Here is a 144179-nt window from a genome sequence, read left to right on the forward strand (position 1 = left end):
GGAGTCGACCTGCTGCTGCGGGTGTTGCGGCCTCAGGAGTCATGCTAAAGACCCACCTCATGATGTCTTGCTCCTCGCCAAGTAGCAGTGACGGTGACCTTTCCCTGCCCTTCCTCGAGCCCCTGGAGCAGAAAGTGAAGGCACCGCTGCTTCATTACTGGCTTAGCGTGTATTCTTTGTCCCCAAGTGATATTTCTTTTCCACGGCTGCTGGTTTATCTGAGATTTATCATGGGGACGTGATATCCCAGCAAGTGTGAAGATTCTTAGCGGGAAAAACGGCTGGAAGCACCTGCGGCTTGACCATACCTCGGGCGACGCGGCAACAAATGGTGGCAGCGAACGGATCGATTCTCACTGCACTTAAGAATAGTGAGGCAAGAATGTACAGGCTGTAAATAAAATGAAAGAGACAACGGAAGAGAAAAGTCGCAGTAAAGAAGAAAAAATGGCTAGAAAAATGTATTGGAAAGAAACAAGAAGCGTAAAAATCAATAGAGCATGAAAAAGAAAAAAAGATAAACACATGAATTATACCAAAGAAAGTGAAAAAAGGACAAGTAGTCAGGTTAAAGATGAAAACAAAGTGAATTGTGAGTGAAAATAAGGTGAAAAAGTCAAGCTGAGAAAAGTTGAAGAAAACAGACAAATTTAGCCCTGAAAGATTATACGTAAAGTTACAAAATAAAAGAAAAAAGCGTATGAAAACAAATGATCATATCTTAGACAAATGATATGAAAAAAAAAATATAAAGGAAAATAAATTATCGTATCTTAGACAAACGATATGAAAAATTATAAAGAAAAGAAATACTACAACCAAAAGACAAAACACAGATATTAGAAGGCGCTGAGAGGTAGAGAGGGAGAAGAAAAGCAAGTAGCAATAGAACAGAGTAGGACCCAGGGGTTCGAGATGGCCCAGCGCGACGCCATCACATTAATGGGCCATCTTACCCTCCCAATATTTATCAAGTGTCTGGCCTCGCGGTGACCGGCAGCCAAACCATCGCCGCCAAGACAGCAATATTAATTACCTCACATAATAATTACAGCCATAATGACCTCGCCTTTCCCCGCCACCTTCACAACACCCCCTCACTACCCCCCATCCTCCTTCTACTACCAGTAAAATAAGCTTCACACAATACCATTCAATTTGCTTCTCCTCCTCCTCCTCCTCTTCCTCCTCCTCTTGCATTAGACCAATAACAAAGAGAATGTTTTTTGTGACTCATTTTTTTGCGAACATTCTCTTATATTTTCGATTGATAATAACGACGAGAGTAGAAAGGAAGGTTCAAGGGACGGCGTGGCTTCCCGTCTTCCCTGCGTCAGTGCGGGAGAAATATGGTGATAGGAAAGGAGATAAGGACTCTCTGTTCCTGCTGCTGCTGCGTGTGTTGTCTTGTGAGTGCTTGTGGTTGAAGGTATAAAGAGTTAATTAAGAACAGGTAAGAAGGAATGATTTATAGACAGGTGTGTGTAGGAAACGTATGCTTTTGTTTGGTCTATTTTGCATTGAAGTGTTTCTCTCTCTTTCTCTCATGTTGTGGTGAAGGAGGAGTGAGAGAAAATGGAAAGACAATGGAGGGAAGGAGGAAGAGGTGAAGGGGTGGACTGTGGAGGAGAGGAAGCAAAGGAAGGATGACTATGAAAGTGGAGCAATTTCTCTCCGTCATGAAATATTTGGTGTGGACTGAGAATGTGAGTCAGCAGAACGTCATGGGAGCTGGTATTGTTATTATTATTATTATTATTATTATTATTATTATTATTATTATTATTATTATTAGTTGTAGTATTAGTATTAGTAGTATTAATAACGAGAGTTGAAGTAAAATGAAAAATGCAGTAGTAGTAGAAATATTAGGTGGATGAGTAAGAGGAGGAGGAGGAGGAGGAGGAGGAGGAGGAGGAGGAGGAGGAGGAGGAGGAGGAGGAGGAGGAGGAGAAGTCACTGATCATGTTTGCAGGGGAGAAAAACCAGGCTAGTGTGCTGAGGTGTGTGACTGCTGCCCTCACCTTTCACCACCACCACCACCACCACCACCACCTTTTTCTCCCCGAAGTTGTCCCGTGAGAAAGGAAGAATCTCCCTCCTGCTCAGTCCTTACTTTGTCTCTGTCTTTGTCAACTTCCCTCTGTTAGTTGACTCAATTTCCACGTGGTTTTTAATATTTGTCTGTTTTAGTGAAATTCTTCTTCATTTTAGTTACTGATGTCTCTTATATTTTTGTATTTCGTGTATGTTCCTTTTATTTATTGATTCTGTGTGTATTTTAGTTCGTATTTTGATGTATCGCTCATTATTACATCCATTATCCTTAATCTTAGTTATCCATATGTTAAATTTGCAACAGAAAATGATGAAAAATATGGAAGATTATACTGATTATGATCACATCTATTTTTCCCCACAAGACTTACCTGAAACTCACCTGGCACGAATTTCACCTGTTTTTTTTTTTTACATTCACATCCTGTCTTTTTACTCGTGGCGATGCTGCTCCCCTGCCCTCCTCTGTCCTCCCCTGTCCTCCCCTGCCCATCCCCCGTCCTCTCCCTTCCCGAATCCTCAACATCCTCCAAATATCACACAATTCTTACCTCTCGCTATGCTATCCTGCATCCTCATCCAAGTGTCCTAAATCGTTTTCTTCTTTCAATTCCTTCTCCTTCTCTTAATTCTTTTTCCTTTCCTGGACTTTTTACTTTCTTTCCTCTGATCGTTTTATATTCCTTTCCTATTTCTATCGTCTATTTTCTTGTCATTATTTCTTCTATTTCTTTACCTGTTTTTTTTTTCCTTTTATCTTTATGTTCAGTCTTTTCTTTCTTCATTCTCTCTTCTTCTTCTTCTTCTTCTTCTTCTTTCTTCTTCTGTCTTTTTTCTTCTTCTTCTTCTTCTTCTTCTTCTTCTTCTTCTTCTTCCTTTCTTTTTTATATTTATCTTCATTTTCTTCTTTGCTCCTTATCTTCCATCATTCTCCATCTTCTCTTCTTTTTATCTCTCAATATTATTATCTTATTTCTTAACATGTTTCCCTTTTACTCCATTATTTTCTCTCTTTTCAGTGATCCTTTACTTCCTCTCCCATCCTCCCCTCTTATCACCTCCATTTCCTTCTCTCTTCTTTCTCCTCAAATATCCTTCCATTACTTCAAAACCCGTTTCTCTCACCTCTCTTCTTAACCATTTCTCTCCACCTCCTTCTCTCCTTGTCCGTCACTAACCCATGTCCCTTCACCCTTCACCCTTCCTCTCCCCTGGGCTGGAGTGAGAGGTCAGAGCAGGGTCAAGAGAGAAGGGAAGCAGGGTGAGGTGAGGTGAGGTAGGGTGAGGCAAGGAGGAGCGGGCGCAGCGGACCGTGGAGGGTTGTGGGTCTTCGTCACGCCTCCTACGTGATAAAGACGCCAGCCTGAGGGCGCCGCGAGGAGCTACTGAAGGGATGGCAGATGGGGAAGTGAAGGAAAGAAGCGTACGAGAAGGAAAAAAAAAGGCGGGAAAAAAATTATGAGCGTATTTCGAGTATTGGTGGAAATGTGGTAAAAAAGTTGATCAGTTTTGTGTTCAATTGTCAAGTTAGGATAGAGAGACAGTTGGTTAGTGAGGAAGTGAAGGATAACGAGTCACTTTCTTATTAGTATCAGTCTTGTGTCTCCTCTTTCTCTTCTCTCTTCTCCGTCTCTCTTTTATAATCACTTTCATCTTTCTCACTGTTTCGTTCTTACTTAGTGAAGGAAGTGAAGGATAACGCATCACTGTCTTATTACTGTCAGTCTTGTTTCTCCTCTTTCTCTTCTCTTTTCTCTCTCTCTCTCTCTCTCTCTCTCTCTCTCTCTCTCTCTCTCTCTCTCTCTCTTCTGTAATTACTCTCGTCTTTCTCACTGTTTCTTTTACTGCTCTTCCTTCTTTTATTTTCTATTTCCTCTCTTTGACTCCTCCTCCTCCTCCTCCTCCTCCTCCTCCTCCTCCTCCTCCTCCTCCTCCTCCTCCTCCTCCTCCTCCTCCTCTTCCTCCTCCTCCTCCTCCTCCTCCTCCTCCTCCTCCTCCTCCTCCTCCTCCTCCTCCTCCTCCTCCTCCTCACTATTCGTTATCTTTACAACCACGGCATCGATTTCATTGTCTCGATTAGTCTCCTTTTTGGTTAAGTATTTGTATTTGATGTTTCTCGTGTCTTCTTTGTTCTCTTCTGTTTCCTTTTCCTCTTCTCTTTCCTTCTCCTCCTCCTCCTCCTCCTCCTCCTCCTCCTCCTCCTCCTCCTCCTCCTCCTCCTCCTCCTCCTCCTCCTCCTCCTCCTCCTCCTCCTCCTCCCCACAAGAAAAGATGTTAAATGTGAGAAGTTATCAATTTTTTTCTCTTATTTCTTCTATTTTTTCTTATTTTTCATCGATTCGCCTCTTATGTGTAAAAGGAAAAGAAAAGGAAAAGGAAAAGAAAAGGAAAAAGAAAAAAGGAAAGTCGTGTGGGAAAGATACTGGTCTCTCTCTCTCTCTCTCTCTCTCTCTCTCTCTCTCTCTCTCTCTCTCTCTCTCTCTCTCTCTCTCTCTCTCTCTCTCTCTCTCTCTCTCTCATTTATCTAATACCATTTTTTTTCTCATTTTACAGATTAATATCACACTGGAATAAAGAAGAAGAAGAAGAAGAAGAAGAAGAAGAGAGATCAGAAGGTCACTGTGAGTATTTGCCTTTTATTTTTCCTTTTTTTTTTCACGTGCATGACTCACACACACACACACACACACACACACACACACACACACACACACACACACACACACACACACACACACACACACACACACACACACACACACACACACACACACACACACACACACACACACACACACGTACAAGACCACTTCCTGTGTCCCTCGCGTCCTGAGTGAAGGTGACGCATCTCTCTGACCTCACACGGGGCATAAAACTGGTGATTAGTTTCCCCAGGTGTGATTTTTTACCTGTTCTGGAGTAATTGGTCGTTTGTGGCTCACCTCTGTTATTTTTACATCAATGCGGTTAAATTTGTTTCGTCTTGTATGTTGTTTTGTTTTAATGTTTTGCTTTGTTAGTCTGACTGCTTTATCTTCATTTCCTTGACTTATTTTCTGAGTTTGGCGGTTAAATTTGTTTCGTCTTGTATGTTGTTTTTGTTTTTATTTTTTTTTGCTTTATTACTATTATTATCTTCGTTTCCTTCATTTATTTTCTTAGTTTGTATCTCATCTTTTATTCATTTGTCTTCTTTTTATGTATTTTGTTGCCTATTTTCTTTATTTCTACTCGATTTATTTAGTGCATGATGTCTTTGTTACCTGGGTTTATATTCTTTTCTTTTCATTTATCTCTACAATTATTATTTATTGCTCTTTTTTCCAGTGTATTTGGTAAGTATACATTTTGTCGTATATTTATGTATGTATGTATATTTTCTGTCTTTTTATATAGTCTCTTTGTCTTCTGTTTTGGTTTAATTTGTTCTTATATTTTCTAATCCTTTATTTTAACCTCTTCAGTACTATGACACGTTTTCTTATTTATTCTGCTTACTATTTGGGGATTTTACACAGCCTCAGAAATGTATGTGGGGATTAAAATAGTGAAGACTCTGCATTAATCTTCTGACCTCCATAGACCCTTCCTAATGCAAACAAAATCGTGTAATCATAACTAAAACTCATGGTGAAATGCGTCCCACTACTGAAGGGGTTAACAGGAAGCCAGGATATCGTCGTATTTCTTCTACATATATTTAGTTTCCTGGGTATATGATGCAAGTGCTCTAGAAGACGAGCCCTTAGTTACTGTACATTCTTTTTGGCTGTTTCTCTGTTTTTTTTTTACTGTTTCCAAATACTTTAATGTAACGGTAATCCTGAATATCGTTTGCATTTCTTTTATACATATTTAGTGTCCTCTGTAAGTGGTGCAAGTGTCCTAGATGAGCCTTAGATTAGTGTATATTCTATATGACTCTTTCACTGTTACTTCACTTTTTCCTAATCCTTTTTTTTTTTTTTCAACGGGAATCCTTATCGTATACATTTCTTCTTATACATACATTTAGTTTTCCTCGGTATGTCATTCAAGTGTTTTAATGTACATTCTTTTTGGCTCTTTCACTTTTATTCTTTACTTTTTCCTAATCTCTTATTTTGACGGGAATCCTTATCGTATACATTTCTCCTGTTACATATATTTAGTTTTCCTCGGTATGAGATGGAAGTGTCTTAGAAGGGTCTTGGGTTAGTGTGTAGTGCTCTTTCACTTCCTTCGTACATATAACCCTATTCAGAAACGCTTTGCTCTCTCACGACCACTATTTCCAAAGGCTCTAATTGAAGATACTCATGTTTTTAAGGGTATTTTTATGGTTTTGGTGAAGGATTAGCAAGATTTCTAATTTATCGTAAGAAGAAACTGTCTTGAAAACCCAGCTAGTTGTCTAAATGAGACTTGAAAAATTATCGTGGTGAAAAGGCAAGGCGTTTCTGAATATGACCGATAGTTCTCTCGATACTCTCACCAGGAGCTCATCACTTTCTCGTTTCCATTGCCTGATATTGATTTACTTGGAATTTGATGTATTTTTGTTCCATATATCCTAGTTCGCGTTTCGTATTCGCTGTGTTTACCTTCCCATTGTTAGTCTCTCTCTTATGGACTGTATGTGAGTTTGCCTTGTTCTAATTGCTTTTTTTAATGAATACATGGTCTCGTGTGTGTGTGTGTGTGTGTGTGTGTGTGTGTGTGTGTGTGTGTGTGTGTGTGTGTGTGTGTTTGTGCGTGTGTGTTCAACCGAGCATTCTGTGCCTGCCATACTAACATACCTTGCACTTTTAAACATCAGTGGATTAAAACCTTTAGGAACACCGGCACCAGACCAGCAGTGAATCCAACGCACCACTTACACAAACAAAACACTGACACCGCACTTAAACACATCAAGAGGCACTGAAGCGAGAAATAAACATAGGAAAACACCCAACGATAAAAGAAAGCAAGAGAAACACACAAACACATACACTAGGAAGAAGTAGTTAGCTGTGCAGAGGGAGGCGTTGAGACACGGTACATTAGCATTCAAGTGAAGCGTAGCAACCCACTCAATAATTGTTCACGAAGGAGTCCCTCAAAACCCTGCCATCAGACCCAGTGAACACAAGACTTAGGAGTAATTGAGGAGTAGGAGGAGCCGCTGGACGCCCCCTCTATCGACCACTCCCCTCCTGTAGGCCTCCGCCCGTCATTACCTCGCCGCATCTGTAATTCAAATGACCCAGTGAGGGAATTCGAAACCCATACCTGTCTTGTGGTCAGGCGGCGAGGTGGGGAGTTGTAGAGAGAGAGAGAGAGAGAGAGAGAGAGAGAGAGAGAGAGAGAGAGGAGGTGGTCAGGAAAAGGAATGCTGATAGTAGTCACGTTCGAGAAAGTGCAGATGAGTGATAAAAATATGCAAGTACCTGTCAGTGTTCAGTGTACGCGCGCACACACACACACACGTCTCCCTAACTATACACCCTGCAGTTGTTTCTCTCTCTCTCTCTCTCTCTCTCTCTCTCTCTCTCTCTCTCTCTCTCTCTCTCTCTCTCTCTCTCTCTCTCTCTCTCTCTCTCTCTGCAACACTTTCCACCTCGTTAACAGTGTGGTCTAAGGTTTACGGTAGCTAAGTCAAACAGAGATGGCCGCTGGTGTCCCCTCGCGGCACCTCTCTTCCCCCGCAGCGCCGCGCCCAGCCACCACTACGACAGCTTCGCACGAAAATAAGGCGAGCGTGAAATGGCAGACCAGCAGATAATTACCGTGAAAAAAGTGCGGAAGCCAGGAATTAAAACCCTTAAAGATATTCAGACGAGTCTCTTAAATCACAGCTGTGGCGGCCATCAGCGGTGGCGCTACAAGACGACGGCCGCCGGGTTGCACTTAGCGATACGGACACACTGTAATTAGAATTGTCCGTAATGGTGATTAATTACGGGTCGGGAACAAGGTCAGAGGTAGAGGCGCTGCTCGGTGCACGGGAGCATCCACTTAGGCACTGCTAACTTTTTCCACCTTGCAAATGTTGTGTAGTTACGAGAGTGTTCACCTTTAGCGCCCAGGTGAAGGGGAGGGACTGCCTTCCACACCCGCGGCGCTGTCACGGTCTGCTGAGGGCGGCGGAGGCGGCGGAGGTGGAGCAGCGCCTGGCGGACCACCTCACGCGCCCTTCCCACGCCCTCAGCTGCCCCGTCTGCTGTCGCCACGCCCCGCACCGCGCCACGTCTGCCTGGTCCGCCGTGCCTGCCAGCTGCCGGCCGCTCCTGTTCCTCCTGCGCACCGAATTTTGCAGCGCCCTCATGTACTGGTGATAAAGTGTTACTGCTCATTGACACACCACTCCCTCCACTCCTCCACTTCTCCGCTCCCTTCACTCTCTCCACATCCTTATCCGCTTCCTGCTGGCCGCGTCACCTGCCCGTCACTCCAGCGCCGTGACCTTGGCGGCGCTACACAAGTCCGCTCTGACCTTGTGCTCGCTGCGGGTCATCAGTGCGAGAATTATACATAAAATGGTCAGGTCGTCCCGTCGACATTCCGAGTGTCAGGGCGAGAAATGACTCTGTCCCTCAAGTTCACCGCAACACGCCCCTTTTGGTGGTGCGGCAATTGTCCGGCGCTGCATCTGAGTGTCTCGTGGAACAGCCGTGGTGCATTTAAACATTCACTCCTTCAGGACGCGCCACGATGCTCACTTCTTTTTTTACACGTCCCATTTTACCTTCCATGTGTAAGGCGACCCGTAGCTTTGAGATATGAGGCTGAAAAAGTAGTAATGTACGCTTTGGTGTACGGGAACCACACACACACACACACACACACACACACACACACACACACACACACACACACACACACACACACACACACACGTATACAGGTCATATGTAAAGAGAAAGAAGGAAGAGGAGGAGGTGAAGGAGGAGGGATGGAGAAAAGGAAGGCAGACTAAACACCTCCCTTCCTACCATCCCTCCCTCTCTTTTCCTTTACTTTCTCCCCTCCCTCCTTTACCTTCCCCCTCCCCCCTTCCCTCATAGAAGCTGTGTACCTGCGGCCAGATGGTTACGATTGGAATAATAGTTACACGTACAGAACATGACCGGTTCCTCGCCGCTGCTCCATCCACTACGCACTCTCCCTCTCTCCTCTCCCTCCTCAGTCTCCACTCTCTTCCTCCCTCCCTTTGTCCTCGCAAGTGTGACATTTCCGTTCAGTTTTTGAGGGAAAATGATAATCCCAACAATTTAATACAACATGTCTGTCTCATAACATTTGGGATCAACTTGTGTGTGTGTGTGTGTGTGTGTGTGTGTGTGTGTGTGTGTGTGTGTGTGTACGTCCTTGGTCTGACCTCTGTACTGTGTGTGTAAGTGAGTGAGTGTGTGTGTGTGTGTGTGTGTGTGTGTGTGTGTGTGTGTGTGTGTGTGGTGAAGGTAGTGGTCATAGCGGTAAGGACAAACACACACTATCTATAACCATCTTCCATACTATCCTCCTCCTCCTCCTCCTCCTCCTCCTTCTGACCGACAATCTTCCCTCCTCTCTTTCCCTCCCCCCTCTCAATCTCTCACTAATGGACCTCAGCCTACCTCACCTTCCCTCACACTTCTCTCACTTCCACTCTCACCTCAGAATTTTCTACATCTATCGTATTTATTTAGTGTTTTTTCCTCTCCTTATTTCCTTACCAGTGTAGTTTATTCTTCTTATTTTCTTATCAGTGTAGTTTTGATGCGATGTTGTGATAAATGATCGTGTTATTTAATTTCCTTTTATCATGTATTTTTCATTAAGGTTTTATTTAGTTTAGGATTCAATGACAAAGCGCCAGGAATATTAATGGTAAACCTGAATAAAATATAATAGAAAAGAAAGCTTTAGCATCAACAATTGCACAGGTTAATGTACAACTGAGGTGAGAATGCAAATTAGCTTGTAAGTATACCTGTCATTTTCAGTTTTAGCAAAGGACTCGCGCATTGTTGTGGTTTTGGGGATGAGGGAAACAGCCGGAAACTTGTGATGAAATGTTAGTTAATGTCAAAGTGTATGTGTGTGTGTGTGTGTGTGTGTGTGTGTGTGTGTGTGTGTGTGTGTGTGTGTGTGTGTGTGTGTGTGTAGTATACGTATATCAATTTCGTATTCCTTTCTTACAATTAATACAACTTAATCACTGAATCTATTAATAAGTTGGACCGTTATGTTTTAAAGTTTTGATTTTCTTACTTGTTTTTAGAATTCTGTCTTGGAAATCTGTGTACCGTACATGAAATAATGGTTAACAAATGCTTACTCAGTTACTTGGTGTGTGTGTGTGTGTGTGTGTGTGTGTGTGTGTGTGTGTGTGTGTGTGTGTGTGTGTGTGTGTGTGTGTGTGTGTGTGTGCGCTACAGTACTGGTCAAACAACTCATCATGGGGAATATTCACATTTAGAAGCTGTTACTCTCTTAACTCCCTCCCCAGCAAGTGTTTTGAAAAGACAGCGTGTGTAGTGCGAAGGTGAAGCACTTAGCTGATATTACCTGCCGCCTCACCTTTCCGCTAATGTATGAGTAATGTTCGAAGGACACTCACTCCCTCCACACTTGGCCTAACACCTCTCCCTCCTGCCACACCATTTGGTCGATATACTAACCTGAATATATAAAAACTTCAACCTTATTTATCTGGTTCAGTGTGGCATTTTCCTCTCCCGGATGGTTCGTTTCAGGGGTTGTAAGTAACCTTCAATTTGAGTGTCTGGAGGTGACTGGCGAGGAGGAGACTCACCCGCTTGTTTTGATCTCACCTGTCGCGGGATGAGGGGCATCTAGGGACAGGTCGCCAGGTGTGTTTAGGGAAGGTTAGGTAGAGGCTTCGAGAATTAGAAACCGTTTTGAATTACCATCACAAAGCAGTGGAACCCGTAAGTAGAAAGTGTCTGAGTAATTTCAATATATTAGACACCACGGTTATGTAATGTTAAATCCTTCGTTTGAAAGTGTTAGAGACATTTAAAGTCCTCTGGAAGTTATAATTTTAGAATATTGGATGTCACATTGTTAAAAAGAGAAGAGAACAGGTAACATGTGAGGTGATGCAATATATGTAATCTTTAATATCTCTTGGTTTATTTTTAAAGTGGTAATTGATAGTTATTCATTCAATACATTAAGAATCATATCATTACAACACTCTTTATATTTACAAGATATGTAGAGACTTTTCTAATAATCCTTTGTTTATTTATGAAGCGATGACAAGCTGGCTCTTCACCACACATTTATTTACTGTGGAGAAAGTTAGTAATGCGTGAAAGCTGAACAACCTTACCTAACATAACCTTACAATACACTAAGTTATTCCAATAGATTTCACTTCCCTCCCGGACAGATAAATGGTATACAATTTTAGACACACAGGTACTGGGTCAACATCTGATAACATATTTTCACTCGTGTCAGAATATATTCCACATTTTATCACCCACTGTGAAAAAAGTATGATAGACTTGTATCTTTGCCTTGCCTTATCAGTGTTTGTAGCGATGGAACTCAGCGATAGTGAGCGAGAGATTATAGACCCAGAGAAGGAAGTGGCTGAAGTAGATTCCCCTGTCAACACCAGAACTGAGACACACCACCTTGTTCATTGCCTTGCATTACCTTGTCGCAGTAACCTTATCACCTGCTATCACCTGCACGGGGCTTCATAACGAGCACTTCTATATTCAATTAGTGGAGGAGGATCTCGGGGAGTGAATGTGATGTAAAATGTGATACTGATACTTGTCTTGCTTCAGGGTGGTGTGTTATGTGACTAAGTGTGGATGATTTATGAGAAGGTATACAGTGGAACCATGCGTGCTTTGGGGTCCGAGGGGTCTCCAAGCGCACGGGTTCGAATCCTGTCCACGGTCCGAGTGTAGGCTGGGCTTCCTCACTCGGGGCAATGGTTTCCTAGCGGGTGGGCTTTGAGATAGAGGTACCACAAAAAGTATACCCCTTAGCATTTAAATTCCCTTGAAAAGCCCACATGGTATAAACAAAAATTCTACCCTCTTATTATTATCATTATTATTATTATTATTATTATTATTATTATTATTATTATTATTATTATTATTATTATTGCTATTCTTGTATATCAAAAGGAACTGCCACGTGCAATCACTCCTGGAATATTGAAACTGCGCTGACTAATTTGCTACAGATACATTCAGTTATTATCATTTCCATCACTATCATCATCATTATTATTATCAACATCATAGTCATCATCAGGAAACACCTTGATAAATTAATACCAGAAAGCAGGTGAGATGTGATGAAGTGGACCTACGTACCACCTTAATTAATTGACGCGTGAATCACCTGAGCAATTAGTTAATTAGTACTGAGGGGCGCTGCTTCCTGCCTCTGAAAGGGAGGTGCTTTGTGCTTTGTTTGTCACTCAGGTCAAGTGTTGCTGTCTTGGCGTTAAATAGCAAGTGCACTTATCTGTGAACGCTCGATGTGAGAAATGTTGGCGATACTGGTGTTGCTATTACTACTTCAGCTGCTGCTACTGCTACTGCCACTGATAATGATGATAATGATAACTCTTCCTATTCTAACTTTATACTGCTATTACTACTACTGTTACTACTACTACTACTACTACTACTACTACTATTATTATTATTATTATTATTATTATTATTATTATTATTATTATTATTATTACTACTACTACTACTACTACTACTACTACTACTACTACTACTACTACTACTACTACTACTACTACTACTACTACTACAACCAATACTAATGAAAAACCAGTGAGAGAGAGAGAGAGAGAGAGAGAGAGAGAAAAACAGAGATGATTAAACTGGCTTTCATATACCTTTCGTTAATAATTAAAGATAAAAAGATCGATTGCGGAGGAGAAAAAGGACGCTCCATCTGAACTAATTAGAGCGTCTGGGAGGAGGTACGGGCCCGCCACGACTTGGAAAACACATTGCCGGGAAATATTAAGGAAAAGAAGGATAAAATTTCGCTCTCCGGTGACCTGGTGGTGATAATAATAGTGATAGTAATAATGATAATGGTCATAGTAGAAGGAATATGGTGGAGACTTGGATAGGATTTCGTGATAATGATAGTAATGATAATAGTATAATAATAATAATAATAATGATAATAATAATGATACTACTACTACTACTACTACTACTACTTCTTCTTCTGATGATAATAATAATAATAATAATAATAATAATAATAATAATAATACCTTAGAGAAAACAGAACAGGAAAAAAACTCAAGGATTCTGAGAGAGAGAGAGAGAGAGAGAGAGAGAGAGAGAGAGAGAGAGAGAGAGAGAATAACAAACATCTCCCATGATCTCTAAACCATTTCTATAACCAGAGCAATATCTCCGCTTTAAAACTCCTTCTTGACTCACGAATTAAAACCATTAAGAACTCGAAGCTCCGAATCAAGTATTTTGCTTCAACATTTCAGTCTCAAAGATTAATTCGAGCTGGGGAAAAGAGGAGAGCCAATGAAGCGCTTCGGAGCCTCAATACGGAGCTTCGCCATCTTAATTACCGGCGCCGAGGAAGATCTGGTGAAGCTTCGAAAAATAGAGTCGAGATGGAAAATGGGAAGTGAAAGAAAACGGGTGGAATAATGAGCTTCTTAGAAAATGTATGGAGGGAAAAATTTGGCTGTTTTATTTTTATTACGATTTTTTCTTTTTTTTTCAATTTTTCGTTTATTTTCATTTATTTATTTATTTTTTTTGTTGATGCGAGTAATTAATTTTGGTTTGTTTTGTGGTGTTGTTTTGGTGTTTGGTGGTTATTTTTTGGGGTATTAGTCTATGTTTTTCATCTACATATTCTTTACGTTTCTCTTTCTGCTTTTTCCAATCCATTTATCTAATCATCTTTTTCTATTCACTTATCTTTTATCATTTTTTTCTTCTGTTTGTTGGTTATTTCTTTGGGTGTTAATCTATGTTTTTATTTATATATTCTTTACCTATCTATCTGTTTTCATCACTTTATCTATCCATTCTTCTATCTATCAATCTACCAATCATTCATTCCATTTCATTTATCCATCCAAAAAACATTATTCCTTACTATATCTCTATTTATTCTCAGACACCACGTATCTATATTAATTTTCCCACCACGTAATCAAATGAACATTCCCAACACCATAAAAACAACAAACCATCACTACCAATAAACAAAACATTCACACATACACTCCTACAATTTCTCAAGGCTGAATGAAAGCTTGGATATTCTCACTCAGTTTAACCCACAGCAAAATACGAGGCCCAATACGGACACATCCCCTGTTTGTCCTTGCATAAGAGGGTGAAAAATGCCTGTGAACTTCGATATCACTTCAACGCGAGAGTCAACACCCAAGCGTCTTAGGTATACAAGGGAAGGCTGGCGAGGAGTGAGAAGCGAGACAGAGCAGTGTTGGTGCGAGGCTGGGATATGACAGGGCAGAGCTTTGGCCTTGAAGTGTGTCTGTGTGTCATGGTGTCTGTTGCTGCTGGACTGAGAGAGAGAGAGAGAGAGAGAGAGAGAGAGAGAGAGAGAGAGAGAGAGAGAGAGAAAATCAGATAACTAACACTTCTTCATTCATATTCTCTCTCTCTTTCTCTCCTTCTCTCTCGCCATCGCAAATATGAACCAGACAACAAAACTAGATAAACAACCTTTAAGAAAACAAGAAAATCACAAGCCACGGAAAATAACCACAAAAATAACGAAATAAACCAAAAATACCTAATATTCACCACTACAATACACACAACTATTTTTAACACCAATTTGAAAACCTTTAATAAACTTCGGAATTTCTGTCAGAGGCGTTACAGAAGGTCGTAGGGGAAGGCAGGAGGTGGTCATAATTTCCTCATCCTTCTCCCTAGGGGCTTGTAGGACCCATAGCGGCCCCTTCTGTAGGATGGGCCACGATCCTGTTACTCTGCTTCCCTCAAGGTCATTGTGGGATCCTGCAGGGTTGTGATTTAGTCCCACGTGGTTTTCTTGGGGTAGTTCTTGTGTTTTGCGTGTTTTTTTGAGTGTTTTGTGGTGTTTGTGTGTTTGAGGGTGTGAGTGATGGTTTGGGTGTGTTGAAGTGTGCTTGTTTTCATTTTGTTTGTTTTGGGCCTTGTTTTCGTGTTCATTTGTTCGTGTTAATGTGTTTATTGTTTTCATTGTCTTCTTCTTCTTCTTCTTCTTCTTCTTCTTCTTCTTCTTCTTCTTCTTCTTCTTCTTCTTCTTCTTCTTCTTCTTCTTCTTCTTCTTCTTCTTCTTCTTCTTCTTCTTCTTCTTCTTCTTCTTCTTCTTCTTCTTCTTCTTCTTCTTCTTCTTCTTCTTCTTCTTCTTCTTCTTCTTCTTCTTCTTCTTCTTCTTCTTCTTCTACTACTACTACTACTACTACTACTACTACTACTACTACTACTACTACTACTACTACTACTACTACTACTACTATAACTAATCCTACGACGAGATACGAGAGATATAAGAGCATTAGAATCTTTGTTTATAGCGTGATACAGTATGGAGATACGCTCAATATGAAAAAAAAAACGAAGAAAAAAAAGTAAGGTATTAAAGGAGACAGAAAAAAAGAAAGCAATCTCAATACATAAAGTTACGTACAATATAAGAAAAAAAAAAAGGTTGGAGGCTCATAAAGTAGGTCAATATACAGGCACTTGTTATAAAGGAAACTTCTCTTTACTTATTTTTTGTTGTTGTTTGTAGTTGTTCAGCACCATTGTTAACATCATCTTCCTCGTGTTCTTGTTCTTGTTCACCTCCTCCTCCTCCTGTACCCTCCGCCACTCTTCCTTACAGCAGATGCAATTAACACTAACGCTCCCTGATTCTTCGCTGAATGTTACCAGTCCAATAACTCACGGCCTTAACACAGCGTCAGGTGGTCTCAGGGCGCGGCAGGTGATATCAGGTGATGCGTCGGCCTGGGGGATTGACCTCAGGGAAGCGCAACACCTGACGGGGGCGAGCTAGAGGCCTGGAGGTCGTGTCTGCAGGAGAGCACGTGTGTTGTTGGGCTGACAGTTGGAGGGGTTGGTAAATAGTGTGAGTGGAGTGTGTCTAGTGGAAGTGTGTGGTAATAATCGCATTCCTTGAAGATCTGCGGTGTTTGATGCGATATGAAGTGGAAGAGAAGTGGATTCCTAGCGCGATTTATGAGTGACAAGTCGATAAGGCGATACGGAAATCCTCCATCTTGGCTGTGAGGGGATTTGAAAGTAACTGGCTGTGATAAACGTAACATAAAAGCGTCTCGGATGGGAATGGGACAGTTTAAGCATAACGGAGTGCTATTTGGTGAATATAAACCGTTGTTTGGGGACTTAGCGACTGATGGAGATGGCTCATGGACTTGATATACGCCCCGGACAGACTTAAGGTCCAGAACATGTTTTGCGAAAGGAAAGGATGGTGGGATAACATTATATGGATGGTTAATGTGCGAAACGTTTGCAGTGGAGGGATTTGGAGTGTTAGAAGGTGTTTTGACGAGAGAAAGGGTGACAGGACAACGGTAAATGGATGTTGTGAAGTAAGATATGATGTAGAGAAATCTTGAGTATCTGAGGATGTTCTAAGACGGTGAAGGATCTGAGGATTAAAAAGGATTACAAAGGATGAACCGCAATAGACCTTTAGATTCTGCTTAGACTCTTTGATTACACTGATCTGCTCTAAGTACTGGCAATATATAGTGTTCTGAGAGGATACACGGACGCTGAGCCACGAGAGAAATAGGATTGGAATAGAAAAGACGAAGATTCCCGAAGCAAAATAATAAGGATCTGACACCATTGATCTTGCCAACAAAAAGAACACGTCTACCAGTTCCTACATTCACTTTCTCCCAGACTTAGGGAAAATATAGAGAAGGAACAATGGCATCGTGTAAGAGTATAGAAGAGGACAGAGTAATGCTACCTTGTAAAAACTTAACAAGAATCGTCCCAAAAAGTAACTAAGATTGGTAATATTGAAGTCAGGGCGTAGGTAAAAAGAAACTGGTACTCACAACGGAAGGAGACACATTCTGGTGATCAAGACCCTTCACTCAGTACCTGCAGGGAGTAATCGCCTCTATGACACTGTGGATTAAGTACAATTTTCGGAAGACGTACTTTTTATTGCTTACTTTGACTCACAATATAGAAGACAGGACAGTCGTAGTAGTGAAGTAAGTCAGTAAGTCAGTAAGGAGACTAGCAAGTAACACACACTCTCCTCACTGTCTCCTTGTTTAAGATCCATCAGTATTCAAGTTTGGTAAGAAGACTGTCTGGAGATCACGGGAGTCAAGCGTGAGGGAGGGAAGCACAAAGCACGGAGGCAGGAGAGCGTGGGTTACTAACTTGTGGCAGTGACTGTACGAGAGAGAGAATGACTCGACTTGACTCCCGTGGTACATAACGCGACAAAAACCAGTAAGGCGACGTGAGAAGTAATCTAGTGAATAATGTAAGCGAGGGAGGGAAGCAGGCGAGGCAGGACGTGAGGCAGGACATTAGTGTCATCGCCCCGCCTGGAGTTAAGAAGACCTGATGGGTGTACGTAAGTGGCGGGAGGAGTATTGATGGAGGAACAGAAACGGGAGGACTGTAGTGCAGGAATTAACATCAGGTTTGAAGAGTATTATGGAATGGAACGCGACGGGAGGATGAGAGCGGGAGGACTAGACGCGGGGAGAGAAAAGAGAGGAGTAATGCAGTATACGACCACGAGAACCAATGACGAAGAGGGAAAAAACATCAAGAGGCTTTTTTTTATGTAAGAGGGGAAAAAAAAGACTAGTTCCCTTAAAGATTGATGAAGAATTCGCCAAAATTCTGGCTGGAAAAGATGAGAAGAATATTAGCAAAGTATTTAGTGTAGGAATGCCAGCACTGGGGGAGGAGGGAGGCAGCAAGAGGTGTTAGCCAGGCACGAATGAGACATGTCTTTTGTGCTACCCAGTGAAGTGTGGCGGGCTGACTGGTGGATGGGTATTGAACGCCAGCGGATCCTTTCTCCACCAGGGCTCGGGAGGAAGGTTCGTGTTCTTAAGTAATTTATTTTCTCATGTGTCTGTTTCCAGTGGCCACAGATATTGGTTAGGCATCGAGTATGTTCTTACAGGTGTTTGTAGGTGTTGATGTGGAGTCCTTGTTAAAATAAGACTAATAACACGCTTGCAAACACCGCTCAACACCAGTGACTCCCAGTACAGCCTGTTCAGCGTGGAGGTAAGACGCTGCAATGTTTGGGAATACACTTCAGAAAGCGCAGCGCAAAAACACAACCAGCGCCGCTCCACTTTCGCATCGCGGCGCACCGTAACCGTCGTCGCCGCAGCCATTAATGTCGTACACTAAACAAAACGAAACGTAATGATATTGATAAAGCGTCATTCGCTCCTGACGGGAAGAGATAAGAGGCTAATGATCACATACAGATAATGCGACAAGATAATAATCAGTGACGAGCCACACAGCTGCAGGAGAGGGCCAAAAAACACACCAGAAAAACCACCTTTCCGTTCGACCCGGCCAGCGAGGTGGGGAGGGAGTAGAGGGGACGGATGGAGAGGGAGAGGGGCGAAGAAGTAGTAAGGGAAGAAGACGCAGATGATGGGAGAAGAGTAAGAAAACGGAGAGGAACAATGAGACGAGAGGAAGTGACTTGAGTAATAAAGAGTAAGAAAAAAATTAAGAAGCAGAAAGGGGATGAAGGTGCAGAAGATAGAGAAGAGTATGTAAACGGAGAGGACAGACATGAAATTGGTGTTTGTAATTATTTTTATCATTTGTGAAGTTATTGACAGTTTTATATCGGTTTATACTTAATATTTTCTTTTGTCTCGTCTTACACAGAGGGAATGAATAGTTGACACGTTGAAATAATGGTAAAGATCTAGCTAGTGAATGATAAATAGCTTTGTCCTCGTTCCTCTTGCCTTGTGACGCCTCCTCGTTCCCTGAAGTTGAACAGGTAGTAAGAATAGCAGCAGTAGTAGTGGCAGTGGTAATGAGAGCCTTATTAAAGCAGCGAGGATGAAAACTAAGCAGAGAGGAGCTGGAGTAGTAGTAATAGCAGTAGGATTAGTAGTAGTAATAGGAGGAAGAATCAAAATAAAAATAGGTAAAACAAGAGGAGGAGGAAGAGTAAGAGAAGTAGGCATAGCAGCAGTAGTAGTGGCGAGGATGAAAACTAAGCGGACTGAAGCTGGAGTAGTAGTAATAGCAGTAGTAATAGTAATAGCAGGAGGAATCAGGATAGAAATAAGAAAAAAACAAGAGGAAGAAGGAAGAAGGAGTAAAAGAAGAAGAAGGAAGAAGATGACATAACACAACCACCAGCACTACCACCACCACCACCACCAACAACAACAACAACAACAAAAGCAAGAGCAGCAATAACACCACTAATACATGTTCTGGAGTAAGCTGGTGGCGGAGCGGAAAGAGAGCAAGGTGGAGTGGAAGAGGCAGTGGAGGAGGCAGTGGAGGAGGGAGTGGAGGGGTTGGATGGGGTTCATGGTTGAGTGAGGCTGGCAGTTGCAGGGCGCTGTTTATTCCTCGCTGTGACTGCTTTCTAGTTAACAAGTTTTTGCTGTTCTCACTTTATGGTTCACCTCTCTGGCCACATTCCTGCAGGCAGCCAGGTGAGGGTGGAGAGAGAGAGAGAGAGAGAGAGAGAGAGAGAGAGAGAGAGAGAGAGGAGTAATAAAGGAAAGGACATACAAGATGATATAAGAGGTTTGATAAAGGAAGAACCAGCCGGAGTACAAGTCAGAGAGAGAGAGAGAGAGAGAGAGAGAGAGAGAGAGAGAGAGAGAGAGAGATAGCAAACTGAAGAATCGCTGCAGTTACTCTTCCACATAAATGAGCTGAATACAACACGTCTCCTCCACTTACCTCCACGTCCTTCTCCTCCTCCTGTCCTCTCCACTGTCCTCCTTCTCTCAGGATCTATACGTGAATGGTTTCCTTAATTGTTGTCTTCTCATAAGTTTTCTCAGTTTTCATTATGTATCGTCAATTTATTATGTTTTTCTAAGACTGGGAAAGAAAATGAGACTCGTTAAGAAAATTTTGTTTATGCGGTTCCGTTGTTTAATTGTTCTCTTTGTATCAATGGTCAGTTTTGCAATTAATTATCCTCACATCACCTCAATCTCTGCGTGTCTGCTATGGAGGAAGAGGAAGGAAGTCACACCTCTCGTAGCAAAGCCCTTTATTTCTTCCTTCTACTGTGTTCTTGTCCTTCCTCCACGCTGAAACACTACGAGAGACAAAACATCCCATAAGCTCAGTTAAATCCAGCACATATTCCCTCATCAACTGTATAAGATAGTCAGATTATTTATAGTATTTTCTTTGTTGCTTATTCTATTATGCATTTTATTTATTTTTGTTTTTATAGGGTTGAAGATGTTACTGTTATCTTTTTCTCAATTAAAGGCTGGTTTTTCTTCACTAATTTTGTGTGTACCAAATTAATTCGTACATAGATTAGACTTACATTTAACTCATTCAGTACTGGGACACATTTTTACCTTGAGTTTTGGATATGATTAGACGGTTTTATTTACATTAGGAAGGATCTATGGAGGTCAGAAGATTAATGGCCACAGTCTTCACTATTTTAACCCCCTCATAAGTATCTGAAGCTGCATAAAATCACCAAATAGCAGAATGAATATGGAAACGCGACATGGTATTCAGGGGTTTAATTCCATGAGAGAGAGAGCAACAGAGAAGGAGAGAGGGAGATAGAAAGTCAGTAAAAGAGTCATTGAGTTGAATAGAGTGGTTGGGTTCCGTCACGAGCAGGCCTTGTTTCGTTACCACCAAAGGGCAAGTGACCAAACTGGCGTGGTTGGTGAGCGAGAAGAGATAACCTGACAAGTGACACACGGCCCGTCTCACCTGTTGACCTGTTGACTGATGAAGCTGTTACCTGTTAATGAGAGAGAGAGAGAGAGAGAGAGAGAGAGAGAGAGAGAGAGAGAGAGATGCCAGACTAAATACGAGATATGAATGGAAAACTAAATCTCTCTCTCTCTCTCTCTCTCTCTCTCTCTCTCTCTCTCTCTCTCTCTCTCTCTCTCTCGTCTCACCTGATGACTGATAATTGGGAGCTTTTACCTGTTAATGAGAGAGAGAGAGAGAGAGAGAGAGAGAGAGAGAGAGAGAGAGAGAGAGAGAGAGAGAGAGAGAGAGAGAGAGATGCCAAATTAAAAACGAGATATGAATGGAAAACTAAATCTCTCTCTCTCTCTCTCTCTCTCTCTCTCTCTCTCTCTCTCTCTGCTGGCTTAATGGATAAAAAGAGCACGAGGAGTAACGAGCTAGGCCGTGCTGGCTCCTCAATAACTCGTGATGTTGATGGCCGTGCACCCTCATCCTTAATGTTTATCTCGCTGCAGCTTGTGTCGCCCCGTGCACTCCGCCTCGACAACACCCGAGGGGGAGGGCGTAGCGAGGAAGAGGAGGAGGAGGAGGAGGAGGAGGAGGAGGAGGAGGTGGTGGTGGTGGTGTTTTACGTTAAGGTTGGGCACGAAAAGGAAAGTTGTAATATTTAAGGACATTTAGAAGAGTCTCAATACGTCGTGGTTGTAACTGGCAATGACGTAACTTGGTAATAAGAAAACGGTCTCAGTAACATCACGTTTTCTTGCCTCACTGCCTCTCTATATCTCCTCCTTGCATAAACAACCACTTAACGAAGATTGTATATAGATTCTGGGCAGTAAAGGCGCTCCTGATGCCCTCTGGCGGCGGGGAAGTGAATTACTCAGCAATAAGTGTCGTCAAAGCACACGAGAGGGAGAGTGAGAGGCCAACCTGAGTCTCTTTTCGCCTCATTCTCGCTTGTCAGAATTTGTTGGCGGCGACAGCGTTAGTGAGGATAAGTCTTGCCGAGGACAAAACGAGCGGCGTTCAGGGGCTGTGGCGGAGCTGTAAGGCTTTGATGGCGGTGTGGCGTGGCTGTGGTGAGTCTGTGGCGGTGCTGTGGCGATGGTTCCTTATCTGAATGCTTCGTAACTCACCTGTGTAGGGCGGAGCGCGGCCACCTGCTCAGGGAGGCAGGTGAGGCCGCTAAATAAAAATGCCGGTGGATCATACATCAAGTGAGAAGAGGAGAGCCGGCCACCCGACGAGAGAGAGAGAGAGAGAGAGAGAGAGAGAGAGAGAGAGAGAGAGAGAGAGAGAGAGGTCACGCACTGGTTACACTCACTCCCTCACTTCCCACGCCTCGTTTTGTCCCTGCGGAGTTGATGAGGTCCTGCGCTAGACGTCCCCAAACACCGAGGCACAAAGGGCGCGCCAGACTCACCTCCCGAGGAACATTACATATTATAGCGAAGAGTCAACGGTGAATGAGCCTCGCCTCGCCCCAAGACGTGCCGAGACTGCCAAGGTTACCGACACAATGCATTTCGCTCGTTAGGGTAAATCATCTCACGTGAGGGGGACCGCTTGACGTGTGTGTGTGTGTGTGTGTGTGTGTGTGTGTGTGTGTGTGTGTGTGATAGTGGTTAAAATTTCTCCACTTCTCCATCTCTCTCCACCTCTTTCTTGGACAAGTGGAAGGACTAAGAGGTGGATGGTGATGGAGTTTGGCTATCCTTGCTCTTTTTTTCCCTCTCTCTTCGACTTTCGCTAATAGAAGCTTCGTGAAGGCTGAAAAACTTCCCTCTCCACCGTCTTGAAGGAGTGGAGGAGGTGGAGGCTGTGGAGGTGGAGGGGTGGTAGCAATTCTGGCCTCCTATTAATTTTTTCCCGTGGCGGTCAAAAGGTTCCCTCGGCAGGATCAGTGGAGCTTCTGATCAGTGCTTCATTTTGCGAACGATCTTATATATTTATCTTGACCCTTGATTTACACGTCAGGCGGTACTGGCATTAAGAAAATTGCCTTTTACTAAATCTCCACAGAAACAATTTGGGTGTTGTATAAATTCTGACTCTGCAGGTTATGTTCAGTGGGCAAGAAACAACTGCTACTCTGCTTCTATTCCTTGTGTTCCCCTCCTGCCTCGTTACTCCCTCTGTTCTCACTCGCTCTACGTTTCCCGCTAATGTTAAGCCGCACTGTTAATAAAGTTATAACGTTGCTGTGTCTTCTGCTGCGGGTGTTTTGACGTGGGGCTGTGAGTAAGGGAGGGAGAGGAGGGGCGGTGCGAGGGGTGGCCAGCTACTGTGTGTTTGGGGCGCGGGGTGAGGGTAGCCAACTGCACGGTGGGGGCCGGCGTAAGGTCTAATTAACACGTCGCCTTTGTGTTTTATCGCCTCTTAATCCCAGAGGTTCTATCTTCTGCGTGCTTTTGTAGCGTCCACCTTGATATAATGGGAATGGAGTCTGGAGGTTTAGCGCCCCGTGAAGGCTTGGAGGAGGAGGCGAGGGACGAGAGAAGGACGAGAGGGAGGAGAAATAGGTGGAGAGGATAGAGGCATGTGATGGATGATAAATGCACAAGGCAAAACAGAACGAGCTCAATAGATAAGAGAATGCTACGAGGAGGAAGAGCAGGAGGAGGAGAAGGTGGAGGTGGTGGTGGTGGAGGAGGTGGAAAAGGACAAGAGGGAAAGAGAGATACTGGAAGTGAAGATAACTGTGGGTAAAGAAGTTAATAAAGTAGAAAGCATAGAAGGAGGTGAGAAACACAGGAACAGTATACGAGGGATGAGGTGAAGATAGGAGAGGATAGTGGAGATGGGAATGACGATGAAAAGAGAAGAGACGACAAAAAGTAACAAGAACAAATAAGGTAACGCAAGAAAGAGAGAATCAACATAGAAACGAGTAAACACAGCATCATGAAGAGAGGGAGAGAGGGAGACGAAAAAAAAGATGAATGAGAAATTACTGAATAGATAGAAGAGATAGAATATAGAATTACAAATAGATAGTAAAAACGAGAGAACCACAAGAGATAGATAAACGAGATACCAATGAAAACAGCAACGAAAAAATATATAAGAACACCAGAAAACCAAAACAGCAAATAAAAAACATAAAGAATCAAACACATCAGCCAGCCAACCAGCCAGCAGCCAGCCAGCCAGTCAGCCAGGCAGGCCAGACGCGCCCTTCAGCACTCGAATGAATGAGCGACCTTCACGCAGGCTGCCACGAGGGCCTCAGGTGCTGGCGGAGGGACAGGGGGCTCAGGTCTCGGCCGGGTGGAGATGAGGAGCGCGGATCATCATCACCGAGGGACACGAGAGCCGTTGTTTGGTTCCCACGACGGTTTACCTGAGGGTGAAGCAGGTGGCGGAGTAAATGGCAGAGTGTGGACGCTAGGAGTGGGACTGTATGAGGGTTTTGTTAGTGTTTACAGTCAGTCAGTACAGTGGTTTGGTTGGTGGAAGAAAGGTTTGCTGGTGTTCGTTGCCTTACATTAACCTAACTTTACCTTACCTTGCCTTGTCTTACCTTACCTATAGCAGAGTGTGTACATTATGTGGCTTCTGTTAGTACTTACAGTCAGTCATGTACAGTGGGAGAAAGGTTTGCCGGTGTTTGTTTAGTAGAGTGAGTGGTAAAGTCGTCAAGTGGGTGTTTGTGTAGCAGGGAATTGAGTGTGGATAATTGTATGGGTGTCAGTGGATGTTTAGAGTTGATGGTGAGTGTAAGTGAATAGATGAGGATATGCGATTTTGGAGGTTATAAAGAAATAAAGCTTTTCATTTATCATTTCTACTGTGTGTCATAATTCCCTCCACTTTTTTTCAATCACCTTCCTCTTCCACAACAGAATTCTCCACCTAGCAATTTCTAAGTCTTGATTCCCCTTTCCTCTTAAAAAACTTTCAACTTGGAGCATCTGACGTCACTGCATCTTTCCACTAAATCTCAGCTTCCTTCTGTGACTTTTCTTCCCTTGCACCTCCCTCTTTTAATCCTGATATCCTTCCACTGCCCTTCTGCTCCATCTGATCTCCTTCCACATCCTTCCACAGCTATCCTTTATCTGAGTGCATCCTGTTGTGTCATTCCAGCTCTTAATTGTCATCTGGTTGGCAATTAACACTCCTTAGGGACTCGTGGGCGCTTCATTATATCAGGAATGCAATGAAGGCTAGTGGTTGTTTATAATGAGATGCAGCAATCCAGGGAAGACTCGAAAGGTTCACATTAAATGGTACTTTGAAGGTTGACGTGTAAAGAGGCACTCATAGGAATAGCTTAGATGTTTGGGAGACCTTAGGCGTGTTGGGATAGAGTGGAGTTATTCTTGTATTGTTGTAAGCTGTGTGTGAGTGTGCGGTGGAGTGTTGCCAGGTTAAAAAAGTAGATCTCTTTCTCTCGGTTTATTGTTGGCTTCGTTCTTCGCTCCGATGTGTGGGGTATCTTGCTGTGTGTGTGTGTGTGTGTGTGTGTGTGTGGCTAATGGAAGTAATTGGTTTTCACGTCAGTAATGATAAATCTAATGGCAGCGTTGTATTTTCTCTTAGTTTTATCTTTAGTGTGTGTATTGCTTTTATCCCCGCTGGAAAAAGTGAATTGAGTGCGCGCACACACACACACACACACACACACACACACACACACACACACACATTGAATAGTGTTCCGTTGCCAAGACATAGAGAGACGTGCTACCATCTGGCGGCGATTTATGAAACTAATGTGAATGTAAAAACACTTTGGCCTTACTTGTATCACTTGTAGTTGAGTGTGACAGGTTGACAGGCTGACCAGGTGGGCCCTCAGGTCATTGAACATTATTATTATTATTATTATTATTATTATTATTATTATTATTATTATTATTATTATTATTATTATTACTAGAAGACTAGTTTTTCTTGCGCCTAACTCGTCTAATAAGTGAATGTCTTCTGATTTGATTTCTTGTTTATATTCAGATTTTTTTCTTATTATTTTATCTGTTGCAGTGTTGAGTCGCTGCCTCAAGAATAATATGACAACAAGTTCAGTCTCTTTGTGTTGGTTCCGGTGTCTCTGTGACGCACACACTGGCTGTGGGGGCTGGCAGGGGTGGCGGGGTGTGTGGGTGTTGGGGCGTGGAGTACATAATGCGTGAGGCGTGTAATTAGCTGATAATGGTAGATAGTGTTGGTGCTGTGTACTAATGTATCAGTTTGTGTGTCTTGCGGACTTGTGTTGATAATATGACGCTGGTGTTTGTGACGATGCAGCAGCGGGAGATTGTGACATAATAATAATGATGATAATAATAACACTAATAATGATAATAATGATAATAACAATGATAATGATGATAATAATAATAAAAAATGTTAGTAATACAGTAACAGTAGCATTTCTCACCGTGCAGGCGGTGACCTGACCTCCCTGGGGAGAGTGAAGGTCAGACGAAGGTGATCCACACACACACACACACACACACCAATGATGCACTTTCATCCCCAAACAAAGAGGGTCCGTATCGGCCCCTGATTTACCGCCGGACGCTATTGATGGCAATATAGATAGGCACACTCTTCGTCTTTATTTGTAAACAAACCCCTCAGTGTGGACTCCATTCATATTCCCCGAGCAGCCTCGCAGCGCCTCGCCTCCAGAATGACAATGACCGCATCTAAAAACAGTAGCGGCCTGGTGGGTGGAGTCCCCGGTGGTGCCGCAGGGGGCCGCCCGCGGCGGAGGGTGTGCACGGTGAAGCTGGCGAGGGTACCTGCGTATGGACAGGTACTCGAGCAGCGCCCCAGGGAGGGATGACGAGGCGGGAGGACCAGTATCTGTGTACCGGTGTACCGGTGTACCTGTGTGTGGGCTGTGATGAATCAAGGTGAAGGAGTCTTTCTTTCACACGCCGCTTAATTGTTCTTGTTGAGCCAAAAGGCATCGCTCTCCCGTACAGTCCCCGGAGTGCGAGGGTGGCGAGGCGTCCCTGTGGCGTCATTCAAGCGTTGCACTTCCTGCTCGCACACAAACACGGGGCGAGGCGGGGTGGTTGCTTTACCTTGGCCTTCTCGTGACGCCTCCACACTTTCCGCCCGGTTCCTTACCCTCCTGGCGGCGCAGCGTCAGCAGGCTGAGATTCTGCTATGGACTCGGCAGGGTTGCCTCACTGACCCACCGCTGTTGGTGGCGCCCCCGGTGGACGGGCAGGTGTGTGGCTGCCCCGGGAGGACTGATGGCAAGAGAGTCTCCCGCCTCATCACTCTTACTCTCGGCATGCTTTGCTTCCCCGGCCTGGGTATTGCGGGTGCCCGCCGCGTGCTACAGGTCGTCTTGATGCCGCCGCTGTGGGCCGCGTGGATCACGCTGCCGCCGCAGGAGAGTCGTGTTGTTGTTGCTGTGCATACGGTGCGGCCTTCCTGGCCGCCTTAAGGTTTCAACTGCCCAGCAGGATGACTGTCTTGTCTGCCGCGGCCATGGGCGCCGCTGTACCCCTGCACTGCTGTATTACGAAGCGGCAGTCGCTGCTGTTGCTGACTTCTATGTCAGGCGGAGATCGCAAGCCGCGAGGGGAGCAGGTGGTGCTGTTCGTCTCTTAGCCGAGGGGCAGCGTCGAGTGTACAAAGAACTTCCTTAAGAAGAGTTGGCTGGCTGCCATAAGCTCACCTCGGCTGCGTTGCTGGCGCGGCTGGGCAAGGCCGCCCCCCAGGGACGGCGTCCCCAGAACCACAACCTCCACCGCCACCGCCACCGCCACCGCCACCGCTACCGCCGCCAGGTGCTGACGTGGCGCCAGGAGGGGAGGGGAGAGTAAGACGGGAAGGGGTAGATCCGAGCAGGGGCACCGACATCGACCGTGACGCGGCCAGTGCCCCGCCCCCCAGCGCAACCTTAGGTCACGAATGACCTTCAGGCACGCCCCTCGTGCCCGCCGGATGAGGAAGGGGGAGGAGCCTCTCGCGGCCACGCCTTCTGCGGGCCACCAATGGTACGTTTTGTGTTTTTTGCGTGTGTGTTCACAGTTGTCGGGCCACGTGTGTGCCTCCTGGCCCTGGTGCCGCGCCGCCGCCACTCACCCACATCACTGAATCGCTAACCTTCAAACCATTGCTTCTTCTTCGTTTTTTTACTGACTTGCCTCAAAAGGATCGAACACAATCTCTCGGCGGAAGTGCGCGGAGGGGGTGCTAAGAAGGGGGGAGGGATGGGTGGGTGGATGGGTGGAGGGGAGCGCGAAAGGACAAGCCAGGGCGTCATTGGGACGCGGAGAGTTTGTAGTCAAGGCGACGGACGCCCCGCCCCGGCCCGGACAGCCCCGCAAGTGGCTGTTTACTCTTGATCCGGGTGAGTGTTGCACGGCGCGTCAGTGACCGGAGGGGAGGGAGGAGGCGAGGTGGGGAGGAGGGGAGGGAGGAGGGGAAGGATGGAGAGGAAGACTGAATGTAATGAGTGTGTGGCCAAGGGTCCTGGAGATGAACCAGGCCTCAGTTTTTACATTCATCTGTTACATTTTCTGAAGTCGTCTTTCCGTCCTGACAAACAATCAGCGGTGCAGGTCGGGGCGGCGCCTGGCGGGGCGGGGCGGGGCGGAGCGGGGCAGGAGGCCTCACTCGACACACCCTTCAGAGTTGCTGTGGCCACTAATTGCTGGCCTTTTTTTTTTTTAAACCTCTGCGTATTACCACTCTGTTTTGATCTCTATGTTTACCCCTGCTTTGTATCCTGGCCTCCTGTAAGTCCTTTTGGGACTCTCAGACGTCAGCCTCCTTGGTCCCTCCTGGCTGAGAAACACGCATGACGGCCCGGCGGTGCTTCAGATCCTGGCGGCAGCGCTGCGCACCAAGTATTACCGCTTGATTAGGTCAGGAGTGGCGGGCACCGCGGCGAGACTCAAAACCAGATTGTCAGTGAGCAATGATTTGACAGATTCCAGCGAACGTTGGCTTTATAAATAGAGAGAGAGAGAGAGAGAGAGAGAGAGAGAGAGAGAGAGAGAGAGAGAGAGAGATATGACCAACAAAATGGCAAAACTTGAGACCCATTGCACGAACAGACGAGGGAAAGCGAAGGCAGAAGAAAGTAACAAGGAGCTACCATATTTTGTGAAGGCCTCAGGTAGCGCGAGCCTTTAACCCGACGCGCCAGGTAACGCAGGAACTGTAGGCAGGTGTCGCAGGATTCATAGGATCCCCTCCACCCCGTCATCAAAGGAGGAGGCGGCGCTGACCCCGTATTAGGATAACTTTTCATTTCTCTCACGTCACCGTCGGCAGGTAATAATAGCTGCGATTTTTATCCCTCGACACTGAAGCAATATTCTGCGAGGACCTGCGGAGACTCATGCGGGCCAGGTGTCATTAGTCTCACCTGTGGGCGGGATGTGTCATGAGGTGTCGCAAGAGGGAGGAGAGGGAAGGAGGGGGAGAAAGACGAGGAAGGGAACACGGGAGCAGTTCTGTAGTAAGGCAGTTTATTAGAGAGAGAGAGAGAGAGAGAGAGAGAGAGAGAGAGAGAGAGAGAGAGAGAGAGTGTCTTTTCCCATTTCCCAGCATCCGGTATGCATTCACCTTACATTCCTGATTCCATGCTAGCACTAAGTTAATGCTCACAGCTCGGCGGGTGGCTGTCTGCGGGCGGCGAGGGAGACAAGAGGGACTTAGGGACCAGGAAACGACTCGAGCTCTTTGGGGGGAACTAGTCGGGGGCGCGGATCAGGTTTGGGCGCCTTTGTTCACTATTTGAGTAATTACCGGATGTTTGGTGGTCGGGCCAGGTGGAGAGAGAGAGAGAGAGAGAGAGAGAGAGAGAGAGAGAGAGAGAGAGAGAGAGACGAGGCGAGAGGCGACTCCTGCTTTGCTGCTTCTTCTGCCAGGAAAAAAATAACAAAGAAAGAAGTTAGGTGAAGGAACGTGGATGACTGATAGGAGGTCTGAAGATAACATTTTTGTCTTGCACGTTCGCTCTATAATTTCAAGACACCACTCATGGCAAAGGAAGTGAATATTGGAGTAGTTGAACCCCTCTAGCGTCTGTTGTTTTATTTTGCCTTCATTGTTGCCTCCAGTGAAGTAAAAAGTGTGTCATTATTTGTCAAAGGGTTACAAAATGCTATGCAGAGATACTGAGCAGAAGGAAGATGATGTGGAAATATATGTTGCTGTTGCTGTTGCTTATGATAGAGAAAAAAATGTTGATCAGTAAAAGAATGATACTGATGTTTAAAAAATGAGTATAAAAAGGAGGATTTTGAACAAGACAAGACATAGCAAGACAAGACAAGACAAGATAAGATATGTGTTAATAATTTTTCCTCTGATTACAAACAAAGATAAAAATTAGGTAAGAAAAATAGGAGACATGATAAAAAAAATGTGTTCGCCAGGAGACTGATGAAAAAAATGAAATAAACAGGGAATAATGTACTGCAGTAGAAAAAAAACAAAACCTAACTAGATATGGAAGTTAAAAAGAATGGATGTTTAACCCCCTTGAGTAGCATGACGCATTTTCATATTTATTCTGCTGACTATTTGATGACTTTATACAGCTTCAGAAACTCATGTGAGGGATTAAAATAGTGAAGACTGTGGCCATTAATCTTCTGCCGTCCTTAGACTCTTCCTAATGTCAATAGAATTATCTAATCGTTCACAAATTTCAAGGTAAAATATGTGTCTCAGCATTGAAGGGGTTAAAAAATGCTGGCCAAATTTAAAAGGTGAAGAAAATCAACTAGTAAGATAAGCTTGAGGAAAAACGAGAATATGAGTGACTATATTGTTCTTTCGGTGCTTTTTGTTAGGAATATAAAGCCAGGTAAAGTAATGAACTGGAAAATAATACAATGAAGCGTATATTTAGTTGAAAGAATGGCAGTCAAACTTTCCTACTATCATCTGTACAGCAATTCAGTCATTTCTTTGTGCTACATCCTCTTCAATACGAACATCTGTAGCTTAACAAAGATTAAATCGTCCTGATATTCTCATTTTCCTTTAAATCTCTGTGTTTAAAGACGACCACAGAGTAAGAAGGTTAAAGGAAAAAAAACAGTAGACTTGTCACTGTTTCTGTTTCTTTAAGGGAAAAATTAACAAGATAGTTAAGAAGAGGAAAGGGAAAAGGATATTGAAATGCGACTTGGTGTTTGTTGAAGGGAAAATAAGATAGGTGAGAAAGAGAAGGAGAAAAGTATATGTTGATGGTGATGAAGAAAAAGGAGAAAAGAATATGTTGACGGTGTATGTTTGAAGAGATTGAAGTGTAAGTCAAGCCAAGGAAGAGAGTAAGTACAGGATTAGATATTAAAATAGATGACATGTGACTCTTGCTGTTTCATCAAGGGAAAATAACAACGTAACTAAGAAAACGAAGAAGAAAAGGATATACTGATGATGTTTAAAGAGACTGAAGTGTGAGTTTAGTTATCCAAGGAAAAAAATAAATACAGGATCAAATGAAAGTAAGAAATAGTTGACATGTGAATTGGTGTTTTTATAAGGGAAAAATAAGACATTAGGAAGAAAAGGAAGGAGAAAAGGATACGTTGATGATGTATAAAGAAACTGAAGTGTGAGTCTAATTAGCCAAGAAAAGAGTAAAAACAGGATTAAATATAAAGAAAAATATATGTAACGTGACTTTTTGTGCTTCTTTAAGGGAAAACGACAAGATAACTAAGGAAAATGAGAAAAAGGATATACTGATGGTGACGTTTAAAGGGATTGCTATGAAAGTCTAATTAGTCTAAAAAGTCAGAACGTGTAGCTACAAAGGAATGCTGGGAGGAGGAATGAGAAGGTGTCAGTAAGCAGTGGGTAAGGCAGCGTGTAATCTCGGAAAAAAAGAGACCATAAGAAATATAAAAGGATATCGTATAAAATGAAAAGAACCACAAAAGGCTTGGAAATAATTGAAATCTCGAGATATATAATTGCAGAAAATTTAGCGTTTTGAAAATTCAGACTGCAGAGAGAGAGAGAGAGAGAGAGAGAGAGAGAGAGAGAGAGAGAGAGAGAGAGAGAGAGAGAGAGAACTACAACATTACCAAGAACATTATTATTTAGCAACAAAAGACCGGGATTCTGATGTTGCCAGATAATTGAATAAAATTGACCGCCTTGATAGATAATTGAATACAAAAAAGAAGACAGACGCTGAGGAGAAGAACGCAGCTTGACGTGGGGGTAGATAACGCCACGAAGACACTGTGAAGAAAAGGAAGAAAAGGACTGAGGAAATGAGAGGAAATGTGATGTTGGAAGATGGTGAAGAAAAATATGGTGTTACTACTACTACTACTACTACTACTACTACTACTACTACTACTACTACTACTACTAACCTAAGTATTTCGTCCTATTTCTATTACTACTATGATTATTATGATTATACCTTTTCTTGCTCCTCCTCCTCCTCCTATTACTCCTATGATTATTATGTTGTTGTTGTTATTCTTTTCTTGCTCCTCCTCCTCCTACTCCACTTCCTCTTTTCTTTTTTTTCTTCTTCTTCTTCTTCTTCTTCTTCTTCTTCTTCTTCTTCTTCTTCTTCTTCTTCTTCTTCTTCTTCTTCTTCTTCTTCTTCTTCTTCTTCTTCTTCTTCTTCTTCTTCTTCTTCTTCTTCTTCTTCTTCTTCTTCTTCTTCTTCTTCTTCTTCTTCTTCTTCTTCTTCTTCTTCTTCTTCTTCTTCTTCTTCTTCTTCTTCTTCTTCTTCTTCTTCTTCTTCTTCTTCTTCTTCTTCTTCTTCTACTACTACTACTACTACTACTACTACTACTACTACTACCACCACCACCACCACCACCACCACCACCACCACCACCACCACCACCACTACTAATACTACTTTTCAGGATGAGGTAGTTAAGAAAAGTGGATGAAAATAAAATGAAAGGCATTAGTGGATACGTGGAGTCAAGGTGGCAGGCGTGAGGTGGGTGTGGAGGCAGGTGGAGGAGTGGAGAGGTGGAAGAGTGAGCCAGACAGGAAGTGGGGTGTCTTATTTCATTTGAGTTTTCCAGGAAATTACTTTTAATTCTTTTAGTACACATTAACTTTCCTTATTTAGCTTTGTAAACGTGACTGTGGCTGTGGTGGTGGTGGTGGTTGTGGTGGTGGTGGTGATTGTTGTGGTTTTGGGTGTTGTTGTTGTTGTTGTTGTTTTGGTTGATTTTCTTCTTCATTTTTTTCTTTGTTGGTTTGGTTGTTTCTTTTGTTTGTTTGTTTGTTTCTTTTCTTTTCTTGCTTTTTCTTCGTGTTCTTATTATCATTATTATTATTATTATTATTATTATTATTATTATTATTATTATTATTATTAGTAGTAGTAGTAGTAGTAGTAGTAGTAGTAGTAGTAGCAGCAGCAGCAGTAGTAGTAGTAGTAGTAGTAGTAGTAGTAGTAGTAGTAGTAGTAGTAGCAGTAGTAGTAGTAACAAAAGTACTAGTAATAATATCAAAGTAAAGACAATGTTGCCAATAATGAGAAGAAGGACAATAAAAACAACGATCATACCAGGAAAGCAAGGATTAAGTTGAGTTCCCACGGCAGTACGTCACAATTATCTTTCAATCTCTTCCTTCTCTCTCTTTCTCTGGTCCCTTCACTTCCTCTGGCCGGGCTGGCGACGTTCTCAAGGCGCCGTGCACGTTAAGCGGACAGGTGAATCTGTTGTCAGGTGTGAAGAGGAAGCAGGTGTCATTAGCAAGCTTCTCCTTAGTCAGGGTCACTTAAGGAAACGGTGATGATCTTTCTTATTCTGCTTATTCCTCCTCCTCCTCCTGTTCCTCCTCCTCCTCATTTCCTTCTTTTCTCCTCTCCGTCTTGGGAGGAGAAGTTAAGGAGAATAAGTAATAGTTCTTGATTGCTGTTTCCGCTTTTTTTCCGTCTCCACAAAAGACGAATGTCAAGAAAAGTGTTTGAAAGTCACGTTTTTTCATCGCCAGAAATTGTTATAGTCAAGAAAATATCCTGAAATTCCAATATTTTCTTCTTTTCCTTTATTTTACAATGAAAGTGAGGAATGAAGGGGAAAAATGAGCTGGAATGCAGTGTTTGTCTTCCCTCGTATCTTGAAGGAATTGAAATGAATAAAAGTAATGGTTTTGTAGTCATCTCATTTTTGTCTTGTGGATGCTAAATATTAATAAGAAAAGAGAAAATACATATGAACGCGATTCTTGAGAAAACCAGAATATAAAATAAGTGAAGGTAATCAAGAAAGAACAGAAGAATATTGCAGAAATGTAAAAAAAAAAAAAAATGAATCTAGAAAAAAATAATGAAATGCAGCAAAAATACGAAGAAAAGAAGGAAAAAAGAAGTAGAAGCAAAAAATCAAGAAAAAAAAATCATTGCATCAAAAACCACAAATAAAAAAAAAATAGAGATTAATAGAATACAAAAAAGAAGGCAAAAAAAAAAAAACCCCACCTTAAATAAAGAAATATATACAAAAACAAAAAAAAAAAGAAAATACAAAAAAAGGCCCAAAATAAACCCACTTTTAAAATCCACAAAATAAAGAAAAAACGAAGAAGAAAGAAAGGAAACACAAAAAAACACCCAATTTGAAGTCACCACACCACTCACCATCTCCCTGAACCAGCACAAACTACCCCGGTGCTTCTTACAATATGTGCTTCTAGACTGGCAGGTTTCTTAGGAGTCATTTGGAGTAATGTACGTAGCCTCGATGACAGGGATGCGGCGAGTAAGGATGTGTGTGAAGGTTGACGTGATGCAGAACTGTTTTTACGCTTATGAGGATGGTGAGAATCTTGCGTCTGTGGTGGCTGCGGTGAAAATCGAGATAACTTGTGGTATTATGCTGGTAGTGGTGATTGTGGTGGTGGTGGGAGTAGTGGTGGTGGTGCAGGTGGCAGAGGTGAAATGGAGGAGACGTTGGAGTGGATAGACAGCAGTGTATGATAGAAATAAGACCAGCAGGATAACAAAGAAGAGAATAGACGGGAAATTGGGACGTTTACAAGGGTAGAATTGTACTGGAAGGGAAAAAAAGGAGTAAAACTAATCTAAGGAAAGTTAAAGTGAAGTAGTTAATTAAAAGAAAATATAAGAAATGTAACGAGAACTGAAGGATACTTGCAAAGATATCTCCGTGTACAAAAATGATAAGAATGAAGTCCGTATTTAGAAACGCTTTGCTCTCTCACCTCGACTATTTTCAAGGCCACAGAGAAGATTAGGTGAGTTTTCAAGAGTGTTTCTCCAGTTAATAACATGCAATTCTTGTCAATATGCCTCTAGAAACGTAAAAAAAAAACGCCTTGAAAAACGCGTGTCAATTTAAATAAAGCCTTTTGAAATAGTGGAGGTGAAGCACATAAGTATTTGAGAATAGGAGCTTAAGAGAGGAAGGGTAAAATAAAATGTAATGTAGAAATGTAGTGAAAATTGACAAGTGAGAAGATGAGAAATGTAATGAAAGGATTGAGTGTGCGAAATATAGAAGTAAGAAAGAAGTGATGAAGGAAATGAGAAGAAAATGAAGACTAACGAGAGAAAAAGAAGAAAACTGAACAATGAGAAAAGTAGGAATGAGATGAGAAGCGAAAAGATTGAAAGAAAATGAAGAATAATGAGAATGATGGAGAAAGAAAATCAAGAGTAATAGAAAAATAAAAGGATCAGAGAGAGAGAGAGAGAGAGAGAGAGAGAGAGAGAGAGAGAGAGAGAGAGACTTCCCTTCCTACCTAACTACCATCCTGTACACGCTTGCCTTACAGAATCATTTGCATCATAGCGGTCGTGTTATCAGTTCTGTCTCTCAACTTCCTCCTGCTCCTCCTCTTCCTCCTCTGAAAGTAAAAATAAATTGGCTATACTTTAACCTCCCTTCCTCCTTACACTAGCTAGGAGTGTCTTCCGTCGGCTTAAATGGATGAGATATATGACCCAAGCCTCCTCCAGTAACAAGTACGAGGAGACGAGGAGAAGGTTCCTAAGATTCCTACCTCGTTCACTACTGCTACCTTGTCTCCCTCCTTCGCCTCGCCTCTTCGCCTCCTCTCGTTTTTTTTTTTTTTTTGTGAGTTTTTTTTTTTGTGTTTGAGTGTCTTTGAGTGTTGTGTTTGTATTTTTTGTGAGTGTGTGTGTGTGTTTGTGTGTATTTACTTCTTTGTTGTGTGTGTATGTGTGTGTGTGTGTGTTTGTGTATTTACTTGTTTGTGTTCGGGTGTGTTTCTTTTTTGTGAGTGTGTGTTTTTTTTTTTGTGTGTATCTTGTTTGTGTTTTTGTTCGTGTCTGTTACTATGTTGTTTGTGTTCTTTTGTGACTGTGTGTTTTATTTATTTACCTCTTTGTTTGTGTCTGTTGGTTTGTTGATCGTGTTTCTCTGTTATGGCTTTTGATTGATATTTTCTTATTTTTCTATCTTTATCTTGTATCTTATTGTTTCTTTATTGTTCTGTTTCTTTCTTTTTTCTGTCTCTCTTTTGGGCGTCTATTTTGTGTTTTCTCCTATTTTTTTAAGGTTTCCATTAATTTGGTGTCTTATTGAAGTCCCGCGACGGAAAAACTCACTAAAAATACATGGAAAATACTGAATAAGAACGCACGCGACAGTCAATATGTATTACTTCAACTATTTCCTTTTAGAATCGCCACTGACTCACACGCGAGGCAACAATCATTATATAAAAAAAAAAAAACATGCTAAGAATACACCCAGAGAGAGAGAGAGAGAGAGAGAGAGAGAGAGTAAAAAAGTCACTGGGTATACGGGCACCATTTTTTACCTGGTGCACGCGAGCCTACGTAAGGGGCAGGTAGATGCGGCAGGTGGGCTGACGCGAAGGCGGGTTACCTGTGACCTTGGATTGCCCTGGCAGAGCAACAACCCACGGGAAGGTGAGTGGCGCTGCCGTCCCCTGCTGCCCACTCCATCACAAGACCACAAGCACGCAGACGCAGGGCCCAGAAATATTTCCTCCCGTAGATACAGCAAGAAATGGGGCTGCGGTGGCCAGGCATCAAGGCGTGCTATTAATAACTAGGCGAGCGCTGCGGCCAAGACAAATGACTGCCGGTGTCCGTAGGGGAATGATAAGAGGCGATGATTTCAGGGTCCAGCCAGCGCCAGGGAGACTCCGATCCATGCGTCATTGTGTGTGTGTGTGTGTGTGTGTGTGTGTGTGTGTGTGTGTGTGTGTGTGTGTGTGTGTGTTGATCGAGTAGCTTCACTGACGCCGAAAAAACTATTACTGTTACTATTGTCATTTTTTAGATTTTTGATTAATGCAAAAACACACCACCACTACCACCACTAACTACTACTACTACTACTACCAATGTACTACCATTATTTGTAAGCATGTTACCACTACTAATACTATTACTACTACCACCACCACCACCACCACCACATCCGGGATTTTGTCAGGTGTTACCAAGTGGAGAGGCTCGTCAAAGTTGGTGGTGGGTGGTGGTGGTGGTGGTGGTGGTGGTGGTTGCAGTTGTGTCGTCGTCTTTTACTCAGTAGATAGCAGCTTTTATTGCTCTTTAGGCCAAGAAGGAGCGTAGTTAAAACACACTGTAAATCTTGACCACCTGTACCTGCGTGTGTCTAGCCCTGCCTGAGAGAGAGAGAGAGAGAGAGAGAGAGAGAGAGAGAGAGAGAGAGAGAGAGAGAGAGAGAATGCTTGGTACTTATGTATAATAAATTCGCCAAGACAAAAAAAAAAAGAATGAAAGTAGTACATGGATGAAATTCGAGGAGAGAGAGAGAGAGAGAGAGAGAGAGAGAGAGAGAGAGAGAGAGAGAGAGAGAGAGAGACAGAGACTAAAGAAACAACACCACCACCATCACCACTACTATTCCATTTCTCTACCTTCCTTCGTCCCTCGTCCTCGATCTGGAGAGAAAGAAAGAAAGAAAAAGAGAAAAAAAAATAAAGAAACACCACAACCACCACCACCACCACCACCACCACCACCACCACCTTTGTATTTCTCTACCTTTCTTCGTCCTCTATCTGGAAAAAAAAAAAAACACTACAACCAGCACATGTGAAGGAGAGGAGCATGAAGGAGCATGGACGCACAACTTCCTCTCTTACCTGGTAATTGGTAATGCTTTGAGCGTACCTGACGTGCTCTCAAAGATTTTCGACTGAGGTGGACGCTGGTCGTGCATTCCTCAGCCCAAATTAAGGCTTGCCGAACGGGTTTCTCGCATCAAATATTACAACAAATTAGAGAAAAATGGCGTACAGTAAAAAGCAGCAGCAGGAGTTACTAGAGGAGGAGGAGGAGGAGGAGGTGGAGGTAGACGATATAGTGAGATAGAAAAATTTGTAGGAAAGGGAATGTTTTAATGTCACTCTTGGTTTCTCTCTTCTCTTATTTTTCTTTCTTCCTTTCCTTATTTTCTTCCTTTCTTTGTTCCTTCCCTTCTTTTTCTTGTCTTCTTTTCATTTTATCTTTCTTTTCTTCATTCAAGCTTCTCTGCTTCCTTGCTTTCCTTTTTTCCTTCTTTCCTTCATTCCTTTTTTTTATTTTTCGTTCTCATTTCCTTTCGTTTTGTCTTTATTTCTTCATTCGTGTCTCACTTTCTTCCTGATTTGACTCCTTTCTGCATTCTTTCTTCTCTTCCTTCATCCATTCTTTCCTCTATTGGTTCGTATCCTTCCTTTGCTTCCTTCATGACTTTTCTTCTCCTTTTCTTTCTCCTCCTTTTTCTTCTGTTCTTTCATCCTCATCAAATATTTCTCTCATCTCTCTTTTCCTTCTCTTTACTCCTCATTTTCTCCTCTTCTTTCTTTCGTCTATTCGTTCACCTTTCCACTATCCTTCCCTCTTCTTTCTTCCTCTTCTTCTTCCTTGAATGAGCATTTCCTGCCCTTCCTCTTTTTTTTTCTCTTTCTCACTCTTCCACCTTTAAATTTTGTCCTTTTTTTCTCTCCCCTTTCAGTGTCTTTCACTTGTCTCCTCCTCTCCTTCCTGCTTTCCTTATGTGTGACTTTCTCCTCCTTTCTCCTCCTTTCTCCTCCTTTTGTTCTTTATCACCTCCTTGCCTTCTTCCTTTTATGGTTTCCCCTCTTCTATATGCTTCACATCTTCCCTCTCTACTTTTTCTTGGTGCCTTTCATTCCTTCCTCCTCCTCTTCCTTCTTCTCATCCTGCTGTACCTCTTCTCGTTTCTCCGTCTTTGGGTGTGTTGGCTGATCAGCTGATTGGATCCTTATTGTAAGTGTTTTAAACGTGTAATATGAAGCAGATTACAACTCCTAAAAGCATCGTCTACACGCCTGAAAAATCACATTCCCACTGGTTTTTCTGCTTTAATTTCGATCTTATTTATCTATATAACTATTGTCTTGTGTTTTTCCCAGGTGTATCTATCTAATTTCCGCGCTGGATTGAAGACTTTACACCGTTGATATAATCTGTAATTGCATATCCTGATTTGGAACATCTATTAACCTTCATGTAGCTGTTACTAATACCACAGGTGAGGCTTAAGAGCAGCTGTACACGCTCTCCTGCTACGCTACATAGGGGGAAAATCTCTCACTTCACCTTTACTAACCCCTTCAGTAGCATGCCGCGTTTTCTTTCATATTCATTCTTGTCACTATTAAATTCTTCAGTACTGGGACACATTTTTACCTTGAGATTCGTGTACGATTAGACCATTTTATTGACATTACGAACGGTATGTGAAGATCAGAAGATTAATGGCCACAGTTTTCACTATTTTAGTCCCCACATATGTTTTTGAAGCTGCATAAAATCAACAAATAGTAACCAGAATGAATATAGAAACGCGTCATGGTACTGAATGGGTTAGGCGATTTTATATAGTATCAGAAACTTATGTGGAGATTAAAATAGTAAAGACTTTGGCCATTCATTTTTTTCACCCCCATAGACCCTTTCTAATGTAAATAAAATCGTTTAATCATAGCCAAAAATCATGGTAAGAATCCGTCTCAGTACTGAAGGGTTAATATTAGTCTCTCTCTCTCCATCAGAAGCTTCCAGTCACTTACATGCTACGTCTTGTCTCACGGTAGATCAGACAGTATTGCTTATCATAGACTCACAATGGCTACCTGGAGTGTTCTTGGTTCTGCTCTTAGATAACTCTGATTGAATTTTTATAATATGTTTTTCTCTCGTTTTATTTTAGGTTGTGTGATGCTCCGCTGGTGGTTCAACTTGTGAGTGTTACGTTGATTGTTTTTGTTTTCTTATTTTCTTTCTCTTTCTTTTGTTCTTATATCCTTTTCTATTATTTTTTTCTTTCTTCCATTTTTTATATCTTTATCATTCTTCCTTTTCTTTCTTCCTTTTTCTGTTTTGTTTTATGCTTGCCTTCTTGTTTTTCTACTTTTCATTTTCTTTTTCTATTATTATTCTTTGTCTGGATGTAAATATTTGGTGTCAAGGAATTTCTTTACAGCTTCAATGTTTCCAGTATTTCCCGTTAATCTCACGGTAATCCCACATCAGACATCAAAAAGTGAGGCAATCAAACACCATTCATACCAACAAGAAACCTTCAGATCCACAACTAAGCCAGAGAAATATATTTACTCATTTTTATACTTCTGTAGCATTTTCATCTTGGGAATAACTTGAATATATGAGATAAAGAATATAGGAACACAAAAAGCATAAGAAAAGAAAGCATTAAGAAGCCATTAGGTCTAGACGATGCAATTTCCATACAAAACATACTCTCTTCATCTCCATCAGTCATTCCTACTTAAGAAAGCAAAAGCACACAGCCTCCAGTCCTCAGCCACTGTCAGCCATAGCAGGGAGTGGAAAGTATCAATTATATTTAAGGAAACTTCAATAATTAAGCCAGAGAAACGATCTTTATTCATTTTATACCTCATTAGTATTTTCTTCGTGGAAATAACTTGAATATATGAGTAAAGATAAAGAGCAAAGGAACACAAAGGCGTAAAAAAATAAGCAACAGTACGCCATTAGGTCTAGAAGTGGCAATTTCGATACCAAACACACCTAGTTATCTCCATCAGTCATTCTCACCCTAGAAATTAAAAAGACAGCCTCCAGTTTCCAGCCACTGTCCACCTTAGCAGGAGTGAAGAGTGTCAATTGTATTTAAGGAAACTTCAACAACTAAACCAGAGAAACGATCTTTACTAATTTTATACCTCGGTAGCATTTTCTTCTTGGAAATATAAATAAAGATAAAGGACTTAGGAACTTAAGAGGGTAAGAAAGGAAAGCAATAAGAAGTCTAGACGTGGCAATTTCTACACAAAACACACCTAGTTATCTCCATCAGTCATCCCATCCAAGGAAACAAAAACACTGCGCCTTCAAACCCCAGCCACTGTCCACCACCGCCACAACAGTGAGGGCAGACTCTCACCCTGGGAACGCATCAATACTTGCTTGAGGGATACAATTGGCCTTTTTTCATGTGGTGGTGGTGGTCAGCAGTCGCCACTTACCGTCCCCACGAAAGGAAATTCCATACCTGACCAAAACTCTATTCCGATCCGCCAATACCTGTGGGCTGTCAGGCAGGTGCTCCGGGACACTTCGCTTTGCTTCCCACCTTGATTTGCGTTAAGGCCTTGTGGGGGTTTTCTCTCGCCCCGTGTTCGTGTGAGGTGAAGGTGAGGCTTGGGAGGCGCCGGGTTGTGACAGTTCAAGGTCATTGCTTGTTTTTGTCATTATTTATTTATATATCTATTTGTTTATTTTTTGTGGGGGGTTGTTTGTGGTTCATTTGATGTTATTTTTAGTTTGTTTGGTTTGGTTAGGTGTTTCTTAGGTTATTGATATTGTTACTTCGTGTTTTTAAGTGTTTCTTCATATTTCTGTGTTTTACTAGCAAGTTTTTGTAGTTAATTTATGTTTGTATTACATTTGTCAGTATTGCGATATAAATTGTACTAATAATTCAGAGAGAGACAGAGAGACATAGAAAGAGACAGACACACACACAGATAGCCAGACAGACAGACAGACATAGAGCAAAACCGAAGCAGTGAGTAAGCATCAAGTACCTTTTTGCAGCCATCAATGCTCGATATTTATGAAGATGAGCAAGGAAGGGAGTCTCATCGTGCCCAGTGCATAAGGAAGGGCTGGACATTAAACTAGAACCGATATGAGGCAGGTAGTGATGGAGGGGAAGGCTGGCTAGGAGTGAGGGACCCATGCAAGTTAGGGATGCAGATAATAGACACTTTGGTATGAGGGATAAGGGCCATTGTAAGTTACTACTGAGTGAAGGGAGGTTTGAACGTAACTTACTGTGACTCATGATGGAAAATAGATCGTGAATTAAGAGAGGGAGGGAAGGAGGGAGGGATAGGGAGAGACCGACAGGTGTTCTTAATTCAGGTGATTATTTCAGGTGTTTTTGTTCTCTAGTGTTTTGTTTCAGTGTTTCTGTCGTGTTTCAGTCAGAGGGAGTTAGTGTGTTGTGGTGGGATCTAAAAAATGGACAAGTAATCTGGTTTATTCTTGTTAGTTCGTTGGTAATTTTTTGTTCCACTTATTTTAGATAGGTCACATTCTCTCTCTCTCTCTCTCTCTCTCTCTCTCTCTCTCTCTCTCTCTCTCTCTCTCTCTCTCTCTCTCTCTCTCTCTCTCTCTCTCTCTCTCTCTCTCTCTCTCTCTCTCTCTCTCTCTCTCTCTCTCTCTCTCTCTCACCACAACTATTAGCGAAAGAAGAAAAAAAAACAGGGATAAATACAATGAAGCAGACAGACAATAGAGATCCATACTTCTTATTCCTCCCCTTCCTCTCTCTTGCTCTTGTTCTTGTATTCTTTGCTTCCTCTTACTCCCGCTGCTACTCTGATTGTGCGGACAAGGCCTTCATTTCCCCCTCTTCCCCATCAGATACTTGTTGTGTGAGTCTCGTAGAGCGCCAGTGACTATAATCAAGGCAGACACTAACGCATGTTCCATTATCATACACTGTAGTCAGCCAGGGAAGCTACTCAAGAACGGGACAGCTCAGTGTGGCTCTCGAATTCTGGGTTCTGACTGCGTCGTGGCTCAGGGTGGAGACACGTGAAGGTTGCTATGGTGTGACTGCTTTGTGCTTTGTGTCTTCCTCTCAGCGCCTACACGTGTCTAGGAAAGTTAAGGTCTTCAGTGCTATGACGCGTTTTCATATTCTTTCTGCTTAGTATTTAGTGATTTTATACAGCTTCAGTAACCTATGTGGGGTTTAACTAATGAAGACTCTGACCATTAATCTTCTGACCTCCATAAATATTTCCTAATGTAAATAAAATCGTCTAATTACACCCAAAACTAGTAAAAATGCGTCCTAGCACTGAAGGGGGTAAAACTGTGGAAATGTTTGGTTATTTTGCCGTTTGGTGTTAAGGAAATGTTTGGATACTGTGTGAAAGTTATTAATTTGATGCTTTCGTCAATTATTTTTCACCTATTTTTTTGTGTTTACGGAATAAGAAGGTCGGTTTTGTTGTGTCTTATTTTTTTTATGTCCGCAAGAAGAAGGCAAGGTTAAATATATAATCCTTAATGTATTTTTTGTCTTTCTCGCTGTGTTTAGGTATTAAGAACATGGAATTTTGTTTTGTGTGCAGTTTTCTGTTGGTAGGAAGGAGAGGGGGAAGGTTAGAAATGTGGGAAAAATTGAGGATCTGATTATTTTGTATCACAGGTGTTGTCTTTGTGTTGGTTTTAGTGACGGATGAGGTGGCTGCGTTGTGCTTCAAGCTTGGTGTTGGGAAGGGTCGTGGAGGATTACCAGTGTGGGAAAGTCCAGATTATGCGGTGGTTTTAAGTTGCAGTTTGTATTACAGTGTGTGTCAGGCGTTGGATGGTAAGGCAGGTAGTTATTGCAGTCTTCGTTGTCTTCTTTATATATGAACGATAAAGTTGCAAATATGGAAACGTTGTATTTATTCCTTATTTTCGTTTCTGGTTGTGTAAAGAAAGGAGAGTCATTTTGCTTGTGGCTTTCTTCGTTTTCTTCGTGTTTTACTTTTCTTATCTCTGTGCTGATACAAGGAAGAGTCTTGGGAGATTGAAAGCACGGACAAATTGAGGTCATTGGGTTGTGTGTCTTTGTCTCTCTGTGTTTTGTTGCGAGAGGACTCGGTTGTTTTGTTGTGGTAATTCGTGTAGCTTTTTCATCCCTGTTTTGTGTGTGCAGAATGGCGGAGGAAGGATGAAATTGCATAGTGCTTGAAGTTATCTTACATTTTCTTGTGTCCTCGTGCCTTTTTCGGGTTCCGGGCGCCAGGAAGGTGTATTTTTCAAGGCTTATATTTTGCGTAGCTTTTCTCTCCTCTCGTTGGCTGAGAAACACTGATTACTGTGAGTCAAGGTTATTTCCTTCTTACCTTATCGCGGCTAATTGATAACAGAAATCAGTGTAGATAAAGCGCCATTTTTCCCTTATTTTGCATAACGTATGATCTCACAACTCGTCCCGCACGCCACACATCACAAAAAGTGCCACTTATATCTACGTGGGAAAGTGATGGTCTCCTCTACCGCCCTGACCGCACCACCGCCTCGCCCTGGAGCAGCGCCATGAGAAGTAGTGCGTGTGGAGCCCTCAACACTCAACACTGCCGCGGAGCATGGAACATTAGGCCCCGGAGGAAGGGAGGGCAAGGGAGGGGAGATGGGGGGTGTCCTAATAACATCGTCCGCTTAGACATGGAAGGCTTGAGACGTGGCTGAGGTGACCTGGAACTGAGGGAGGCGAGGAAGGAAAAATGCTCCTTGAAACTGATGACGTGATGTAATGTAGAGTCGGAAAATGCTCCAGTGTGTTGTTTATGTGAGGTTTAATTCTTTATATGTCCGAATAGAACGAACCGCAGCGGCAGGATGATTTTATCTGATCACAGCGTACAGTACCCGAATTCCTGCCAAATTATAGAGTGGTGGCGACGGCCTGACCCTACGTCTATTATCCAGTGCCCGCGTGCTGGCCTGCCTCGCTGGCGGCCGCTGGGGGGAACTTGCCCATCTCGCCTACTGAGCTTCCCTTTCTGGACGGCGCTTCGCTCTTGTTTGAGGAGGAGGAGTAGAAGGATTTTTTGCTGTTTGAGGGAAGGAGGAGTAAGAGGAAAAGTTTTTGTATTTTGAGAAGAAATACTGAGTTTTAATGTAGAAAAGGAAGAGTAAGAGGAAAAGTTTTTGTATTTTGAGAAGAAATACTGAGTTTTAATGTAGAAAAGGAAGAGTAAGAGGAAAAGTTATTGATATTTGTGAAAGAACTTGGAGGATCTTTGTATTTTGAGAAGAAATACTGAGTTTTAATGTAGAAAAGGAAGAGTTGATATTTGTGAATTGGAGGATGAAGAGTAAAAGGAAAAGTTCTTAGTATCTGAAGAAAGTTCTTGTTTGAAAAAGAAATATGGTGTGGGAGGAAAAGTTAATGTTTGAAGAGGAAGCAAGAAGAGAAGAATCATGTTGCTTAAGGAAAAGATGGAGTAAAACCGTTCATGTTAGAATAAAAAAAAAGCTCACGTTATTATAGGAAAGGTGGAATTAAGGGAAGTTACATTTGTCTGACGAGGAAAATAAAAATGGAGTCTTTCTATATAAGGAGGAAAGTAAACTAAGATTTTCATTTCATTTACGGAAGACAAAGAGAAGACATTGTTAGAGAAGGAAAGTGAAGAAAATGGAGTCTCTTTCTGTATAAGGGGAAAAATAAACTAAGATTTCCATTTCATTTATGGAAGAAAAAAGAGAAGAAAGTGAAGAAAAGGTGAAGAAAGACGGAAAAAATGAGGAGTTTTTGTTTTGAGGAGTAAAAAGGAGTAAATGAAGAATTATTGCTTTAGTTACTGCGTTGTGGAATGTTTGCCTCTCTTCCACACTGTTTGCTGCCTCGCTCTCGTTGGCTCCTCGTGGCGGCTGCTCATTGATGCTCCCATACCAAACAAATAAATAAGAATAAAACTAAGGGAAACAAAGCGGACGTAAGATTTATGTGACACTGAATGAGGAAAGTGAATCTAGCGTGCGTCTAATGTGTATCTGTGGAAATCGAAGTCTTTTATGTTGAGCAATGCAGACAGTAAAGGAAATATTGGGTCGTGTGAGTATGCGAAGGCTTTAACGTAGAAAATTAACGACCTTTTACTACAGATAAATTATACAGATATTTATTATAGGAAAGAAATAACCTAGGAGGAAATTGACATATTGTGTACGCTCTGACGTCTTTGCCTGTTATAGAGAACACACACATTTAGTTATTTTCATCCTTGGCTCTCCTCCTCATTTTGAACGATTTTTATTTCCCACAAACAGGAGATTAATGCAAATATTATCGTTTATATCAAATTTGCTCGCCAGAAGAGGGAGAAAAATCATCAGTCACCATAAAACACAAAGAGAAGTTTCATTTACACTACACCATTTCAAAAGATAATGTTAATCTCTATGGTACCTTGACGCGTTTTCCTATTCATTCTGCTTCCTATTTGGCAATTTTATAGTTTCGTAAATATATGGTGGGATCAGATTAATAAAGACTCTGGCCATTAATCTTTTGACCTCCATAGACCCTTCCTGATGCAAATAAAATTGTCTCATCATTCCCCAAAAATAAAGGGAGAAATGTGTCCCAGTACTGAAGAGGGTTAATCTGTTCCCTGTACATCTTCATATTCACTAGGAAAGGAACCATTCATGTCGACCTCACATATAAACCACAAAACCACGTTCATTTCACCACAAACCACATTACTTCCTCTCCCTTACTAGAAAGAGAACTAAACAAGAACACCTCACCACTCACTCCTATGGTCTGCCTACTTTGAAGTGGCTCTTGGGTCTCGGTCAGAATAAAACCCTGGAGGAATGCATGGTTGTCAGATCTTGAGGAAAACCATAAGCTGTCCTGATAAATGTATTGATCAACAGAAAAGCAAGTATTATTCACATTAAATCAATTATAAGCTACAGTTTGGAACTCAGGAGCCACTTTAGAGTAGGCAGACTATAGAACCAGAACACCAGCACTTACCATCACCTACAGCGAGGAAGGGGCTGCCGTGAGAAGGGCCCCAGAAACAGGCACCAAAACGAGACTCCTTCTAACAGGTTCCCGCTTAATTAGAGCTTTCCTTAACTAGCTCAGCCTCACACGTCCCTCACCCTTCACGCCGCCTCCCTCTCCCTCTCTCTTATCTCCCCGCTCCAAGTGAATTTCTTAGATTATAAATGAGGGGTTTTTAATGCATTTTTCTGGGCGTCTTCGCGTGTTCAGTGTTGAGAGAGAGAGAGAGAGAGAGAGAGAGAGAGAGAGAGAGAGAGAGAGAGAGAGAGAGAGACGGGTAAGGGGCGATAGAAGGAAGGTGTGGATTAGAAGGTAATTACGGAAGATACGAGAAGAAAAAGGACGCAAAATTTGAATGATTTTTGAAAGGGAGCATATTTATTGTTGTTTTTATTGTGAAATGTCACTGATCGAAAATATGTAGTAGTAGCAGTAGTAGTAGTAGTAGTAGTAGTAGTAGTAGTGATAGCAGTAATACTAACAACGACTGCAGTATTAACGACAACAAAACAACAGTCATAACAGTAATGATAATAATAATAATAATAATAATAATAATAATAATAGTAGTAGTAGTAGTAGTAGTAGTAGTAGTAGTAGTAGTAGTAGTAGTAGTAGTAGTACTAGTAGTAATAATAATAATAATAATAATAATAATAATAACAGTAACGATAACAGTAAATGCTTTAATCATTATATTGGCAGGTAAGCTTCAGAAATGTAACATTGTGATAATGTTGTTGTTGCCAACATTATTATTATTATTATTATTATTATTATTATTATTATTATTATTATTATTATTATTATTATTATTACTATTATTATTATTATTATTATCAATATTGTTGTTATTATTGTTATTGCTATTGTTGTTATTGTTCTTGTTATTGCTGTTGTTGTTGTTAGTGTTAGTGCTGTTGCTATTTTATGTAGGGCCACTGACCAAGACAAAACAAAAATCATAAAAAAAAGATGGAATGATAAAGACAAAAATGAATCACTGTTATTATTCCATTGACACGTGACACAGACAACACATCTCAGTAACCAATCACTTCTCACGCTGTGTCGCGCCTGTGCACCACCAACACAACCCACGCCCATCACAACCCTCGCAACCCTCACCTTTACCCTCCTACAGCTTCACCCACGCGAACAGTTCCGGTATCGTGGTGTCGGGTTGTCGCGTCTTGACATATCTCCCCGTCAGTTTCCCGCAGGCTCAGATTTTCAGTAGAGTGGTTCCAGATAGAGTGTAGAATGTACTGTAGGTTATTTTATTTACTTTCCACGCAGACCGAGGGAGAAATTGCTGTCCTGTGATACATTAAAGTGACTTAGAATCGTTTTAGGTTATCTAGGAATGCATTTTCGGTTCTTGTAAAGACTTGGTGGTTCCTTAATAGGTTTCTAAAGCATGTTAGTGTACTTATTAACCCTTCAGTACCATGACGCGTTTCCATATTCATTCTGCGTACTATTTGGTGATTTTATACAGCTTCAGAAACTCATGTGTGGGATTTAAATGGTGAACACTATGGCTATTAATCTTCTTACCTCGATAGATCCTTCCTAATGTAAAAAAAATGGTCTAATCGTACACAAACCTCAAAGTAAAAATTGTGTCCCAGTACTGAAGGGGTTAATAGTTTCGAATACTTAGGAACATATGAAAACTAACCTAACCTATTAATTGACCTTTTCAATGGAGTGGTTCCAGATATAGTGTAATATGTACTGTAGGTTACTTTATTTACTTCCCACGCAGATCGAGTGAGAAATTGCTGTCCTGCGATTCATTAAAGTGACATAATTATTTTAGGTTATCTGGAAATGCTTATAGGTGCTCGTAAACACTGAGAGGTTACTTAGAGTATGTTATGGTACTCATGAATAGTTTCCTGTACTTAGGAACATCTTAGAACTAACTTAACCTATTAATTGACCGTTTCAGTGGAGTTGTTCCGAATATAGTGTGATATGTAGGTTATTTATTTATCTCCCATGCAGATTCAGGGTGAAATTGCTGTCCTCTGATGTATTAAAGTGACTTAAAAGTGTTTTGGGTTATCTGGTAATGATTTGGGGTATTCGTAAACACTTAGAGGTCATTTAGAAGGATTTTATAGTATTTTGTTGTACTTGTTAATATTTTCGAGTATTTTGGAACATCTGAAAACTAATCTGATCTTTTAATGGTCCTTTTCTTACCACCACCATCGCCACCAGAACGCTTGAGGAAATTTAAGACTCGGAAATAAAGAAAATAGAAAAGTTAGGAAGATTAGATTAACAGACGATCTTTTCAAACCACCACCACCACCACCAGCTTCCATTACCACAAGGCTACAGGCTACAGGGAACTTGAGTCTACAGAGCTGCCTTATCCCTCATTAAGCCACGCGCCGAGGGATGCCCGGAAACTGATGAAAAAAAAGAAAAACTGGTTCAGATACACAGTGCTAGCGATGGTGGTGGTGGTGGTGGTGATGGCGGCAAGACATGGCGTCCTCCCTTCCCACAGAACAAGGCGCTAATGATTGTAATTAACGAGAGAGCGAGGATTAATTGCATCACTTGAAAGGTCGCCGTTCTTGTTTTGTTGATAACCTGCGCCCTGTAGACAAGGTAGGGTAAGGTAAGGTGAGGTGAGGGGGTAAGGAGGAGAGGGTTGGGTGAGGTAAGGGTGACTGGAGGGGATCGGGTGGGATAAGGAGAGGGGAAATGGTGGGGAGAAGAGGGAGTGGTTGGGGCTCTGGGGAGGTGAGAGGTAGGGAGTAAGGCTGTAGGAGGCGACACACTTACACACTTACACACACACACACACACACACACACACACACACACACACACACACACACACACACACACACAGACACGTGATGATTGTAGTGTTTTCTTAAGTAGAGAGAGAAAAAAAGATAATTGTTTATGTATATTTATGTATGTATGTATGTATGTATTTATGTATGTGGAATTTCTATGCAAAATATGTTATGCAATTATCCTTCTTTTTTTTTCTCTCCCTCTTTCTGTTTGTTTGGTGCAGTGGTGTACAATTATCTTTTTGCTGGTGTTTGTTATTGTTTTCCTGTTCCTTTCTAACTTTACATTCACTATTCATTATCTCTAATACATTTTCATATGAGTAATTATCCCATTGGGTACCATGACGCTCTTCCACATTCATTCTCCTTACTATTTGATGATTTTATACACCTTCAGAACTTATGTGGGGATTGAAATAGTGAAAACTGTGGCCATTAATTTTCTGCCTTCCATAGACCCTTCCTAATGTCGATAAAAGTGGTCTAATCGTACAGTAATCTCGAGGTAAAAATGTGTCCCAGTATTGAAGAGTTTGATACTTGATTCCCTCTTTTGTTTTGGTCTCTTCATTCTTACGCTTCTACTGTTCACTTGTTCTCTGTTCCTTTTACTCATTCTTACTCTTCTGTTTACTCTTCTTTTTCTCCTACGCTCCCCTCGTCGTCACTTATTAGGTAATGAGAGGAAGTGAAGGAAGAGGGACTGGCACGACTCTGGTATCTTCTCCTGAGGGACGACCGCTAAATTAACATAAAGAGGACAGATTTGCATTGATGACCTGCCTGGCCCTTTTTACCTTCTCGTGGCGGTGGTGATGGTGGTGGTCGAGGTGATGGTGGTGATGTCAGCAGTAGCAAAAGCAGTATTAACTATTGTGGTGCGGGAAGAGTAGTTGTAGCAGTGGTGGTTGTGGTAGTAGTAGTAGTAGTAGTAGTAGTAGTAGTAGTAGTGTCAGCAGGGGGTTTCTCGTTCCCTCAGTCCACCACATGGCGCTCCCTTGAAAGAACGTGAGAGGAATGAATGCTCCTCCTCCTCCTCCTCCTCCTCCTCCTCCTCCTCCTCCTCCTCCTCCTCCTCCTCCTCCTCCTCCTCCTCCTCCTCCTCCTCCTCGTCTCATGATGCTTATTACTTCAGAGTCTCAGTTTTATCTTTTTTTTTTATCTACATTCTCTTCTCTCCATATTTGTTTTGGTTCCTCCTTCATCTCTTCTTCCTTTCCTCTTTTCTCCTCTTTACGTTCCTCTAATGCTCACAAAACGCTAAATTTATGACTTAATTTCTGTCAGTTTTCGTTACTTTGCTTTGTTTTTACGTTTATCATTGTTTCCTCTTCTTCTTTACTCATGTTTTTCTTCTTTCCTTTTTCTTTTCTGTTTTTGTAACTTTCCTAAGCTTTTTTTTTCATTTTATTTTTATTTTTACTTCTATTGTGTCATTCTGTTTATTTTCTGTTTTTGTTTCTCTCTTTCTCTCGTATTTTCATTGTTTCGTTTTTATTTTACTCTCTCTCTCTCTCTCTCTCTCTCTCTCTCTCTCTCTCTCTCTCTCTCTCTCTCTCTCTCTCTCTCTCTCTCTCTCTCTCTCTCTCTCTCTCTCTCTCTCTCTCTCTCTCTTGCTTTCTACTTTCTACTCTGCTTTCTTTCTTTCTTCTTAATTGCACCTCTTTGTTATTGTATGTTTTCTCTTTTCATTTCTTTGTTTGCATTTTTCTTTCTTTTCTTCCTTTCTTTTCCTTTTCTTCTTTTCCTTCCTTGCTTTTTCCTCTTCGTGTTAATTTTATCACCCTCATTTCCTCTCTTTATCCTTCGCGTTATCTTTGTTTTGTTTCCCTAGTACCTTCATTTCCTCCCTTTATTATTCCTCCTTCTCCTCCTCCTCCTCCTCCTCCTCCTCCTCCTCCTCCTCCTCCTCCTCAAACCGGTTCGTCTGTTGGTCTTCGCTACGCAGCTGTGGGAGTTTTGCTCTATGTGAATGATAATGCCCTCTCTCTCTCTCTCTCTCTCTCTCTCTCTCTCTCTCTCTCTCTCTCTCTCTCTCTCTCTCTCTCTCTCTCTCTCTCTCTCTCTCTTTTTTTTTTCGATCTTAATTGCATATAAAGACTAAAGTTTAATGAGTGAAAATGAACAAGTTGCTTTTAAGATTGTTGTAAATTTTTGGTGTGGAATTTGAACCTAACGGAGAAAGCGTAGTAGTAGTAGTAGTAGTAGTAGTAGTAGTAGTAGTAGTAGTAGTAGTAGCATTTTCTGATTAGTACTAATACAACAACAACAACAACAACAACAACAACAACAACAACAACAACAACAACTACTACTACTACTACTACTACTACTACTACTACTACTACTACTACTACTACTACTACTACTACTACTACTACTACTAATCATTGTATGAGCAAATATGCAAAGAAAATATGATAAATGCAAAAAAAAAAAATTATTTATATATGTTTATCTGTGTTGTAATGGCCATGAGACTCGTGTGTGTGTGTGTGTGTGTGTGTGTGTGTGTGTGTGTGTGTGTGTGTGTGTGTGTGTGTGTGCCCATTTCAGCCCATGGTCTTCCAGTAATGTTTATGTTTCAAGTCTCCTCTATATTTTCCTGTAATTACTCGTATCCCCTCCAAGTTTCACCTGTGTGTGTTTACCTGAAGGTTTATTTATTGACGGTGTGGCATGTAGAAAAACTGAGTAATAAATAAGTAATAAATAGGGCTGGTTTGTGTGTGAGTGTTTAAGATAGTGAGGCAGGAAAGGAAATAGTAGAAATGCGATTTAATTTATCTAGTATATTCATTTAGTTTTTTGTGGTATTATACGTCACACACACACACACACACACACACACACACACACACACACACACACACACACACACACACACACACACACACACACACACACACACACACACACACACACACACACACACACACACACACACACACCACATCCTGATTCAAATTACTATAAATATGCAGTATGAAATTAACCTTACCTTCACTTGTCTTCTTCCTTTCTTACTGCCCTTCTCTCCTTCACTGTAGCGTCCCTTACTTCCTCTCCAATACTCTGGTTGAGGGAGCAGCGCCAGCAGTGTCCCATAACCTCATCTCACTCTTGAAATCTTACTGAATCTATATTGTTTTCCCATTTACTGTGGACAAAGGGTGGCTGAGTTTATTCAACCATACGTAAGTGGCGTTTAGTGGCAGGGAAGGACAGAGCAGGCGGTGGGAGAAGGAAGGCAGGACAGTGAAGTAGTTAGAGAAGCATGTAATCATTTATTTTCTTTCACTCAACAAGTCACTGCAATGTCCTTCACCACTAAGCCACGGACGAGGTATCAAGACATTTGCTCCCTAATTTTGGCTAACGCTTTTCTTTCCTGCAGAGAACCAGCACTCAAGTGGACATTTTTTTAATATTTTTTTGCTCTTGGCTGACCTTTTCTCCTACATAAAAAAAAAGAAAAAGAACAATACATGAAGACCTTTAGGTATGAAATAAACGACTTTTTTGTAAACATATATTGATTAACTTTTTACCCTGGCATCAAGAAGCGTAAAGTCACAAATACCTGTCTTACATGTGGCGTGAGTGTGGCAAAAGTAGTGATGCTTGTTGTTTGATGGATAAGTATAGCGTGTGCTATATTCAGAAACGCTTCTCTCTCTCTCACCGCTACCATTTTCAAAGACCACAGAGACGATTAGCCGATTTCTAAAGAGTATTTGTCTTGTCGATGATGCAGAAAACCTGTTAACATGTCACTAGATATACAGAAACACCCTTAAAAACCCGTAACTTCAACTAGAACCCTTTAAAAACAGTGGAGGTGCGGCGAGGAAGTGTTTCAGAATATTTGCCTGTGTCTCGTACGGACTGGTGTTTGTGTGGCCGTGGCTGTGGAAATACTAAGGCCGGTGAGTGTTTATTGGTGATGAGTTGTCCAGGAGTGGTGCCGCAGCTTAGCCAGGACAGGAAGATGGACACAAAGCAGTATTGGTGTAGTTTGGTTTGAAAATTAAAGTGTTAAGAAGACGAAGAGTTAGAAGTGATATATGTTTGCTAGAAAGGCGACACAAACTGAGCTCTTTCTATACACACACACACACACACACTCTCTCTCTCTCTCTCTCTCTCTCTCTCTCTCTCTCTCTCTCTCTCTCTCTCTCTCTCTCTCTCTCTCTCTCTCTCTCTCTCTCTCTCTCTCTCTCTCTCTCCTTCCCCTGGACCCTCCGTGGAATATTAACAAGCCCCGTGTCCCGTGGTATCTCTATAACTACTTCCGCTGCCGTCAGGTGTGAGTGTCTGATGAATGAGATGATGAGCTTTGATGACGATGAGAAGAATAAATCCGTCTCGAATTTTGGGCTAATGAGATACTGAATTCTGTGCGCTGGTAAAGGTACTCTGCTTGACCTTCTGTTTGTCTTGTCTGTTGTCTTCTATTGTCTTTTGGGTTGATGTTGAGTGTTGTTTAGTTTGTGTGAGTTTTCTTCTTTTTTTCTTCGTTTTTATTTGGATTTGATGTTTTGCTGGTTTGTTTTTGTTGGATTTTTTTCTTTTTTTTTGATTTTTGTTTTTAAAGTAGATTTGATTTGATGTCTAACTAATTTTTTGTGATTTTTTTTTCTGTATCTCGTTTTTTAAGTCTTTTCTCTAATTTCCTTACCTCTTATCTCTTATCAACTTTATTTTTCTGTTTGTAGTTTCTTTTAATCTTTTTTCCCAAACTCTTTACCTGTTATCTCGTATCAACACTTCTTTCCTTCTTATTCACACGTGTTTTGGTACAGAAATACAAAGAGAGAGGTTAAACTTGAAGACCCTTTGTTATCGTTATCGCCATTATCATCACCGTCTTTAAGTCAACCCAGGAAGTCCACGTCAGCTTGTCAGGAGGAAAGATGAACTAAAATGTTACGCTAATAAATGTTAATGTAACGAGGAGGAAGGAAAATGCAGGAAGTTGATAATAAGAGAGGTATTGTATGACCTCCTTTATGTAATGTTTCCAAATGCCTCTGTGTTTATTCTGGTATGTCTTCTCCCTCTCTCCTCTTTCTGTCTCCCTGTCTCTCTCTCTCTCTCTCTCTCTCTCTCTCTCTCTCTCTCTCTGACCATGAATAAATAATGTATAAAAAAAACTTCAATTCAGCCGAGCCTTTGCGATGTAACGATAATGATAAACACGCAAAAACACACATCCACATCCTTCACCTCTGAATGTGCCAAAAATGTGTGTGTGTGTGTGTGTGTGTGTGTGTGTGTGTGTGTGTGTGTGTGTGTGGGTAGTTCTCATGCTGTTTTTGTGCAGTCCATCCAGCTTGTCTCCAGATCTCATCCTGTCACCGGAAACACACACACACACACACACACACACACACACACACACACACACACACACACACACACACACACACACACACACACACACACACACACACACACACACACACACACACACACACACACACGTACATGTTGTCCAAGAAAGGCTATGATAGGGAGTTTCTAATCCTCCTCCTCCTCCTCCTCCTCCTCCTCCTCCTCCTCCTCCTCCTCCTCCTCCTCCTCCTCCTCCTCCTCCTCCTCCTCCTCCAGAAGTTGAAGAAGAAAGAGGAAGAAAAGAGAGGATTAGTGGAGGTGTGTAGGTGTAAGATAAGAGAATTTAGAGAAAAGAGAAACAAGAAGAGAATAATTGGCTGATGTAGAGGAGAATTCTTGGAGAGTAGAGACTGGAGGAGAGGAGAGATACGTAGAGACAGTGGAGGTATTGGAGGAAACCCATACACACGGAAAAAAGAAAACGACGATAAAGAAAATGAAAGAATGAAAGTAAGTGGAGATGTAGAATAGAAAGAATGAGAAATAAGGACTATAGTAAAAGAATGATGAGTGTAATGACAAGGCAAAAATAGAGTGGAATTGTAACCTGAGAAAAACAATGAAAACGAGTGAAAAATAAGAGAAAATAATGAAAAAAATAAGGAACTGTAAAGAAAAATATGAGAGGACGAGTGAGAGATGACAGAAAAAAAAATGAGTGAAAATAAAAAGGAATGAAAATATGAAAAAAAACAATAAAAAATAAGGAATAGTTGAAAAAATATGAGAGGATGAGTGAGAAAGACAAAAATAGAATAAAGAATGAAATGAGTGAACTTGTAACCCGAGAGTCGAGGATGGGAATGTAAGAGCAAGTTTTGGCGGGAAAAAGAAGGAAAAATGATGAGATACAGTGAAAAGGAATGAAAAATAAGGAACGGTTAAAAAATATGAGAGGATGAGTGAGAAAGACAAAAATAAAATAGATAAATGAAATGAGTGAACTTGTAACCCGAGAGTCGAGGGTGAGAATGGAAAAGCGGGAAAAAAAGAAGGAAAACTCATAATGCAAAAATACCTCCAGAAATTGTAATACGTAACCAATTGTTCTTTTTTTCCTCTCCAGTTTTCATTTATCGAGAATATTGCACTTCCTTTTCGTGTTTTTTTTTCCTTTTCTTCTTTCCCACAAATGTTCTCATGTTTCATTTCGCTTCGTGTGTTTCTTTTGTCTCTTCCTTTTGTTGTTGTTAATGTTGTTCTTTTTGTCTTTATTTCTGTCTGTGTGAAAGTTATGAAAATTTTGTGTTTTTTCTGTTTTCATATCTCTTAATTTTTTTTGTGTTTAGATTTTGCTGGTCCAGTTTTATTAATTTTGTTTCGTGTGTGTAATAATCTGATTCTCTGTACGTCTCTATGTGTCTGTCTGTCTGTTTTTAAATATCTTTGTCAATTTCTCTCTCTCTCTCTCTCTCTCTCTCTCTCTCTCTCTCTCTCTCTCTCTCTCTCTCTCTCTCTCTCTCTCTCTCTCTCTCTCTCTCTCTCTCTCTCTCTCTCTCAATCATTACCATATTTTTACTCATTCTTATTCTTTGCACTTCTAAGACATCCATCTCTCTCTCCCTCTCCTTCCCTCCTTCCCTTCTTCCCTCCACATCTCAAGACAGAAAGGTAACACTCCACTATCCCTCCACGGCTCCACACGAGGAAGTCATGAACAACACCACAGAACACAAAAGAACAAGAACACTTAACTATCCCCACCAAATCATCGAGAACTGAAACACTAATAAAAGCATAGATGAACCCCACCGGATTCCTCATATTACCTGATTTATGCACCGTCTTATGTTCCTGCGTCTCGTTATTCGAATACTGCAAGGCTGACAGGTCATTGTGCGCTGGCTTATTTGTGGATCACCTGCCCCCTGTATCATGAGGAGGATGTATAAGTTACCTGCAGGAAGGCACGGTCCATGGGGGAATACTAAGGACGTGTGTGAATTGATGGGTGGGTGAAAACGATGGGTGAAAGCGCAGTGTGAGAACGTGGAAGTGAGGCTGTTGTATGTGTGTGTGTGTGGTGATTCATGTGTTTCTCTGCTTTGCCTTTTGTCCTCCTTTTCCTTTCCTTTCTTTTATTTTACTGATGTTTTTCTGTTCTGAATGTTGCTTTGTCATTCCTTAATTAATCTCGGGTAAAGAAACTTCTCTTCTTCCTCTTCTTCCTCCTTCTACACTGGGACACATTATTACTTTGAGATTTTTGCACGATTAGACCATTTCATTTACATTAGGAAGGGTCTATGGAGGTCAGAAGATTAATGGCCACAGCCTTCACTATTTTAATCCTCCACATGAGTTTCTGAAGCTGTATAAAACCACCAAATAGTAAGCAGAATGAATAGGGAAACGCGTCATGGTACTGAAGGGATTAAAACTAAAGAAATTAATGTAGGTTCAAATTATATGATACGTAAATATAGCTATACGAAAGTGGAGTTTTTAAGGGAGAGAACGAATCGAGGGAACTTAGTGAGGCTCTGTGTATTGAAAAAGGCAGATTTTATTTACCAGAACTGTGAGCAAGCGAGGAAAGCAAGAGGAGATAAAGATAATGAGGTGTTGCTCAGTCTCAGTGTTTAGAAAAGTGCAGCAATGATAGATGGACGAATGCGCAAAGTGGAGAGGGAAAAAACTTGATCTACCTGATATTTGATGAAGTGGCAGCCAGCATGGAGGTGTAAATGTGCAAATGTGGCAGGCGTCTTTAAGTTTGAGTGTAAGGGCCAAGAAATATGAAAGAAGCAAACACGTCAGAGAGATCCTTGAGTTGATATGTTGATAAATGTGCAGGAAAAGTGTGAAGTCTTGAAGCTACAATAACCACCACGCCATTAGACCATGTAGGCGAAGGAAAAAAGAAGAAAAACACTTGCAGATTCTTAATAGATGTCCTTTCCCGATGAAGTGATAAATGACCAGGAATAGGAATGCGAATACTTAGACTCGCTAACTAGTGTGAGAGTGTGATGGAGGAAAGAAGCGAGGCAATGTGAACAAAAACACCCACTTACAAACACGTCCTTACCTGATGGATTGATAAACGCGCCAGGAAGAGTGAATACTTGGACCGCAACGAGTGTAAAGGTGTGACAGAGGTGCATGGCAGGTGGCAGGTGCATCAAATTTAGGGTTTGGGTACACCTCACACCTCATCCTCATCCCTCATCTCCATCTGGACGTTGCCTCACTCATGCCCTCTCATGCATCATCACTTCCACTGAATACCAAGAAGAGTGTTGATATGCGCGATAGGACGAAGGCATGAGGGCCCCGATTCACGAGCTAATGACAGGGATGTGTTCTCATTCATCTACATATATGGTGGGTTGCTTCTATGTGTACTAGTGTGTGTGTGTGTGTGTGTGTGTGTGTGTGTGTGTGTGTGTGTGTGTGTGTGTGTGTGTGTGTGTGTGTGTGTGTGTGTGTGTGTGGTGTGTGATAGCGAAGGCATGTGACGATTGAAAGTGATCACACACACACACACACACACACACACACACACACACACACACACACACACACACACACACACACACACACACACACACAGAACCCTTACTTTACGACTGTGATATCCTGCAATGCGCCTCTGCCATCTGGCGTTCAAGTGGGGAATTAATTACAAGCTGCAAATAAGGAAGAAAACCGTACTGCCCATCACGCCACACTGATCTTTATGAACGTTGGCGGGGAAGGACTACTGCCACGTCGTTGTAGATCAAATATTCAGAGGCAGATGGGCAGTAAGGTATCCCTGATTGCAAGCAGGTGAGATGGTACAGGTGATAAAAGGACCACGTTTTGCATTTACTAATTGATTCTCCTCTCCACCTGCGCAGCTCTCTCTCTTTCTCTTTCTCGCCTCATTGAATAAAAATGGAAAATGAAGACATAGGGAAGCGGGGAATAATCTCAAAGGATGCTCTCTTGTAGCTATTAACAGGAAGCACGTGAGGTTAATATAGGCCCCTAAAAACACTTCTAAGGTTCCTTCTGCAGCGGCTTTAGAAGGAGTCTCGACCGAAGTGCCGTGAGTAGATGAGACGATTAGTGAAGAACATTTGACTGCTGGTACCTCTGCTGCCTTCACCGGGGCGGAACGAAGGAGTTAGGGTTTGTAAAGAGGTTGGAAGTCCAGTGATAGTCTCAGTGTGTATGAGTTATGGTATTACTTAAAGAGCGGAGTGTGCAGTGCAAGTCCTCGGCGCTTACTCCACCCTGGGCTTCTTTCTCCCGCTGTTGTGTTCTGTCCTCGCCTCAGTAAAGAGATTGGAAACCTTGTTGCACTTTCGCCGCCTCGAATTTACGATATTGACTAAGGGACGTATAGTATCCATTCTCTCTCTCTCTCTCTCTCTCTCTCTCTCTCTCTCTCTCTCTCTCTCTCTCTCTCTCTCTCTCTCTCTCTCTCTCTCTCTCTCTCGCCGTTCATACACGTTCGCTGGTTTGTCTTCGCGCTTTCTCCTCGTTCTACAGCGTCGCCGTCAGTAGCGTGGTGCCCGAGGGTGAGGGAGTTCCTGTGGTCTTGTAGTTATTGCATGAATGACGTGGTTACCTGCAGCTCGTCTCACCAAGGGACGCTCCACCGTTACCTCTCATACCTGGCGGGCTTACCTGTGGCATCCTAGCGCTCCCTATACTCTACATCCTAACACTGTCACACCTTTACTTTATTCTCGTAAGTCTCTAGTGTTTAGTTGATAGTCTTATATATCAGGCACAGTCGTTGTTTCAGTCACAGCATTCTATAGTGTTTCTCTATACGCATTCTTGTCACACACACCTACACACACACACACACACAGGTATCAGCCGTCATCTCATTTCTGAAGTATCCTTGTATTTCTCTCTATACTCTTGACATACACGCATTTATGTTTTACCTCATAATTGAAACATTCTGCCCTGTTCTATGTATGTTCTTATTCATGCGTAAATGTTCTACTTGTTATCGTCTCGAAGTTTAGTTTTTTCATTGATTATTCATGTGTTAGTGCTGTATACATGAAAATAAAAAAAAAGTGATTTAAAACATAGAAATGAGTTTGCAAATTTTATGTAGAGCTCACTTGAATTTAGTTGATACAAAACACAATTTAAATTTTCTGTACGTAACATCCTTCAAGTGCTTTATAGCTTATTGATAAATCCTTACGCAGATATTTAAGTAACCTTACTAATAAACCTTAACACATACCATAACCTTTCACATTGCACTAACACACCACCACCAACCTTATACACCCTAACACACCCTTACCCTTACCTACCCTACATAACCACCCTACAAGATTCCCTACACCCCATCACACACCCTTACCCTCACCTACCCTGCATAGTTACCCTAGCAGCGTCCTTACACACCCTTGCTCTGGTCACCGCTATTACAAGGAACCCTAAACATCCATACCACTCCACCACAACAGCAGGGAACCACACGCGAACCAGTGATCAGAGGCAGTAAGCGGAGTGTTGGTCGTCTCTCGGGTCGCTCCCTGGACGCCTGATCACATAGAGTCATGGTTGGACGCATCAGTAACAGCTGTGTTTTGGCTACCACGCTTGCAATTACTGAGCGCAGGGGGAAACAGGGCTCTGAAAATACGATCCCCTTGCGGTACTCGACGGTTGCTTAATTTTTCGGTAATCTGGAGGTAAGATACAGTGAGGGGTTGAGTACGGGCAGTGTAGAGCTCAGTGCAGTGCTGCCGAAGGGTTCATTGGTGGGTAGTAATGAGTGGTAATGAGGCCCCGGGAATGATGACGTGTGTGGCTTAATGGTGGGTGGAAACTGCCTGATAGCTGTGTTTTGGTTTCCTGTTAATTGAGGTTTTGTTGTCTCGTCTTCTTGTGGCTAGTTAACGCTGCATCTTTTCCTCCGCCTCCTCCTCCTTCTCTGCCTCCTCTCCCTCTGCCTCCTCTCGCTCTTCTGCCTCTTCTTTCCTCCCCTCCTCCTTTTCCACCAGTGTCTTCACGGTATCAGTAGCCTGGACAGCCTGTGAGATACTGTGTCTTGCGTCTTATGTCGTGATAAAACTTGATATCTTCCACTAAATCTTGAAAAAAGAAGACATTTACTTCAATACCCGAAGATGTACTACAGTTACTCTTACCACCACCACCACCACCACCACTGCGTGACTACCCCACACATTTCAGGTCGTCTCTCTCTTCATTACAAGTTATTTAATAAGACTAGTCAATACGACCTAAGGCTCTTGGTTATGTCCTTAACGATATGGGGTAAGTGAATGAGAGAGAGAGAGAGAGAGAGAGAGAGAGAGAGAGAGAGAGAGAGAGAGAGAGAGAGAGAGAGAGAGAGAGAGAGAGGCATTTAAGAGATACCAGTAACCGAAATGAGTGAAAAAATATGGAAACATTTGAGAGCTGTTGAGATAATTGCCGATAATTACATAGTACGTGTGTAGAGTGTCAAGTGAATGGCGGGAAGGGACGGCGGGAGGAAGGGACGCCACACCAACACCCTTCACGCCCTCCCTTTCCTCCCGCCCTGCCTCTAGATGCCTCCTTAAACTCCTCCTTTTCCTCCATCTTCTCTCTCCTCTTGTTCTCATCTCCACCTTGTTTAAATTCTCTCTCTCTCTCTCTCTCTCTCTCTCTCTCTCTCTCTCTCTCTCTCTCTCTCTCTCTCTCTCTCTCTCTCTCTCTCTCTCTCTCTCTCTCTCTCGAACACCTGTGCCTCCTATATCTACCTGTCGGAACGTACCAATCACACCTGCGGGAGTAATATCAAGTGAGGCCGTGACAACTTTCCCTCCAGGTGTCAGTTACCTGTCCGGGATGATTAGCTGCCCCTCCCACGCCAGGTGCTGTGGGGAGGGGATATAGGGATGGATAGAGGGAGGGGTGGGTGAGAGAGAGGGAGAGAGGTGTATATGTCAAAGGCAGTGTGGGGGAAGTAAGTGTATTAATTTTATCATGTCTTAAGTTCTTCTGTTTTTTTTTCATTCATTTTTATTTATTTATTTTTCTTACTGGTGTGAAAATTGAGGTTTGTTGTCACGTGAAGAGGGAGAATTGAGTGTTTGTTTAAGTGCAATGTTGATTTTTTCATTTTTTTTTTCTATTTTCAATTTTTTTCTCTCTTTTGGTGGTTAGTTTGTGCTTGGCTTTCTTGTATATTATGAGAGTGCTACTACTACTACTACTACTACTACTACTACTACTACTACTACTACTACTACTACTACTACTACTACTACTACTACTACTACTACTACTACTACTACTACTACTACTACTACTACTACTACTACTACTACTACTACACACACACACACACACACACACACACACACACACACACACACACACACACACACACACACACACACACACACACACACACACACACACACACAGGAGTGACCACCATAAAACCAACCTTCCTTCTCTCTCACAAAGCCATAAAGAAGGATCCATCCACTTCTACACCTCAAACTCCAGCGCCAAGAAAGTGCCACACCATAAGGACCACACCATCAATACGTCTCAGGGTGATTTTCGACCATAAGTGTCCCTGCAGGTTAGAGATGTGCGAGGGAATTGGTAGCATGGTAGCGTCGTCTTAGGGTGTGGTTCTCTCTCTCTCTCTCTCTCTCTCTCTCTCTCTCTCTCTCTCTCTCTCTCTCTCTCTCTCATGTAATTGATTATTTTCTTATTTCAATTGTTTATCTTGTTTTTTATGTGTTTTTTGTCTATTTTTTTCTATCCTCTTTTCTCTTTCTATATTTGTCGTTTCTGTTTTTCTCTTCTATTTTTTTTTATTTCTTTCTTTTTAACATGTTTTATTTTTCTTTATCTCCTGTCCGCTTGTTTTTCTCTCTCTCTCTCTTTCCTTTTCTTCTTCTTTTCACTTCTGTTTACTTATCTCTTCTCATCTGTTTACATACCTTTCTCTCGTTTTCCCTTCTTCCTCTCACCTGTCTCTCTTCCTGTTTTTATCTCTCTATTTATCTTTATCCCATCTTCTCCTACCTTTTACTGTCCTTCTCTTCCTTATCTATGTACTTATCTTCGCCTTTATTTCACTTCTATCTTTCATTTGTCGTTTTATTCCATCCACGTTTGCTTACCTACCTTCTTTCCATTCTACCCTTCACCTGTCCTTTTCCCCCCTGCGCACCTGTCTCTTCACCCTTCTCCCTTCTTTTTCCCTTTCACCTGTCCCTCCCATACCCTCCCTTCACCTCCCATCTGCCTCCCCCTTCTCCCCATCCTTCCCCTTTACCTGTCCGCATCGCACCTGTCGCCCCAGACGGAATTAAGAACCGCGGATCACGTAGCAAACAGGACATTCAGGTATCATCCATTTGCAATACATTAGTTCCCAATCTCTTTCTTCCTCTCCTCTCCTTTATAGCGTTTTCCTCTCTTTCTCTTTTTCTCAATCCTTTGTTCCTCCGCTCCACCGGAAGGAGGTGAATGGAAAAAGAGTAGGTGTCTTTAGGTATTATTCTTATTCGCATTCTTTGGGTTATTGTAAATTGTGAATGTGCTACGTTATCTTTCCAAGTCACGTGAGGGTACCTGGTATCCTCTGCTTCTGAAATCGTAAGGTGTAAGAGTTTTGATTAAGGAACTTGTGGTGAGTGCACGATTAGCTTAAGTGAGTGAAGTAGTTAAGGCAATGTTCTTTACCTGTGATGTTTAAGTGATGTAATGTTTTGATTAAGGAACTTGTGGTGAGTGTACTAGTATCTTAAGTGAGTGAAGTAGTTAAGGCATTGTTCTTGACCTGTGATGTTTAAGTGATGTAACGTTTTGATTAAGGAACTAGGGATGAGTGTATCTGAAGTGGGTGAAGTAGTTAAGGCATTGTTCTTGACCTGTGATGTGTAAGTGATGTAACGTTATCAGTAAAGGAAGGTAGTCTGTCAGTCCTTATCTATGAATTGTTGGTGTGTTACAGAGTTTGGTTAACAGATTAGTGGTGAACGTAACTTACCTGAGTGAAATCATTTACACTCTCTTCCTTACCTGTGGTCTGAGTGATGTAAAGTAAGAGAAGGTGAGAGGGAAAGTAGCAGTTCCATAATGACAAGAAGACTGAAAATTCTGATAGTGATGACAATGATGATGACTAATACATCACTGATTACAGTTTACAAAATGGTGATGTTGGTGGCAGTGATGATAACAAATGTAACACTAACAAGGGAACAGAAAATAATGATAATGGTGACAATGATACTAATAACAGTCACAACACAGATTATTGCCCTAAACATAATGATAACAACGACAATAATTATGATGACAACTGCAACACTAAATACAGACTAGAATGACGATAATGACAGTAATGATGACTCCAATACTAATTACATCAGCGAAAATGATGACAATGACAACAATGATGGTAACTCTAATGAAACAAAGAATATAGTGATGATAGTGACAGTGTTGATAACAAATAGAACACAAACAAGAGGAAATAATAGTGATAATGGTAACAATGATAATAATAATAGTCACAACACGAAAACTATTGCACTAAACATAATGATAATAACAACAATGATTATGACGACAACTGCAGAATTAATTAGAGAGTTTAGACTAATGATAATGACATTGATGATGACTTCAGCGCCGATTACACAACAGAAAATGGTAACAATGACTAACAATGAGGATAACAACTAATTAAGCATCTGAAAACGACTAATGACCTCGTGATTAATTGTTATCTAGACTGGATTAATCTCTCTCCTGAATCATCTATTACATCGCGGTCTGAGTTTAACATTCCTGAATTTACCTGCGTTGGGAGCAATTAATCCATTACCGTAGGAAAAATAGTCAGCTAGCCAGGACTGTTATTACCTGGGCACCTTAGTGGAGGATTGCGCCTGGCAGGGACACGATGATGCTGCAAGGACAGGTGAGTGTGGTTATGTCATGATGTTATGTGATTATCTGTATGTGGTTATAGTATTATGTGGTTATGTGATGGGGTTATGTGGCTTGTTTATGGTTATGGGTATGTGTTGTAAGATTTATGTGGTTTCTTTGCATAGTTTTGTTATAATGTGGTTAGTTTGTGATCATGTGGTTATGTGTTATTGGGTTTATGTGATATTTTTATGGTCATAGGTGTGTGTTATAGGATTACGTGGTTTATTTGTAATCCCAGCTATGTGTTATAGGGTTCATGTGACATATTTGTAGTCACAGTTATGTTATATGTATCTTATGTTATGGGGTTATGTGATTTAATTGTGGTCATAGTTATGTGTTATGGGGTTCATGTAGTTTATTTGTTTAGTTATGTTATATGAGTATTTTATGCTATGTGGTTTAGTTATGATTTTCTTATATCATGTTAGGAGATGATAATTAAACTAAGATAATTAAAAAGTAAGGTAAAACTTTATTTGTATTTTCTTGCATTAGTTTCTGTTAGTGTAAAATGCCTTAGAAATCCATTTATTTCCTTCTATATTTTACGTATTAGAGTTTCGTACGCATTAGCTAATTATTGTACCCATTCATCTGTTGAGCTTCGAGGGCACCAAAGATTAAGAAGTAACAAAAAGTAATAAAAGTAGCAAATAGCAGTAAAGTAACAACATCTAGCAGTAGTAGTAAAAAGCACCATAACACCACCATTATCACTACTCCTCAACCACCACCACCACTTTTTCTCTCCCATCCCTTCCCCCTCCTCTCCACTCCACCAACCACCCAGCCACCATTTAAGTTTTTCCTCCAGTAGTTATCACCATCATTACCTTCACTTTCCTTCGTTTCCATGCTCAAGCTCTTTCCTGTTCCTATTTTAAACCTTCGTCTTATCTCCTCAGCTTCCTCTTTCCTGCTTAATTACTGCTGTTCATAATCTGATGCAGTGTGTGGACTCATTAGACTTCCTGCGCTGACTTTTTGCTCTAGTCTATCACTCCCCGATGTACAATATAAGTTGGCATGCTTTACTTACACCGGGTAATGAGTGAGAGACTGCTGACGGATTGGGAAGTGATAATGTAAGAAAGAGATGATTTCCAAAGTGATTTTGAAGTTCTTAGTGGGGAATGTTGGTTTAGTGTGTATGTGTGTGTGTGTGTGTGTGTGTGTGTGTGGGATAAATGTTAGGTGCTGAAAGATACTAGAAAAACAAAGAATAATGGAAAGGTACTGGATTTTTGGCATTTACTTACACTAAAAGAATACTGGAAAGGATACAAGACACTGGTAATATACTGAAAAGAAACTAGAGGTAATAATCTGCACGATACAAGGAAGCTGGGAAGACACTGAACGATGGAAGAATGCTTGAAAGATACTGGAGGAATATTAGCCACTGAAATTAAACTGAATAGAAAACTAGCTGTACATTTGACACTAGATGCTGGAAACTAAATACTGGATAGGTGGAGGACATGGAAGGCACTGGATACTGACGTGGGAGGTGCTTGGATAATACTCTACTGCAGCAGGTCCTCAGTAGTGTTTTGATGAATGGGGAGCCTCGGCGGGGCATTCAAGGGAGAGAGTTTTGAAGGACAGGGAGGGCGAAGAAGATTGTTAGGTGAATAAAAACTTACTCCGGCGGGTTTGAAAAATGGACCAGATGAGTAAGCATATTCTTTTAGTTGAGTAGTGTATTCATTAAAGTTTGAATGTTGCTAAGATGAGTGAGGGAAACTTGAATGTAACTAAATGAAAAAAAAAGCAGAAAGAAAACGACAAGATATGAAGTCTTGGGCACTGAATAAAAATTGGATACTGGTGGTGGTTAGAAAAAAAGGAGGATGTAAAGGTTGAACTGGGAAAAAAAAAACTGGTGGTATAAATTTTTAGATAGCAGAGGATCAATATATAAGCCTCGAAGGACTGGGAGTAACTAGGCGAGTACTTGGGGAGAGGAATAGGACAGGCATGAATTTTGAGGCACAAGAAGGAACAGAAGATATAAAATTGCACCAGTTAAGGACAGGAAAATCAATACTGGGACATAAAATTCGAAGAAAGAAAAAAAATTAGAGAGTCTATAAGAAAACTGGTGAATTGTGCAATAGAAACTTACATATCAACCTCAAATTAACTAAGAAAAACTGGGGGTACTGGTAGAGGGTGAAGGGTGTACTGGGAAGGAGGGAGTGGTGGAGGGAAGGGGGCAGGACAGGGCACAATAAAAGCTACCGTCCGGGGCCTCCTCTCCCCTCTCACCTCCAAGGACAGGTAATTATAGTGTCATTTAGAACCGGGGCGCGGGAGACTGGGCATAAAAGGGGCATAAAAAGCGGCGAGGAAGCGTAATGAGGTGGTTCGAGATTGCCCCACTGTAAAAAAAAATACCGCTGGATTTAAGACGAGTTTTTATTAGTATCACTCCGTCTGTTTCTGTCCTTTTCTGTCAGTCGTTCAATCTCTATTTGTGATTTTTTTTTCTTCTTTGATTAAAAAGCTTGTAATTTTTATTTTTTTTCTATTACTTTTGTTTGTTGCTGTTCTTTCTCATGTGATGAAATTTGCCTTAAACTTATTTTTTTTTCTGTTACCTTGGCTGTTTCTCTCATTTTCTGTCAGTCCTTCAATGTCTGTTTGTGATTTTTCTTTCTCCTTGGATTAAAATATATTGATAACTTGATTTTTTTTGTTATTTTGTCTGCTTTTGTTCTTTTCTGTCTGTTTTTCATCTCAATATGCGTTTTTTTTATTTCTCCTGTGAGAGAAAAATACCTCAAACTTTATTTTTTCCTGTTACCTTGTTTGTTTCTGTTTTTTTCTGTCGTTCATCTCAATTATAGTTTTTCTTTCTCCTGTAATGAAAAATACTGGTAACTTCATTTTTTTGTAGTATTTTGCCTATTTCTGTCCTTTTCTGTCTGTCGTTCATCTCAATTTGCGATTTTTCTTTCTCCTGTAATGAAAAAGATCGGTAACTTGATATTTTTTTCAGTTTTGTCTGTTTCTGCTTTTTCTTTGATGGAAAAATATCTCAAACTTAATTTTCTTTTGTTACCTTGTTTGTTTCTGTCCTTTTCTGTCAGTTGTTTATCTCAATTTGTAGTTTTTCACCCACCTGTGACAGAAAAATACTGGTAACTTGATTTTTTTCTCTTATTTTGTATGTTTTTGTTCTTTTCTGTCAGTCGTTTATCTTGATCTGCGTTTTTTATTCCCCATATGATTGAAAAAAATACTGGAAACGATGTTATTTAGTCATTTTCTCAGTTTTTCCTTTATATTTCGATTTTTGGTTTTCATCCTCTCTTTGTCTGTCTGCGAATACACTCACGTAAAAAAAGGAAAGAAAAACTGGAGCAAAAATGTCGAATCTCCTCAACTTTTTGTCATTTCTCCTGTTTTTATTTCTTTTAGTCATTTATTTCCTTTTATAATCTTATTCTGCAAAAAAAACTCTCTCCTTACTCCATTTACCATTACTAATATATTAATTTTCTTCCTCTAAGTCACTATATTTGAATTAATCAGTTTTTTTTTCTGTGTTTTATAAGCCCAGAACAAATGAGGGATGTGTCCGAGTGGTGTGTGACAGGAAGGGGACGTGGATGGGTAGGGTGTAGCGGGGTGGTGTGTGGGTAGAAGAGGATGTGCGGGGTGTGGTTAAGGGAGGTGTAGCTAGGTGGGTGTGGCTGAGGTACAATGGTAGAATACTTAAGAGACTGGTTTTCGTGTACTTGTTCATCTTCACTTCATTGTTCTGTATCTTTTTATAATGCAAACTGGCTCACCATTTGGTCTTTTTAACCCCTTCAACACTGGGACACATTTTTACCTTGAGATTTGCTTATTAAACCATTTCATTGACATTAGGAAAGGTGTATAAAGGTCAGAAGATGAATGGCTAGAGTCTTCACTATTTTAATCCCCCACATGAGTTTCCGAAGCTGTAGAAAATCACCAAGTGTTAAGCAGAATGAATATAGAAACTCGTCATGGTAGTGAAGGAGTTAAGGCCATTTCGCCATATTAATGTATTTGAAATTTAAACATGCAATATCCAACTTCCTCACGCTGTTTTACGACGTTTTATGATATTTTTGCTATAAGAAAACGTAGACAACTTAAAAATTGTAGCTATTATATATATTTTAGTGAGAGAAAAACGTATCAGTGTGTTGTTAGCTTTAAGAGTCAGATATTTCAGCACTTGTATGACAGGAGGCGTGCATCAGGTGAGCCACGCAAGTACGCAGGTGTGAATGAACCAATCACACACCAAGATACGCTAAACACTCACATCCTCCCAAGACAAAGAACACTTCATATCACACACCACAAGAGCGATAGTCCTGTGCAGAAAACCGTATCCGTGTGTCTTAGTGGTGAGTATAGCATGTTTTTCCTGCATATTCACATTTTCTCCATGCGTGGCTGGTGTGGGCGGCTGGCGGAGACCTGTGTTTATTGTGCTTTGTGGAGATGAGACCAAATCAGCTCAAATCAGCTCAGATCAGCCTCCGCTCCTAGGCTCTTGCACGAATCGATCTCCACAAGGGGTAACTTAAGCAACATTGACGGAGGCAGGACGAGTGCACCACCCGCCTCTTGAAGACCCCCACTGCTTCCCGCTCCCGCTCGCCATCAACTCCCTTGCTCTTGCTGGAAAAATGGGAGCTGATACCGCACTTACTCCCTAACACGCGGCGTAAATCTGGCGCTAAGTGAGACTAAACTTTGCCTGGACCTCAATAATAGCGGGTAAGTACAAGCCTGCGGAATAATACCACTGCTGGAATACCTCGTTTGGTCTGTGAGTGGCGCCGCTGACGGACCAATCAACTCGTCTCCTGACCTGCTGACAGCCAATCACGCGTCAGCTTTTAAAACCAGAGGATAGCGAGACTCACCCCGTGGTTAGCGTGGCCGGGGTGATGCTGGGGTGTCGGGGCGAACCTCAGACACAGCGAGGGGTGAGCTGCACATATTTTACTCAACTTCTTTGCCTCAGTGCGAGTGGTTAGGCGAGTCTTGTGGCGAGGCTGGGGGTTTTTTACCCTTCCAATGCTTCCTGGTGACTTGGCAGGGGCGGGGAGGCGGGAAGGTGACTCTTCAAGCAAAACACAGGTCAAAAATATAAGGGTCTGAAGAGAAATGTGGTCAGGCTTACGGTACAGAAAATGGACAGCGATTCCTTGACAAGCAAATGTGTCCAGGGCTGCAGATGGAAGGCGCGTGTTGGAAGATTTAAAGCGATTATTAGTGAAAGAAAAAAAGATGAACAAGACAGTGTGAAGGGAAACCTATAGAAAAAAATGTTAATGATGGTGCCACATTATCCTCCTCCTCCTCCTCCTCCTCCTCCTCCTCCTGGTCAAACTACAGACACCCTGAGGAACGAAATAGAGAAAATAAGATCGTAGCCTATCTAAAGGGGATCTAAACTCACAAAAAGACGAGAGAGAGAGAGAGAGAGAGAGAGAGAGAGAGAGAGAGAGAGAGAGAGAGAGACTTTGATCCATATTTTATTGTCCGTTCTTCCGTTTGTAATATTAACTAAGGAAAATAATGAATTACTCAGAATATGCAGTAAAAAGCAACACAAAATTACTTAAGATAAACTGTAGAAAAAAAAAAACACTTAAACCTTCAATACTGGGACACAATTTTACCTTGAGATTTGTGAACGATTAGACCAATTTATTGACATTAGGAATGGTCTATGGAGGGCAGACGATTAATGGCCACAGTCCTCACTATTGTAATCCCCGACGCTAGTTCCTGAAGCTGTAAAAATGACCAAATAGTAAGTAGAGTGAATATGGAAACGCGTCATGGTACTGAAGAGGTTAAATTGAGATAAGAAAGAAAGGAGTAAAGGCACAGGTGAGAGGAACAGAGGGGGTTAAATCACTAAGACAGGTGAGACGAAGAGGGGTAAAAATCAACATGCTAGTAACGTGATTGGCAGGAAGGAAGTGGATTAAAATAAAAGATTACAAGATTATTTATTGGGTTCATCAAGTTCGATTATGAAAGTCAAACCGGTTTATCTTATTTACTTGTTCATGTTTACTTCCGTTAGGTTTATCTCTATTTATCTAACTCTTCTCTTCCTTATTAGGTTTTGATGCACCATTACCCTCTCTCTCTCTCTCTCTCTCTCTCTCTCTCTCTCTCTCTCTCTCTCTCTCTCTCTCTCTCTCTCTCTCTCTCTCTCTCATCTATGTACCTGTATCTATCTGTTTTTCATATCAGAGACTGGTTTTTAGCACCAATATATATCTCGTGTGTGTGTGTGTGTGTGTGTGTGTGTGTGTGTGGAATGTTTAAGTAAGTGGAAAAATCTTGTTATGTGATGTAAATTTCTTTTGGTTATTATTCATTGCGAGTGTTGAAAGGTAACGGAAGGAACATGAAGAATGGCCGAGACAGAGAGAGAGAGAGAGAGAGAGAGGCAAGAGAAAAAAAGGAAAAGCAAATAAAAATCAAGAAATAAAGTAGAAAATAAAAATAAATAAAACGTAAAAATAAATGAAATAAGAAATAGAAGATGAAAAGAGGGAAAGAATAAGGAGTAGAAGGAAGAGGGAGGAGGAGGGAGAGGAGGAGGAGGAGGAGGAGGAGGAGGAGGAGGAGGAGGAGGAGGAGGAGGAGGAGGAGGAAAGCTTAAATTGTACAATCAATCAGAGTAATTGTCGTTGATGATTCATAGACGAGGCGAGATGAGGAGGAGGAGGAGGAGGAGGAGGAGGAGGAGGAGGAGGAGGAGGAGGAGGAGGAGGAGGAGGAGGAGGAAGGACAGGTGAGGCAGGGAAGCGTATACTCTCTCTCTCTCTCTCTCTCTCTCTCTCTCTCTCTCTCTCTCTCTCTCTCTCTCTCTCTCTCTCTCTCTCTCTCTCTCTCTCTCTCTCTCTCTCTATCTATCTATCTAGCTTATTGGAATAGAAAGAAACGGTTTTCCAGAGAGAGAGAGAATAGAGAGAGAGAGAGAGAGAGAGAGAGAGAGAGAGTACAAGGGGTCCCGTGATCAGTATAAGTGTTTGAAAAGATCATAATCTCTCTCTCTCTCTCTCTCTCTCTCTCTCTCTCTCTCTCTCTCTCTCTCTCTCTCTCTCTCTCTCTCTCTCTCTCTCTCTCTCTCTCTCTCTCTCGCTCTAATTTAGCACCAGTAGCCGTGTAAAAGACATAACTTGTTTCCAGTATTTGTGCCTCCGTTACTGGAACCGTATTAGGAAGCCAGGCATGCTATCTGTCCTGGAGGATCGACTTGATAAGATTCCCGGCAGTGCACCGCCTCTATGGGCTCATAAATGCCAGGAAGACTCGCTGGTACTCTCATACGAAGCTCTAATTAATCCCCCCACCCAGTGAAAAACCTTGCAAATATCCCAGTGATCCTCTAAGTAGCTGGGAGTTATTTAAAGGGTTCAGATTCTGTTTTCTGGGCTTGTCTGCATGTCTCGGTGGTGGTGGTGGTGGTTTGTCTTTGGTACATTAATAGGGTTCATTTATTCGTGTTATTTAGTAGTTAACTTGTTTTTTTTCTTGTTTTATGTTGTGTTTTATTTTCTTGGTTGTTTGTTCTCGTGTGTTCTCGTGTGGCATTTTATTTATATTTCTATTTTTTTTTTTTTGCTCTATTTATTTGTTAAGCATTCTATCTGGGGGAAAAATGAAAAAAAAGACGTGTAGTGCCTCATTCATAAAGTTTTAAGGCAGAACAACAGATCATAGTTCCCTGTAGGTGCAAGAAAAGAAATATCTTAACACTCCCTCCCTCCCTCAGGAAACCATTAGCCACCTCAGTACCATGACGCGTTTCCATATTCATTCTGCTTACTATTTGGTGATTTTATACAGCTTCAGAAACTTATGTGAGGGATTAGAATAGTGAAGACTCTGTCCATTAATCTTCTGACCTCCATAGACCCTTCCTAATGTCAATAAAATGGTCCAATCGTACACAGATCGTAGGTAAATATGTGTCCCAGTATTGAAGGGGTTAAACAGAACATTGGCACGTCTTTACCATCCCGTAAATGAGGAAGTCAAAACAAATCCTAATTACCCACAAGTCCCAGTTTCCTGAAGGTGAATATTGAGGCAGCAAAGAGGCGTGGGAGAGGGCGCGTGGCTGGCGTGTGTTGTGGGACGCGTGCAGGAGACGACAAGGTGACGGAGGTGCCAGCCGGGCCGCGGGTGTAGCCCCAGGCACTGAAGGGTCGAAGGGCCACTGCTCCGGCCCAGGTAATACGACCCCGGTGGAATGCCCCGGGGAATGAGAGAGAGAGAGAGAGAGAGAGAGAGAGAGAGGGGGATAGACAGCCAGATCATACAGAAAGGGAAGAAAAAAATGAATGAAAGAAAAGTCATCACACAGACCCCATCATACTGAGTAAATTGATCTGACCTTAATGCTGACAGACACACACACACACACACACACACACACACACACACACACACACACACACACACACACACACACACACACACACACACACACACACACACACACACACACACTGGAAACAAAAGATACAATGTGAGTCTTGATATATTCTGGTGTCTTTTGAATGCTAAAATTTTAAAACAACTTGCATTTTATTAAGACGAGGAAGGAAAATTTATAAGGAAATGAAGCGTTTAGTATTCTCCTCAAAGAAAGGCAAAAATCTGAGTCTATTTCATGAAACTACTCGCATTTTGTCGCTGTGTTGATAATTTGCCTGAGTTACATTTTCTCTTTTGTTTTCCAGATGTTTGTATACATTTCACATTTTTGCCAAGATAAAAAAAAATATTCCGTACTTCAAGCGTTTGTTTATTTTTTGATACTTTGTTTAGATTGTCGCCAGTGTTTCATTTTAGTTATTTGTTTTGTTTTACGTACTACGCAGATGCTTTATTTTATTTCACCTCCAACGCCACTGCCACCTACCCACACACACACACACACACACACACACACACACACACACCCGTAGCAACACCAACAACAATAACACTAGACACATTGCTTTATAATAACAAAGAACAAAAGTTACTATATTTCACCATGTATGCTTGTTCTTTTTAATACATCATGCACTATACAGCACTAGAAGTCTAGAGTATAGTGAATTTGCCACTACACACCACTTTTAACTTCACCACACCACACCATACTGTATCAGCTCATTATACCACCGCAAGCTAAGCCACAGTGCATCTCACCACCATAGAAGTACAGTATATTAGCTACACACCACACTAGCTCACCACACCACACCAAGTTACTTCACAACTAAAAACTTACCACACCCTCACCACACACACCATTTAACGCCAAACCATAGCCACACAACAGTACCAAAACACCTCACCACACAGCCACACCTTACCACACCACGTCACCACACCACTAAACGGCAAACCACAGCCACACACCACAGCACCAAAGGTTAGCACACTCCTCCACCACACACCAGGTGCTTCACGCCCGCGGCAACGCCTAAGGCACGCCCTCGACCCTTGCTCCGCCGCCCACACCCCCGGAGGGTCACAAAGGGCGCGATGAGGGCGTGGGGACTCACCTGCCGACGACACACGCACGCCACGCTCTAGTGGTCACCTGTTCAACTGTTGCGATGTTACCTAATTAAGGTTCGGCTTCTGCGGAGAGGTTATGGGTGAGGTAATTAGGGTGGGCCAGGTATGGGGGTATTGGGAGATGGGGGGCGTGGTGGAGTTGAGGGAGGGATGCTGGTGGTAGTGGTGGTGGTGGTGAATCAGGGGATTTGGATTTGTATGTGTGATAGAGAGGGTGAATGGACAGACAGACAGAGAGAACCGGTCTTTGTGATTGCATTCATTCACTAGGGACAACACGAATGACACCGCCGCGCACATAGACACAAGACACCGCTGTCACATTCACGCTCGTATTCTCAAACCCTTCTGTGCTACACCTCCACTGTTTCAAATGACTTCAAGATTACACGAGTTTTTAAGGTGTTTTTAGGGACAGAGTGACAAGATTTCTACACTATTAACTGTACAAACTCTCATGAAAACACTGCTGACCATATTTGTGGCCTTGGTAAATAGTGGTGGTGAGAGAGCTAAGTGTATCAGAATATGGGCCTCAGTCTCATTCTCTTCCCTCTGCACCGATTTCACACTCAACTTCCTGTATCAATGACACGTTCTTTCACTTCTGTCTGCTTAAAAAGAAGATAAACAGTTTCCTTTTTCTTTCTATCGAAGTGAGAGCGAATATTGATACTGATAAGCCTATAATTGTAGTAGCTGTAGTAGTTGTAGTAGTAGTAGTAGTAGTAGAAGTAGTAGTAGAAGAAGTAATAGTAGTAGTAGTAATAGTTTTAATCCTTCAGTTTTCTCCGTATTGAATTATAAGAACGAATGCTTATAATATTTTCCTCAGTTTTTTTTTTTCGCCACTGTATTGAGGTCATAAAATCAAGGCTCACTCTTATAACTCCTTCCCAGTAACAACAGTCACAACAACAGCCATAAATCTGAACCGTTCCGTGCGTTGACGTTCAAAATACACTGGCAATCATAACATATCCCTTCATTTCTGGCGGTGACATGCGAAAAATCTTAGAAACATAACATCCATACTAGTGAAGAGAATAACACGGAACCAGGAAGGCCCCAGTCACTCCCCTTGAGGCAGCAGTACTTGGCTGTCTACTTAATTCAGTGTTTTTATTAACAGAGTAACTAAAGGCGACTCGTAAATAATAAAGTAAGTAGTCAAGGTCTTAAAAAAAACTTATGCGCTTACTCTCAAACAGACACACAAGACCAGTGACTCATAACAACACGCTCCTCCTACCACATTATAATTTTCTCGTTATATAAATGCCATAAATAATATTCCTTGCATTAATTTCTCAGCGACTAGTGAGGAGGGAGAGGCTGAGATAATGGTGGAGGAGGAGGAGAAGGAGGAGGAGTGGATGGAGGAAGAGGAAGAGGAGGAGGAGAGGGTATTGTGATGAAGGGGAGCATGTGAGGGAAAATAATGGTAACTGCTGGGTTGTATGGGCGAAAAAATGGTGGTGGTGATGGTAGTTATGGCAGCCACTCTACCGTGTCACTGCCATGGCTAAAATAACTACAGCAATAATAAGAAAACAATAAAAAAAACTATAAAAAAAATCACAAAAATAAACCCAAAACTGAAGATGGATTCCAAAATAAACTAAAAACAAAAGCAGGAAAATATATTGAACAAAAACCGTGAATTTCAGAACATCTATATATGGCATAAGTATGGAGCCTTGAGGGGGCAGGGCACATGAGATATAGCCTGTAGGGGGTGTGAGGGTGGGTGTGGAGGAGGAGACGCAGTGGTAGGCAGGGGAAGGTGACCATTACGGGGAGATTGTACAGGGGAGATGAATAGTCAGCCGGACAGGACTCGGGTTGATATCGCCGTGGGTGCTAAGAGCAGATCGGGGCCCTGATAGCTCCCGGTGAAGGGGCAGCAGTCATTAGTCAACTTTCAGGTGATCAGATGGTCTCGTGGGGACTTTGTTTGGGTGCTAGACGAGGCTGAGAGGGATCTAGCAGTGTTTTTTTTTTCATTTTTTTCTATGGGAGACGGGAAGCTGACCAAGGGTAACAGAAAATATAACAATAAAGGCCCACTTGATTGCCAGTTCCCTAAAAGGTTTGTAGAGTTAGCCAAAAGTTAAGGACAAATTGATTATTGTAATTAAGAATTGTAATTGTGTGATCTGGTTTCTCTCTCTCTCTCTCTCTCTCTCTCTCTCTCTCTCTCTCTCTCTCTCTCTCTCTCTCTCTCTCTCTCTCTCTCTCTCTCTCTCTCTCTCTCTCTCTCTCTCTCTCTGTATTTTTTTCCATCTGATCTTCTTGTCATTAACTTTTTCATTACGTAATCTTAGTAACGTGTGTCATATTGTTCTGTTCTCTCTAACTTGCTGAAGCGGGTTTATACCTTGTCTCAGGGTCTCCTCAGTTTAATCATGGAAGCTACAAAAGTTTATCGAGGATGTATAAAATAACCTTGTAATCTTCTGGTGCAATAGTACGGTGTCTGTTGCATTTTGTTATTCAAGATCCATTCAGAACTCTTAACAGGAGCATTGACTAATTATAGGTTTACTTTGATCACGAACAACAAAACTGATAAAAAAGATCTACTGAAGGTGTTTGTGCCTGAAGAAATCTGCGTAGGAGTAAATTTGAAATGATATTGTGAGGTGCCTTGAAAAATTTAGAGAGAGAGAGAGAGAGAGAGAGAGAGAGAGAGAGAGAGAGAGAAGGGTATTAGAAGCAAGAGTCTTAAAGTGTTGAAAATTTATAATATCTAAGGAGACTATGAAGCTTCTGATGAGAGAGTCTCGTTTGTGGTGCCGGAAACTAAACGTGCCCTGCGGAAAACACAAGACACTGAAAACAGGAACAGAAGACTTAAACCACTGAAATAAATGCTAAAAAAAGGAAGACGTAAGTGCCGGAGAGTCTTTGAGGGAAGTTTTTCATAGTGGAGTGAAGTTTTGAGTCTTTATAGTGATTACGTGATGTCTGGAGGTAATTTACAGTCGCTTTTGATTCCTAAATGCTTTTTGATGTCTTTGTTGTTGTTGTTTTTCATGATTTAAGCTTTTTTTATGCTGTTCCTTGTTGAGTGATTATATGATTACTTCAGGAATAGTAGAAGTAGAAGAAACAGTAGTAGTAGTAGTAGTAGTAGTAGTAGTAGTAGTAGTAGTAGCAGCAGTAAAGTAATAGTAGTAGTAGTTTTAGTAGTAATAATAGTAGTAGTAGTACGTTGTTGTAGTAGTAGTAGTAGTAATAGTAGTATTAATATTAATAGTAGTGATAGTAGTAGTAGTAGTAGTAGTAGTAGTAGCAGTAGAAGTAGTAGTAGTAGTTAGGTTAGGTTAGGTTAGGTTAGGTGACCATATAACACACCACCACCACCACCATTACCTAGCGCCCTTCAATCCCGCGAGACCCACCTAGGCCTAGTACAGGTGCGCAATGTCCCACCCTCCAGATAAGGACGACCAGGTACCTGTGGAGTGGTGTTGGTCTGGCTCCCGCTGTCTGCCTAATGTTTACCTTGCAGCCCCAGATCAGAGCCAGCCCGTGATAATCCCTAATGCCAGCCTGATTTACGGCCCACTTTGATCACTCCTGTGTGGTGAGTAATGGTGGCTTGGTGAAGTGCTGTGGCTTTGTCGTAGATGTGTTTGAGTCACCATTCACCGCTGGAGTTTTTGATGTTGTGTTTTTATTGCCAGTGTTTTTAGTTTGGTTGCTTCTCTGTGGTGTGTGATGGTGAGATGGTGTGTTTGGTTCCTCCTCACTGTATTTTTATTTGTATTTAGAGTATTGGAAGTTCTGATCACTATTTTACTGCATCTATATTTAGTTTGGCTGCTGTGTCATGGTCTGTAATGGTGAAATGGTGAGGGATTTTGTTATAAGTGTGTTTGTTTCCTGTTCACTGTTGTTTTATTATATTAAGAAGTATTGCGAGTTTTGATTACTGTTTGATGGCCTCTGTGTTTAGTTTGGTTGCTTTTGTATAGTGAGCAATGGTGAAATGTTGTGTGTTTTGTTATGTGTTTGTTTCTCCTATTCACTGTTTTTTTCATATTAAGAAGTATCATAAGTTCTTATTATTGTGTTTTGTCCTCTATGTTCAGTTTGGTTGTTGTTTTATGGTGAGTAATGGTGAAATGGTATGTGGTTTGCTGCATATGAGTTTGGTTCTTCATTTCAACATTGTAGCTTTTGATGTTAAAATGAAGTGGAAGTTTACAGTACCATTTGAAGGTCAGTGTTTGGCCTTTCAAGTCTGTAGGATGGACTTGAAAGAAAACATTGCATTGAGAACATCTGCTTTATTTCCTGTTTTTTTTTACTCATAAACCCAAAGAAAGTGTGAAATGTTTGCAGTTTTCCCTTCGAGTCATAGATTTGAAGGAAGAATGTTGAGTTACCAGTTTACCATAAAAAAAAGAAAGAGAAAAACAGTAGGAAAAGAAAACAAGCTGCTGGTAAGAAAATAGGCAACGTGTATCATGGAATCTTAAAAAATAAAGCAAAGAAAAGCTAAATACAGTGATGGTGGTGGTGGCAGGTAGGTTGTAGTAGTGGTGGTGGTGGTGGTGGTGGTGAACCGGCTAATAGCTGAGATAGTGATGCTTGGCTTCCTACTGATGTTGGCTTGGCTGAAAGTGATGTGGTGGTGGTGGTGGTAGTGAAGATGGTGATGAATGCGTTAGTACTGATGTTGATGGTGATTGGAGTAAGTGGTGGTGGCAGTAGTGGTTGTAGTGGTGGTGGTGGTTGTGTGTTTGTATGTGTGTGTGTGTGTGTGTGTGTGTGTGTGTGTGTGTGTGTGTGTGTGTGTGTGTGTGTGTGTGTGTGTGTGTGTGTGTGTGCCCTCCTCCCTCCTCTTCCTCCTCCTCCTCTTCTTCTTCCTCCTGGTCCTCTTCTTCTTCCTCCTCCTCCTTCTGTCCGTCTTCCTCCTCCTCCTCTCTTCTCATCCTTCTCCTTCTTCAACTTTTTCCAGCTCACCATAATAATAGTAGTGGTGGTGATGGTGATGGTGGCAGGTGGTGATGGTGGTGGTGATGGTGATCCATGATACTATAGTGAAGACGCCTTAAATTCATCATGGCAGTGAGAATGATGACGACAATGAATATGACAGAGGTGGTGATGATAATGGTGACGAATGGTGATGGCTGTAAGTCCTGGTGGTGGTGGTGGTGGTGGTGGTGGTGGTGGTGGTGTAGGATATTTTTAACTGAAATCCTTAACACGAAGGAGAACATCAGGATAGCTTAGTTCTAATTTGACTGTCTACTGTGGCAGGTAAATTGTAAGTATGTAGGATAAGGACAGACAGACAGGCACTCCTCCTCACCCCCCCCACCCTCCCTCACACCCCATCACTGCCCCCTCCCTTACTCCATGCCTCTTCAAAATGCTAAGCGCGTACACACACACACACACACACACACACACACACACACACACACACACACACACACACACACACACACACACACACACACACAGAGTTTATTAAGAATGTTTGTATATGTATGTGTGCATTCCTCTGTGTGTGTGCGTGTGTGCGTGTTTCGACCTTTCATGGCCAATACGTGCGCCGCAAGATGGCATTAACTTTTAGGAACAGTCTCGCACCTGATAATTGAACTTTTAAATATTTCCACCCAATGTAAATCTCCGTAGCGGGAAGCGAAGGATTTGTGGGAGCAGGGGAGAATGTTGCGCTTACTCGCCTGAAACCAAACCCTTTAAATCTCCAACCCCTTCGAGAACCTGCCTGGGAAAATACAGCTTGAGAATCCGAACCTCCCAGAGCCCCACAGAGCCTCCAGACAGCCTTACTTGATATCATTAATCTTTCCGGTGGATTTTAGTGGTCCGTGGCCCGTCTGTAAGGTTCATAAGGTGTAGAGACTCAAGTGGATATTAGTTGCGGGTGAGCTAAGGTAACGGGTTATGCGATCAGAACTTGTGCATGTTTATCAGTGGCCATGTTTCTGGATCGTGTGCTTGTTCTTCTTCTTGTTTTTGTTCTTGTTCCTGCCTCCCTTATTACACTGCTTGTTCGTGTCGTTTTTGGCTTCTTTACGTGTCCAGGTTCAGAGAGAGAGAGAGAGAGAGAGAGAGAGAGTAATATGCATCTTGGTCGTAAGTATTCGTAGGAAAGTAAGACCAAGGTGTTTCTCAATTCTTCGTTCACTTTCCGCTTTTTGTGAACGATCATCTACGTTCCCGAGTGACGTGGAAATATGCGATTTTTTTTCCCCTTCGTTCTTAAACTTGAGTGTGGAAGTGTGGAAAGCAGGACTCGTCTATATTAACTGGTGTGGATGGTAATGAGGAGCTTTTGGGTATTATCAGGTGCTCTCTTACCTGTAGAATGTCGAAGGGCAGGCTAAGAAGGTGCTGGCTACTTAACCCTTTCAGTATCATTACGTGTTTTCATATTCTGCTTACTATTTAGCGATTTTATGGAGCTTCAGAAACTTATGTGTGGTTTAAAATAATGAAGACTCTGGCCATTAATCTTCCAATCTCCAAAGACCCTTCCTAATACCAATAAAATCGTCTAATCATTCCCAAAACTCAGGTAAAACTGCATCCCAGTACTGAAGTGGTTAAGTATTCAGGTGTTTGTCTGTTGTTTTGCTCTGGTTTCTTATCATGCACTCTTTCAATACTCGTGTGGAAAGGTTAATGCTAAAGAGAACGGTGAAGCAAAAATTCGTTATATACCAATTCAAAAGTAGTAGTAATTGCAGTAAACATAATGTACCACACTTACATTAATGGCTACAAAACCAAGGAAAATGCTTGAAAAAATGCAACACACACCCTTCATTAATTTTTCCTACTCTCACTATCCTTTTTTTTTTGAGAGTTACATCTGAGTGCACTTTTTAACCCATTTTTCCCATGTTCGACACAGAGAAAATAATATGTACCCACTTTCTTTGTAATCCAAGCTAACCCGGCAAACTATCTCTTCATTATCCTTCACCACGTACTCACTTCATTACTTGACTCTTGCCTCACCTCACTCTACCTGCTCTTCTGCTACTCAATATAGTGACGATTACATACACTCCGCAAAGGTCCATCGAGGTAAATCGTTCAGGAAATGTGGTTTTTAATTATCAACTACTTTTTCCTCGAGTGGCATAGCGGAGGGTGGGCGGTGAGGGCGGGCGGGCGGATATGCATGGCTGGCTCTCTTGTATTTAGGAAGCATCACGAGGGTTGCAAGATTGCCTTAAATCGCCGCCATTATCAAGACGAGCTTAGAATATATCGTTCTCGCCGCATATTTCGTGGAATTACGCTCTTTAAGTAATTTTTCTGTAATTTACGCTTATAAATTACACTAAATCATCATCTTTATCAGCGCCTGTAGTACTACATCTATATTATAAAGCTGATTTGTTCATGTAGCTTTAGTTTGAGTTCCTAACATGCGTTGTAAACTTTTGCCTTTTTTTTTTAACCTCTTTCTCTCAGCCACGATCAGCTTGCCATGATTTTAAAAGGGATAAGAAGATCTGTAATTAATAGCAGGGAGATTCTTCTAATTTTAGTGGCATATTTACTCCTTGTCCTTGTCTATGTTTGTAATGTCCTCTTACTTTCTTCCGTCATTGTCAATCGTGTTTGCCAGTCCTTCACTAGTCATTCAAGCACCTCACAGACACACTGGTGAGCTTCAGCGTAAGAAAACAGACCTAAATATTCGAGACCAGATTCATTGCTCCAAATTTACCTTCCGTTTCATAAAGCATCGGCATTCCTACGCAGTGTATTCCTGTTGTAAGTGACTGTAAGTTGACCCAAGTATACCAGAGTTCATGTTTCTATCTCAGTTTCAACCAAGTCACGCTAAGGTACAGATCTGAATATACGATTGTTTTTTAGATGACCAGCGTGAAGATTAACCCTCTCACTGGTAGGCATTCGCTTCCCATAATGCCTTAGAGTTTATTCAGCCCCCGTTTATTGTATTAAAGTATATTTGGTATTCCTGTAGCCTAGAAGATACAAAATTGGTCTTTTATTCTTTCCTTATTTGATCTGTCCGTGCAAATTAGATTCTTTAATTTTGACCAATGACGAATAATATATAAGGAGAGATAGAGAGAGAAAGAGAGAGAGAGAGAGAGAGAGAGAGAGAGAGAGAGACAGACAGACAGACCGAGAGAGACAGAGACAGAAGTGTACCCGCAAAGAACTCAAGGTTGGTGACGCCCGGTGCACGAGGCCTGGGATTTGGGGTTAATGAGCAGGCACGCGGGTAAGACGAGCAGGAAAACCCACACAGGTATAATCAGCGTGGCCTCAGAAGCGTGTTTGACGGCCTGTTGGGAGTCTAATTATCAACCTGTCCAAAATGTTGCGCGATAAAAAAAAATGGAGTCTAGGATACGAGTGACAATAATGGCAGTTCTTGGTACTTGGGTGTCTTTTGCTTTGAGTGTGTTTGAGTGTGTATTTGTGTGGTGTTTTGAGTGTGTTGCTTTGGGTGTGTTTGAGTGTGTATTTGTGTGTATTTTGAGTGTTGTTTTGAGTGTGTTTGTGTTTCTTTGAGTGTGTTGTTTTGAGTGTGTTGATTTTAAGTTTGTTTGTGTTGCTTTGAATGTTGTTTTGAGTGGGTTTGAATGAGTGTGTTGCTTTGAGTGTGTTTTGAGTGTTTCTTTGAGTGTTCTGCTTTGAGTGTGTTGCTTTAAATGTGTTTGAGTGTTTCTTTGAGTGTGTCTGAGTGTTTATATGTGTGTGTTTGTGTGTGTGTGTGTGTGTGTGTGTGTGTGTGTGTGTGTGTGTGTGTGTGTGTGTTGTGAGTGTGTTTGTTGTGTGTGTTTGAGTGTGTATTTGTGCTTGTTCGAGTGTGTTATTTTTTTAGTGTGTTGTTTTGAGTGTGTTTTGAGGGTGTCGCTTTGAGTGTGTTGCTCTGAGTGTGTTGCTTTGAGTGTGGTTGAGTGTGTCGCTATGAGTATGTTTGAATGTATTGTTTTGAGTGTGTTTGAGTGTGTCTTGAGTGTATTTTGAGTATATTGCTTTGAGTGTGTTTGAGTGGGTTTGAGTGTGTTTCCATTGCCCTGTTTCTAGTGTCTCGTGTTTTCAGAGCCCCGTGTTTTTAGGCCTATGTTTTTAGTCCCGTGTTTTAAGGCCTGTGTTTTTTTTACCCCGTATTTCTAGTTCCATGTTTTTAGTGATTCTTGTTTCAGTGTTTCGTAATTTCCGTGACACGTGTTTTCTCCCCGTGTCAAAGTAGCGTGCCCGTGTTGTGTTTTGATGTCACGTTAACAGAGGGCGCTGACATGCTACATATTCTCTCTCTTAATGCTTCTCTCATTCTCCTTTTTTAATATATATTTTAGTTACACCAGAGAATGTTTTTTTTATTCATATTGCTTTTCATTTTGTGTTTATTGTGCGTCTCTCATCATTTTTTTTATTATTATTTTTGCGGATTCTCAAAGCGTGTATTCCTATCGCTAGCGTTTGTCGTTTTAAAATTTTTTCCATTTTGTTCATTAGAGAAAAATAATCAAAACGCGTATTTATTTTGTAACTCGTTTTATTTCTCTTTTTTTTTATTCGCAATATACATTTTTTTTTTAAAGTGTGTATTCTTTTGAGCATTTCATTTGTTGCACTTTTTTTTTTCGTTTGTTTGATGGAGATTTTACAAAGGTCACTTGTAGTCGTCAACTGAAACTACCACTTCTGTAATATGTTTCCAGTTATTTTACACGTACATTTTGTTTTTCCTCATATAGAAAACAAAGAACCTGCAATATTTCAATTACGTTTTCTCTTCTCCTTTTGGATTATTTGTTTTTCCTCTCATTCATTTGTTATCAGCGTGTGATGAAGTTTGCCGAGTGTCACTCCTCGTTAGTGTGTTGTTTCACGGCGGGGTTTGCATTGCTCCTCTTATCCCTGCAATGTTTTTTGCATCAAACACCAGAGCTTAGCGTCTCGTCCTAATGAAGATTTTTTGCCAATGAAATGCTAAAAATATGTAAAGAAAATTTCAGACAACAAGAGAATATGTTGCCTACGACTGTTAAAGCAATATATGACATGAAAAATAAGTTACATAAATCTTTAAAAAATATCCCTGAATCTGAAATAAGAAAAAGTCCACTAGGAATGTAATAAAACAAAGAATGAGATAAGGAAACAACTGAAGCTCATTATAGGGAATTATAACCCATTAACTTATTAACCAAAGACTTGGCAGTATTATAATAGGAAACATGTGAAGGGAATTAAAACCTAGTAACTCAGTAAACAAAGACTTGGTAATATTATAACAGGAAATATGTGAAAGGAATTGAAACCTAGAAACTCAGTAAACGAAGACTTGGCAAAATTATAAAGTAAATAAAAAAAAGAATATATAAATAAGATAAATAGAATAAAAAAATGTATATAAAAAGAAAGGGAATTAGAGTAGAGGCGACCTATTAATAACTCAGTAACCAGACTTGACAATACTCTGAGTGGGAATAGATGGAAAAAGTAGGCATATTTAACACAGGGAATGCCACGTGTAGGCCTAATGAAATCTTGCAGCCCCACTCCTCCGAATCACCTTACGTTTCTTATAAAGGATCGAAGACTGAATAAACTACCAGATCCTTTTTAACTGTGGAAATCGATAATGCAACACTTATTTGCTTACATTCCCGTATTTTCTTATGTTCAATGTTCTCTTCCTCTTCAGTACTGGGACGCATTTTTACCAAGAGTTTTGAGTGTGACTAGATGATTTTATTGACATTAGAAAGGGTCTATAGAGGTCAGGAGATTAATGGCCAGAGTCTTCCCTATTTTAATCCCCACATAAATTTCTAAGGGTGTATAAAATCGCCAAATAATAAGCAGAATGAGTATTAAAAAGCGTCATGGTACTGAAAAGGTTATACACAGTTACTGCCTCGTTGATTTTTTGCAGTTTTCTTGTGTATCTTAACCCCGTAAATACCTGGACGCGTTTTTATATTCCCTTTGCTTACTATGCAGCTTCAGAAACTTATGTGGGGGATTAAATTAGTGAAGATTCTTGAACACTAACTTTCTGAGCTCCATAGACCTTTCTTAATGTTAATAAAATCATCCAGTCACGCTTAAAAGTCATAGTACAAATGCGTTCCATTACTGAAGGAATTAAAAGGGATCCAATACTAAGAACAAATTACCGGATTCTGTTTAGCTAAATGGAGATAAATAGAGATGTTATTGAAAGTCACTACCATATATAGGCCTGGAAATTTCTTGCATCTTCTTTGTGTATCTTAGAAGGAATCCAGTACTAAGAACAAAGTGTTGGAATCTGTTTAACTGAATGGAGATAAATAGAGATGTTACATTAAATCACTACCACAAATAGGCCTTAAAACCTACAGCTTCCTTGTGTATTTTATAAGGAATCCAATGCTAAAAACAAAGTATCGGATTCTGTTTAGCGTGCATGAGTCGCTTCCTGTAGGGTTATTAAGCAGGTGAAGCAGCACTAATGACCCGGGCAGGTAATTAGCGTGTTGGCTGCCGGGAAGACGACCTGCAGTGGTCAGCGTGTAGTGAGCGGGAAGATTACGCTAATGATGGTAATTAGCTCCCTATTCACCTGTACTGTCTATTATATTCATAGCAACCACTTCACTTCACGCCCCAGGTGCTGAGAGAGAGAGAGAGAGAGAGAGAGAGAGAGAGAGAGAGAGAGAGAGAGAGAGTCGTATATACAAATTTCAACTCTAAGAAGGTATATGTTATGATGTATTTTGAAGTATGCACAGTAATTAGAGAGAGAGAGAGAGAGAGAGAGAGAGAGAGAGAGAGAGAGAGACTTAGTATAAACCTATTCATAAATTTCCGGCAGTTCAATTCTAAGAAATTACCAAATCACACGCACAAAATAACTAAATAACTAAATGAATAAGTAGTTACGTTTAACACACATCCATGTAAAGCAAAGCAAAACCTTAAGTACTTAGGAATATATAGTCACTTTTACTTTTTACTCCAGAGGGCAGAACGAGAGAGAGAGAGAGAGAGAGAGAGAGAGAGAGAGAGAGAGAGAGAGAGAGAGAGAGATCCTTCAGGTGGATATTAATGGTAAGGAAACGACTGTACAGGTATTTCTTGAGGCAGAGGTGAGGTAGGAGTTATGGGGGTGGGAGGAGGAGGGAAGAGGTGGAGAGAAGGAGGAAGGAGGGAGAGAAGAGGAAAATTATGGAGGAGTTCTCATCGTTTGCTCTTCATCTTCTCTCCTCTCATGACGGGAGAAAGAGGAAGAGAAGAACAAAGGAGGAGGAGGAAGAGGAGGAGGAAGAAAGAAGACTGATAATAATGGTTAGAAAATTTTTATATCATATTAATTCATCTTTTATATTTGCCTCGTAGAAGAAAAAGCAATTATTCTGTTTTTATTATCAACCATAAATTCTCCTTTTTTTTTTATATACGTCATCTTTTCTAAGGATATTAGTGTCATGAGGCAAATAATTAGGTGAACATAAATCTCTCTTATGCAAATCCACTGCCTTGCTTATAAAGTCCCCAAACGCTAATATGACAACACACAAACTACACTAGACAGCAAAAACAATGCGAATCCTTCACCTTCCTTCAGCAGACTCCTTAAGTGCCCCTGCATATCCTAGAGTGGCGGATCCTTGCCTTGAGTCCTTCACAGCCCCGAGACAAATTGGTGACGGCGAAGATGGAAATTTTGTCCTCGTATGCAAAACAAGATGGACTTAAAGACGCCGACGACAGGAGAGAGATGGAAGCAGAGAGGAGAAAAGGAGAGGGATGAGTGGGTGGGAGACGTAAGGTAGTGAGAGAGAGAATTGTAATGAGAAAGGAAGGAAAGGTGAAGGAGAGAAGAGAAGGAAGAGGAGTGTAAATATTAACACCTAACATTTTTCTTATCACTCAAAAAAAAACACGAAATATTTCCTTTACAAACACTCAGTTGCTGCTGGAAATGAGACGAAGAAACATGAAAACGTGCTCTAAACTTCGACTTCTTCCCTTTTCCTTACATTTTCCGTCACTATTTTGATTCTGGGAAGGTAATTTGCGGGAGGGACAGCGGGTGGCGGGGCGGGAGTCTTTGTGTCGCCATAAAGTCCAGTGTTCGACTCCCCACCATAAAGTTTACCGACAAAGCCTCGCACGACAAAAGGACAAGAGGGATTCGTGGTGTCCCAAAGTCCAGCGGTGAAAGTAACCCACGTTAGGAACCGCAGTTAGTGTTTATGTGTACAGGTAGTAACTTTTACCTTACCTGCCGTGCCTCACCTGTCTTACCTGTCCTCACCTGTCCTCACCTCGCCTTATACTTGAAATCACAATCTTAGTATCCTGGTATTTGTCTATTTTCCCTTATTCTGTCTCCTTACACTGTACAAGCTCCTTATACAACACTAGTATCATTGTACCTTTTTATTCCCATTCATTCATGTATATTTCCTTATTTTGTCTCCCTACACCATTTACCTAACACTACAAGGCCCTTACACAACACTAATATCCTTGTATCTGTCTATTTCCATTCACTCATGTATATTCTATTATCCTGCTCCTTATACCACTTATGTAACACTCTACAAGGTCCTTACACAACTCTAGTATTCTTGTATCTGTCTATTTCCATTCACTCATGTGTATTCCATTATCCTGCCTCCTTATACCACTTATCTAACACTCTACAAGGCCCTTACACATTAATATCCAACTTAATCACTCATACACCTTACATCAACTAAATAGACACCCCACAGCCTCATACTCACCTTATAAGCCCATCACACCTGCATATCCTTATCTACCTTCCTTCACACTTGACTTTCTGACCTGATCCCATTATCCCTTGCTCCCTTACCCATATATAGTTACTTGTTTGGACACTTATCCCTTCAGTCTATCTCCACCTGTACCTGCTCCCTCATCCACCTCCTTAACCTACTATAGCTGACTCCTTTATCCACCCTGAGGTACCGCAGAGAGAGGGAGTGGGAGAGAGAGAGCGAGAGACCCTTACCGGCCTCTGAAAATGACGTGAATGGAGAGCAAATGAGACTAGAGGCTGGGAGAACAATGGGCCATCTGCATTTCTAACATACCACCTCCTCGTGAGCCTGTCAACACCTACTGGGCTGAGGAAACGCAAGGGAACACAAACGAGGAACAACTGCAAGAGAGAGAGAGAGAGAGAGAGAGAGAGAGAGAGAGAGAGAGAGAGAGAGAGAGAGAGAGAGATGTTAGCTAAGAAAATTAAGGAAATGATTGTAGAAGAAAGAAATGTTGATAAAGAGAGGAGGTTGGAAAGAAGAGAGAGAGAGAGAGAGAGAGAGAGAGAGAGAGAGAGAGAGAGAGAGAGAGAGAGAGGAAATGAATGTAGAAGAAAGAAACGTTGATAAAGGAAAGAGGTTTGAGAGAGAGAGAGAGAGAGAGAGAGAGAGAGAGAGAGAGAGAGAGAGAGAGAGAGAGAGAGAGAGAGAGAGAGAGAGAGAGAGAGAGAGAGAGAGAGATGCACAGTAACTAACTCCTCTTAACATAATCAATCACTGGAAGCAAAATAAACAAAGCCAACAAAACAGAAGCTCGTGATTTAGGGCACATTAACCCTTGATTTAAATATTGGTGTGAGCGTTTTTATTACATTCTTAACGACCACCATTAGTTGTGAAAAAGTCAAGAGAAATCTACCTAATAGCACCAGTGACTCACCTGCAGGCCGTTAACGTATCAATAAAAAAAAATAAAATAAAAACATGTAGGTCTATTTTCAAGTAGATTAATGGCTGGAAGGAGATAGAGACTAGAAAAACCCGTACTATTTTTATCTGTCTTTATCTTCTGCTTCTCTTAGGCTTGTGTTCCCCAGATTTATTTGACCTCATGATTTACTTTCCTTTGATATTTATCTTCTACATTTATCTGTAATTTATGGCTTAATTCCTTGCTTGGGTATGTCTGTCTTGGCCCTGAAGCGTCCCACCCACACGGCTCCCGCTGCTTCATAAGGGAGGGAGAGGAAGGAAGGGAGAGTGTGAAAGGATGGGCAAGGGAGAGAGAGAGAGAGAGAGAGAGAGAGAGAGAGAGAGAGAGAGAGAATGTGTGTGTGTGTGTGTGTGTGGTTAAGATGGGGATATATTGTGGAAAGTTGAGAGGTAGAGGGAGTGGAGGTGCTGAAATGTGAAAGAGGAGGAGGAGGAGGAGAAGGAGGAAGGGATGGATGTTACAGAGATATATTGTGGAAAGTGTGTAAATGATATGAGATGTAGAGTAGAAGTGCGAATAAAAGAGAAGGAGGAGGAAGAGTAGGAAGAAATAAGGAAAAGGTAAATCTAAACAGATGCTCGAAATTAACTGACTGAGAGATATGAAGACAGAATAAACATCAAAGGAAAATCAGAGAAGAAGGAAAAGATAATAAAAGATGTAAAGCTGGAGGTAGGAGTGTTTATTGTACAGTTTATGATGAGACGAGTGTTTATTCAGGAGGCAAGTTAAAAGAAAGAGATATTCAGGATTGTCGAGAATAAAAGATATGAAATTTTGTCTTAATGTCACTTGCTTCGTTTCTCTTCTGTAGCAAATTGTTTTCATGTCTTTGCTAAATTTTCACGTTTTAAAATTTCTTGATGTATTTGTCAGAGTTCTTAGCTTCAAGAACTACAGCTGCAACTTCTCCTCCTCGTCCTCTTCCTCCTATAGCTCTTTTTTTTCTTATTTTTGTTGTTCTTTTGTTCTTGTTCTTTTCTTGTTCTTCCTGTTCTTCTCATTCCTGCTCCCTCGACTCTTCCTCCTCCTACCGTTACTACTACTACTACTACTACTACTACTACTACTACTACTACTACTACTACTACTACTACTACTACTACTACTACTACTACTACTACTATCATTAATGCTACTACTATTACTATTTCTACTACTTTGTCCTCTCTCTCTCTCTCTCTCTCTCTCTCTCTCTCTCTCTCTCTCTCTCTCTCTCTCTCTCTCTCTCTCTCTCTCTCTCTCTCTCTCTCTCTCTCTCTCTGTGTGTGTGTGTGTGTGTGTGTGTGTGTGTGTGTGTGTTGTCAGTCTGCAGGGAACAAGAGTGGCGGGTCCGGCCATCACTCACACACTTCTTCATATTTATCTTCATTTTGACTCATGAGGGATTTGCTTGTCGCTCCTCATCTCCTCATCAGTGTCTTGTCTACCTTTTTCTTTTTGGTACATTTTTGACTGACTGACTGGGTGGCTGAGTGGCTGAGTGGCTAGCTGACTTACTGACCCAACTCTGCATGGCTGAATAACTCCCTGACTCACTTACTCACTAAATACGAGTTCCTGTGACTAAGTGAATGCAATTTTCGAAGCTAAGTGACTTATTGACTCGGTAACTAAACTAATTAACTACTGAATAACTGACTGGCTAGCTAATTTCCTCATTAAAAACCTACTTTTCCATCCACATCACCAACCAACACTGAGAAACACAGGTAAACTGATCTTTCACCTTACCTGTACAAAACACCTGTCTCATCATCCCCAGAGCGGTTTACCTATTTGAACGTAACTCCATGTGTTTGTAATTAGAGCTAATCTCACTGTACCTGTCCCGTTTACCTGTGTCGCATCAATATCATCTTAAATTCTGATGGTGCTGATATCGTCTCTAAGCTTGACTTACTCGGCTTAACCTGGGTGATTAATTCTACCTAATACGGCTTATCCAAAGTTATCCAGAATTGTCTTGTCGAAGCTAACATGCGTACCTTAGCTGAAAGCGAGAGAAAATTCTTGTAGCTTTGTGGGTAATAGATTGAGAGAGAGAGAGAGAGAGAGAGAGAGAGAGAGAGAGAGAGAGAGAGAGAGAGAGAGAGGATTGTATAAGAGCTGAGATTATCTGCAAGAGAAGGAAGGAAGGAAGGAAAGGATGGATAACACAAGATAAGTCGGAAATACGGATGAGGAGCATAAAACTAGAGAGGATTAAGAGGAGGAAGAGGAGGAGGAGGAGGAGGAGGAGGAGGAGGAGGAGGAGGAGGAGGAGGAGGAGGAGGAGGAGGAGGAGGAGGAGAAATTGCAAGAGGAATGAGAGGAAGAGGAGGAGGAGGAAGAGAAAAGAAAGTGGAGATGGGAGAAAAAAGAGTAGAAGTATGAAAAAGGAGGAAAAAATAAGAGTAGGAAGACAAAAAAAAAAAAAGTAATATGAACATGAAGGAAGAATATATTTACCTGAAGATTGTCGGAGGATAAAAGAAGGAAGAGAAGGAGGAGGAGAGGCCAAGAGAATGGGGAGGAGGAGGGCCCAGGGAAGGCACAAGAAGCCCTGAGGAAGGACAGGTTAGCATATAACGACTCGCTGACACTTCCCTAAGGATTAACGAGCGTGTGTGGACGATTAATGAAGGAGAGAGAGAGGCGTGCGCGACCGTCCCCTCCCACCTCCCGTGCCATACTGGTGACTTAGGCTTAAATACACAGAGATGTACGTTGCTCTTTATTACTGGTCTTGTTTATTCTATTTTTTCAAGCTCTTGCATATAAACATGTGGAGCGACTACCAGCTAACAGTATTATGGTTCCAGTTTCATTATATTGTCTCTATTTATTCATTTATTGTTTATTGAAGGTTCTTATGAGGTAATATTTTTTGTTCTGTTTATATCTGCCTCTCTCTCTCCCGTTTTCTAATCAACAGTTGGGTGCTAAATGTATTAAGGCTTTCTAATATATTAATCTGTGGCTTTTTTCCTTCGAGTAATCAACAATAGGTAATGATTTTTTTTTCTTCACTTTTTTCTCGTTTTTTTTCGTCCATCACTCTACAGAAATGATGGAAAAAAGGAGACATTGCATCCATACTCTTTAATTACGTAAGATCAATGTTTTTTTGTAGGTTTTAATTACCCGACACGACGCAGTGGAAAATTAAAAGGAATATCACAACACATTTAGGAATTAAATAGCCTGTGTTTAGATTTTCTCTGACTTTTGAAGGGAAATAAAGTGAATGTTCTTGATTTATATATTTAATCTACTTTTGATCTCTTTTGTCTTTTTATACTTATTTTTATCACTGATCCTGTCACGTGAAAAACTAGTATAACGGAGATGAAGAGAAGCACAGGTAGTAGTGAAGTGAGTTTATTCACGACTAGTTTCGCTGATGCTTCTTGAAGGGAATCTGAACGTCTGAACAACTAATATAACGTTAAATTGACTCATTTTATTTGTTTTACTCGTAGAAAAATAATAAATCTTGGTTCTCTCACTTTTTCTTTTTTTTTCTTTCTCTTTTCTTCCTCTTCTTTTTCGTGTTTTTTTCTTCTTCTTCTTCTTTTTTTCTTGGTGTTGTTGTTGTTGTTGTTGTTCTTGTTCTTCTTCATTTTCTTATTCTTATTTCTTATTTCTTTTTATTATACATTAGCTGTTCTTCGTCTTCCCTCTCAAAAACCACTACCACTACCACCACCACCACCTCAAAATGGCGGCAAAACAGTACGGCGCATTGCGAATTGAAGTTTGCATATGTAATTGGGTCTTGATTCTGCACGGCCCGTTAATTCTCTCCACGGTGCCTATTACGCATTTTCTGTACGTAATTACACGGACGGAATAACACATTGCCGATATTACGTTCTGTTTATCCAGGTGAAATTAATTGGTTCTGCTTCACCGTATTGACTCCCGTTAAGTTTGTGTTGTAATGGTCGTGGTGGTGGTGGTGGTCGTGGTGGTGGTGGTGGTGGTGGTGGTGGTTAATAGATATATGTTTCATCAAGGTGCTTCTAATTATTTGGCTTGTACTACTTACTACTACTACTACTACTACTACTACTACTACTACTACTACTACTACTACTACTACTACTACTACTACTACTACTACTACTACTACTACCACCACAAAATTTATTCTCTTTGTTACGTGAATAATGATATAAAAAGACGAACATTGCTTTCATCCTCTCTCTCTCTCTCTCTCTCTCTCTCTCTCTCTCTCTCTCTCTCTCTCTCTCTCTCTCTCTCTCTCTCTCTCTCTCTCTCTCTCTCTCTCTCTCTCTCTCTCTCTCTCTCTCTCTGAAAAATGACCTTGGTTGTTGTTCTACGTTTGACCTTCTCTACAGGTGACCTTACCTTAATGACCTGACCTGGTGCCCTCATCTGACCCCCAAGAGAGAGAGAGAGAGAGAGAGAGAGAGAGAGAGAGAGAGAGAGAGAGAGAGAGTTGTTTTTTCCCAACTATGGTCCAATTAATCATTTTGTGTAGTGAGATTATACAATTATCAAAGTGAGTTAGCGCAGCGCAGTTATCAGATCCACACTCAGATGACCCAATGACATTCACGTTCTTGTTTTCATTCCCCATCTTCATTGTTATTCATTTTATTCAGGGCCAGATCTCCGCTTCATCTGCCCCAAGGAAACGTGTGTGGTATTGCATTCTTTTTGTAACTCTCTCAATGGAGTCGTATAATGAGGAAGTGTACATGGTGTTTATAGGTTTGTGTGTGTGTGTGTGTGTGTTGATGAATGGAGGGTTGTTGAAGCTTCTAGTGTGATTTCAGATATTTGAGAATTCAGGTTTGTTAGTTTTTAAGTGTGTTTGATTTCAAGTGTTTATGGAGATTTTCTGAAGTGAAATATTTATTTACTTATGTATTGTTTTTGTCATATTTTCATTTACTCATTGATATTTTACCTCTCTACGCATCATTCCTCCATTTAAGTATATGTATGTTCATTTATTCACTTTCCTTCTGCTTTAATCTAGTGTACTGATGATGTAGTCTTTGCTAAACCTGCATAACTTCTGTAACTTTCACTAACCATTATATAGCCATCAAGATAAGATGACAGGACATTTGACAGTAATCCTTACACCGACACATACCCGAACCATCACCACCGCCATCACTTTCCTTTCTTTACTCATTACCCTTCTATTTGTACCCATTCCCACTCATTCTCACCTTCAATATGTACCCAGACGTAAGCGTTCTCGTTTTCTTTACTCCCTCCCTGTCTCTCTCATCGTCTTTCACACTAAGGAGCAACAGATGATCAAGCAGAAACCAGCAGACGAGTAGAATCTTTATAATAGCAGCGGAGGGAAGGAGAACGTTCGGTGAAGCTCAAGCAGGATTTAAAACACCCACTGCCTGTCCCTAATAATATGCTGCCAGGCGCCTAATTATCATATATCGCGATAAGAAATAATTACATGGGAGATGAACAGGTGGAGGGGAAATACGCAGGTGCAAATTCATGTGGTCAGGAATCCGTAGTGATCGCCAGAGCTCAACTTCGTCGTGTACTTCTGCAGGAGAGAGAGAGAGAGAGAGAGAGAGAGAGAGAGAGAGAGAGAGAGAGAGAGAGAGAGAGAGAGAGAGAGATCCAGTTTTCTTTAATTTCTTACAAATACGATTCAGCCCCTTCCTCTTCCCTCCACACACAGCCTTTATACACACACACATTAAGTACACACAAAAATTGTCTTCCCTTCTTGCCCAGCGGAGCGTCAAGTCTGTAGCACACCTCTCTGTATCAATCTTCAGAGGAATATAACGCAGTAATTCTAGTTTCTCTTCATATTTTAACGTAAGAGTTGAAATCACATTCCTTCTCTTTTAACTTTATTTCCTTGTCAAAGTGTTTATTTAGGCTCTTTTGTGTTGAATTAGAAAGGAGTTTAACTTGTATTTGTTGTGGAATGTTCAATGTGTAAATAGCCTGGCATTTTAATACTCTAAGAACAGCAACAACAGCAAAAAAAATCTCACTACCCCATAATTCTAATATTCACCATTTTACGTATCCCAAAATTATTATCTACTATGCATTTTTTTTTTATCCTATCCGAAATTATTACCTTACATTTTTTTCTGTGTCAGTTTAGGTATGCAAATGAGGGTTTTATTGAAGCCTCTCATAGCGCCTTCATGTCCCAGGGCAGCAGATGAATCCCAGCAACCTCACGCGCTTACCTGGTGATATTTGGCTCAGTAATTACCTTCGCCAAGCCTTCACACCTTCCTGTCTCATGCCCGGCGGGGTATTCAGGGGTGTGAAAAAGGACTGTGTGTGTGTGTGTGTGTGTGTGTGTGTGTGTGTGTGTGGGAAGTAGTGGTGCTCTTATTAGTTATGAGTCCAGGTGCTTGTGCAAATATTTATCGTCTATAACTGATCATTAGTTTGATGCAAGTCTTCCTGTTGTGGGGAACTAATATTTCTCCCTGTGTGTTTGTGTGTGTGTGTGTGTGTGTGTGTGTGTGTGTGTGTGTGTGTGTGTGTGTGTCAGTGTTTTCCTATACCTGCCAGCTCAGGTCTCTATAAACAAGCAGTCATACATCACAGTGTTTTATTAAGATAGATAAGAGACTGTGAGTGGTGGCAAGATGTAAATGTGGCGGGAAATATGGTTTATTATGTTCAGATTGCCTGGTTATGAATCACGAGGAGGAGAAAGAAGAAGAAGAAGGTGAAGAAAAAGAAGAAGAAGAGGAGGAGGAGGAGGAGGAGGAGGAGGAGGAGTAATATATTGTAATGGGCATTGGGCAATGGTATGGGGCAGAGTGGAAGGTCAGAAGTGGAATACGGTCACACCACCACCACCACCACCACCACCACCACCAGTACCTCAACCAATTACAAAAGGTCACGAATTACATTACGCGCTGCCTGATGTTGTAATTTGTTAATGTTATCTGAATTATGATCATGAGGAACGTCCCGGTGTTGTCCTGAGCTGGAGGCAGATGGGAGAATAAAACAAGTAAACAGACAAGGGAAGGAGAAACTGAGAGAAAGTCGGAAGAAAGTCAAAGGAAAGAAGGTAAGTCATAGGTAGAACTAGAAATGGCAATTAGCATAAGGCCTTAAAATGAGGATTGTGTATTGTCAATGAAAACGAAGGAATTGAAAGGATAAAACTAGTACACAGACAAGAGGAGAGACTGAGATAGAGAGAAAGAGAGAGGCAAGAATGTGAATCGCAGGTAGAAATGTAGAGATAGCAATTAGAATAAGGCCTTGGAATGAGGAATGAGTATTGCCAACGAAACGAGTCAAATGAGAGGCTAAAATAAATAAACAAACAAGAGGAGTGACTGAAATAGAGAGAAAGTCAGAGGAAAGAATGTGAATCGCAGGTAGAACTTTGGAATTGGCAATTATGATTAGTATTGCCAAAAAAAGGGGGAAATGAGAGGATAGAACGAGGAAACAGACGAGGAAAGGAGAGACATAGAGAGAACGCGAGAGGAAAGCAGAGGAAAGAAGGTAAATCGTGGTACTGGTAACTGTGAGAATGCTAATTAGAATAAGGCCTTGGAATGAGGAATGAGTATTGCCAACGAAAACGAGAGGGAAATAAGAGGCTAAAACAAGTAAACGGACGAAGAGAGACCGAGATAGAGAGAAAGTCAGAGGAAAGAAGTTAGATCATAGGTACTGGCAACTGTGGAAATGGCAATTATAATCAGTATTGCCAAAAAAAGGAAATGAGAGGATAGAACGAGTAAATAGACAAGGAAAGGAGAGACAGATAGTGAGAACGCCAGAGGAAAGTAGAGGAAATAAGGTTAATCGTAGTACTAGTAACTGTGGGAATGCTAATTAGAATAAGGCCTTGGAATGAGGAATGAGTATTGCCAACGAAAACGAGAGAAATGAGAGACTAAAATGAATAAACAGGCAAGAGGAGAGACTGAGAGATAGTGAGAACGCGAGAGGAAAGTAGAGAAAAGAAGGTTAATCGTAGTACTAGTAACTGTGGGAAGGCCAATTAGAATAAGACCTTGAAATGAGGAATGAGTATTGCCAACGAAACACACTTCTGCCTTCGTAATTTATGTGTGGAAATACTTCACCTCGCCACTTTGTTCTGGTAACACGGAGATATATTAGGACACCACTATTACCAATTGAAATATAGACCGGCAATGCAATTACAAGCAACCATTAAGACCATTTATCTCAAACACTTCCCTGGCATCACTTGTATAATAGACCCATCTCGACAAGGCGATAGGAAGATAATGATAACAATAATAATGATAATAATGATAATAATACAATGTTACCGCTTGTTTAGTTGGAAATAACGGTGATTTTTATGGGTAAAGGTGTTAGTGAAGGTCATTAAGGTGATTAACAACGCCAGGTGCGAGTCAAAGGTACCTGTGGAGGGATGAGGGAAGGGCGCCAGGTGAGGGGCTAATAGGAATGAAATGTGTGTGCGTGAAGCTGCCTCGTGAACACTACTTAGATTGGTGCCTTGTTGTTAATGGTGAGATTTACTCGTGGTTCTCCTCTTCCTCTTCTTTGCTCCTCCTTCTTTTTTCTTCTTCATTATTACCTTCATCATTTTTATATCTTAATTTGGGTTTTTTTTATGTATTTATTTATCTTTTTCTTTTTCTTCTTATCCTTCTTCTTCTTCTTCTTCTTCTTCTTCTTCTTCTTCTTCTTCTTCTTCTTCTTCTTCTTCTTCTTCTTCCTCTTATCCTCCTCCTCCTCCTCCTCCTCCTCCTCCTCCTCCTCCTCCTCCTCCTCCTCCTCCTCCTCCTCCTCCTCCTCCTCCTCCTCCACTTCAGTAAGTATTAGAATTCCTGCTACTTCCATTTACGGCATTATGTTTTGCCTCTCTCAATATTGGTTCTTAGTAATCGCTTTAGTAGTAGTAGCAGCAGCAGCAGCAGTAGTAGTAGTAGTAGTAGTAGTAGTAGTAGTAGTAATAGGAAAAGTAGAAGTACCATCAGTAGCAAGGAAAACAACAGTAGCAGTAACTTAACCTACAAAAAATTAAAGAAAATAAACTTTTAAGATTTCAATATCAACATTTTTTTTTCTTCAGGTGAGCACAAGAAGGCTGGTGGGAATAAGCACAGTTACCTTTCTTGTTCCCATGATTCACTTGTTGACTTGTTTTCATTCTGTGCCCACCTCTGCCTCGTTCGTTGTCGCCTCGTAGATCGCCCCTAAGCACCAGTATTTGAAGGTTTAAGTAAATGTTATGTAAATGAGTAATCAGTGGGAATGAAGAACACGAAACGTTAATTACAGGTAAACTCGTAAACCTTTCAGAAGCTTGAGTGTGATTTTCTTTACAATCCTCGTGTGATTTTACTTTATCTTCGCCTTTATTTTTTCCCCCTCTCACTCTCTTTATATTTTATTTATTTGTTGGTTTATTCTTTTTTGCATTTCTGTCTTCCATCTTCTTGATTTTTAATATTTTGGTTTTAGTTCTTTTGATGTCTTGGTTTTTTTTTCATCTTTTTTTATTTGATTGTTCTGTGTTTTTCTTGTTTGAATGAAGTTTTCTCTCTCTCTCTCTCTCTCTCTCTCTCTCTCTCTCTCTCTCTCTCTCTCTCTCTCTCTCTCTCTCTCTCTCTCTCTCTCTCTCTCTCTCTCTCTCTCTCTCTCTCTCTCTCTCTCTCTCCTCAAACTCTTGCATTCTTCCCCACTGATCTAAAAAAAGCGCTGATTCAAACCGTCTCGAGTCTGCAGAAAATATTTGAACCAGAAATTCGAGGCTTCATCCAAATAGGTAAATTTTTCTTAGGCTAAATATATAAAAACCGACTCAGGTATTCACACAGTGCACCTGTAATCAGTAGCTACAGGTTGCTACGGGTTATCTACATAAGATTTTAATCGAGATGATGTAACATTTTGATAACCGCAATTACAGCGTATAAAATAAACTGGGACGAGAAATCTGGACTGCTTTACTGCGCCTGGTATTGGTCGTAGCGATGCCCGGCTGGCGCTGCCCTAATAACGTGTTGCAATATTGTGTACAGTTGATGAGGCGGTGTCTTCTCGTAACTTTGCTATCCTTGCTTACTGGGAACGCTCGCCCATTGAGTGTTCCCATGTGTGTGTGTGTGTGTGTGTGTGTGTGTGTGTGTGTGTGTGTGTGTGTGTTGAAAAGTATTTGGTAAGGAAAACCTGCTCACTATCACATAAATTTTCAAAGAGAAATCTCGAGCAACCATATTTTTGCATAACTTTTCTATAGCAGTCGTTCACCTGATCATAATACTCCTTAATACTCACCTACTCACCTGCAAACATCACCTGTACACACTTCACCTGTACTTACACCTGAACTTTCACATACCTATATATTCTTTATACCATTAATACACCTGTTACCGGTTACCTGTGCATTTATCCATGTACCTGTAGACTTCTAGAATACACATGAGGACTTATACACTCATCTCGTTCCGTCACATGATAAAAAGAAAAAAAGGAGTATTGAGATTTACATTTAGTTCTTACCACCAATATACACGAAATCTGGCCCTGCTATTACCACTTCTTAAGGCAAACAATAATGAAGGACGCCACTGTAACCAATAGAAGGAAATAGGCACCATTACCTTGTTTGTGGAAATCAGTGGTTCTTTGGCTCAGTAATGGAAGCTCACCCTTCGTTTTCTCTCCCCATTATAAGTTATCCAGGAAGTGACATCGGTGGCGTGTTCTAATACTAGTCATCAGTATCGCTGCATTAAGGAGAGGTGGGCGTTCCTGCTTCCTCTCGTATATGGATGTGTCTTATTTGTGGTGGTCTTTTTTTATATTTTTTGTACCTAGGTTTGTTTATTTAAGGGAATGTTGCTCGTGGGAAAGTAATACCCAGTGTGCTGGTGTCCTGAAGGGTTGGTGTGTGTGTGTGTGTGGGTGTGTGGTGGGGCTGTGTGGCTCCAGCTTTCTCTCTGTTTTGGTTTTGTGTCCATTTGTGGTTTGGTTGATTCCTTTCCGTTGTTTTCACCTTGATGGTAAAATAGTGTGATTGGGGATGGTTTGTGTTTCGCCTCCAGCTCGTTGTGTTTTGCTTTTCTATTTTTTTCTTCCTTCCAATCTCTGTATTTTGATGTCCACTTAAGGGCTTTCACATCATTAACTTCCGTGTACATTTTTTTCTATTTTTCTCTCTTTTCTGATCCCTTTCTTCATATTTTCTATTTATTTACTCTATATTGCAATTTTCTACTGTATACCTTCTTTTTATCCATATATCTCACATTTCGTTTTTTTTAAGTTCTCCGTTTTATTATTTTTTTTCAGGTTTCTTTTCATTTTTTTTAGTTTTATATTCCATTCCTTCATCATATTTTTCTTTCATTCCAGTTTCTCTCATGTATTTTATTTGGTTTCATTGTTTTTCTATTTCATTAATTCATTTTACATTCCATAAGTCTCCTTTATATGTTCCTTGTACGTTTTTACCTCCTTGTTTCAGCTAACCACTTCTGTACCACAACGCTTCCCTCTCACTCCCACCACACACTCCATCACCACACCCCGTCACCCTCCCCACCATCCTCCTTCCCTCAATCTCACATTCCAAACTTTCTCTCATTTTACCTTATTTCACTCACCTGCGAGCCTCCTCCTTACCTCCCTTCTTCCCTCTGTGTTCCTCATTCTCTCTCACTCTCCCCCCAATCACTCCCTCATTCGTTCCACTCTCCACTGCTGCCTTACCTCGCCCCTCCCGCTTCGTCTTCATCCATCACAGGGCCCGCGAGGAAAGACTTAGCCCGGCAGATTCCTATTTTGAGGCGAGTCAAAACATACCTGGTGTACCGCGCTGATAATTAAGACTCAGGTGTGGAGAGAGAGAGAGAGAGAGAGAGAGAGAGAGAGAGAGAGAGAGAGAGAGAGAGAGAGAGAGATTCTGCTACATTTCAAGGTCAGTAAGCCTACCTGTGCAGCATAAGAGGGCAGGTGTGAGCTGCTGCAGGATGTCAGTGCAGCATAATGTTTGAGTAATGTCGCCTCAGAATATAATAAGCTGCCAAATTTAGGAGTTAGTTACCTTAATGAGAGAGAGAGAGAGAGAGAGAGAGAGAGAGAGAGAGAGAGAGAGATACACACAAACACACATAATCACACACACACACACCAATTGGTAGTTGAAGGATTAAACACCAAAAACTTTGTGATTCGTCTATAATCGGCCAAGCACACCCACACCCACACACCAACTCCCCTGCCAGACTACCTACCCGTCCTGCTGTGAGTAGCGTAACAATACCCGTGACAGTAATTACGAGGGTTTTGATGGTGTTTGTAGGCTATCTAAAAGCTCACTGTATAGGAGTAACTGGAGGAAGTTGAGTCGGAGGGGAGAGAGAAGTGTGAGGAGGATGGAAGAGGTAGAGATATTGAGAAGAGATATAAAACAATTACTTCGGGTCTTTAAAGAATAACACTTGCGTCATTTTATCATATTCGTTTTCTTTTTCTTATTAGAACGCTTAGTATTGTTTCGATATTTAATTTACGACTTGAAAAATATAAGAAACATATGGCAAGAGATAATATCCAATAAAATAAAGAAAATGCTCTCGTAATATCTTCAGGACCCCCATTTACACTGACGTCATCGGATCCTAAACAGAAATGACACCTGCTCGCCTTCCTCCCAGTGTCCTTCAATTCCCAGTGTTTTCCGGGCATTTCCAAATATTTTTCCAGTGCATATTTGTAGTAGTAATAGATGGAAGAGAGGAGGAATGGAGGAGGAGGAGGAGTAAGAAGGAATGAATGGAGAGTGGTGGTAGTGGTAGTAGAAGGAGGAGGAGGAGGAAAAAGGCAGGAGAATGGTGTTTCCTGACTCATTCGTGAAGGAAAACCAGAATTAACCTGTTCACAGTGCTTACCATGAAAACATCAGTGTGTGTGTGTGTGTGTGTGTGTGTGTGTGTGTGTGTGTGTAGGGAGTCATCTGAACAATGCTGGAATTAATAGGTTCTTATATATTTTCTACTTTGGTGTTCCTTGTTTGTTCTGTTTTTATTTGTCTACACGAGTACTTGAAGGAATGTGTTTTAAAGGAAGTATTGATTCGGGGCAAGATTCTTTATTGACACGTCTTTAAATTATACTTATTTTGTGCCATTAGTGCGTCTCCTAAATAAAAAAATAAATGAAGTAAATATTTTTGTGCTGGTAAAGGAGACTATAAATGACTCGCTACATTTTACTTGTTTATAATAGAAGAAAAAATTAAGTATATGATGCATTCCATATTGATGATTATTATTCTTTGCATCCTTTCTCAATATTTTTTTTCTAGTTCAGGTTACCACATCGATAACGCAAGGCAAGGCTCGTAACATCGAAGGAAGAGTAAAGAATAGCGAAATTAAGCTGATCCACACTAAGTCATATTAAAAGTCATAGTTTTCTCGTAACCTCCCCAATTTATTCCTTACACATGATCCATCGTTGAGAATTAAAAGCGAGGTGGTGACAGCTGATAACGAGTCTTGCTTCATCCGTTTATCAACCCCAATATAAACACTCGCTTTTTACATCTTCGTCGCATCAAACCTTAAAACGCAAGAGAAAAAGCTGCCCAGGACTCACACAGACCAACTTCTGACACTAAGGAAGGTTTGGTAACGCCCTGAAGGCCAGATGCAGCACTTGTGAGGCGGTGAGACGGCTTATGGTGCCCCGAGGCTGGTGATGTCACGGGAGGAGGCGGAAGGAGGCAGGTGAAGAGACGAGGAAAGGTGTGCGTGGGAGAGTAGGAGGAAGAGGCAGGTGTTTGTTTATGGGAGGAAAAAGACGAGGAAAAAGTATGTGGGAGTGTATGAGAGGGAGGGAGAAGAGCAAGAAAGTTAGGGGGAAGAGGAGGGACAGAAAACAATTGGACGGAAGACAGAAACAGACAGATGGGTGGTAATGATGACTGCTGAGCATGATGGGGCAAGACAGACTGATGAGGGAGGAGCATGGGGAAGGATAGGAAGCCCCCACCTTCTCCTCACTACCCTCCCCCAGCCTCTTCTACGCCCTTCTTTGACCCTCACTTGCCGACGCTCTGGGGAAGGGAAGAAATGAGAGACAGATGAGGGAAAATATAACAAAATAAAGATAGATGAGGATAAATGAGGATACTTATCATATTTTTCTTCATACACAACCGAAAGAGAGAGAGAGAGAGAGAGAGAGAAAGAGAACCATCAGTCAGAAAAAAAAAGAAAAGTGAAAAATTGAAAGCCAGACAAACAAAAGGAAAAATAATGTGTGTCTATGACGTAAAAGACGAGAGCGAACGAGCAGCAGTACTGTCCCCCCCGACAGTCAACACCGCACTGACGAATAGCGACCAAGCACGATTCCCAGCGAGCCATTCTGTGGTTAGCTAATTGCCAAATGAGAGGCTGCGGGAGGCTGGGTAATGCCGGGTCCTGACTCCCTCGTTTTCCCTCTGCGCTCCCTTGAACAGCAGCGTCTGTACTCCCGCCAATGTCTCCCTTTAGAGCTCAAAAGACCCTCCCTTTGCCTCCCTTTCCCACCTGTCCTTCCCCGCCAGGTATTTAGAAACCCACAGGTATGAAACTCACGGATGCATCTGAGTGGTAAAAGCAGTAAAAGGTGGAAAGTTTGCCAGAAAGTAACGTTCAGTGGAGAGAGTCGAGAGAGAAAGAGAAAGAAAGAGAGAGATAGAGAGGAGAGAAGAATCAACGCTACATGGAAATTTTGAAGCAATACTGTGACGATAAAGGCTGCAACAAAAATACGCTGTGCTCCTCCAATTCCCCGTTAAAAAAAGACACAGCATCGGTACATTCGTGGGTTGTGGCGAGTCCATTCCCTGCACTGTCATCCTGGGTCAGTATTAGTGTCTTTAGCTCCAATATCTCAAGTACAGATTCCTGGGTATCAGCTCTGCCACTGCTTACCCGCTCCATCCTGGCGGCCACCCATTCCATGCTCCTCCAACAGTAGTGAGAGGAAGCAGACTGAACCCTCCCACCCCTCACCCTCCCTTCTATTTACCCTCCCCTTCCCTCTCCCAGTTCCTTCATCGCCTAATTACCGGGTTGTAGAGTTCGCTGGACCTCCTTTTAAAACTCTCATTTGGCTAATTTCTGCTTGCATTATGCGGCGAACCACCACGACCTAGCTATTTCGAAGATGTTTTTCCTTTCTACTTAAGTTCCTCCCTTGCAGTCAGATTATGCAGTGCGCCGCAATGAGGGTATTTATAAGCCTTACCCTTAACATATACCCACCGGAGTGTTTATTTTTGTTACCTGTCCGCCTCGATTTACGCTGCAGAAGTGTATCTGTTGTATCTTTTCGTTTCTTTTTTCTTTCGTCTTTTTTTTTTACAATTCGGTGAGCTTAAGGAAATTTCAATGCTTCTTAGGTAGTAATCCAGAAGCTCTTGACTGACTGAAGCAGGGGAGAAAGTGCATAAATCTTCATAAATAGCAAAGAAATGAAGGCTTAGAGAGAGAGAGAGAGAGAGAGAGAGAGAGAGAGAGAGAGAGAGAGAGAGAGAGAGAGAAAGGAAGTAGGTAATAATTTGGAGGTCACGAGGGAGAGGGCAAGACTTGGGAGGGAGGGAGAGGTGGAGAGAGGGAGAGGACAGGGAGGGGTGGAGGGGTGATGGGCAGGGAGTTGGCAGGGGTAGCTTAAAGGTGTGTTAGGGTGACACGATAATAACAGACGAAGACAAAAAACAATTCACGATAGAGAGGAGGAAGGGAGAAGAGGAAAAGGAGGAGGAGGAGGAAGAGGAGGAGAGAGAGAAGACAGATTTTGGTGGTATCTACAGAGAGAGAGAGAGAGAGAGAGAGAGAGAGAGAGAGAGAGAGAGAGAGAGAGAGAGAGAGAGCAAGGTTCATCTTCTCCCTCCCCTCCGTAGTGCGTAGTAATAGCTAACTTCCGGTCATCAGCAGGTGAAGGGGTGGGGAGCGGTAGGAACGGGGGGCGGGGGGGGGCGTGGTGGGGCGGAGAGTGAGGGACCCGCAGGCGACACTCTCTCGCTCCTTGCAGCATCTCTCTCTCTGTACATTTTCTTCCTTTTATTTTTCCCTCCTAGCCACCGAGTTTGGCACAATATCGAGTACCTGGTGGTGTGCTTACCTGTAAACTCTACTGATTACCTGTCTTATGGCTTTCCCTGTCTGACGATCTTCCCTTCTGCATTTTTCCCCGATCACAGAGCAGGAGGAAGGGCAGGAGGGACGGGGGCTGCTTTGTGAGGCGTTCTTTGTTCTCCTGACCCTGCTGGTACGCCTCCCCCGTCCCTCGCCTCCTCTTCCGATCATGCATGCTCGAGAGACTTGTGGGACGCGTCGAGGGAGGAGCATCAGTCACTGTCTCGCTCCGTGGACGTGGATTAGTGGATCTTTTTATAACGCGGGCAGATTACGTGGGTCGGGAATAGTCGGGTAGGATCGGGCAACATCGGACAGGGTCGGGTGGAGTCGGGCAGTGTCGGAGAGGGTCGGGAAAAGTCAGGGTGTAGTTGGGGTGAGCTGCAGTGGGCTTCTAATACAAGGCCTCGTCACACTTCATCTCTCTCGCCCCCAATCAGTCGCTCACAAGCAGAGGTGAGGCCGTAATTATTGGCTGCCTCGTGTCATAAATATTCAGGGCGTTGTGATGGGTACCGAGATCGCTGGTGCCCATCAAGATTTCAGGGCTTTTTGGGGGTGAGTGTTTTTTGTATAAAGGGTGTGAGGTGGTCAAAAACTGCCTTCCAAGGGGCTGGAATATGATAATGAGTGTTAATAGTTTTACCACCAGCAAGGAAATGACTGGTATTGTTGTTAATGGTCCTTTTCCGACTTTTTTTTTTTTGTACTTTTGATACTATTACCACCACCACCACCACCACCACCACCACCACCACTGCTGCTACTACTACTACTACTACTACTACTACTACTACTACTACTACTACTACTACTACTACTACTACTACTACTACTACTACTACTACTACTACTACTACTACTACTGCTACTACTAGTACTACTTCTATTACTACTATTATTACTACTGCTGTTTTTACTGTTACTGCTATTACTACTACTACTACTACTACTACTACTACTACTACTACTACTACTACTACTACTACTACTACTACTACTACTACTACTACTAGTATAATCGATATCACTTCTGGTATTTTCATCCTATAACAGCCGAGAGAGAGAGAGAGAGAGAGAGAGAGAGAGAGAGAGAGAGAGAGAGAGAGAGAGAGAGAACAAAGACACACGGACACAGGGACACTCTTATGCTAGGGTAGGAAGTCAGGATCATCTCTGTGTAATAAAACCCTTAAGAATATGCAGACATCTTGCCCCCAAAATGCGCGGCGCTCGATTAACCATTTCCGGCTTCGCTCCTCCTCTCGACAGACGGCGCAGCGCAAAAACTGGATGGTATTAAGTGGCGCCGTAATTTTTAATGTTATATATGAGCGTTATCTCAGGAAGGTCGACCCCTGGATGGTTGCGCGGAGAGGGAAGATCGAATACCATGGGAAAGAGACAGGATGGAGTTTGGAGTACCGGAGTGTAAGTATGAGGAAGTGTGGAGCTGGATTGGAGGTAGTAGTAGTAGAAGGAAGTAAGGTTAACCGCTTCAATAATGAGGCGCATTTTCTATCTGGATTTCAGAGTGTGATTAGTCGATTTTGTTTGCATTAAGAAAGGTTTATTCAGGCCTAAAGATTAATAGCCAGAGCATTTACTATTGTAACTCCAACATATGTTCCTGAAAGTGTATAGAATTGCCATAAATAGTAACCAGAATGAATATGAGAAGAGGTTAGGGTGAAGGGGGAAAAATAGTGTGAAATCTTTTAAGTTGAGTGAAGTGAAAGTTGTTTAGATTTCTTGCTTTTTAGTGAGGCTGGATTCTAGTGTGATAGGAAATAGGGTTTAGTTTAATGGGTAAGAATTTAACTGTGATGTCCATTAGTTTATTCAACCTTATATCTCTATTGTGCATTATTATTTTTTTTTTGTGAGGATTGAGCATGAAGATATTTGTTTTTCTCAGTTTGTTTTTAAAGGTAACGAAATCATGGCATCATTTATTCATTTCTGCATCTTTTAATTTTATGTTTTTTCTATCATGATTTATTTTTTAGTTATGTGATGCAGGAGGGACTTAGCTGTGTTTATTTGATGTTTTCCTTCCTGCTTTGTGTGTGTGTGTGTGTGTGTGTGTGTGTGTGAGAGAGAGAGAGAGAGAGAGAGAGAGAGAGATATAGTATAGACATTAACCCTACGAATTTATGCTTTGTATTCCTAACATTAACTCGACCTGATCCTTTTCCTCCCATATTCTTCCGCGACATCATATCATTACTCCATATTTACACCGTTTTTTGGGAGGTGAAAAGAAACACAGGTAAGAGAAAGACCCACAGGTACCCGCTACTAATTCTCATCCCAGTGGTACAGGCGAGGACAGGTGCACTTTCCATATACCTGTTGCTGTTTTTGTATTCCAGTGTTACCTAATTTTCCCTGTGTGTTAGATTGTAATGGCGCTGTACCCTTAGTTCACTCTGTCTGGTGGAACTGAAGGCTTGTTATTTTCATCAAATTCACGGTAGGTACCAGGTTGACCCGTACTTCCGGAGCGTTGTGCAGCGTTACGTAACCTGCACTTTTGTTTTTAGCGGGAGAAAGTTTGTGTATGTGCTCGTCTCCTTTTTATTGAGACAAGCGAGTTTTTTTTTTCTACGATGGTGTGTTTTTGTGTGTCTGATTTAAGGGTTTAGCAAGTGTGTGTGTGTGTGTGTGTGTGTGTGTGTGTGTGTGTGTGTGACATGCGTTTTCTGTGTTCTTTTTAATCTTGACCATTTTTTTCTCCTTTAATGCCATTCCATTTCCTTTATCATCCTTTACCTCCATTTCCTCCACGTCCATTTCCTTGTTTTTATTCTCTTTGTCATCATCCTCGTGTCCTCTCCACTTCCCTCGTGCCTGTCCTCTCATCGTCATCTCCAACATCCTCCTCATTCTTCTTCTCTTCTCTCATCCTTCTTCAACGCCATCGTCTTCTGTCTTTCCTCCTCCTCATCTTCCTCTCCCCCCAAAGCCACCATCTCTTACCTCCCTCTCCTCCTCCTCCTGTCTCTACCACGGGAAACCACAGAGACGTGAGGTGCCTTCAGATTCCTTATGCACTTGTAAGGTCTAATGACATGCAGTTGTGCTTGGAGTGTGTGTTGGAGGCTGGCGGGTATGCGCTGGGGAGACCCTCTTTGTTGCGAGCAGAACGGCGTGTCGCAAAGACTTCTTGTGGAGTTACTTTGGTTATCAATGGATTATATGTGTATACTTGACAGCTGACGTGTTCCTGATACATCTGAAAGGAACGAGAGGATTACACTGGTGGTTTAGAGAGAGAGAGAGAGAGAGAGAGAGAGAGAGAGAGAGAGAGAGAGAGAGAGAGAGATATTAAGCGTATGTTGGAAGAGAGTAATTGTGTAAATTACGTGTGTATATGTATACTTCGTGTGTGTGTGTGTGTGTGTGTGTGTGTGTGTGTGTGTGTGTGTGTGTGTGTGTGTGTGTGAGCATGTCCAGCTTTATTATTCTATTGTTCCTTGGGGCGTGATGAGGCAATCCAGCGGCGGCGAGGCAGTGTGTGAGGGTGAGGGACACAGACCACCGCTCATGTCAGGAGTGTTCTATTATGCATTTCTAATTGGAGAATGTCGCCAGGTATGAGGGCTGATGCTGATTTTGGCACGCTACCGTGTGTGTGTGTGTGTGTGTGTGTGTGTGTGTCATTTACATTTCCAGTATTACCCCATGACTATTAGTTTTATTCATACTTCCGTTTCTACTTTACGAGAGAGAGAGAGAGAGAGAGAGAGAGAGAGAGAGAGAGAGAGTAGACAGAGAGAGACGCCCTGGCCGAGACGCAAACTGAAACGCACGTAACAAGACGCGAGACAGCCGTTCGAACAGACAGCTTAGCCACGATCTTACGCTTCACTCGTTCATCATCGTAATTCAAGGCTTGCCACACTTTTTCATGGAAGGAACGCACTGTCCCGACTCTAATGACGGTCTGTGGACGCACTTGTCTTGTTTACAGCCGGGCGGGGGATGGACAGATGCTGGGAGGCGGGCAGGGCAGCACCACCTCGCCCGCTTCAAGGTCACGGCTGCATGTGGAGTAGTGGTAGTGTGTGTGTGTGTGTGTGTGTGTGTGTGTGTGTGTGTGTGTGTGTGGAGTCGCCGCTGTTTCTCCACTTTATTTTGTGGAGTAGGAAGTCTGGGGAGCATTTATTTATTGATTACTGTTGTGTATGCTTGACTTGCTAATTGTTCAAGCTGTAGTGTTGTATGATTTAGCCTTTATAAGGTGATTTCTTGTGTGGAAGTTTCTTGGCGTGAAGAAAAATACGTGAAACTGAGTTTTATTCACTATTTAAGATTTAGACTTACTGGTGGCGCTTGTATGGTAATTATGAAGGGAGGTGTCATAATGGTGGTTACAATAGTGGTAGTAATAGTAGTGGTATTGTTAAAATTAGTTGTAGTAATACCAATAATACTAAAAGTAGTACTTATAATACCAATAGCAACAAAAGCATAAATCAGAAGGCAACGACAGCACAAAGTCAGCAGCAAACACACTCGATTCTGAAGGGTATAATTACCACGCCCTAACTCATAGCAAATTAACTCACACTGGGACTCTCGCTTGTACCTTATCGCCCCTGAAGCCTCGCAGCAACACTTCCAGATACTAGCTCTACTTTCTCCTCATTTCGCCCTGAGCCCTTCAGAACAGTACTGCCAGAGAGGAGCCACGCGTCCTGCTCATTCCCAACGCCTTGGGGTATTAGTGTGGCAACATGTGGCTTCATGTGTGGTTTGGTTCGGTTCATTTTCTAAAACACTGACGCACCTCTGTACTTTCAAAAAGGCTGTAGTTGAAATTACACGGTTTTTGTTAAGGATGTTTCTGTCGTTATAGTGAGACATTAACATTATTATAACGAGAAAATGAATTATAAAGTGTTAATTGTTTACATGCGTTTTTAAATTAGATATAATAAAGATTGCATGGCGTTTGTTAAGGCTGTTTCTGTAGTTTTAGTGAAACATTAACATTTGTGTGAAAGCTTGAGGCAGGTAACTCAAGAGATGGAAATAAACACTGCCTTAAACTAAAAACCAGGGATGTGGCCTTCTCTACCAGAGCCGCAGAGAATGGAGAAAACACAAGCACAATAACAAAGCTCCACTTTAATGAAAGCTCCTCCTTCTCCAACACACACTTGAACTATATGGACGTTGGTCGCCACTAAGAGAAGTAGCTGCTCTAGTGCTGATACCACGCCCAACCACTTCACACACGGCCGTCCCTGGCAGCACACGGGTACAGGATCCCAAGGAGAGGACGAGGAATGGAGCAGGGTGTAGGGGTGGAGAGTAGGTAGAGCGTTACCCAGCGTTGACCAGGATTGAAGCAGGGGGTGGATGCAGAACCACCAGCAAGGCCGAGTAATATGGAGTTTCATCCAAACGAACTAGAGCACTACACTGAACATATGAGAAAATCAGCCCCAACATTATTTTTTCCAGGAATGTGTACTACACGAAATCTATAATCTTGTAGCTTTAGTGCCCATCTCAGGTTGCTATCATTTGCACCTCTAAATCTGGAAATGTAGACTAAGGATTTATGATCCACTTCTAAAATAAACTCCTTCCCTCTAAGGTAATATTCAAAGTGTTGAATACCAAAACAGACGGCAAGGCCCTCCTTTTCAATGGTGGAGAATCTCTCTCGATCCCGACGTTTTCGACTGGCGTACGTAACTGGGTGAGGCCAGCCGTCCACATATTGAAGCAGGACTGCTCCTAGACCGTGGTTTGAAGCGTCCGTTCGTTGCACGAAAGGACGAGTGGAATCCGGTAGCCTTAAGATGGGGGTAGACTGGAGAGCTGCTTTTAAGATGTTGGAAGCTCCTCTGATGTTCGTCAGTCCAGACTAGTGGTTCGGTGACGCCCTTGGGGAGGTGGTCAGACAGACAACTTGTGTAGGAGGAAGCCTGGGGGATAAAGTCTCGATAAAAAGATACCATACCCAAGAAGGATCGAAGTAGCTTTTTGGTACTTGGGGGACTGCAGAAAGAAATGGCAGAGACTGAGACTATCATTTTGAGGACAGCGTCTTACCGTCAACAATGAAGCCCAGATACTGGATGGATCCGAACCCAAATCGACACTTCCATACTCGAGCAGTGAGGCCGTGTTCTCGAAGACGCCAAAGTACAGACTTAAGGGCAGTGATGTGTTCTGTCCAGGTTGTTCCATAGATGAAAATATTATCGAAGTAGAAAGATATTCCAGTTAGTCCGGCTAAGACGATCCTCATTAATCTGATGTAAATGGCACAAGCTGTAACTAAACCAAATGGGAGCCGGCAGAATCCCATTAGTCCTTTGGGAGTGGGAAAAACAGTAAGTGGCTTAGCACTATCAGTGAGTGGAATCTGATAAAAGGTTTGAGTTAGATCAATCTCACTGAAATACCTACTCCCTTGAAACTTATGGAGATCTTCAGTTATGGTATTGATAGGTTCTACATTGAAAACTGATGGCATTCAGAACTACAGTTGATGGCCATACGGTAGCTGCCTGTCGATTTCCTTACCATAACTGGGGAGCAATGAGGAGATGAAGATGGCTGGATGATTCCCTGGTGGAGAAGTTGGTCAACCTCCTCTTCAAAACAAGACTTCAGATGTACAGGGATCGGATACAATTTGCACTATACACGCTCCGAAGAACATGCTTCTAGGTCATGCATTATGGTAGATGTAAATCCAGGGGTTTTAGAGAAGATATCCTGGAAGTCAGAAAGAAGAGACATCAAGTCATTCTTTTGCGAAACCGTCAATGTACGTTCAAGATCAGGAGAACTAGGAGGGTCTATCTCTTCTACATCTTCACGACCGTCAGGAGATACCGGAAGGAGATCTGAGGTTCTGTAACCCCTTCCTCAAGCGGGGAGAAGTTCAAGTTGGTATCAGCCTCTGTATCAAAGGGAGAAAGTTCATCCAACACATTTACTTGACGTTGGTCGCCACTTAGAAAGGTCGCTGCTCTAGCGCCGATACCACGCCCATCCACTTCACACACGGCCGTCCCTGGCAGCACATGGGTACAGGATCCCAAGGAGAAGACTTAGAATGGAGCAGGGTGTAGAGGTGGAGAGTGGGTAGAGCGGTATCCAGCGGTGACCAGGATTGAAGCAGGGGGTGGATGCAGAACCACCAGCAAGCCTGAGTAATATGGTGTTTCATCCAAAGGCTGGTCTGGATTCAGGCTGGCTACACACGGCTGTCAGGAGACTAACTCAGGTCCCCGAAAGCGAGCGGTGAGCAGAGTTTCACGGGAGAATACTTCTGCAGCCAGAGATGCTGAGTCTAGGTAGTGTTGACTCGGCCAGAGCTCAGGAGAATTTGCCTTCCCTCGGTCTCGTCGCCCAGGCGTCAGGTCGGAAACCGGAATTCAGTGCAGGAGACGGTACCTCGAAGATCCGAAATGTGAAGCAAAGAGATAGCGTAACAAAACGACCATCAATAAGCAAAACAACCATCAATAAGAAAGAAGATAGTTCCAAAGTACTCCGATAGTTTCTGGCCTTGTTATCTTTAAATTAACAAGCTGATAGTTTAACCCCTAGTTGTCTTCACAATTTGTATAACATGAAAGTCACTTAAAAGAGTCTATTAACTTATGTGGGTTTTGAAAAATAGTAAAAAGTCAGGATAAGAGAGGTTACATAGTTTTAAAAAGGTTTCTATAGTTTTAGTGAAAAATTAACGTTTCTGTAACATGAAAATAACTTCAATGAGTATTTATGTGGGTTTTGAAATAGTGAACAAATGCATGATGAGAGGTTACATAGTTTTTGTTAAAAGTGTTTCTGTAGTTTTTGTTAAAGATTAACATTTCTATAAAATAAAAATAAATTAAAAACAGTCATTATTCTTTGAGTTTTGAAAATAATAAGAGAGGTTACATAGTTTTTTTTAGGGATGTTTCTGTAAGTGTAGTGACAAATTAATATTTCTACATTACGAACACGAAAACCAATTATGAGAACCTATTTATTAAGTGTGTTTTGAAAGTAGTTGTGATGAGAGAGCAAAGTGTTTCAGAATAATGACCTTTGTGTGTCCGTCTGTTTGTCTGTGTCTGTGCATTCATTATTTCACAGTACAACTCGCTACCACTTTCAATTAACTCACCTTATTATATCATCCACAGGTGTCATCGTCATTTATCATCGACCGCTGCTGGCTCGCGTCGTGGGTATGTGAGTGTTACTTGTGCTTTGGAAACTTAATCACTTACTGTATGATGAATGAAAATAACTATACAATACATGGGAAAACATATTGTAAACCCTTCACCTCCCTAACGTATGGGAGATAAATACTGGCAGCAATATAGATCAATAACCGTGTGACGTAGAGGCGAAAATAATTTTGAGTCAATTTAATTACACGCAAAGGTATATTTTCAATACAAGCGGATGATAAGGTAGTAGATTATAGGCGCCTTAAACCTGGTCAGGGTGAGTCTGCCAGCTGATTGAATGCACATGGGGAGGCCAGGGGTAGGGAGGATGTGGGGAGGTGGGGAGGTGAAGAGGACGGCAGGTGACAGGGAAAAGGGGTGGAGGTTAAGGATGGAGAGGAAAGTGGGGAGTGTTAGTAGAGGAAGGGATAGATAGTGGTAGAAGACTGAGAGATAAGAATAAGTGCTGATTTTGAGGTGAAAGGCAAAGGTACAAGAAGAAGGAAGCTGAACGAGTAAAAACTAGAACATACCTAGGATTATATGACAGTAGATGATACAGGACTGCTTGAGAGATCTAGAATGTTGATTTTTGAGGCGTAAGGCGAAGAAACATAGAGAAAAGGATACTGAAGGGGATGCAATGAGAGGAACCTTAAGATTACTATACAAATTAAATAAATATACGACAGTAAATGATTCGGGACTGGCTGAGATATATTAATGAGTGTTGATTTTAAGGCGAAAGGCGAATGAAATAAGGAAATAGGAAAAGGAAGCTGGAGGGGAAAAATTGGAACATACTCAAGATTACTATACAAATGAAAGGAATATATGACAAATAATGGATGATACGGATCTGACTGAGAGATACTAGCATTGATTTTGAAGTGAAATACGAAGGAAATAGGAAAATAATAATGAAAGGGAAACAGTTGGAACACACTCAAGATTACTATACAAATGAAAAGAATATATGACAAATAGTAGATGATACGGGACTAGCTGAGAGATACTAGCGTTGATTTTAAGGTGAAAGGCGAAGGAAACATGAAAAGAATGCTGAAGAGGGAAAAATTAGAGTATATCAAAGAGCACTATACAAATTAAAGGAATATATGACAGGTTCTTGATACAGGACGCGACGATAAAGGAAGTAGAGACAGTCAAGAGGAGAAATAAAGGTCTTGGATGCTATGCCGTGGGGAGACTGTGTGTGGGGATTTGCTTGTCCTCCCCGCGGGGTGAAATAGCACTTCTCGCTCCGCTGACCAAATTGAAGGTAATTTTTAGGAACGACGTTGAACTCCCCCGCGAAAATTATTGACCATATTATCCCTACCTTTCCCCATTAATGAAGGCGATGGTACACCTGCGTGGCTGGAGAGAGAGGGAGAGGTGGGGGAGGGATGAGTGAGAGTAGTTTTTCCGGAGAGGGATGAGGGTTAATCAGGGGATGTACAGAGGCTGGTAGATGCGTGATTGGGGAGCTGGAGAGAGAGAGAGAGAGGATGTGGGGCTGGGAGAGGCATATAGTGAGAGGGATCAATGTTTGGGTGAGTGATTTGATGTACATTGGAGCTCCAGTCTGTACTTTGATGCTCACTTGTTAGTCTCGCTCATTGAAACTAGGAAGACGAACTGTTTACCGAGTTTTTAATGATTTTGTTTTTGTTTTATTGGTTTTATTATATTTTTTTCGTGCAGTTGTTCAGTTTCCTCGCGATGTGTAACTCGGGATTGGAAAGTTGTCTCGTTTGGTTCATTGTAGCGATATATATTCATTAACCCCCTTCAGTACCATGACGCATTTTCATATTCCTTCTGGTGACTATCTGGTGACTTTATACAGCTTCAGAAACTCATGTAGGGGGTTAGAATAGTGAAGACTGTGGCCATGAATCTTCTTACCTCCATAGACCATTCCTAATGCCAATAAAATGGGCTAATAATACACAATTATCAGGGTATAAATGTGTCCCAGTACTGAAGGGGTTAAATGTGGTTAACGGCGAGAAAAATTAAATAGCAGTAGATAACAGGACTACTACTAATAAAACAATATTCATTTAAGTCTGAACACATGCCAAGTTAGAATATTTCCATCCCAGCTGTCACAAATAAAGAAAATAGTTTTGCATTTATATTTACTTGCATTTTAGTATTTTTACATGCAACGAAAACGAAAATTTTAGCATAATATTACGTAAAGCGAAGCAATAACTGGGAGCAATACTGGTTCACTATCTCGTTTCGAAGCTAGTGAGCAGATCCGTCTAAGCCTCCTGAGCAAACCAGCGGCTCGAATCAGCTTCATAAACAAACGAAGCAATATCTCAGCCTGGAGTGATTCAGATCGCCTTCTCCTTCAGGCTATTTAAGCGAATCCTTGATGGGAAGCAGTTTCGGAGCTACGGAACACGCTGGAATGAGACAGGTGAGTGCATCAAGGGGTCATATGAAGGTCGTAGAGGTTTAAAAGGCTCAGTATTCTGTGTAATGAACCTTTTGATCTTTGGAATTTAAAAATGTGTATGATATTGAGTTAATGCTTGTGTTTGATGCTGAAAACTTAGGCAATGGTGTGTTTGTGCTTTGTTTGTTACGTGTCTGATATTGTGTGCGTGTGTGTGCTTTGTATATACTTGCATCTGATATTGTGTGTGTGTGTGTGTGTGTGTGCATTGCTTTAGAAGGATAGTGAAATGTTAGGTGTTGTAGAAATAGTTACGTTGCGTCGCAGTAAAAAATGAGCTACTTGTTTTAGAAGGTGAAAGTTTAAAACACAGCTAGAAACGCTCTGGACGAAGAACGCAGTAGTGAGGCGAAGGAAGTCTGAGGAGGTTAAGATGAGGTGACTTAACCCTCAGAATCCTAGATAGACAGACAGACAGGTAGACAGATAATGGATGAAGAACGCTGTAGTTAGGCAAGGGAATGTGTCACTTAACCCTCAGAACCCTAGATAGACAGACAGACAGATAGATAGATAGACAGATAATAGATGAAGAGTGTTGCAATAAGTGAATGTTCAGATCAGGAGACTTAACCCTTTTCAATCTAGATAGACAGATAGATAGATAAATGAAGTGAAAGATATTCCAACCCAAAACAAAATAACACATTTTATATTATAGTTCATCAGTAAAAGCACGTAAGAGTGACATTCCTAATTTAAATCATAGAGTGTGGCTTTTAGGTAGCTTCAAGGGGCATAGATAGACAGATAGATAGATAGCTAGACAGATAGATAGATAATGGATGAATGGTGCCGTTATGAAGCGAGAGGAGTGTTAAGAGATGAGGAGATTTGACCCTTATAACTCAAGCATATAGATAGATAAATAGAATGCAAGATATTCCAACCCAAACAAAAATAAGACCTTTTACATCATAGTCCATCAGAGAAAGAATTTAAGACTGACATTCCCATTTTAAATCATAGAGTGTGGTTTTTAGATGGCTTCAAGGGACAAGAAATCTGTTGCTGCGTTGTTCCTTCTTTGTGTTCCCTCGTGTTCCAATGTGAGGTGCCCAGTGGTGGATGGTCCGCCACTCTGCCCCTCTTATTATTATTGATCCTCATTGTGATAAGAAAATTTATGGTGCTGGTCAACATGGCGGCTGCGATGCCTCCTCCTCCTCCTCCTCCTCCTCCTCCCGTATCTTATTTTCTTTTCTCTCGTAAACATAACTTTTAAGCTCTCCGTTTTCAATTTGCTTTCTTGGTTCTTTTGCTTCTTCATTCATTCCTTACCGTTTATCTCCTTTTACTAGTATTAGATCTGTTTTTCTGTCATTCTCTGGTTGTTTGTGTATGGTTCTTGCCTCTCTCTCTCTCTCTCTCTCTCTCTCTCTCTCTCTCTCTCTCTCTCTCTCTCTCTCTCTCTCTCTCTCTCTCTCTCTCTCTCTCTCTCTCTCTCTCTCTCTCTCTCTCTCTGTGTGTGTGTGTGTGTGTGTGTGTGTGTGTGTGTGTGTGTGTGTGTGTGTGTGTGTGTGTTTGTTTGTCTCTGCCTGTCTCTATCTGTGTGTGTGTGTGTGTGTGTGTGTGTGTGTGTGTGTGTGTGTGTGTGTGTGTGTGTGTGTGTGTGTGTGCAGGAGTTTTCCCTTACACACACACACACACACACACACACACACACACACACACACACACACACACACACACACACACACACACACACACACATATTCCTTCGTGCGCCTCGGGTCGTAAGAATTCCATTGCCAAATTTAGATTAATTATAACCCAATCGAGGAGCGCGACGGAGGCACTGCAGGAGTCTCGTGGATCTCTCAGAAGGAGGAAATTAATAATACGAAGGGACAGAGTAAGCAGGGGAGGGAGACGCACCGACAAACGCACGAACGCCATCTGATATTAAAGGCATCAACTATTTGCAGGAGCGCCCCCTTAAATCTCCTGTCGCCATTCGCGGGTTTCTGTTGCTTTTTATTTGGATTTAAAACGAAGAGAGGCAAAGAGAAAAGGATTTAGTATATTTTTCGTATTTGTTTCATATTTTTTAGCCAATTATCTGAACATTTACCCCATTTATATTTCTTATTGTTTAGACCGAACACGTAACGATTAGAAAACGGACACAAACATCACTGAAATGACAAAAAAAAAAAATAATGTCTGAGGTTAAAAACTTCTCTCGTACTTCAAAACAATGTCTCAGGTTAAAAAAATATATATATATCTCGGTAACGTACTTCAGTCTCTCCACTAATAGATATTCTTTACTTTTTACGCGTACCCTAGCAGAAGTACTGTTTACAAATGCGTAGTAATCGAGTGGCTACCTTATAACATGTTTGAACATAGTAAACCAGGGATGCATATTTATTTAGAGATATGCAGTGAAGGATAATCTGTTCTGCTTGAGGAGAGATGAGCAATGAGAGGCTCGTAATGGAAGAGGAAGAGGAGTAAGAGGAGGAAGAGGTAGGAAGGACAGGAGGAAGAGGAGGGATAAAAAAAAAGTCCAGATGTGTTTTATTGATATTTTAAAACATTTGGATTGGAGAATTAGGCATGGAGAGAGAGAGAGAGAGAGAGAGAGAGAGAGAGAGAGAGAGAGAGAGAGAGAGAGAGAGAGAGAGAGAGAGTCTGTAGAAGGATGAACAGCTAAAAGAACGAGTAAATAAACATGTTGGAAAAATAATGTAAATAAAATGAAAAATGGTAGTATGAAACAGTGACAATATTAGATAATTGAACAGTAAAGTAGTAGTAGTAGTAGTAGTAGTAGTAGTAGTAGTAGTAGTAATAGTAATAGTAATAGTAGTAGTAGTAGTAGTTGTAGTAGAAGCAGTTGTAAGGATGGTGATGTAATAATGAAGAAAAATAACTACGATAATAATTAAAACAATAATAATAGTAATAAGAAGATTAAAAGTAAGAATAATATGAATAAGAATAAAAAAGAGATATATAAGAACAGCAATAAAACCCAACACACCTTCACAAGACAAGTGGACGGGGAGGGGGAGGGAACACCTGAAAATTAAAACACAATTATATTTTTATCACCCACTTTTTAATTAGTCGAGAAGATGTGAATAATTATGTATCAGGTAGCACGCTATCAGGAGGTCCCTTGTGTTGCCTGCCTGGGATAAAGTCCAGACCACCTTAAAATATCGCCAGCACAATTATTATATTCTTTTTTCCCTCTTAAGCTAATGGGTGAATGGAATGCAGCTTAGGACGAGGATGAGCAGGATCAGAAAAAGAGTAAGAGGACAGGCATGTGTATTTATCTCATCTTGTTATGTCGATACTGCTCATCAGATCTTGTTATCGTCAGTAGCAGTGTTTGTCCCTAAGATGGCGAGTCTCGGTGCAGTCTGGTAGATAATACATAGTTAAATAAACGAATGACTGTGACTAAGAATGGCTAGACTTGGAGAACACAGACGAGGGGGAGTAAAATTGAATTCGATAAGTTTTAATGAATGGAAGTGCTGAAATTAAAAGTGAGAGGAGAATGAGTGAGTAATTAATGATTGGTGAGAATGGTTAGACACAAGGATGTTTTGATAAAGATACTCTAAAATTGTACAAAATAAAAAAAAAGATATAGGAAACAAAATAACGAATGAAATAGATCACAATGTTAATGATGGTTACTGAAAATATAAAAGAGCAATTATATACAAGAATGATAAAAGGAAAAAGGAAAGAAAGAGGAAGTATAAGAATAAAAATTGAAGTAGAAAGTTGACAAGTGAGTGACTAGAGATATGAATGAAGAGATAGACATACACAAAAGGAAAATATAATAAAGATGCACGAAATGTGAGTAAGAAAGGTTTAACACGAAGAAAATAAGATAAAGATCCAACACACGAGCAGAGGAGAGCAAAGTACATGAAGGAAGTGGATAAGAAAGGGAAGCTGATAAATATGTGAGGAAGTAAAGACAGAAAAGTACAGTTAGACACGGAGAAAATGCAATAAAGATAGTCACACAGGAGAGGCAGAAGAAGAAGGAGGTAAAATTAAATGAATGAAGATGTAGCGAATATAAAAAATAGCTCAACTTTTGTGTTCGAGAAATGTGGCCAGTAAATATGTAAATAATGAAAGGAAGGAAAGTACAGTGGCTTTGAATCAAAACCTAATAAGAAAATAATTGAAAACCCAGTGCACAATTTACTTACAAAGCAGGACAAGGCTCAGGATCACAAAAGGGTAAAATTATATAAATGCAAATGTATCTTTACTTCCTTGAATATGATGAATGTAGACTCATGATTGTGCCCCGTGGCCGCAGGAACTCACCTGGCGAGCGGGGAACAGGTAGCAGGCCTTTACACCTGTAATTTCCACCCACACAGGGGCTGATGACACCTGCGCCTCACCTGCGTCTCATCTGCCGCCTCTCTGGTTGCTCAGATTAATGATTTGTGTGTAATTGTTGTTGAAGTGATGGTGATGCGTAGATGTTTGTGAAATGATAATGAATTTGTTTGAACTATTTTGATTTTTATTGTTTAGGATATGAATATTTCCTCTCCCTTCCATGTAAAAGTTCCGTATGAGAGTGTTCACATAACCCTCTCGTGGTGACTTGTGTAATTGTTAATGAAGAAATGGTAATGTAAAGTGAAAATGTATATATTTCAACTAATTGTATTTTTATTGTATAGAATATAGGTAAGTGAGTGTTTAGATAACCTCTCGTGGTGACCTGAGTAATTGTTAACGAAAAAACTGTAATGTGAAATGATAATGAACCTGTTTGAGCTTCAGATTTTTATGGTATAGGATATAAATATTTTCTCTTCTTATCGTTATAAAAGTTAGGTGTGGAAGCATTAAGAAGACCGTCTCGCGTTGCCTTGAGTAATTGTTAACGAAGAGACAGTAATGAGAAATAATATGTTTGAACTATTTTGATGTTTTTGTATAGCATATGAATATTTCCCTTCCTATCGTTGTATAAGTTACGTATAAGAGTGTTTAGATAACCCTTTGATGGTGACGAGTAATTGTTAACGAAGAGACGGTAATGTGAAATGGTAGTGAATATATTTAAACTATTTCGATTTTTACTGTATAGCATATAGATATTTCCTCTCCTATCGTTGTATAAGTTACGTATGAGAGTGTTTAAGTAACCCTCTGATGGTGACGAGTAATTGTTAACGAAGAGATGATAAAGTAAAATGATTATGAATCTGTCTGAACTATTTATTGTATACGGTATAGATATTTTCTCTTATCGTTCTACGTATGAGAATATTTTAGTACCCCTCTCGGCTCTAACTTGTACGTCTTCAATCTTAACTTACCTTGAACTTGTGCCACTAACTTTGTAGCTAACGTAAAAACCTCAACGATGTTCCAAGGTGATTATTAACTATATTTCCAAGTGAAGAGAAGGTGAACGTAATAGTCACTAAATTCACGTTACTCTTACAGTGCCAGGTGAGTTAGTGCCTAGTCTTCAGTGCCACTCCTGCCCGGGGGTATCCAATATTCCCAGGTGGCGCCATTAATGATTTTTTCAGGTGTTAAATAGTGCCAGATTACTGAATGCCTAATCTTGAGTGCCATACTTGTCCGGGCTATCCATTACTCTCAGATGGCGCTAATAATGTCTTTTTCAGGTGTTTCCAGGTGTTAATTCTTTCTCGTTTGTTATTCAAGTGTTCTCAAGTTATTCTCAGGTGTTCTTCAGGTATTCTTGAGGTGTTGGTTAAGTTTTCCTCAGGTGTTGTCCAGGTGTTCCGTAAGTGGTCTTTGCGATGTAACGGAGAGCACAGTTTTGATCGCCACCTTGCCCCTTACTGTCTTGTCCCGCCTTGATGGACGAGTGGCGAAAAAAATGGACTTATCTCTTATTATTTTGTAAACCGAGCGAGGAATGCTAATCTCTCTCTCTCTCTCTCTCTCTCTCTCTCTCTCTCTCTCTCTCTCTCTCTCTCTCTCTCTCTCTCTCTCTCTCTCTCTCTCTCTCTCTCTCTTGGAAGTAGCTCAAAGTGGCCTCTTTTTTTTCTCATAATAAACATTCCTCACTATCTTTCTTCGTCATCATTATTATCATTGGCGGCCATTACTGGTGGAGTGCCAGACTTGAGTGTGTCCAAAATGGCTCCACTCACCTCTCTCTCTCTCTCTCTCTCTCTCTCTCTCTCTCTCTCTCTCTCTCTCTCTCTCTCTCTCTCTCTCTCTCTCTCTCTCTCTCTCTCTCTCTCTCTCTCTCTCTCTCTCTCTCTCTCTCTCTCTCTCTCTCTCTCTCTCTCTCTCTCTCTCTCTCTCTTCTCGTCTCGTTTCGTCAAAATGTTTATTCCTTGTCAAATTTCTCTCGGCCAGCAGGAGATAGAGGGACCCGCTGGTACTGGAAATTTAGCGTAGGATTTGATCTCTTTCCTTAGGCATGTAACAGGATTGAACTCACTTTAAAGGATTTGTGTGCCGCGGGGACCCAGATGGTGTGATGTGACGCGTTCCTCAATCAACTGATGGCACGATAGGCGGGGGTCGTTATAGCGCCTCCGGCCGGTGATATATTGAAGACAAAATATAATTATTGATTAGATAGTTCACCACGACACCATTCATCCAGGCGCCAGTGTCATAAAGTAGGCTGGACGCGGCTATCTTGCTCCCTGATACCGCCACTAATCCGCTCTTTCTCTCTCTCTCTCTCTCTCTCTCTCTCTCTCTCTCTCTCTCTCTCTCTCTCTCTCTCTCTCTCTCTCTCTCTCTCTCTCTCTCTCTCTCTTGACACCTTCTTTCTCTCTGCCTCTGCACTGTAATTAGTTTTTCTCCAGTACTGTATTTAGTGTACAGCAGTGTAGTTAATTCCAGCAGCCTAGGCAGTACTTAGAAGTCTCGTTTGAAATCTCTTGTAATAATTCTCTCTCTCTCTCTCTCTCTCTCTCTCTCTCTCTCTCTCTCTCTCTCTCTCTCTCTCTCTCTCTCTCTCTCTCTCTCTCTCTCTCTCTCTCTCTCTCTCTCTCTGTGGGCACGGGCGCAGACACACGTGGTTCAGTGGCCGCGTGTGCCTCGGTGTTCTGCAGGAAGCGTTGCGGTGCTTCAAGAACAGGCCACGATTTGTCTGTGATAAGGACACAGGTCGCTCGTGGCTGACTGTGATGTATGCATGTGTGTGTGTGTGTGTGTGTGTGTGTGTGTGTGTGTGTGTGTCCGTCCCTTTCCAAGAGGTATTGCTTCAGGATACCTTTACCGCAGCCAAGCATGTGAAGGATACCACAAAATATTATCCTGATGGAGTAGCGGGAGATGCGAGGCCCAGAAGGAACGGGTCAGTAAGGCAAATGACCTCGAGGGGGAAGGTTAACGACCGTGCCGAATGTCGCTACCCTCCCAACGCCTCCAGCCGCCCGCAGTCCGTCCTTGCAGAGACCAGAGCTTGTGAATTTCTCTTTAAGCCCCAGGAGCCAACTAAAGCAACCCGGGCGCTCAGCTCTATTGGAAAAACGAACTTACGCAATGCAATCTGAAGTGGATCCAACGCCTCACCTTTAGGAACCCTCTGTCTTGCGCTCCCCGAAGGCCGCTGAGACCTGGAGGCTCGGGAGTTCTTGAGATGATTTCCAAAGCATTCCAGATGTAAATGCAGGTGGTGTTGTATGCCGTGCACGTGGCGCCCCTAACTGGCCGGTGTTCCTCAGGCAGACCCGGTTGTCCTGAACTGTGCAGGTGCGATGCTCCTCTCCGCGGGTGGTGTCTCCTCCCCGGGCAGGACCAGGATCGTTCCCTCCTGTCGATGGGCCCCGCCGGCGCCTCTGGGTCAGGGCGTTGAGTGTTGTGGAGCACTGGTGACGTGTGTTGGGGAAAAAAGGATTATACTTGTTTTTTAAAGGAATGTTGCGCGCGAGGTATGTTTTTTTTTTCTCTCATTTTAACCCTTTCAGTACTGAGACATTTTTTGCCTTGAGTTTTGGGTATGATTAGATATTTTAGTTACATAAGAAAGGGTCTATGGAGGTCAGAAGATTAATGGCCAGTCTTTACTGTTCTAATCCCCACATAAGCTTCTGAAGCTGTTTAAAATCGCCAAAGTAGTAACCAGAATGAAAATGGAAACGCATCCTGGTACTGAAGAGATTAAGAATATTGATAAGGAAAAAATAGCTCTGATTTGGTGTTTTTAGGGAAGAAATCCACATACTAGTGACAAATGGGAGAGAAAAAAAACGATATTATTTTACCAAATGATAAGTGAGTCATTTAAGTAAAAGCATTTAAGGATACTGAGGCTCAATAGTGTTCTCATGTAGGGGCAGTAAGAGGCGCGGACAGTCGTGGCTTAGCGGTGTAGGGAGTGTTATTGTGGCAGTGTGGGGCGGCGTGCAGCGGTGTAGTGCGGCTGTCTGCAGATGGAGGTGAGGGGCAGGTGATGAGCAAGCACGATTAGGGTCGTTATGGCGAGGGCGAGACTTGTGATGGTGTCAGTCGAAGATTTATGTGACTTTTGGCATTGTTGCTTTCCTTCCTCTTGAAGTATTTATTTATTTTTCATGTTTGTTGCTCGTTGTAATGGTTGTCAATTCATTTTCTCGGCGGGGGATCCTGAGTTAGTGGTGGCGGTGGTGGCGGTGGTGGTGGTGATAAAGGTTCTGTGATGTAGTGGAGGAGAAAATAGAATAAGTTTTAAGATAAGGAGGTCGGCCATAATATTTCAACCTTACAAGTATCACAACGTCAGGAAATTCAGTAATAATCCTTTTCACTCTTGAGAGCACAATGTGACAAGCTAAAACACACAGAAGCACACAAAAACACATGGACACTTTTATCTTAATTTTCTTCTCCAGCTAAACAGGTCATAAAAAAGATGAATGTGATGTTTATAGACCCAATATTTTTCGGCCTCGTGCTTCTAACTGATCACAACACGCAACACTTATGCTTTTGACTTTAGATTCTCAAAGTATTACAATCTACAACATTTAATAAGTATATCTGCATTATTTTTTAATTCGTAGACTTTTAACCCCTTCAATACTGGGACGCATATTTACCTTTGTGTTTTGGGTATGACTAAACGATTTTATTTACATTAGGAAGAATCTATGGAAGTTAAAAGAATAATGGCCAGAGTCTTCACTATTTTAATCACCACATGAGTTACTGAAGCTGTATAAGATCACCAAATAGTAACTAGAAGGAATATGGAAGCGCGTCATGGTACTCAAGGGGTTAAGAACGTCTGAAACACTTTTAGCCACAGATTCTTAAGCATTACAATACAGAACACATAATAGAACACTCACCATTAGTATACTTTCCTCTTATATTAAAACACAACACTTCTCGCTAATCAGAAGAAAGAAGCACAATAAAACATCCCATAAAACACCTAAGGATATATTACTGTTACCTCCTCCTTTGCAATCCATAAAAAAAACTAACCAGTAAAAATTAAAAGCACTCAGAACTGCATTCCAGACTAGACAGGTACAGCATTACATCACTGAGCACACAGGCACATACACATGCAACACACTGAAGCACACACATAGACACTCCGTTACATAGACACATACACATACAAAACACTGAAGCACACATAGACACTCCGTTCAATAAGGCAGGAAGGAATTAATAGCATGGGAGTTACCTATGCAATTACTGGATTAAAGATTACCTCCTGTTACCTCCATTGCAATCTTTAAAAAACTAACTAGTAGATAACTATGAGTGCGTTCCCTTAACACTGGCTGAAACTCACAACTACAACAACACTGTGCACGTTGTGGGACTTCTTTTTCACTTGCATGTGTTGAATATTTGTGGTGTGCATTTCTGTTATCTGCATTCTGAACACACAGGCACATACACACACAACGCACTGTAGCACACACTTACGTATACACTCCGTTCAGTAAGTCAGCATAGAATTGATCGCCTGTGGGTTACCTTTGCAATCACTGGATTAAGGATATATTAGTATTACCTCCTTTGCAAGCCTTAAACAACTAACCAGTAAAGATTAAACGCACACAAAACTGCATTTCAGACTCGACACGTCCTGGTACTGAAGAGATTAAGGATATTGATGAGGATAAAATAGCTCTGGTTTGGTGTTTTGAGGGAAGAAAATTGAGATAGTAGTGACAGATATGAGAAAAGAACGATATGAATTGTACCAAACACACAGTCACATAGAACACACTGCAGCACACACATATACAACCAATTCAGTAAGGCAAGAAGGAAATAATCACATGAGGGTTACCTTTGCAATTACGTCACAAGGAATCGTGTAGCGGACCCCTGACAGCCTCACCACCCGCCCGTCACCCCCCGAGGAGCGCTGATAATTGTTTGGTTCAATTGCAAGGCGGTGTGGCGATAAGACAATTAAGATGTTCCTTGCTCATACTGCTCATACTGCCCCTCCATTCTTGAGTCGTGTTGTTTTAATATGATGCGGTGCTCTAGTGTGTGTGTGTGTGTGTGTGTGTGTGTGTGTGTGTGTGTGTGTGTGTGTGTGTGTGTGTGTGCTGGTTCAGTCTCTTTAGCCTTCGCTCCTTTACCGAAGTATTTCACTCAATCAGAAACACACGAGGTAATTAGAGCTTCCGTCAATCACAGGTAAATGCAGGTACGTTTTCCTTCTCTCTCTCTCTCTCTCTCTCTCTCTCTCTCTCTCTCTCTCTGAGCTTCTTTTTTCTCCCTTTCTCACCTTTCCTCTGCTTCTTCATTCTTATCCTACTCATTATCAACTCTTTTTCTCCTCTTTTTATTCCTCTTTTTCTCTTTTCTCCTATTCCCTTCCTGGTCTTCTTTCCCATCCTCCTCCAGCTTTACTCCTCCTCCTCCTCCTCCTCCTCCTCCTCCTCCTCCTCCTCCTCCTCCTCCTCCTCCTCCTCCTTCTCTTCTATTCTACATTTTATTTGCTCTCTTTTCCTTCCTCTTTCTTTCCTTCTTCCTTCCTCCGTCTTTTCTCTTCTATTTTTACTTTATTCCCTTTGCCGTTTCTCCTCGTCCATTGTCTGTCTCTCCTCTTATCATCATTTAGTATTCTCCTTATATCCTTACTTCTCTCTCTCTCTCTCTCTCTCTCTCTCTCTCTCTCTCTCTCTCTCTCTCTCTCTCTCTCTCTCTCTCTCTCTCTCTCTCTCATTCTATCCTTCCCTTCCGTTATTCATCATTATCTTCCTTTTTACAGTAATCTTGCAAGAGAGAGAGAGAGAGAGAGAGAGAGAGAGAGAGAGAGAATATAAGACACTTGCATTTAGCTCTAGGGAAGAGTTTGCGTGTCCTCACTTTTAAATATCTTGCTTATCTTAACCCTTGAGAGAGAGAGAGAGAGAGAGAGAGAGAGAGAGAGAGAGAGAGTTTTCCTACTTTCTCAACACATCAAAAACATGTCTGCTGCTTCTAGTGGTTGTAAATTTTTATCCCGTCTTCTTCCCCTCTTTAGTGGCGCGAGAAATGGCCAAGAGAGAGAGAGAGAGAGAGAGAGAGAGTAAAGGGAATAAAGATTACACTCCCGCCTCATCCATCAACACCACCTTCGCCTGGCACTTAATTTCTCACGCAAGGAAGACTCGAAACCCAAGACAAGGTTACTGAGGCTTCGACCGTGTTCATTGTCAGAGGTTCACTGTGTTATTCGTCTGGGAAATAATGACTCGTTCGGACTTGGGTTTCATCTAAATACCTGCAGAGAGAGAGAGAGAGAGAGAGAGAGTAGTAGTAGTGTTTTTTTTCATAAGTTGAGTAAATATGCCAAGATCTAATGTAGGTTTTAGCTCAGATTCTTTTCCTTACGTCACTCTATCTCATTTTATAGACATTAATTTTTTTTCTAGAGAGAGAAACCCGAGTCAGAATTCGTAGAAACGATAAAAGACACATTCCAGTACAGTTTCATTTCTCAGCACCACTTTTTCACATCCTTTCGTGGTGGTTTTTAAGACACCGACAGACAGACAACCAAATTGCAGCGGTTAATTACTCAGCTCGCCTCTCTTCAGACTCCGCTAAACCCTCCATTACCATAAGCATTTTCCGGAACGTTTTGTTAACCAGATTCCGGGGCATTTTAGGATTAGCCAAGTCGTTTGCCCTGAACTGATTCCCTAACGAGGAGGAGCGAGGGCCGCGGAGGTGGAGGGATTAGGGAGTGGTGGAGGTAAAGAAAGAGGATGTAAGAGGCCATAGGAGGTAAATGGGAGATGATACGATGCTGAATATTAAGTTGACATGCAAATAATTTATTGTTTCACCTGTACGGTCTTGATTCACCACCTGTGGGCAAGAGGCAGGTAGCGCATCACGGCAGGTGCGTAAAGGTGTCACAAGCTTCAGGTGACCCCCACAAGGCCTCATTAAGGCGTTCAGGTGAGACACTCAGGGTCCTCCAGCCTCCCGCTAATTAGTTGTGAAGCACAGGTGTTGAAAGGTGTGGCGGTGCTCTGAGGATTTACGGTCGCGAGGTGTTGGGGAGTTTATCAATTATAGGCGCGATAAAAGTGGAGATTCTGCAGGATAAGTAGACGGCAGTTAATAGTGACCCGAGGCACCGCGGCGGGAGGAATGTAAGGAGATGAGCCGGTGATCCCACGAGCCGTGTAATTACCACATGCTGGGAAATAAAAGTAACATATTTAATGGAAAAATGAGCCGCGAGGAGCTAATGGTGGAGCATGAGTGGCTGCTTTATGGGAGGAGCCGCCATGGTGAGCCAGGGCGCGGGAGGAGGGCGGGGAGGGAAGGGGAAGTAGTGGGCGACCGACACGCGGGGTCAAGAGGAGATAAACTTCCCGAAGACGAAAAGTTATTATGCATTAAGAACGCGGCCGAGATATCAAGTGGTGTTTACGGTAAGCCGGTGGCGGCATTATCGGCTATAAACAAGCGGGTCTGGAAGGAGCTGCTCCGGTAATTATGTTTTGCTGGTAATTATTTGCGGACCTGCAGGAGTAGCAGCGCGGGAGTCTTGGCGGCAGGTGGCGGGGCGCGGGTAGGTACTGGTCCGGCACAGGGTAGTAATTATGGACCAGCTCTGAGCCATCATCCTCAGCGAAAGTATTAAATGAATAGCCACACCCTTGATGAATACGGAATCACAGGCCCCCGCCGCTCACTGCGTGTGGGGGTGCGGGAACCTGCACCAGGCGGAGCGAGGCGCCCGCCCCAGCGCCGAGCACGTCCCTCCCGCCATGAGTCCGCCGGAACATTGAAAAGGAGGGAGGTGGTGGCCTGGTCGCCATCCATCTCCGCCATGTTGCTCCGCTGGCCGGGAGATACACCAGTCCGGGCCTCGGTTATTGATCACCGCGCCTCCTAAATCACACGGTGGCGGTAATAACGCGCTGTATCCTCGCGATCTCCTGGCTTTCTCCAGGTGCCTGCGGGACCAGCGCGCGGACCCGTGCCGCCGTCGCCTCGCCAAGACTGAGGCCATCTATTAATTACTTGGCACTCAGTGACACCTTGTGACCAGCCAGCTAGCACTGGCACCGCTCCCTTACCCCTTCACCTTTTGGGGTCCCGGCCGGGCGAGGAGTGAAGCAGGAGAGAGAAGGCGGTACTGAAACCTTGTGAAATTCTTCCCCGCGTCTCCCCCTTCCGCTTCCCCGCCCACGCAGCCCCACGACCCGCGGCCACGAGTGTGCTAACTGTTAAACGAGTTGCGGAGCGCGCCCCTGTCCACCTGGGGCCAGTCCCACCTGTCACAGGGTGAAGGCTGAGGCTGCACAGGGGGAAAAGAGAGCTCTGGGGGGAGGCGCTGCCAGCTAAGGTCGTGGAGGTAATTATGAGCTCAAGTTTCTCTGGGCGGCCGCTGCGTGGGCGGGAGGTGGTCTGGTGGGCGAGGGACTGAGAGTCGTGGGGCAGTGGATGCTTGGATGGGATGGGTGAGGGGCAGGAGTGTTAGGCAGGGATGCGAGGGTGAAAGAGGATGTTAGTGCGAACAGGGGAGGATGGGTGGCAGCATGGTGAGGGGGAGGGGAGGGGAGGGACTGAGGTGTGAGGGAGGAGTGGGGTGAGCCAGGGGCAGGGGCGGGTGTGGAGGCGGATGGGCGGGTGCAGCCTCCGTGTTTGTTCACAATGAGTGTCCGGCACCCGAGGACAGGCTGGCTGGCCCTCGCCGAACCGCTCGCAACTTGTCTTGCTTCTTGCTGCTCGTGAAGCATCGTGTACTTTTTTTCCTGCTTCGCCAAGACAAAATTAGTGATAAAGATTGCCTTATATTGTTATACTTATCTTATTCTTATATTAACTTTACAGACTCGTTGTGCGTGTTGTAGTTCCTTCCTTCAGTAACGAATGGCAATGGTGATAATGATTACCTGAAGCACCAGTCACTACTTGAGGAACGAGAGGCTGGAGCACAGGGCTTCATGGGGACTGCAGGGGACTGACCTTGACTGGGCCACTTGGGTGACTCTTTCCACTTCATTGTTATTCTCCGGCGGCCTTTAACTCCGCCTAAACATTATGACCTTGAATGCCTCGTCCCTGCCTCAGCTAAGAGAAAGAAGAGTGCCTGTGTGGCCAGGCCGCTCCTCACCAGCCGCTCCCGCCACGCCTCCCTCCTTCCCTCCCCGTGACTGGAGGGCGCGTCATTCCCCTCGGCAGACTCAACATCGTTAACAAACATTTTATTTCGAAATGAGACGCTTCCTCCTTCTGTTACTTGCGTGTGGATAACGTCAATTTAGTTGTCAATGAAGCAATTGCATCTAGCACATGTGTAATTTCAATCTCCGTAATTGAATTCGTACCCTACCTGGCCTCACCTGCGAGGATCAATCCACCTAATTGAATTCCCTGCCACCGCCTCTCCCTCCCGACGACACGAGTCCTTAAGCTGCATCTCTGTAAACTGGTTGGGCGATCCGACGCCATTACCATTATCCATGAAGGTATTAGCAACCCTTCTCTGTATTCATTACTACGCAAACTTCATTAGGGACAATGAGGCGAGGCAAGGTGAGGGGAGGTGAGCTATGCTGCTGATGAAGTTACGCGCCACACATCTACCTGGCGGGGAGAGGAGCATTGCGCCTCCGCCTGGCTCACCTCATCCAGCAAAGGGCGTCACCCACTTCCTTACGCCTCGTCATAAGCGGTGCAGCTTCAGGTCAGGTGAAGAAAAAAATAAAAATGCTAGTGCAAGCTTCCACCGCCGAGCTCTTCCTCGTAAGTTCTCAGGAACACAACGGTGCCTTCCTCATTCTATGCAGACTTGGGAACGGTAACACACAGCCAGCAGTATATAAGAGATAATGAACACAGCGGCGCGGCGGGGCCCAGCATAATAATCCTACAGATGAGGGAGGGAGGCGAGGCGAGGCACCACCTGCCCATATACACCACCCCCTCCCTCGCTGCTGCCTCGGTATGGACTCCCCAGCACGCCCTGTCCTGCCTCGGTGATAATTGATTTTTAGCTGAGCGGTGCGTCGCTTGAATATCTTCTTTACTGCATAAGTCAGGCATGAAAAAGCTCCCCACCTACCACCCAGCAGCCAGCCATAAGACTTGCCACCCTGCACCTTCTCCTCCTCCTCCTCCTCCTCCTCCTCCTCCTCCTCCTGCTGCTGCTGCTGTTGGCTCTCCTCCACCCGCGTGTGCTCTGAAGGTTAAACGCCTCGGCCAGTAAATCAACAGTCATATTTTGTGGAGGTATATTATTTTTCCCCTTTAGTCGCCTGCATTCGTATTACTCAAGGATAGTCTCCTCCTCCTCCTCCTCCTCCTCCTCCTCCTCCTTCTCCTCCTCTTTGAAGTACTTAATGAATATAGCAGTGATGAACGATGCACGTGCTGAGGGTCCCACTGTAGCAGGACCTCAAATAGTGAAGGACGACCCTCACACATGCAACACCTTACACTCATGCACTACGACCCTTGTAACTACGACCACTACTACTTCTACAACTACAACTACTACTACTACTACTACTATAATCTTTCCTTGTCTTCCACTCTCCTCTCTCCCATGCACTACGACCCTTCCTTTAAATACGACCACTAATATTACTACCATTAAACGCTTTCATTTGGTGTTCCACTCTCTTCTCTGCTGTTTGTATCCCTCTCTTTGTCTCCGTTACCTGTTCACTGCACCTGTTGTCTTCTCACCTGTTGTCTTACCTGTTGCCTCACCGCCTCACCTGTTCTAAGTGGCTGCGCAGATCAGGTAGAAATCGAGGTCAGTCTTGCTTCCATCTTGCATTCGTTCTGTGTATTTGTTTGTGTTGACAGTAATGGGAATCTTGGTTCATGTTTTTCTGGTTTATTGTTCTTGGTTCAGCTTTGTTTTATTTTCATTGTTTTTCTCTATTTTTCTCTTCCTCTTCCGCCTCTTCTTCTTCTTCTTTTCTGCAATGTTTCCTTTTCTATTTCTCAACTTTTCCTATTACTACTACTACTACTACTACTACTACTACTACTACTACTACTACTACTACTACTACTACTACTACTTCAGGCAGTTGCTCAAGTGGAATAATACATTTAAAGGTTAAGGTTCGAACAGGTTATTGAATTTTTCTAAGCCTCAAGAAACGTAATGAAAGACTAGTTAATGGAGCAGAATTGTTGGAATATTTTAGTGTTGATTTGTGAGTTGTGGTGGTGGTGGTGATGGTGGTGGTGGTGGTGGTGGTGGTTAAGGCTTTGTGGAAGTAGAATAGATCAATTAGTGTGTGATTTAGTTAGTTTTGGATGTGTGTGTGTGTGTGTGTGTGTGTGTGTGTGTGTGTGTGTGTGTGTGTGTGTGTGTGTGTGTGTACATGTAATTTGAATATTGCAGGAAAATATTTTGCAACACGGCACTTCTTTACATTTACTGAACCGCAAACACACACACACACACACACACACACACACACACACACACACACACTCACACTCACCTTCCACGATATATTCCAGCACTGATCGCCAAACGACTTACAGCACCTGTTTATTGCGCTCTCGTTACCTGTAATAGAAAGGCAGCGGCGGCTTCCTGGTTCGCCATTCGCAGGTAAAGTGAGGCGCTGAGGGAGAACGTTCGCCCAATGATTCGTTTCGGCTCACCTTTGAAGATTCGGTTCCGTGATACTTGTTCGGCTCTGCTAAAGACGAATGGCTTGATTATTTTTTAACTTTAGGACAAAAAAAAAAAAAACATTGACGGGTTAAGATGTTTGAAGACAGACTTGATATTCTTGAGGTTCATTGAGTTTGAGGCGATGGACGAGTGGTGGAAACATCAGCGATAGAAATGAAGCGAAAGGAAGGACGTAATAGGATGAAGAGGACCTGAAGAATGCACAGTAACTGTACCTTATGCACGACCGCTACGCCACCCTCACTACGGCACCCCTGTCATTAAGCTTAACGTTGTGCATATAGCGTATAATATTATGCTCTTATGCGCTGGACTGTTGACTTTATATACGCACTCTTGGATGGAAAAAATTATTCAACACAACCTCATTATTTCTGGTTATTGCCTCAGCCGCCTCAAGACTGCTGGGAGTGATTGGGAGGCACTGTCAGATAAATTAGCCGCGTGGGGTCCCCTGGGGCGGCCTGCACTCCACACCCATCAGCTCCCGACGCAGGCAGGCCACGGGATGATGGTGAGCGAAGTGACGGGCGCTGCTGACCGTGGTGGCGAGCAGACAAAGGCGGGTACCTCCTGGATTCTGAAGGTGGTGGGTAGGTAATGGTACTCCTTTGGCTACACGGTAGATTCAAGGCACTGGTAGGAGGTCAGGTGTATAGCAATAGAGGTCACTGGTAATCACAGCACATGTAAGTACTTAGGTCAAGAATAATGTAAAAAATGTAAAGAGAACTGAAAGAAGTCACCTTGTCTTTTAATTAGGAAGGATGATGATACTAAAGAGTGGAAAAAAATAAATAGAGAAAGAGGAAGAAATAGAAAATTTATGAAGGCAAAATAGAGAAGAGCAATTAGAGAAAGAAAGAAAAATCAAAAGGCAACGTATAGAGAAAGAACTAAAAAAGAGGAAGAGGAAGAGATTTTAAGAAGACAAAGTTTCATACAGGAAATCAGATATCAGAACACAGCAGAACAGATAGCCAGATACAGTACATCCCAACACCGTGACGCACCATGCAAACCAAACTCAAATCAGAACACCAGGTCACCAGTGAGCCAGTTGGTCAAAGCACACCACCAGGCATGTCAGGTCAGTGGAAGTGTCAAGGTGCGGGAACCAGAACCACAAGAGTCAGCCGGAAAGCGTTCAGTAGCGTGACCAACCCTGTTTTTGCCGCCCTAACCCGGAATCCCCCGTGAATGATCCTATTAGCAAGCTTTAGCTACCGGGAGAGGCTGGAACTATTCAAGATATTTATAAATTTCCCTAAGGTGGATTTCTACGCTCTTCATTCCACACCAACGTGTAATGGAGGAGTAGCTAGCAGTCTGACTCTTCTGTGGGTGCTTGATGTAACGCCAGAAGGTGAAATTATGAAAGAAAACTAAATACAGCGTTTTCTTTCCTTGTATTCTGTGTCCTCTTCCTTTCCTCTCCTGGACCGCTACGTCTCTTTCCTCTGGTGCGTCTCTATCACGGCAGTGCAATGGTTGTGGTGTAATACAAACTTGTTGAGTGAAGGACGAGTTTTTGTCTGAATTATTGATTGATATTGTTGTTGATGCTGGAACAAGTGGTGGTAGTCCTGTTGATGAGTATGATGACTTGTTACTACCAATATTATTACTACTGCTGCTGCTGCTACTACTGTTACTACTACTACTACTACTGCTACTACTACTACTACTACTACTACTGCATGCTACTACTACTACTGCTATTACTGTTACTGCTTTTACTACTACTACTACTACTACTACTACTACTACTACTACTACTACTACTACTACTACTACTACTACTACTACCGTGACCAAAATCAAAGACAGTCTGCAGCATTCCACGGATCGCACGCTTCCAAGTAACAGACCTTAATAGCGAAACTCAAATAAGCGACTTTAAATAACAGACAGGCTAAATTGAGCCATTTTTCACCTTCACCCGAGCATGACTAAAAAAAGGCTATTTTGGGAACCACTTTAACTAAAGCTCTTGATGGAAAAAAAATAAGACGAGGCTCATTTTTCCCCTCCAGTGCGTACTCGTGGACCGCATGACTCGCCCGTATTGACAGGTTAAATGTTCTTAATTAAGGCAGATTACATGATATCAAAGACCGCTTCCTGTCTGTGTTCTGGTGGTGGTGGTCGTGGTGGTTGTGGTTGAGGGGGAAAAGAAGGTGGAGAAGAATTAAAAAAGAAAATAGAAGAGAGAAGATAAAAAGAAAGTAAAAGAAAAAAAAACAAGAAAAGAGGAAAAATAATGGATTAGTACGAGCGAGTACGTAAGATTATAATTATTTGATTATAAAGAAAGAGGAAGAGAACAAAAGAAGAAGGAAGAAGAAGATATGGAAAAGAGGATCAATAATGGATGAATACTAGAAAATACGTAGGAATATGTTGCTTTTTGTTTTATAAAGAAAATAAAGACAAAGAGAAAAATTAGAATGAGATAGGAGAAGAAGGAAGATGAAGAAGAAAAAAAAAGAAGGAAATAACGAATAAATACTAGAAAATACGTAAGAATAACAGAAAGAGGAAGAGAAAAACGTGGAGGAGACTAGAAAAGAAAGAAGAAAAATAATGAATAAATACTAAAAAACACACAAATAACAACAACTACTCTTACTTTGGCTTATAAAGAAGAGAAACACGAGAAGAACAGGAAAAAAGAGACAGAAGGAAGAAGAAAAGGAATAATAATAAGGTGAAAGTGGCAGAGGAAGAGGAGGAAGGGAGCACGGTTGTCTCCTCCCGTTTTAAGTGGTTTCCTGAGAGCATAATTTTGAAAACCGCTGTATATCACAATTACATCCCAGGACGTCTGTGTCTCGGTGCATCAGGGGCGCCGCGACGGGAAGGAGCCTGACACGAATGACAATGTGACGGAGGGGCGTGTGCTGCTGACGAGAGAGAGAGAGAGAGAGAGAGAGAGAGAGAGAGAGAGAGAGAGAGAGAGAGAAGGGAGAAAGATAGATAGATATGTAGATAGATAGATAAATACATAGAGAGAGAGAGAGAGAGAGAGAGAGAGAGAGAGAGAGAGAGAGAGAGAGAGAGAGAGAGAGAGAGAGAGAGAGAGAAAGGATGTGTGGGAGGGATAAAGATAGATAGATAGATAGATATAGAGAGAGAGACAGACAGATAGATAGAGAGAGAGAGAGAGAGAGAGAGAGAGAGAGAGAGAGAGAGAGAGAGAGAGAGAGAGAGAGAGAGAGACAGACAGAGAGAAAGAGAGAGACGGAAAGCTAGATAGACATTTTAATTTCATATTGTTATGTTCAACGTAGACTAAAAAGATAAATTGTTTTCTGCTAAGTGAGACAGATAGACAGACAAACAAACGGACACATTTTAATCTGATGTTTTCTTGGGTTCAACGTACCACTTAGAAAATATATGACATTCTTTGGCCAAATAAGTGAAAGAGAGAGACAGGTGGAAGGACAGGAAGAAATACAAGTAGATAGATGGAAATTAAGATATAGTAAGACAAACATGCAACCAAAAAATACTTGAACAAATGAACACTAAAGAATAGAGAATAAAAATGAGTAAAATGGTAAAATAGAAAAAAAAGTTTGAGATGTAAGAATAATTTCAGTTAACGAAGATAATGAGAAAATTTGTTCTTATCTAGCATATATGATAGAATTTAGGAGAATTTATTGTTTATTTGTTTATCAGTATATCTCCATCATCATCATCATCATCATCATCATCATCAACAGGCAAACCTGATCTTACGAAACTAATAAACGTTCTACTACATTATATTTTAATTTCGTTCTTAATCCACTGATCGGAAATTTCACTACCACCACCATCACTACCAGTACCACCACCACCACCACCACCACCACACTTTCTCCTCTGCCTTCAGGATAATTAGGCCTCACCACCGCAAGCACTCATTAGCCACACCACAGTAATTAACCACTGGACTGCATCACTGGCAAATAAATTACTGAGAGAGAGAGAGAGAGAGAGAGAGAGAGAGAGAGAGAGAGAGAGAGAGAGAAACCAGTTGATCTATAATCGATACGAGATTGAATTAAGGTCAGCAGGATTAAATAGTTGATAAGAAAGGATTGCAGGACCTCCTAAAGCTGATCCAACCCTTTATCACAACCTGAAGGAGGCGAAAGAGGTGATAAGGATAGATAGTTAAGCTTCATATAGCCGCCACCAGGGCTAGGGCCAGGGAAAGGCAGCTGCGCCCTCTCAGTCGATAAAGGGTTCAATTCTCTTATAGCAGGATCGAATTGTCCATTATTAGAATCGAGTTCCGTGTCGTGATTCGCTCCCCTCATGTTTTATTGTGGGCGTGATCGATTTTCTCTTATCAGGATCGGAAGCTTTATTTGTCATGATCCTGCTGGTGTTATCGTGCATTCATTTGTGGCATTGAATAGCTTTCTTTCTCTCCGCGCTCTTAAGTGGATCCTCCTTCGGGACTTGATCTTCTTGCGTCGCTTATTCCACTGAGGCGAAATGGAAGCAATAACTTGATATGCTTGACTGACCCCGTGACGTCACCACCTCTAAGCCAATCACTGACCGAGAAACTTGCTAATCGGGGCCAGCAATCCTAATGTTAACCCGTTCAATACTGAGACCCATTTTTACATTCATTTTGTGTGAATAGACGATTTTACTATGGAGGTCGGAAGATTAATGGGCAGAGTCTTCACTATTTTAATCCCCCACATACGTTTCTGAAGCTGTATAAAATGGCTTAATAGTAACTAGAATGAATATGAAAACGCGTCCTGGTGCTGAAGAGGTTAAGAAAAGAGAGAAAGATAGAGAGAAAAAAGTCCCAGGGGTAGAATTGAAAGTTTAGCATCAAGGAGGTATGTAGAGGTCACCTGTTGTACCTACGAGAGGCCCCTTAATAGCACACTATAGAGGCCTTATCGCCTTATCATCAGGAGGCGCGGGATGTAGGGCGGCGTGGGATAACTGAAGACACGTCCCAGACCCTTTATCAGTGACACTATCGGCGCTGGACTGGAAAAAAGCAGACGTAAATGACAACTGCTTCTCACGCTCTGGTTGTGAGTGGCGCGGCGGCCCTTCTGCTGCTGACAGGGACCAGGAAAACAAGGCAGCTGTGTGTGTGTGTGTGTGTGTGTGTGTGTGTGTGTGTGTGTGTGTGTGTGTGTGTGTGTGTGTCGCTCAGATATCTAAGAAGCCGCTACAGTGCTAAGTTGCTGTCACTGTTCCCTAGGTGTGTGTGGTCTGTGCTGTCACATACAATTAGATTAACTCCTTCACTGCTGCTGTTCTTATTAGCATTCACAGCACTGCATAAACAATAGATAAATGAATCAAGTATTTAAAACACGGTATAAAAAATTGGAGTTTTGTCACTGTGTTTACTAAGTCATTTATTTAAGAGATTGCAACACAAATCTGGCCTTATTTTAACTCCTTCACTGCTGCTGCTCTTATTAACATTTACAACACTGCATAAACAATAGATAAATTAATAAAATCTATAAAACACGGCATGAAATTTAGTAGTTTATCATTGTGTGTTTAAGTCACATTTAGTTAAAGATATCTACGAGAATCTGCCCAAGAGGTTACCAAAATAATTATCCACTAGGCAAGGAATACGTGACTTGTTTTGAGATTCACTATTAGTCTGACTGTTCCCTTTTCTTGATTTCTATTTAATGTATCGTTTTCCAATTCGTGGCTCTTTGTGGCTCTTAATGTGATGTCTCTCTCCTTTCTCACATCTCGTTTTGTTATCTGTTATTTGTATATCCTCTAATCACTCCCTTGTATAGTGTTCTTCTCTATCCACCTTTCGTCATCTTTTCCTTTTTTTTATGTATTAATTTCCTCTCCGTGTGTCTTATTCCTCTCTACATTCCTTCATAACTCAACCATTATTCTCTTTATAGTAGATTTAAAACGACTCAATAGTTTAGCGGACTGGAAATCGTCAAACCTCACTTTTCTCTCTCTTTAGAAGCTGTCATTCCCAGTCCTGTGTGGTCTAGTGGTGTTGTCGTCAGGACCTCAGATTAACCTTGGTCCGCCTAGTAAGGAATTATCGCTGTAGTTTTTGCGGTGTTTGCACGGACGGCGGCGCGATAAGAGCCGTAAAATAAACGAAAGGGAAGGAGTCACTAAATGCAGCTTCCAGTAGAGACAGAGAGAATGGCGGAGTGTCTGTGAGTGACGAGATTCAGGGGCTGATATTGCAAGCGGAGGAGTTGTAGTGAAGTGAGGACATGCGGAGTGGATGTAATGAGGGAGACGGGGAGAGAAGGAGAGGGAGAGGGAGAGAGGTTGCCGTGATGAGTTTTTTTTACCTGAATTTTAGGGAACAGATCTTTGAGGAGCTAGACACGAGGAAAATATGTAAAGCAAGACACGTAAAGGAAAGATGGGAGACAGTGGTAGGAAGTTTAGAAGAGGGAGAAGGAGGAGGAGGAGGAGGAGGAGGAGGAGGAGGAGGAGGAGGAGGAGGAGGAGGAGGAGGAGGAGGAGGAGGAATACAAAGGAATACAAAGGAAAGGCAAAAAGCAACAGACCTCTTAATCCTTTCGAGGCTGTTTGGTAAATACTTCTAACTAGCTACATAGAAGAGAGACAGGATAGCACAGGAGAAAGGAGGAGGAGGATGAGAAGAAGGAGGAAGAGGAGGAGGAGGAGGATGAGAAGAAGGAGGAAGAGGAGGAGGAGGAGGAGGAGGAGGAGGAGGAGGAGGAGATGTTGGTGGAAGAGGAAGGGTAATAAAAGTAGTTGGAAGAGGAGGAAAAAGAAGTATTAGGAGGGGGAGGGTGTGGTGGTAGTGGTAGTAGTGGTGGTAGTGGTAGTGGTGGTGGTGGTGGTAGTGGGGTGGCGGTAGTGGTAGTGGTAGTGGTGAATGCTCTTCTCCTCTGCTGTTCCCTCCTCGCCAGCTGACCAATCACCACGCACAGACTCCAGATTAGATGATTAAATGCTAATTCCCCATCGATAGGATCTTCATTGCCCCTGAAACGATTAGAAGCCAAAGGGGGGAGAGGGATGATTAGGTTCCTAGTGGCGAGATAGATCATTAGTGAATTCTTCTTAATGATTGAGATTCGGTCTTACTGCTCTTCCCTCACTGCAAACACGATCATTTATGAAACTTTTCGTCCCTCTTAAGCCTGAGTGAATGTTTCTGGAACCCTATTGTTTGATTGGAAGGGAATTTTGTATCGGAGAGGCGGTGAAAATGTGGTGTTTGAATTTAAGGTAATGTTTTGGTGGTGTTGGTGGTGAATAAAGGTTTGCGGTGCTTTGCGAGTAATTTTGGATGTTTATGTGTGTTTTTTTTTTTATCATTTCGTTATCTTGCTAATTGTATTTCTGTGTTATTTTATTTTGATGGGTAACAAGTTCTCTTTTTCTTTGTCTTATTAGTTGATCATGTTTTTCTTTTTCCTTTTTACTCACTTTCTCCTTTTTCTGCTTTATTGTTGCTAATATTTAAGTTTTTTTCAGTGTTTATAATTTTTCTGTACGATCGTCACCACTCTTTCATTTATACTAATATCCGAAGCTGTTTTATTTATTTTAGTGATCTATTTCAGGCATTCATATTTTTGTTCTTTATACAATATTTTTTTCATAAATTTTGCAAGTATCTAAAAATCTCTAGCGTTTTGGAGCCAATCCCTTCACGTCCCGCACACTTCACTGTTGGCTCCACGCTTCACTCTAAGTCTCCCATTCCTTTCTCCTATCAGCGTGATCTAAATGACAATGAGCTGTTGATTTACTGTCGTTTTGTAATAAGAGGCAGCCAGACGAGGCCAGCACTCTACCGCACTTCACCTAGACGCCTATTGATAAGAAAACGTAATTCTTTGTGAAAAAAAATAGAGCAGTAGTTTTTCACCGGTGTGTTGGTCAGGATGTGTATAGTGAAGGGTCGGATCGCAGAGGTTTCAGTTCAATGCATGAGGTGAGCAAGGCGAGGTACAGTACGACTATACCCCGATGCCCCTCACAAAGCTGGCCGAGGTTTACCTGGCTAACCCATTATATAAGCCGGGATCGACAGGTAATCCATAAAATAATCGGCTTAGGATAGCGGAAGGACGGAGGCGATAGAAATAGTAGTAGAAAATATGATCAGACTGCAATACTACATACAGTTGCCCGAATCCTCATTTACACCTGCGGCCGAGACAGACATCTTTGCTCCCTAATAACAGGTAGACGAAGGTACGAAAGGTAGAAATAATTTGCAGGAAACATGATGAAACTGAGAATTGTTTATTAGCTGAAGGTGAAGCAGATGCAGAGCGGTGTGTCTCACGTTGACAGTGGAAGAGCAATCGATGAAAAGTCCTGGTGTCAAATATAACAAAAATCCAAGCATATACTGTTGCAGGGATTGACTCTGGCTCTCTTCCCTGAGGCTACAAGCGACAGGCAGTACATAGACGCAGCACTGGACTTAGATCACAGCCACACGAGGGACACGAAGTACACGATGAAAAATACCATTAGCAAATCAGTCGAACTACAAGCATACATATATTCCGGGAGCAATCATCCACACCTGAAGGAAGGACAGGTGTGTGGTGCATATGGAAGGTAGAGACGGATCGCTTTGTCCCTCCTCCTTAGGGCAGCTTACCTACCTGTCTGGGGCCAACACCTGTAATCGAGCCTCGCCATTTGCTGATCCCAGTGACATACTCAAAGATAGGCATGGTAAGTCCCCCTACAGTAAGATTGTATCAGCTCCCTCACCCCCAGCTCTCTCCCCTCAGGTAATGCCGCACCTGGGGACGGGAGGGGAAAGTGATGCATGGGATTTAAATGTGAGGGGGAATGGAGGTGATAGCGCTGAAGGGGAGGTTGTGTATTGAGGGAATGGGAGAGGAAGGGTCAAGAGTGGGGGAAGACAGGCTGGAGTCACTAGGAATGAAGACGAGTGGAGGAACTGAGAAGAGAGAGAGAGAGAGAGAGAGAGAGAGAGAGAGAGAGAGAGAGAGAGAGAGAGAGAGAGGGAGAACACATGGTAAAAAGAATGAAAGTAATATTACAAAAATATATACAAGACAAAAAGGACGAAGTTAGAGAAGGAGAAGGAGAAGGAGAAGATGTAAAAAAGTATAAGATAATCAATAACACACACACACACACACACACACACACACACACACACACACACACACACATACAAGAATGAACATCTGTCTGTCTGTCTGTCTGTCTGTGTGTCCATTACGAGTAAGAGTGAAATGTTCCCTATTGCTCATGTACGTAGAGGTGTTAATGGTTCGGTTCTTCAGTGGTTCATCGCCATTATAATTCGAACCAGTAAAGCCACACCCTCCTGATAATGCCCCGCGCCGCTCCTGACCCTCTTTCAAACCGGACCCGGCGCCCAGTACGTATCCGGACTCCCCTTAACCGGACTACACGTAACCGGACTTGAAATGTTTTAGAAGCGACAGGTGGCGTTCGGTAGCATCCGGATTAGCTTGACACAGATATCCGGTTTTTGTGTTTTTTTGGCTACTCTCTCTCTCTCTCTCTCTCTCTCTCTCTCTCTCTCTCTGATAAGTCGTAAATAAGTAGGATTTTTTTTGTTTTGAGGTTATTAAAACTATTATCTGTTATTGTTGCTTCATTTGGGAATTCTGATTTCATTCTTGTTGTTTAATTCTGCCGCGGGAATTGCTTTCACTTCCACCTACCTGAATGTTGAGGAAAATGCCATGTTCTGATTACACATTTGAACAGAAAACGAGGGAAGTGTGAAGCAACAAAAAGGTATATATTTGATAGAAAATGTGGGTTGAATTCTTAATGGACCTGAAACCAACCTATTTAGAATTTGTATTGGGAATTGTGCTCTTGAAATTCCACTGTTTATGATGATTTTAATGTTTTAATAGCTATGTTAAATAAATAGTACCTTGCAGTGGAGGTTGTTTGGGTTGCTTGTTCATTTATAGCCTTCGATGATCTCAGTATTTTTGTTTATCATAATTAACATTTTCATTATTTTTTTCTTATTTTACTCGTTATTCTTCTTCTCTTTTCCTTGTATCAATTAATTTTCTTATTATAATTGGCGTTTTTATTAATTTTTTCTCTTGTTTTGCTCGTTATTCTTCTCTTTTCCTTGCATCATTTAGTTTTTTTATTATAATTGGCCTTTTTTTATTAATTTTTGTTATCATTATTATCATCTTGCAGTGTAGGTTGTTTGGATTGCTTTATTCATATTTGTAGTCTTAGATAAACTACCACTGTTTAATTTTGTATATAGAGTTTTTTTTTTTATAATTTTTAATATTGTTCCTATTGTTATTACTACTACTACTACTACTACTACTACTACTACTACTACTACTACTACTACTACTACTACCGCCACCAATACCACTACTACCACAACCAAATAACTTACCTCACAAGCAGGACTGTTACTTTGATAGGTCACGTTTGCAGCAAGAGTTATAGCAAGGCGTCCCTAACCCGGTCCATTTGCAGCAAGTGGGAGCGATAAAAGTTTTTGAGCTGGAAGAAAAAAAGCACGTGGGAGCAATGTGGTGGCTATCAATAATGTAGAATCAATAACCCCAACGTGTTTGCATGGGCGGGTGGTGAAGCTCAGTAGATTACGATTTAAGATTATGCTAATGGCCCAGTAATGATAGTTATGGTGATAATGGCGGTGGATGATGAGGGCGGTGATGAGG

The 144179-nt window shown here is 42.0% G+C and overlaps 2 protein-coding genes and 1 long non-coding RNA gene across 3 annotated transcripts; 1 reads left to right on the plus strand and 2 right to left on the minus strand.

Moving 5' to 3' along the window:
- The first annotated feature begins 40141 nt into the window (after positions 1-40141).
- LOC123507568 lies at positions 40142-116266 on the plus strand. Its single transcript, XR_006675687.1, has 3 exons — positions 40142-40172; positions 113861-113905; positions 116157-116266. It is a non-coding gene; the product is annotated as an uncharacterized LOC123507568 (long non-coding RNA).
- Positions 110811-113046, minus strand: LOC123507567. The gene is made up of 3 exons (XM_045260512.1): positions 112239-113046; positions 111762-111881; positions 110811-111634 (listed from the first exon to the last, which is right to left on the minus strand). The coding sequence occupies exons 1-3, from the start codon at positions 112239-112241 to the stop codon at positions 111350-111352; spliced, it is 408 nt and encodes a 135-aa protein (XP_045116447.1). The 5' UTR covers positions 112242-113046; the 3' UTR covers positions 110811-111349.
- Positions 116267-130147: 13881 nt separating the features above from the next.
- Positions 130148-130528, minus strand: LOC123507396 (vegetative cell wall protein gp1-like). The gene has a single exon (XM_045260206.1). The coding sequence runs from the start codon at positions 130526-130528 to the stop codon at positions 130148-130150; it is 381 nt and encodes a 126-aa protein (XP_045116141.1).
- Positions 130529-144179: the final 13651 nt, after the last annotated feature.

The sequence above is a fragment of the Portunus trituberculatus genome, chromosome 22 (genome assembly GCF_017591435.1).
Source record: "Portunus trituberculatus isolate SZX2019 chromosome 22, ASM1759143v1, whole genome shotgun sequence".
Lineage (NCBI taxonomy): Eukaryota > Metazoa > Arthropoda > Malacostraca > Decapoda > Portunidae > Portunus > Portunus trituberculatus.

Bases quoted from the DNA above. Each gene is read 5' to 3' on its own strand.
- LOC123507396 (XM_045260206.1), bottom strand. From the start codon at position 130,528: ATGCTTCACGAGCAGCAAGAAGCAAGACAAGTTGCGAGCGGTTCGGCG.
- LOC123507567 (XM_045260512.1), bottom strand. The intron at 111,635-111,761 runs GTAAGACGCTGT...TTTATCCCCCAG, and splicing joins TCTGGGCTTCATTGTTGACG to GCTTCCTCCTACACAAGTTG.